Source organism: Boleophthalmus pectinirostris, unplaced genomic scaffold (assembly GCF_026225935.1).
Source record: "Boleophthalmus pectinirostris isolate CB_2022bp ecotype Guang Dong unplaced genomic scaffold, ASM2622593v1 HiC_scaffold_12, whole genome shotgun sequence".
NCBI lineage: Eukaryota > Metazoa > Chordata > Actinopteri > Gobiiformes > Gobiidae > Boleophthalmus > Boleophthalmus pectinirostris.
This window is the reverse complement of record NW_026571018.1, coordinates 3,815,271-3,924,030: the sequence shown is the minus strand read 5'-3', so window position 1 is coordinate 3,924,030 and position 108,760 is coordinate 3,815,271. Positions and strand designations below refer to the sequence as shown.

Sequence of the window (108,760 nt, the reverse complement as noted above, 5' to 3'; positions counted from 1 at the left end):
TTCTTTAAATTGTGTTTGAAGTATCAGAAAAATGTGTTTATTGTTTCAGTAGAGTGAACTGGAGCCAGGGATGATGGAGCAGGAAGTGCGGCCATGTTCACTTCCTATTTGCTCCTGATGGATTTAACCCAGAGACACTGAAGGGTCAAATGTGCAGAATCAGAGTCCTGGTTTAGTCCTGCTTTAGAACTAAACTACAACTAAATTAGTCCTGGTTTAGACCTGGTTCAGTCCTGGTTCAGTCCTGGTTTAGTCCTGGTTCAGTCCTGGTTTAGACCTGGTTCAGTCCTGGTTCAGTCCTGGTTTAGACCTGGTTCAGTCCTGGTTTAGTCCTGAGTGACGTTATCCTTCGAGCTTCTTTAATATTCATATTCTTCATTTACATATTCACAAAGCTGTATTTAACACAAGTCTGTGATACAGAGAGGACTTACTCTGATCCAGGTAAGATACTGAACCAGGACTGGACCAGGACTAAACCAGGACTGAACCAGGACTGGACCAGGACTAAACCAGGACTGAACCAGCACTGGACCAGGACTACAAAAGTCTCATGTATTTGACTGAACTAAACAAGACTATCAAATGAAAACATATGACCTTCTGCCTGAGTATGAGGAGTTAGAGTTTATGTTCATGCTAATATTTCATTTTGTTTTGTTTCTGTTTTTTGTTTTGTTTCAGTTTTCTTGTTTTTCTTAAACTGTGTGTAGTAACACTGGATTTTCCACCCTGACAGACAAACACAGGTTCTCGTATCTCATCTTATTTTATTTGATCTGATTCGACCAGAGTAGAGTTTCCTTTAGGCACACACCTTTAGAATTTAAGACATGATTATATCTGCGCAGTGTTGAGAACTAAATCCATCTACTGAGAAAACATATTCTGAAAATTAATTTTGAGTTACAGTTACTTTTTCATTTGGTGGTATTTCTTACATTTACTAATTAACGTGAAGATGTTGTCAAAAACAGCCTATGAAATGTTTTGATTTAGTGTTTTTGCCGTGTTCTGTTTATATAGAGCTGATTTAGTCCTGGGTTAGACTCAGTTTAAACCTGACCTGGCTTAGACCAGGTTTAGACTTGGTTTAAACCTCATTTGGACCTGGTTTAGTCCAGGGTTAGACCTATAGGCCTTGTTTAGTCATGGTTTAGTCATGGTTTAGTTGTAGTTTAGTCATGGGTCATTCCATATTTAATTCTTAACCTCAGTCTAATCCAAGTTTAGTCCTGGTTTAGTCTTGGTTTAGTCCTGGTTTACTGTGGTAACTGTGGTGATGTTTCATAATCCTGACCTAAAGAGTTACTGTATTCCATTTCTCTTTCATTTGGTGGTATTCAGAATAAAAAGAGCACATTACAGTTTTGGATCATTTAGGTTCAAACTGCACAGATAAAAACAGACCATGTTGTGATGAGGCAGGTGTAATTTTCCTTGTCCAGTTACTCATAAATACTTTTTAATTTAAATGCAACTCGATTCAAAGTGTTCAGAAACTGTACTCTGATGGGCCTGTACTGGAAATGGGCCCCAGGTTTATGGTTCTGGCATGAAAAAGTGAAAAGCCGCTGTAATAATTCTCTTTGACGTGAGTTTATAACAGTTTTGAATTTGAATTTTGGGATTCATGTGATTTTTTTATAAACTTTATTTAAATTCAAAGTCAAACACAGATTAAGATGTTTTCTTATCAGAATCTGTGATGCTTTTTAACCAATCAGATTTCTCCATACTCTGATTGTTCATCTTTCATTTAATAATTAACATGAAGATGTCATCAAAAACAGCCTCTGAAATGTTTTGATTTAGTGTTTTTGCCATGTCCTGTTTTTATAGGGGTAGACGTGGTTTAAACCTGACCTGGTTCAGACCAGGTTAGGACTTGGTTTAAACCTATAGGACTTTCTTTAGTTGTGGTTTAGTCCTAGTTTATTCATGGTTTATTCCACATTTAATTCTGTCTTGGCCTCAGTCTAGTCCAGGTTTAGTCCTGGTTTAGTCCAGGTTTAGTCCTGGTTTAGTCCTGGTTTAGTCCTGGTTTAGTCCTGGTTTACTGTGGTAACTGTGGTGGTGTCTCATGATCACGACCTAAGGAGACCTTAAAATGTGAGGGATAAATATTTTGTTCATGTTGTTTTGTCTGGATCTTAGGTCTGGTCTGAGTCCTGGTCAGAGTTACCCTGATGGGATGGAGCCCAAGACTCAAATATCTGCTCAGTTCCCTGAAATGCAACAGTCTCCACATAAATGCAGTGTGCACTGGACAGAGAGCACAGAGCCGCTGATGCTCCTCTGAAGTGAACAGAGGAGAATACACAGACAGCTCAACGGGGAGGCATGACAAAGTCAGGTTAAAGACTTTTGGCACAAAGGCAGGGTTAGGTTTGAATAAAACTATAGAATCCCCCTTTCAATGAATGTTATGGCTCTGGTCTGATCTTTGGTTTGGTCTCTGGTCTGGTCTTAGTCCTGGTCTTTGTCCTAGTTCTGGTCTGGTCTTTGTTTCAGGTACAGATGTCTAATTCATCCGCGGTTCTGGACCCAGTGGTGTTTGAGCTGGAGGGTTTCATGGTTGCCCCTGGTTACGGGCCCCTCCTCTTCCTGTTGCTGTTGTGTAACTTCCTGTTCGTGTGGGCGGGTAACGGGGCAGTGCTGGTTGCCGTGGCGACAGATAGGCGGTTGCGGAGGCCGATGTTTGTGCTGATGGTTAATCTGGCTCTGGTGGACCTTCTGGGGGCCACGGCTGTCTGTCCCCACATCCTCATGCACTTCCTGTACGCCGACCGGTCAGTCGCCGTCCAGGGCCCTGGGTCACAACCGATCAGCTACCGCTCCATCAGCCACTCCCTCGCTCTGCTGCAGGCTTTCGCCGTTCACACGTACGGAGTCGCCGTGCAGACCGTGCTCGCCGCCATGGCCTACGACAGGTAAATAATACTCTTACTAGTGGTGTAGTCAAGAGGGTCCCGAGACCACAGGGTCCCGAGACCACAGGGTCCCGAGATCACAGGGTCCCGAGACCAGGACAAGACCAAGACTTTGAAAGGTCGAGACCGAGACAAGACCAAGACCACGGCCTCTCAAGACAAAATCAAGACCATCTTTGTCATTTTCAACATTTATTTGTATTTTGCAGTTATTTTGGCACATTTATATCAATTTTTTTATAAATCTATCTCAATTTTATGTGATAAATGTTAATCTAAGCTTAAAATAAGCCAAACTGTACTGTACTGAAACACTCTGCGCCCCTTTTGTGGACCCTCACCCACAGTTTGAGAACCCTTCTTTAAGAGAACTTCCACTGGCGCTTTACACAAAACTGTGAAGAAAGTTTCTAACTGGAGTTACATTCTCTTTGGTTTTGCAGAGGGATTTAGCCTCAGCCAATTAACCAAACACGTGACAAACAAAGATGCATTTGTGCACTTCTATTGGCAAACATCAGTCACATATCACAGTAGACCTGCTCTGTGCTGTAGACATCCTCTGTGCCAACCTGTAGCATACATTTGGATGAGTTATTGCTGTTTTAATCAGCATGCATTGAGGACCGAGTCGATGTGGGCTGTACGTGAGGAGGAGGAAGAGTGTAAAAAGATGAGGAGCAATGCAAGATATTTTAACCTGCTCTGTGATACACGCTGGTACATGAGGGCACATGCTTTTGTGGACACTTCCGCTCACTGGTACAAGTTTAATGCTGATGGCAGCAGCTGTAATGACATATGATCGCACTTGTCTAGTGTCAGACCTCGAGTCTGAGATGAGACTGAGTCCAAATGCAGTCAAGGCCCAGATGACCAAGACCATTAAAAAAATGGTCTCGAGGCTGGTCTCAAGTACTACGACATTAACTCTTACAGACCCCATAATAAGGCTTATGACAAATATGTTTATGCTAACCTATGCTCATAACCTCCACCTGCTGTCTAAACCTACAGATTAAACGAGGCCTACAACAGGTATGTTTAAACTACGCACTAAAGGCTCATTTATGCCAAACAGCGAGTTCCAAGTGTAGTAACCATGACTGCATTTATACTGCCAAAGATATCAACACTGTGTTCTCTTAAACAACCACCAGAGGGCACTAAAAATCATATAGAGAGTCCACTGAAACAGATGAAACAGAGCAACTATTTCATCCCTAACTTTAACTGCCTCAGTCCTGTTCCAAATATGGATCTCGATGAGGTTCATTTGGAGCTGACCATTGTTGGTCATGGCTCACTCCCTTAGTCCACTTCTGTCCTCAGGTACGTGGCCGTGTGCGAGCCGCTCCTGTACCACACCATCATGACTCCGCTCCGGGTTTTCTGGCTCTGTTTCTGGTCCTGGTTCTCGGCCTTTGTCTTTATCGGGATTCTGTTCGGCCTTCACTCCGGGACCAGGTTCTGCGGGACTCTGATCCAACATGTTTACTGCAGTAACCGAGGAATACTTCAACTGTCCTGTGATCCCACGCCCATCAACAACTACTATGGTGAGTACTACAAATACTACTGCTAATACTGCGAGTACTAGGCATAGTGCTGATACTAATACCACTACAGACATTACACGACTATTGCAGCACTTTAAGTTACTCTCACCAAAATATCTGTGTGAAGATGCCGAACATTTGGCCCGTATTTGGACTAAACCAGGACTAAACCAGGACTAAACCAAGGACTAAACCAGGTCTAAACCAGGACTAAACAAGCACAATCAGAGATAACAACCTGGTCCCCATGAGGCATCGGTGGTCAGTTCATCACCACAGAAGCAGTTTATGAGGAGCCCAGCCCATATTACATGATCGTTATATCCACAATGTAATGTGTGTATGTGTACAGGCCCATGAACATTAGTGTGATATTGGTCACACATGAGAATGTCTGTGTTTACTAGTGTGGAACCAAAATATAATTTTTCATGAGTTGTGTGTGTGTTAGTTGTGTGACTGTAGATCAGTGTGTTGTGTTTCACCAGAATAACAAGAAATGGAAATTATTTTCGTCCCAATTAGAATTTTAATGTCATACACTGAAAGAGAAAGGAACTGTTATAATTAGTGATTATCTCAAAAACTATTAATATTTTACGATACAAATGCATAGAATTATAAATAGATAATAATTTTTCTAAGATTTTGAGACACTCCTGTTGCTCGAGCTCGATCCTTCGTGGAGTTATGACCAAAACTGCATATTTGACCTTGGTTATCTTGACTTTTAAGTGACCTTGACCTGTTTCAACCTGTAACATCCAGTGTGCCCCGGTTATGTGTGTGGGCCAACTTGTGTGATGATTGGGTGAATATTTCAACCCACAGATGGTTCAGAAATTGCCAAAATTGCCAATCCTTTATAACGGCATGACCTTTCAATTGACCCGTGTGACCTCAAATGACGTACCAAATTTGGTAATAATTGGTCCATAAATGGCGGAATTATCGCGGGTGGACACACATACAGAGACACAGAGACACAAGGTGAATATAAAACCAGGTCAAACCTTCGGGGACCAGGTAACTAGGACTAAACCAGGACTAAACCAAAGCTGAACCAGGACTAAACTAGGACTAAATCAGAGCTGAACCAGGACTGAACCAGGTCTAAACCAGGACTAAACTAGGACTAAACCAGGACTACAACACTTTCTCAGTGACCCTCACCCTGATGCTCTTGCCCTGTGACTCCGCCCCTCAGGTCTGGTGATGACATATACAGTCAGCACAAGCGTGTTCCTGGTCACGGCGTTCTCGTATGCTCGGATCCTGTTGGCAGTCCTGGGTCGTGGTGGTCTAGACCCGGTCCAGACCCGGTCCAAGGCCCTGCAAACCTGCTCCTCCCACCTGCTGGTCTACGTGCTGTACAACTTGGCATCCGTCATCATCGTCATATCGTACCGCTTCCCTGCTCTTGCCCCAAACATCAAAAAACTCTTCAGCATCCTCTTCATCATTGTCCCGCCTGCCGTCAACCCGCTCGTCTACGGCCTGGTGAGCCGCGAGCTGCGCAGCGCCATCTGCAGGCAGCTGAACCGCGTCGCACCCAAGAGACACAGCTGAAGACTAACACAGCTAACCTTAACCCAAGAGATTAAAAAAAATAAATAAATATAAAACTAAAACCTAAAACTTTAACCCATAAACTAACCCTGTCATTGCCTGATTTGGGAAACTGTCACCCCTCTCTCTACAACCTTAAAATGTTCGTATTAGCCCGCTCTACATGATCTTTCTGTTTTTATTTCATAATTTTGTCCATAAATCACAATACGGATATTAATAATTGATTGTTAGTGTTTCTAGGCCAAACTGGCCGTGCAGACAGGAGGAGGTGTTACCTTCAAAAGCATCCGAATTATCTTTTTAAGGCCTGTGCACACACACCACAACATTTTTTGGTCGTTTTTTGGTGACGTTTTTTTTTGAGAACGGGTTCCAGAGTGGAGAAATCAGATACACACATCGATCAATAGCAAAGCTAACGCATGAGTAATTAAACTGTTGAATTTTGAGACCAAGTTATTCTAATAATTTTCATCTTAATCTTATGGGTAAAAACGAAAACTTAAGTTTAACTTTTGCAAAACAAAATGGCGATATTTCTGGGCTACATCTTAAACAGGATAAACTACCTTAAAATGAAAAAAAAAAAAAAAACGTGTTGAGATTTGCATTATTAAATATTATTGTTATTGTTAACAGCGCCACATACAGGTGTGGCAGATGTATTACATCATTTTCACTCTGTGCTCCATTTATTTATTGATCCGACACTTGTGTGGATGCTATATTTTTTCAGCCCGTAAAAGAAAAAAATCCAGGAGTGTTGTCGTGTTGACGTAGCCTTAGTTGCTCTGAAACTGCCAAATCAGGCAATGACAGTCTAACAGCGCTAAAGGCGAACTTTAACCCACGAGACCGAGCTTACCCTAATCCTCTTTGACTCCTTCGACCTTTGGTCCCAGCGGCTCACTCCTCAGTCTTTTTCAGTCCTGTGTCTTTGATAAACGTCACATTTAAATAAAGCGTACAACCTTGATCATGTTCTCTTTCTTTTACTATGTATGTACCTCTGTAATTAGTACTCATCAAATCACAAACTCGTTAAGAAAGTAACACTGTGTGGTGGTAAAAATGGGGGTAAACTGGAGCAATGATTTCAGGAGAATAAAGATTACTCAAACTTTAAATACTCCAATGAGAAGGAAGCAACTATAACCTGGTTAAAAGCTCCTAAAGTCGATCATAATAATAAAAGGACTCCTTTAAGAATCACAAATAGAAACACATCTGAGCCATGCTCCATTTTATTCAATATTTGAGTGAAACCTAACCAAACATGTTACAGACAGAAATGGGATGTCCCAGAGTTTTATCATATTTTCAAAAACAAAACATATTATTCCTTAAAGCAGATTCTGGGTTGAAAGTGTAGACTAAATGCACAGAGCAAACCAGCTGTTCGTAACAGGAAGTGAGCAGAGGAGGACTTCCAGCTCAGTCGACTCCAGTTCACTTTACACTGAAAAACTGTCGCCTTTCTCTCTGCTGCCTGGAGCCTTGTCAATTTGGTCTTAAAATGTTCGTATTAAAACACTGTTGTATTAAAGGATAACTGATGTTAAAGATGGAATTTAAGAGTTCTAATGTAAAGCAGGACTCGCGCAGCCTTTGTGAGTGTTTGACTTGAGTTTTGAGGTAGCACTCAACAAATGTTGAGAAATATTACCAATCCAGTATAATCAATTATCTAAGTTAATTAATGAATTAATTAATATTGAATTAAACAATTGTTCTGAAGTAAATTTGTAAATTCTTGTCCATATCAGTGACCCATATCTGGAAATAACATCACTATTCACCAAAGCAACTGTGGTTTATGAGGATTTATTGACCAAGTTAAATAGAAGCACTGAGATATGAAATATGCAAATAAGTGCCGGCTCCTCTAGACTGGTGTCTAAAGATTGGAGATTTGGTACAATTTTAAGAGTTTTCTAAAGTCGTATGTTGAGTCTTAACTGATCAAATAAGCCAATGTGTGATACGTGCTCATACGACCAAGGGAGTGGAGAAGTCCATCACAATGTGGTTTAGAAGTCCAGTGGTTTGGAGGTCTGAAGTCCTCAGGGCGTCAGGTCTGACGAATCAAACAAGCAGAGACAGATGGAGGCTCCGTGATCTAAACAAGAACTCCAGGCTCAAGCAGCGTCCGGCTGAAGGAACGCTGTAACCTCTGTTTAAAGAGGAACAGAAGATACTTTCCCACGTCCATGAGCTCTGAGAGCAGCACTGGTCACAGATTAAGGCCAGTTAAACCAAAAGGCTACTGACTACAAAAATGCAAATATTAAACTTCAGAAAAATATGAAAGTTTCGCTTCAGGTCAGATTAAGTACAGTAATTTGGACAAAACACATCAAAAGACAGGCACAAATTTGTAAGAGGGCATTGTCTCTGTCTATGTTCTTTGTCCAGCAGAGACGATAAGGAGTTTCTCTGTCTCCCTGTTCGTCTGTCCTCTCTGGTCAAAGGTCCGAGATGAACGCTCTTTTTGAACTGAGAGATCTCCTCAATGATAACAGTCTGTGTTCTGTTATAACCACACACATACGTTTTAGTGGGCGAAGGCTAAACAAATGAGAGTGACTTGGCTAAAGTTGAGTGGGGAATGAGAATGTTGTGTGAAATTCCTCTCACTTTTGCCTTTACCGTTAACAGACACAAAAAAACATGACATTTACAGATCAATATTCAAACAACTGGCCTCATAAGCTTCATTTGACTGGAGCCGTGATGTCACAGTCCCTTAGTCCAATTCTATTAGCGAAACTCTTTCTGCTCGAAGCATGATCAAAATAATTCCTGATGTGTCCTGAGTTGAGGTGCATCTGGTTTAGAATGACCTCAGTGTTCGTGCTCAGTGCTGCCCCCTGCAGCGGCGCAACAGACGGCGCAGGCTCTGGTGGATCTCGTGGCATTGGAAGCCGTAGATGACGGGGTTGAGCGCCGGCGGTATGATGTTGAACAAAATGGTGGATATTTTGCGGTAGGGTTCGTAGCTGGGATACCGGTGCAGCGCGATGATGAGTATCCCGCTCGTGAACATGACCAGATACAGCAGCAGGTGTGTGGAGCACGTCTGCAGGGCCTTACGGTTCAGGCTGCTGCTGCGTTTGGTGGCGCACGCCACCGCAATGTACGAGTACGTCACCACGATGGAGCCGATGGACGAGGTGAGCAGCACCACAGTGAACGTCAGGCCGTACACATTATTTATAAACGTGTTTTCACAGGAGAGTTTGAAGAGCGACGCGTTATCGCAGTATGCATTTAACAACAGTGAGCGACAACGGCTTAACCTCAGCGTCAGACCAAGTAAACCCGTCACCAGCACGGCCCCGACCCCCCACGCTGCCACCGTCAACGCCATCAGTGTGCGCCCGCTCATCACGGCCGAGTACCGCAGTGGCGTGCAGATGGCCGCGTAGCGGTCGAACGCCATGATCATCAGGATGGTGTGGTTATTGGTTCCGAACATGTGCGTGATGAACGCCTGTACCACACAGCCACCCAATGAGATGAGCCGCCTGCGAGGGGGGCGGGGCAGGTCATAAAGGAGGCGGGGCACAAGGGCAGTGTTGCCCAGGACGTCGTTGAGTGACAACTGACACAACAGGATATACATGGGCTGGTGGAGGGCGGAGTCAGAGCAGATCAGAGCAATCACGCCCACGTTCGCCGTGACGATGAAGAGGTGACTGAAGAAGAGCGCGAGGAACGCTGGCGTCAGGAAGGAGGCGGGGACAGGGAGACCCTCCAGCTGCAACAGATCGCTCACAGAGCTCATGTTCTCCATCTGCCCCCCGTGTGACTGAAGACCTTTCACCACCGTCACTAGATTTGAAAAACATGGCAACAATTACAGAAAATCATCAGACTTACAATAATGTCAAAGTCTATAACATGTTTTCCTCCTCTCTCAAAGAGAAAAGAACCATACTTTGAATTAAAATCTTTAACAAATTTATACTGAACTCATTTTGAATCAACAATAAACTGAACCTACACTTTATAAACACATTATTACATTTAATGGTCTTATTTTACACTAAGGGCGTACTCACACTATGACTTCAGAACCGGGCTGTGCTCAAGCACGATTGTGTTGGATTCTATGTTCTGCACTCACACCTGCACAACCGAACCAGGCCACGGCCCGATCACGTCATCACACAATGCTGTTTGTTCACATCACGCAGTAGTACTATTGCTTTTAACGGAGAAAGAAGTCTAGCGGCATGAAATATCTGTTAAACAGTGAGACAGATGTGCATCCTCTGTGAGTTTATGGAGATAAAAACAGAACGGAGTGAGGACAGCCAGAGACACCGATTATACTCGATTATGCTCACACTGGTCAAGCGTGCCGCACTTTAGGAACTATCCGTGCTTGGACATGGTTCTGAAGTCCTAGTGTGAGTGCACTCTATATTGACTCGTGAGCTTTAAGACATGTTATTATGCTGTTACCTAATCAAAAACACATCAAGTTGTGTTTTGTTTCATTCTTGAGTAACACTTTAATCTTTGTTTCAGTAGAGATTAGAAAATGCAAGGCTGAATTTATCCAGTTGATTCTAATGAAGGTGTATGAAGTTTAAAGACACAGTCAAGTACTTCCTGTACTACCACATGACATCACAAGGTGGATCAGAGTGTTAAGAGTTGGTGTGTTAAACATGTGTGAATGAAACAAAACACAACTCCAGGTCTGTTTGTGACGAGGAAACAGCATCACAACATAGATCAGAAAACAGTGCAATATGACCGTAAACTGGAACTAGAACTGGACCAGACCAGGACTAAACCTACTAGAATACTAGACCAGGACTAGAACAGGACCAAACCAAGACTACACACATGTGAACACAACACACCCTTCGACCAGTTTCAGTTCTGGTTTAGTCCTGGTTTTATTTATCAGTATTACCACTTCGATATCTGCACCATTTTCTCACTGACAAAGGCCGTACACATTTTTAGAGTCCAGCTGCAGTTAAATCATTTTTTATGATTAACACTGAATTTAAAATTTCTGTCCAAAAGAACATTCACATAAATTTAGTTAAACTCATGGACTAAATAACATTAACAACTGAAATGCACAAGTCATAGTCACTCCTAAACAATGAGAGCAAATAAATTATGTTATTGTAAGAAAAAACTAGAAAAGCAGTCAGAGAGCGCAGACCTCCGCCAAGGACTACCCCCATTTTTTATATAAATTGCGATAAAATCAGTCTTCTGGATCAGATCCGGATCAGCCTTTGGAATATGAAAGAGGATCCCATTGTACATCCCTGAGTCAAATTTCATGGGGTTTGGTCAATAATTAACCGAGATATTGAGAAACAAAATTTTTGGCCCCATTTACCACAATGTTAACTAAAAATTCAAAGTGATCCAGAATCCAGGATTTCTTCCAGATCACCCCCAAAATGAAGTCAGTTCTTCCTTTTCACATTTCCAACAAATCCTGAAAATTTCATCAAAATCGGTCCATAACTTTTTGAGTTATGTTGCTAACAGACAAACAAACAAACAAACAAACAGACAAATGCCGGCAAAAACATAACCTCCTTGGCGGAGGTAATGAAATGATTATACACAGAGAGGACGTCTGACACACAGGGACACAGGAGGATGGGAGGGCATCTGACACACAGGGTTAGTGTTTAAAGTGAAAGTTTTACCAAGTTGTGCTGTGCGCCTGTCCCCAGACCAGAGCTCTCTTTCAGGGTCTGGACTTTTATCTGTGTCCTGTGTCTGTGCATCTCCTCCTCTTCTGTCCCTGTGTGTCAGATGCCCTCCCTCCTCCTCTCTCCCTGCAGGCCTCAGTTTGTACCACACATAAAGAAGAGGGCAGGAGGTGCTGAAGTTTTTTTAATTTTTATTTACATTACATCATTAAATTAACATACAATTTACACATTTAAAGTTTAAAGCAAACGTGTTGCACAAAATGTTCTTTTCAGAGGTTTAAAGCATGTTATAGTTGTTTCCCCTCATCATCGGCTCATCTGAAGTTGTATTTGGTGATTTGTGACATCAGCGTGAGTGTGACTGGGCTAAAGTTGAGTGGGGGATGAGAATGTTGTGTGAAATTCTTTTCACATTTGCCTTATGAACCATTAGCAGATTTACACAAATAAAAGGTTTTCACATGACATTTACAGATTAATATTCAAATAACATTGACAATATTCACAGCATGAACAGTTTACACCATCCCTCTTTTTTCTCTTGAGAAAGTCCATTAGCGGAGATTGTTTGATTTTGTGTCTTTTATTTGTGTCTTGGTTATGGCCAATTTATCTGAATTTACTACAGTCAGTTGGTTTCTTTGGAGGAGGAACTTTGTAGATCTTGTAGCTCTTTTGGAGAGTCTTTATGTAAAAAGAGTTAAATGTGTTCTCTACTTGCAGAACACAAGTCTCTCAATCTTATCAATCAGCTCCAGGGTCCAGAGAGCTGAAGGAAGCAGGGGATGGTCGTGCATCCTTGAGAGTCATAGAAGGCATCTAGCCCAAACCACTTGGTTTGGTGAAAATTTCCTTCTTAAATTTCTAATACCAACAGTGAAGCAGGTGCTTCTCACAGTTTCACAGGTCTAAACAGGGACACTACGACGCTCTACATGATCCTGGTGCTTTTATTTTGTCCGTATAACTGCCGGCCTCATGAGTTTCATTTGACTGGAGCCGTGACGTCACAGTCCCTAGAACCAGTTCTTTATAGAGTCTATGAGTGAAACTCTTTCTGATTGTAATGAAATGTGTCACTGAGAGAGACTGTTCCAGTGGAAGTGACGGGGAAAGTGGCATCGCTCCATGTGTCCAGAGACTTTTGCTGCTTTGAATTTATTTTCATTGTTTATTCTCTCTGCTGCCTGTAGATGGCGCACTAATGCTCAATTACCTCTACAATGTCTGATAACAATTCCATGACACTCGAAGCATGATAAAAATTCTTATGTGTCCTGAGTTGAGGTGCATCTGGTTTAGAATGACCTCAGTGTTCGTGCTCAGTGCTGCCCCCTGCAGCGGCACAACAGACGGCGCAGGCTCTGGTGGATCTCGTGGCATTGGAAGCCGTAGATGACGGGGTTGAGCGCCGGCGGTATGATGTTGAACAAAATGGTGGATATTTTGCGGTAGGGTTCGTAGCTGGGATACCGGTGCAGCGCGATGATGAGTATCCCGCTCGTGAACATGACCAGATACAGCAGCAGGTGTGTGGAGCACGTCTGCAGCGCCTTACGGTTCAGGCTGCTGCTGCGTTTGGTGGCGCACGCCACCGCAATGTACGAGTACGTCACCACGATGGAGCCGATGGACGAGGTGAGCAGCACCACAGTGAACGTCAGGCCGTACACATTATTTATAAACGTGCTTTCACAGGAGAGTTTGAAGAGCGACGCGTTATCGCAGTATGCATTTAACAACAGTGAGCGACAACGGCTTAACCTCAGCGTCAGACCAAGTAAACCCGTCACCAGCACGGCCCCGACCCCCCACGCTGCCACCGTCAACGCCATCAGTGTGCGCCCGCTCATCACGGCCGAGTACTGCAGTGGCGTGCAGATGGCCGCGTAGCGGTCGAACGCCATGATCATCAGGATGGTGTGGTTATTGGTGCTGAACAGGTGTGTGATGAACGCCTGTACCACACAGCCACCCAATGAGATGAGCCGCCTGCGAGGGGGGCGGGGCAGGTCATAAAGGAGGCGGGGCACCAGTGCGATGTTGCCCATGATGTCATTGAATGACAGCTGACACAACAGGATATACATGGGCTGGTGGAGGGCGGAGTCAGAGCAGATCAGAGCAATCACGCCCACGTTCGCCGTGACGATGAAGAGGTGACTGAAGAAGAGCGCGAGGAACGCTGGCGTCAGGAAGGAGGCGGGGACAGGGAGACCCTCCAGCTGCAACAGATCGCTCACAGAGCTCATGTTCTCCATCTGCCCCCGTGTGACTGAAGACCTTTCACCACCGTCACTAGATTTGAAAAACATGGCAACAATTACAGAAAATCATCAGACTTACAATAATGTCAAAGTCTATAACATGTTTTCCTCCTCTCTCAAAGAGAAAAGAACCATACTTTGAATTAAAATCTTTAACAAATTTATACTGAACTCATTTTGAATCAACAATAAACTGAACCTACACTTTATAAACACATTATTACATTTAATTGTCTTATTTTACACTAAGGGCATACTCACACTATGACTTCAGAACCGGGCTGTGCTCAAGCACGATTGTGTTGGATTCTATGGCCGCACTCACACCTGCACAACCGAACCAGGCCACGGCCCGATCACGTCAGCACATGATGCCATTTGTCCAAAAGTCCTAGTGTGAGTGCGTCCTATATTGATTCATGTGAGCTTTAATCCATGTTATTACGCTGTTACCTCGTCATACTGATACTGAGTTGTGTTTTGTTTCAGTCACACATGTTGAGTAACACTTTATTATTAGTCTGACATCTCCAAAGCTCAAAATGCTCTTACTCCTGTTGGTGTCATAAAGCTGTAGTTTATTTAATCTTTGTTTCAGAAGAGACTGAAAAATGCAGAACTGAATTTATCCAACTGATTCTAATGAAGGTGTATGAAGTTTAAAGACACAGTCAAGTACTTCCTCTACTACCACATGACATCACAAAGTGGACCAGAGTGTTAAGAGTTGGTGTGTTAAACATGAAACAAAACACAACTCCAGGTCTGTTTGTGACGAGGAAACAGCATCACAACATAGATCAGAAAACAGTGCAATATGACCGTAAACTGGAACTAGAACTGGACCAGACCAGGACTAAACCTACTAGAATACTAGACCAGGACTAGAACAGGACCAAACCAAGACTACACACATGTGAACACAACACACCCTTCGACCAGTTTCAGTTCTGGTTTAGTCCTGGTTTTATTTATCAGTATTACCACTTCGATATCTGCACCATTTTCTCACTGACAAAGGCCGTACACATTTTTAGAGTCCAGCTGCAGTTAAATCATTTTTTATGATTAACACTGAATTTAAAATTTCTGTCCAAAAGAACATTCACATAAATTTAGTTAAACTCATGGACTAAATAACATTAAAAACTGAAATGCACAAGTCATAGTCACTCCTAAACAATGAGAGCAAATAAATTATGTTATTGTAAGAAAAAACTAGAAAAGCACTCAGAGAGCGCAGACCTCCGCCAAGGACTACCCCCATTTTTTATATAAATTGCGATAAAATCAGTCTTCTGGATCAGATCCGGATCAGCCTTTGGAATATGAAAGAGGATCCCATTGTCCATCCCTGAGTCAAATTTCATGGGGTTTGGTCAATAATTAACCCAGATATTGAGAAACAAAATTTTTGGCCCCATTTACCACAATGTTAACTAAAAATTCAAAGTGATCCAGAATCCAGGATTTCTTCCAGATCACCCCCAAAATGAAGTCAGTTCTTCCTTTTCACATTTCCAACAAATCCTGAAAATTTCATCAAAATCGGTCCATAACTTTTTGAGTTATGTTGCTAACAGCAAACAAACAAACAGACAAACAAACAAACAAACAGACAAATGCCGGCAAAAACATAACCTCCTTGGCAGAGGTAATGAAATGATTATACACAGAGAGGACGTCTGACACACAGGGACACAGGAGGATGGGAGGGCATCTGACACACAGGGTTAGTGTTTAAAGTGAAAGTTTTACCAAGTTGTGCTGTGAGCCTGTCCCCAGACCAGAGCTCTCTTTCAGGGTCTGGACTTTTATCTGTGTCCTGTGTCTGTGCATCTCCTCCTCTTCTGTCCCTGTGTGTCAGATGCCCTCCCTCCTCCTCTCTCCCTGCAGGCCTCAGTTTGTACCACACATAAAGAAGAGGGCAGGAGGTGCTGAAGTTTTTTTAATTTTTATTTGCATTACATCATAAAAGTAACATACAATTTACACATTTACAATTTAATGTAGAGCTGTTGCACAAAATGTTCTTTTCAGAGGTTTAAACTATGTTATATTTGTTTCCCCTCATCATCGGCTCATGTAAAGCTGTATTTGGTGATTCGTGTGTTTGAGCAATCTTTAATCACTTATTATCAAGACGCCATTTTCACCATCAACCCATTTTCACAGCCCTCGTACACGTCCCTTGCTCTGTATGCACTTCCTTCTTCAGTTTTATTTTCTCGATCAGTGATATGCTTAAGCTTCGGCCGTGTCGCAGTCCTTCTGGTACAAATCAAAAAAACTCTTCTCCTTGCTAGTGTGATGTGCAGCTATCCAAAAGAGGGGCTGACAGCATGCAGCGCTTTGTTGTGATGATGTTTAATAGTCTTTTAATAGTCTTGATCATGTGTTTTTTGAGTGATGAGGGCAGGCGACAGTGGCTCAGTGGTTAGAGCAGTGGGCCCAACCTGAAGGTCGGAGGAGCGATTCCCCCTCAGATCAAGTTCTTAGGCAAGACACTTATTCGTTCATTTGTTTTTCAAAATAAAACCAAAAATAAGAAAATGAAAACATAACACATTTATTAGATTAACAGTGATGTTCTGATGGAGCTCTGAGCAGCAGAGCCAAGACCCTCAGAGAAGATAGATCATTTTACTGTGTCCATGATCAGAGCATCTCAGTTTAGTTCCTGTTTAGTCAGTATTGTCCTGAGGAAGTGGAACTGCAGATGGTGCTGTCATCTTGCCTCCACTAGTAGGAAGACAGCGCCAAATCCTGTATAAATCAGCTGCCAGGACACGTCACAGCAACATCACATGACTCCGAGGAAGTGAGCAGTCGAAACTGTCGGGTATGAAAACAAACTCTTGGTCTGAAAAAAGATGAAATGAAATGAACCTCATTGGACTATTGTGTGTTGTGTTTGTGTGTGTTCTGTGTCATGGTGTGTGTTACTGTGTGTGAGTTCTGCTCCCGCTGCAGGACAGTAGGTAGCGCCGCACTTCCTTGCTCTGTAGACCGTAGATGATCGGGTTGAAAGCTGCAAGTAGGAGGTCTTTGAGCATAGCAATGACCTTCCTCTCCTCCACCAGCCCCTGGACCCTCTGGAGCCCCACAACGGAGAGGCTAGAGATCAGCAGCAGTAAAAACACCAGCAGGTGTGTGGAGCAGGTCTGTAGGGCTTTTTTGTTCAGCTTGGAGCTCTGGTTTCCCACACAGACCACAGTGATCCTGAGGTAGGTGAAGAGCATGATGCAGATGGAGCCGCCGAGCAGCACAGCAGTGATGACCAGACCCAAGACATTCTGGAGAAAAGTGTTTTCGCATGACAGTTTGAACAGGGATGCGTTCGTACAGTATAACCCATTGATTATTGAGCGACATCGACTGAGGAGCAGCGTTGGACCAATAAGGATGCTCACCAGCAGCAAAGCCCCGCCCCATGCTAAAACCGTTAGCAGCACTAACATGCGGCCGCTCATGATGGTGGTGTACCGAAGCGGGTTACAGATCGCCATGTAACGGTCAAACGCCATGGTCATAAGGATCGTGTATGACAATATACTGCCGAAGTGCAACAGGAATGCCTGCAGGATGCACATCGACAGGTGCACCACCCGGTGATTTGGCGGGCGCAGCAGGTCCACCAGCACCTGCGGCATGACTGCCAAATTCAGCATGACGTCGCTTAAGGTAAGTTGGACAAACAGCAGGTACATGGGTGTGTGCAGCGCTCGGTCACGTGCTATCGCCATAGCAATACTACCGTTGGCCATCAGCCCCACAAGGAACAGCAGCAGGAAGCAGACCAGCGCCACGAGGGACCAGCCTCCAGAGAGAAGGAAGCCCTCCACCTGCAGCCACGGCCCCACAGAGGAGAGGTTCTGCATCTGTAACACACAGACATCAGCGGTTTAGTGTGGGAGTTACCTGTGGGAGTTACCTGCACTGTGTTCCAAACAGAAAGTGATCGTGGACATGCTTACTCTAATTCACTTTACATTTAAACTCATAGCCTTGGGTTTATTTTGTTATTTTGTCCAAAACATGAACATTAATCAGGCACCTTCTTTCCCCCAGATTGCTTCCGTTAGTGTTGACTGACATGCACTCCCTACTAAACCAGCTGTGTGGCTGGGAAGGAGTGCTTTGGTTGATACCCAGAATTCCAAATATGGAGCTTGGCTCCAAATTCACCCCTATAATCACTGGCCTCGATGAGCTTCATATGACTGGTCCACTTCTTTAAACAAGCGAATTATAGTTCTGCGTTGACTCAAGGCTCACTGCCACTGTCGTCTTGTTGCCGTTGTTTTCGATTTATGGATCTGCATCGAGGTCTGTGTTGTAAAAAAATTCACAGCCACAGCACTAGGAGGATAGGATTAAAAAATGGCGTTCATGTAAACAAAATGAAGCAGAGTACAGGAAATGTATGTGGAGCAGATGTAGAGAGGACCAATCACAGCCATTATTGTCTGCGTCATTTTCCCTTGTTGTCTGTGTCGTTTTGATGTGTAGTTAAAAAATTTGAGGTGCCTGTCAGTCGATGCAGAGGAACCACCACACCGGTCTGCCAGTCCAAAGGTACTGTCCCCAACTGCCATGCGATGTTGCAGAGACATGTCGGCCAAGACAGCCCCACAACATCCAGAGACTTAAGATACAGATCTCATCCACCCCCGGAGCCTTGCCACTGAGGAACTTGACAACCACCTCAGTGACTCAGACAGGGTGATGGTTGAATCTGCCTCCAAGTCCTCTTCCTCCTCAGAAGACATAATGGTGGGATTGAGGAGATCCTCAAAGTGTTCCTTCCACTCCCCAGTCACGGTCAGCAGCTCTCCACTTGCACTGTAAACAGTGTTGGTGAAGCTCTGCTTCCTCCTTCCTGAAGCATGGGATAGTTTGCCAGAATTTCTTTGAGACTGGTCTATGTGACTGCACGGGCTGCGTCTCGGTCCCCATCAGCTGCCTCAAGAGTCCCACAAATCAGCAAGGGTCAATAGGACTCATGTAGCCTGATGCCATCCCTTACTTCCAGTGTCCACCTCTGGGTTCAGGGGTTTGCTACTGTGACATGCCCCACAGACCTTATGACTACAACTACCTCATCGACAACAGAGGTGGTGGACATGATCCACTCGGACTCCATGTCCCCAGCTCTTGTCGGAATCTACAAGAAGCTTTCCTGGAGGTGCGAGCTGTAGGCCCAGCTGACAGAGGGCTCCAGCAGATGTTCTTAACAGACCCCCACGATACCATTGCTTCAAATTAGAAGTTTAAATTTCAACATTAAAATCATTGTGCAATTCAGTTAATTGTGATTAATCATAATTCAAATGTGTGATCAATCTCTCAACAGTTTGACAGAACTAGTACAAATGTAAAAAAAATAAAATAAAAAAAAAATCTGCTTCTCACTAGTTTAATATGTAGCTTTCTATGGATGGGGCCAACTCTTTGTTGTGATGGCGTTTATAGTAACATCAGCTCCCACTGGGCACCGCAGTTTTCTAACTTGGAAGTCAGCGTACTTGTTTCTTTTACTGAGTTGTTTTGGATAAGTATTGCTATTTGAAACGTCCATCATAGTGATCCACGGGTGTCAAGGTTTATAACTACAGAACGGACACAAACACAACAGGTCTGCTCTGAGATGTTATTTTGAAGTACACTTTAAGTACTGTATATTTAACAATGGCAAGTACACTAATCACACTTTATTCAAACCAATATGAGACACTAACAGAAATGTGGAGGTGCAGTTTATATCAAGAGTTTACATTCTTTCCTTCAGCTTTTTCATAGGATGTAAATCTTTTGGATCGTTTTAAGTTATTATTATTATACCACCTCTACTGCCGCACACATTTCCTACTACAACAGTCCATGAGCATGACATGAAAGCACTTTGGGTTTCTGCACGGTAAATTTCTATTCAAAGAACTATCCAATGGAAGTACAGGTACAAAGGCATTGTTTATTGCAAAGAAGAGTTTGCATATCACAGAAGCACCTCAAACCTAGTCAGATATTGTTATGAGATTCTTTGAGATTAATTACAAAGCCTGAAATTAATCACATTAATCACAAGAAGAAACACATGGGATGCAACTCTTCTGTAACATTTCACATGAAAGAGCAGTTCAAAGTACTTACTCTTTTTATATTTAGTTACATGACAAAACCTAGAGATCTTATTTTATCTACAAACTAATCACAGAGAGAAATGAACCAGGCTCAGATTTGATTAAACTGTTCACAGACTGACAGAGAATGGGACATGTCTACCTTTTGAAATCATTCATAAACTAAACTAAACATTGTCTATAGATAGCTGCATATCGGCCGTAGATTTAAAAAGTCAGTTCCAAAGCAAACACTGCTGAATCCTACTTATATCACTGATATAATATCATTTATATCACTGATATAATAATTGGAGAAGGGAGCAGTGGGTGCGTGCCGACAATATGGAGATTAAAAATTGTTCAAACATGCATGAATCAGTCCAAATACAACTTGAGAGGATCAGTGAAACAACTATAACATGGTTAAAAGCTCTGAAAATTCGACTTTGCAGAAAAGGTCTGTTCTAACATGAGGAATACAGCACAGGATCAGCAGCTCATCTGTCAGTAGAAGATGCAGACAGAGCAGAGTCAGTGTTCTGCGTCTTTCTCTGGTGTTTTCATCAGAAATCTACAAGAATCAAATCCACTTTTTTTTTTTTCTCCTAATCATTTCTATATTTCCCCAACCACACAAGAACATCAGAGAGCATCTGACAAACCACAGCATCTGCAGATTAACTAGAGACATTTCATTCTCACACTACAAGGATACAGACAGATGAAAGGACATCAAACACACAGAGACGCAAGAGGATGGGAGGGCATCTGACACACAAGGGTACAGTATTTACCTTTGTCTCCAGAGTGTGTGTGTTAAACTGCAGCTGTGTTTTTATAGAAGAGCTTTGAAGAGATGTGACGTGTTTCTGGTCCAAACTCCACTGGGCCTGTTCCACTTCTGAATTTAGTGCTACACCCCTGTTCATATTACTCTATTACTCTTTTTTGAGCTATGTCATAATGTTTCCTCATCACAAACTGAGCTTTCGTCTCACAGCAAGAAGGTCTTGGGTTTGCTCCTGGTGCAGTTCGGAGCCTTTCTGTCTGGTGTTGTATAATTTCCCTGTGCCTGCACAGGTTTCATCTACCACTAAAAACATGCTCTCCTTACACCTTCAGAATCATTTGGATAATTTGAACCCTGCAATTTTCAATCTCTACTGACATTAGGTAAAAGGAGCTGCTGACAAAAGGTGGACAAAAGCATTTTGTGCTTTGGAGATGTAGACAGATTATTAATAAAGTGTCACTCAAATGTATGAATGAATCGAAACACACCTCCTGGTAAATTTTGATGAAGATTATAACATGAGTCAATTTCCTGTAATCTAGGACCTTTAACGAGACATGCTCTGATTTGTCAGGTGTTGAACCATAATTTAACTAGATCATCATTTCACATTTGGGTCATTGTAAACCTGAATTCTCACCTAAAATAATAGTTGAGTTAGTTAGAGCTTTTAGGCCCCTCTTCTTCATGTGAGACATTTTACTGGAACAAAAAGTACATTTTCATTTATATCTTTATTTCAAAAAAGTCCATCACTGATCCACCTGATGACATGAGTGCTGTGAATTGTGCAGAGACAAACTAAAGGTTAATTTCTCATTTCTCATTTCTATAGGTAAGAATGAAATAAAGACATTCGACATTTCTGACAGTGATGTAACAATCCCACCAGACCATAAATAATATAATGAAGATTCATCATAGAGCGCCCCCTGGTGTTTATCAAAGTCAAAAGATCTGGCAATTCTACGTGAGGAAGTCATTTTAATTGGATCATCAGCTTGAGAAACATTATAGTAAAATCCCCTGTCTTTGGTCCAGTCCTGGTTTAGTCCTGGGTTACTACTACTCCACAGCCATTGCCTCTCCAAGTCCTTCAGTCGTGCCACATTGCTCTGTCTGGTTACCTCGCTGTTCCGCCGCTGTCCGACATGGCTCTCAAGTTCTCCGTCTCACAACTCCTCAAACTCAGTAGCTCCTCAATTCCACCATGCATCCCAATAATTAAATAAAAGGAAAAATACATCCAAAGAAGCTTGCATCAGAAGTTTGTTTACGCCGGCACTCCTCAATCTATTCTGTCTCAAAACATCATCAAAACAAATCACACGTGTCCTGTCTCCACCTCCTTCCAAAAGCACCTCTGTCAGTTCCTATAATTAAATCCGTTAAATTCACACTGCTAAACACCCGTTCCCTTAACAATAAATGCAACATTTTCCGGCCTCTCCATATTGAACCTCTCCAGCACTGATCTCGCCATATCCAACCAACTGGCCATCACCTTGACCTCTGACATCCCCATCCCTCATCCAAAACAGACACGCTTGCTACTTTTCCGTAAACCCAGTTCCAGCCCCGTCACCACTCTTTACAACGACATCCCCCTCCCGAAAAATCGAAACTGTCTCATTTAATCACTCCTGGTTCACACCTCAACTAAGTCACATGAAAACCAAAGGATGTCAGCTAGAAAAACTAAACAAAAAGTCTGGGCTTATTATCCACACCCGACTCTACAAAGATCATCTGCAACAATACCTGGACCACTTACTATTCCCTCCTCATTCAGTCTGACTCTGGAAATCCCCCCCCAAAAAAAATTTCTCACCACCATTAACAAACTGCTCAATCCCCTGGACAATAGCTCATATTCATCAGCCCATCACCTCTGCTCCCACACCTACCCCCATCCTCATGAAGGAACCCAGCCCAGTGTCTCTGTGTGAAGGCAGCTGGAGAAAGTTAACCAAAACAAGTCTCCTGGATTAGACCAAGTCAACCCCTGTCTGCTGAAGCCATGTGCTGTACAGCTCACAGGGATCCTGCACTTTCTCTTCATCCTGAGTCTGAAGCTTGAAAGGATCCCGGTATTATGGAAGACCTCCTGCATTGTACCAGTGCCCAAGAAGCCTATTCCATCTGGACTTTTGGCTCAGCCCAGACCTCTGGTGGAGCCATCTCTGGATCCTCTACAGTTTGCCTATCAGTGCCATTTAGGTGTTGAAGATGATGTAATCGGGCTCACTCACACTTGGATGGTGTTAAGAGCTCTGTGAGGATATTATTTTTCAATTTCAGTGTCTTGACAGGATGAGTGTCAGCTCCTCCATTGTCTCCTGGATCACTGACTATGTGTCAGACAGGCCTCAGTACATGCTATAGGGAGCATCCTGCCTGATACAGTGGTCAGTAATATAGGAGCTCCCCAGGGTACAGTCCTGTCTTCGTTTCTGTTCACTCTGTACACCTCTGGGGTTGGGTGTATCAGAGATGGTCAGTAGCTGGAGTACAGAACACTGATTGCAAACTTTGTGGAGTGGTCTCAGGCAAACAATCTGCTCCTGAATGTTGACAAGACCAAGAAACTGGTGATTAACTTCAAGAGGAAGAGGACATCAGTGGAGCCCGTCACCATCCAGGGCCATGACGAGGAAATAATGGACTGCTACAAGTACTTCGGCGTCCAGGTAAACAACAGATTGGACAGGAGGAAAAACTATAATGTTGTGTACAAGAAGGACATGAGTAGACTCGACTCCCTGAGAATGCTCAGGTCTTTCAGTGTGTGCAGCAAGTTACTGCAGATCTTCTCCCAGTCTGTGGGGCCAGCACCCTGGACTTGGTTGTGGTCTGCTGGGGGAACAGCACCAGGAAAAGGTACATTGGGCGGATCGACATTGGGCGGATCGACAAACTGATCCGTAAAGCTGCTCACGTGATTGACTGTGAGCTGGAGACATTTGTCGCAGTGAAGGACACAAGGACACTGGAATAACTGCTCTCCATCATGGACACTCCTGCTCACCCACTGCACTAGACTACAGAGGGACAGATAATACTTGGATTATAAGGAGTTCCCCAAGGTTCAGTTCTTGGCCCACTCCTTTTCATACTCTACGTCCTCCCGCTTGGTCATATAATCCAATTCCATTGCTTTGCAGATGACATCCAACTCTACCTGTCCACCAAATCCATAACCCCGGCCATACCTCACCTACACAAACTGCTCCTCTGAAATAAAATCCTGGCTACAGTCTAACTCCAACCTCCAACTCAACTGCAAGAAAACCGAAATAATCATCATTACCCCCAAAACGCTCACCAGAATGGCTCCTCAGTCCCCTCCTCCCAACTACATAAACTTGGCATTTTCTTTGACCAGACCCTCTCCTTTGAACACCACATCAGACACATCACCACAACTGCCTTCTATCACCTCCGGAACATCGCTTGTGTCCGCCCATCCCTCTCGCCTCAATCTGCTGACACCCTCATCCACGTCTTTGTCTCCTCCCATGTCGATTACTGCAATAACTCCTCTATGGTTCACCCTCTAAACTCCTCAGAAGACTCCAGTACATCCAGAACTCTGCTGTCCGCCTCCTGATCCGCACCTCCTCCTCGACTGCAGCTCCACCTCACCCTACACACACACACCTACTCCCGTGAATACATCACCCCTGTCCTCAAAGATTTCCACTGACTCCCCATCCCTCAGAGCATCCAATTTAAACTCCTCACCATTGTGTACAAGTCCCTACCTTCTTATCTGAGCTTCTCCACCACCATATCCCCACCCGCACCCTCTGCTCAGCTGATGCCAACCTCCAACCTCCTGTCTCCCTCCACCAGGACTAAACACAAGACCTGGGGGGACAGGGCCTTCTTCTGCTGTCTGCACCCTCTGGAACTCCCTCCCCAAACACATCAGAGACTCATCCACACTCCCCGTGTTAAAAAAGACCTAAAAACCCATCTCTTTCATTAACTGTCTTATTTCTTTTGTTTCCCTTTGTCTCTGCATGTAAAACATGTTTGAGTATCTTGAAAAAGGTGCAAAGTATTAATACAGTCTATGGTGGAACACATTTATCTAGAACATTAGATTAGATGAACAGTGATGTTCTGATGGAGCTCTGAGCAGCAGAAGCATGATCCTCAGAGAAGATAGATCATTTTACTGTGCCCATGATCAGAGCATCTCAGTTTAGTTCCTGTTTAGTCAGTACATGTGTGTGTTCTGTGTCACGGTGTGTGTTACTGTGTGTGAGTCCTGCTCCCTCTGCAGGACAGTAGGTAGCGCCGCACTTCCTTGCTCTGTAGACCGTAGATGATTGGGTTTAGAGCTCCAGGCACAAGGTCTTTGAGCATAGCAATGACCTTCCTCTCCTCCACCAGCCCCTGGACCCTCTGGAGCCCCATGACAAAGAGGCCGGAGAGCAGCAGGAGTAGGTACACCAGCAGGTGTGTGAAGCAGGTCTGTAGGGCTTTTCTGTTCAGCTTGGAGCTCTGGTTTCTCACACAGACCACAGTGATCCTGAGGTAAGTGAAGAGCATGACACTGATGGAGCCGGCGAGCAGCAGAGCAGTGATGATCAGAGCCAAGATGTTCTGGAGAAAAGTGTTTTCACATGACAGTTTATAAAGAACCGGGTTTGAACAGTACAGCCCTTCGATCATTGAGCGACATTGACTCAGCCGCAGCGTCACAACAAAAACGATGCTCACCACCACCACAGCCCCGCCCCACGCTAAAACTGTTAACAGCACTATCATGCGGCCGCTCATGATGGTGGTGTACCGAAGCGGGTTACAGATCGCCACATAACGGTCAAATGCCATGATCACGAGAACCGTGTATGAAGCCATAGTGCTAACGTGCACCAGGAACGCCTGCAGGATACACGCTGACAGGTGCATCACCCGGTGCTTTGGCGGGCGCAGCAGGTCCACCAGCACCTGTGGCATGATCACCGAATTCAACATGATGTCATTTAATGTAAGTTGCACAAACAGCAGGTACATGGGTGTGTGCAGCGCACGGTCACGCACTATGACCACGGCAACGCTACCGTTGGCCACTAGCACTACGATGTACAGCAGCAGGAAGCAGACCAGCGCCACAAGGGACCAGCCTCCAGAGAGAAGGAAGCCCTCCACCTGCAGCCACGGCCCCACAGAGGAGAGGTTCTGCATCTGTAACACATGGACACAAGGGTTTAGACTTTGTCACATCAGGAAGGAGACACAGAGTGCGTTTACATGTACATCAGTATCCCGGTTATAATCTTTTTTTTTTTTTTTTTGAGTATCCCGGTTTCATCATGGTGCATGTATACGCAGTATCCTGGTTTCAATATTAGATCAAAGGCAGTATAATAGTTATGAGAAACCGGAATACTGTAGTTGGGATATTCCGATAGTAACCGGGATACTGTGTTTTCTGTGATAGTGTTTTCATCACAACAGTATCCAAAATAAATAAAGTGACCAACATAAATAAAGTGAGTGAAATGAAATAAAGAACTACGCTAAACCTGCGCACACACACAATCTGCACTCATATGACCTGCACACGTATGAGCTCTAGTCTGAAAAGTTAAACATGAACCATCTCCAACTCGATACACGCACAGAACAGACTCACCATCAGCAGCACATCCTCTGTCACAAAAAGAACACACATATTCCACTGAGTCATGTCCTTTAGTCTGACAAAAGTTGAAGCGTATCAGCGCACAAGAAACAAGCTGTTTATTTCAGCACTTACACTTTATGCAAATGAGCCATGCGGTTTTCAGTTTTGTTTCTGTAAAACGTAAACAAATGTGCACTAAGTTAAATTATAATATCAAATGGGCTGATGTGGCTCTATAGTGGTTATAGTTTATATGTTGTAAAGTTGACTTTATTTATGCATCCATCCATCCATTTTCGTCCTGTTATCTGGGGCCGGGTCGCGGGGGCAGCAGCCTAAGCAGGGACTCCCAGACTTCCTTCACCCCAGACACATCCTCCAGCTTCTCCGGGGGGACCCCGAGGCGTTCCCAGGCCAGCCGAGAGACATAGTCCCTCCAGCGTGTCCTGGGTCTTCTCCGGGGCCTCCTCCCGATGGGACATGCCCGGAACACCTCCCAAGGGAGGCGCCCAGGAGGCATCCGGAACAGATGCCTGAGCCACCTCAACTGGCTCCTCTTGACGTGAAGGAGCAGCGGCTCTACTCCGAGCTCCTCCCGTGTGACTGAGCTCCTCACCCTATCTCTAAGGGAGCGCCCAGCCACCCTGCGGAGGAAACTCATTTCGAGAGCTTGTATCCATGATCTTGTCCTTTCGGTCACTACCCAGAGCTCATGACCATAGGTGAGAGTAGGAACGAAGACTGACCAGTAAATCAAGAGCTTTGCCTTTCGGCTCAACTCCCGCTTCACCACAACCCAGGAGGGGTTTTAATTAAGAATCTGCTGCAGTGTAGAACTTGTACAATAGTGTCTGGAAACGTTCAGTTTGATCTGCACTTAAATTAAGTAAATTTTTGCGCTTGCACATTTGTTAGATTATGTCAAGAAACCAGGATACTTCATTTGATCATGTACACAGGGATATGAGTATCCCCGTTTCTCAGCGTGCATGTAAACACAGTATCCTGAATACTGACATAACCAGGATATGGCTAATAACCACAAAACTGATGTACACGTATACGCACTCACTGACGCCCCGTTTCTGTTCAGAAGCAAAAATTACAACAAAAAATCATACTACTGAAGTGACAGAAAAAAAAAAAACATTCCCACAAACACTACGTTTCCAGGAAGCTCGGAAAACTGTCCAACTCTGATTTAAAAGTACAATATGTCACTTTCTGGAGGTGACACGTCACCTGCACAATTCCATGGAAAATTAAAGCCATACATTGGAACATTCTCCACAGATATAGATACACTTTATGTCATACTGTGGAATATTATTATAAAGGAACACAGCTCTTTGACCTTTGACCTGCGTAGTGGGAGTTACTTGTGCTGGATATAAACGTAATGACTGAGAAAACTCCAGACTTCTCTCCTACTCCAAACACTTTTTTACATCTGACTTTGAAAGAGATGGACTTGAACACATTTAGTCCAGAGTTTTGCTTTATTCTTCCATATTTAGTTTTCCTCCTCTGTTTATGAACAGAACACAAGAATTATCCTCTTAAACCTCGTTCACCTCCACTCCCTCAGAAGTACAACATGTGTCTGTAGTGTGTGTTTTAGGTTAGTTCATTTGACATTTGTAATTAAAAACTACATTGCAAAACATTTGCATCGAACTGAAAGTGCACCAGGAGAAATTATATTTATTTAAAGTAGCATTCATGTTGCCTACTCTACTCTTGTGCTCATATATGTGATGGTTAAGGTAGACCCACAGTGCTTGTGTCTGCTCTATAGTCATAATCTCAGACACTTGTGGATTATCACATTATAATTTGCACATTTTAAATCACAGTATTGATCTAAAACAACTTAATAAAAGACCGACATCACAACAAAGCACCACATGCTGTTGGTCCCCTGCATATCACACTAGCAAGCAGTAGATTTATATATATAATTTTTTTAAAAAGTACCAAAATTACTATGCAACACTGCTGTGTATCACCAATTAAGAAAATTAAATTGGTGAATGAAGTACAGAACAGTGGGTGTATGCCAGAAATCTGGAGATTAAAGATTGTTCAAACATGAATGAATCACTCCAAATACAACTTCAGAGGGTCAGTGTGAAGGAAACAACTATAACGTGGTTAAAACTCTGAAAAGTCGACTATGCAAAATAGGTCTGTTGTAAGGAATCCTTCAAAGAACTGACAATGAAAAAAACATGAGAAATACACGACTGGATCAGCAGCTCGTCTGTCAGTAGAAGGTGCAGACAGAGCAGAGTCAGTGTGTCTTTCTCTGGTGTTTTCATCAGAAATCTACAAGAATCACATTCACAGGTTTCTATCCCCCTGATCATTTCTATATTTCTCCAACCACACAAGAACATCAGAGAGCATCTGACAAACCACAACATCTGCAGATTAACTAGAGACATTTCATTCTAACACTACAAGGATACAGGAGGATGGGAGGGCATCTGACACACAAGGGTACAGTATTTACCTTTGTCTCCAGAGTGTGTGTGTTAAACTGCAGCTGTGTTTTTATAGAAGAGCTTTGAGGAGATGTGACGTGTTTCTGTTCCACTTCTGTCCTCGTCACATTAAAGGGCCCATGTTCAGGGCTGTTCGATGGGGGGGGGTTAACCTCGTGTCACGCTCTCGTACGCCGGTACAATTTATTGCTGACAGCAGCGGCCATAATGAAATATGATTGCACTTGTCGAGTGTCCAAGCTTGAGAGACCAGATCGAGTCCAAACTCAGTCGAGTCCGAGACAAGTACTACGACACTGCGATCTACCCACACTGCCTCAGCAATCGACTGGTAGATCGCGATCGACATACTGGGCATTATGTGTTTTTGAATATATATTTTAATTGTTTTATTATTAACCTACATTGTACCACATTTTATGAAAATAACCTATATACATGTGTAAATCAGTGGAACATAGACTACACGCATGAAATGACAGCTTCAACCATTTGTACCCATGAACACTTTGGCGGCTGCAGCAGCCATTATTCTCAAAACAAACAGCTTCAGGGTCTAGATTGTGTTACAACAGCTCAGATAAAGTAAAACACCTCAAACAGAACAGAGCCTCCTGAACATCTCACCCCCAGAGAAAGTTGATGACATCTGGTGTAAAGTATGAATACAGTCTATAGTGGAACACATTTATCTAGAACATTAGATTAGATGAACAGTGATGTTCTGATGGAGCTTTGAGCAGCAGAAGCATGATCCTCAGAGAAGATAAATCATTTTACTGTGTCCATGATCAGAGCATCTCAGTTTAGTTCCTGTTTAGTCAGTGCGTGTGGGACCAGTAGTAATAAGCAGGCACAGTTAGTAATGCTGTAATAGAATGGTAATAGATTATAAAGCACTACCCACCTCATATTCTTGATTATTTTACATAAGATTTGTGTAAGAAACTTTTTTTTAAACATATTTAATGTGCACAAGAAACAAATAAGATTTTAGACAAGAGATATGCTGGGGACGCACACAGGCAGGTGAAGGCAACTCGGCGAGGCCTCGCAGGTCCTAATTGTAAATTGTGGCCACACATGAAGAGTGTGGTCATAGATGTGTCTCTTGTGTTTCAGTGCACACGGAAATAAATGGAAGTAAACATACACTCTCTGAAGTCTCTTTGTCCGACCACAAGTGCTGCAAGTGTGTGTTCTGTTTGTGTGTGTTCTGTTTGTGTGTGTTCTGTTTGTGTGCGTTCTGTGTGTGTGTGTTCTGTTTGTGTGTGTTCTGTGTCATGGTGTGTGTTACTGTGTGTGAGTCCTGCTCCCTCTGCAGGACAGTAGGTAGCGCCGCACTTCCTTGCTCTGTAGACCGTAGATGATCGGGTTTAGAGCTCCAGGCACGAGGTCTTTGAGCATAGCAATGACCTTCCTCTCCTCCACCAGCCCTTGGACCCTCTGGAGCCCCACAACAACAACGGTGGAGAGCATCAGCAGCAGGTACACCAGCAGGTGTGTGGAGCAGGTCTGTAGGGCTTTTTTGTTCAGCTTGGAGCTCTGGTTTCTCACACAGACCACAGTGATCCTGAGGTAGGTGAAGAGCATGACGCAGATGGAGCCGCCAAGCAGCACAACAGTGACAAACAGACCTAAGATGTTCTGGAGAAAAATGTTTTCACATGACAGTTTGAACAGAGATGCATTTGAACAGTACATCCCGCTGATCACTGAGCGACATCGACTCAGCTGAAGTGTCGACCCAAAAAGGATGCTCGCCAGCAGCAAAGCCCAGCCCCACGCTAAAACTGTAAGTGTCACTATCATGCGGCCGCTCATGATGGTGTTGTACCGAAGCGGGTTACAGATTGCCACATAACGGTCAAACGCCATGGTCATAAGGATCGAGTATGAGGCCATACCGCTGAAGTGCATCAGGAATGCCTGCAGGATGCACGCTGACAGGTGCATCACCCGGTGCGTCGGCGGGCGCAGCAGGTTATCAGCACCTGCGGAACAATCACTGTGTTCAACATGATGTCGTTTAACGTAAGTTGCACATACAGCAGGTACATGGGTGTGTGCAGGGCACGATCAAGCGCTATGACCAGGGCAATGCTACCGTTGGCCACTAGCACCACGGTGTACAGCAGCAGGAAGCAGACCAGCGCCACGAGGGACCAGCCTCCAGAGAGAAGGAAGCCCTCCACCTGCAGCCACGGCCCCACAGAGGAGAGCTGCTGCCAGGGCCCCACAGAGGAGAGGTTCTGCATCTGTAACACACGGACATCAGGGTTTAGACCAGGGGTCGGCAACCCAAAATGCTCAAAGAGCCATACTGGCCCAAAAAAACAAAAACCATACCTGCCTGGAGCCGCACAAAATGAAAAGCCTTATATAAACCTAATTTGAAGGGAACACAGGCTGTCAGTATATTAGCTGCATAAACTGACTATTAAAATGACTAAGTAGGCTACAAATACAAAATGAGCATTCATGATACACAAACCCCTTTTGTGACCCTCTCATACTCGGTGCGCCATCTGTAGCCACTGAAATCAGGTGGTTAGTGTTTATTCCTTTGTCATTTAGGCCCCTGTTTACACGTACACGGGTATTTTTAAAAACTGAGACATTTCCCTGAGTTTGTTCACATCGTTTACACGTTAATTCGCCTCTGAAAACAAATCTTTCTAAAAACTCCGGCTAGAGTGGAGACTTTGGAAAACTCCAGTTTCACGTTTGCGTGTAAACTGAGATAAACGGAGTTTTAGGAGCTGACGCGTTGAAAGTGCGACTGACGTTTACCTGTTGCTTTGACGACGATGATGGAAGCATTCAGAGCAGCAGTCGCATTTCTTCTGATCGTGCATAGGAGCACTCAGAAAATAAACCCGGAGCAGAAGCTCTGAACTCGGGCAGCAGCACTAAACACATGGGCGCAGTCAGCGCGCAGCCCCTCAAGACGGGGCTGGGGGTCCAGTGTTGGTCAGATCGGTCCGGAGGCTTCGTCCTCCATGTCCTGGTTCCAGACGGGGGCGAGCAAGACCAGCGCGCAAAAGACTGGGTCCGAGTGCTTCAGTGCAGTCATCTGTGCGCTGGTTCCGTGCTGGAAAAGCGAGAATGTTCTGTGGACCACAGGTCCGGGCTGCTCTGGTCCTCCGCGCTCGACCGCGGCTGGTTTCGAGGTGGTGCAAAGCATCCGGACAGAAGCGTAAATCCCGTTTGGTTCGTTATATGTTGTTCTGAGCGTTCGTCTGCGCACGTGTTTTTTGTTTTTTTTTTTCAGGGAAAGCGCTTCTCAGGTGGAGGCACCGGACACCACCCCCGCTTCAGCTCATCTATTTGTTCTGCTGAAACACTTTTCATGTGTTTGCATTTGCACACAGCTGATGGATCAGATCCACGACCAGAGATGAACGAGGGTTTTACCCCTAAAGAAACCAGATTAAAACAACAACCAAAAAAATCATTCCTTTTCCATTTTCACTCATTTTTGAAAAAGCTCCAGGGAGCCACTAGGGGAGTACTAAAGAGCCGCATGTGGCTTCGGAGCCGTGGGTTGTCGACCCCTGGTTTAGACTTTGTCACATCAGGAAGGAGACACTGACGCCCCGTTTCTGCTCAGAAGCAAAAACAATAAGAAAAAAATAATGGTAAGAAAGTGACAGAAAAATAAACAAAAACATTCCCACAAACACGTTTGTTTGTTTCCAGGAAGCTCAGAAAACTGCCCAACTCTGGTTTAAAGGTAAAATATGTCACTTTCTGGAGGTGACACGTCACCTGCACAATTCCATGGAAAGTTAAAGCCATACATTGGAACATTCTCCACAGATATAGATACAATTTATGTCATACTGTGGAATATTATTATAAAGAAACACAGCTCTTTGACCTTTGACTTGCGTAGTGGGAGTTACTTGTGCTGGATATAAATGTAATGACTGAGAAAACTCCAGACTTCTCTCCTACTCCAAACACTTTTTTACATCTGACTTTGAAAGAGATGGACTTGAACACATTTAGTCCAGAGTTTAGATTTATTCTTCCATATTTAGTTTTCCTCCTCTGTTTATGAACAGAACACAAGAATTATCCTCTTAAACCTTGTTCACCTCCACTCCCTCAGAAGTACATGTGTCTGTAGTGTGTGTTTTAGGTTAGTTCATTTGACATTTGTAATTAAAAACTACATTGGAAAACATTTGCATCAAACTCAAAAGTGCTCAGGAGAAATTATATTTATTTAAAGTAGCATTCATGTTGCCTACTTTACTCTTGTGCTCATGTATGTGATGGTTAAGGTAGACTCACAGTGCTTGTGTCTGCTCTATAGTCATAATCTCAGACACTCGTGGATTATTATGTCATAATTTGCACATTTTAAATCACAGGATTGATCTAAAACAGGGGTGCTCAATACGTCGATAGCGAGGTCGTGTGGGTAGATCGCCGTGTCTCATCTCGGACTCGCGTTTGGACTCGGTCTTGTCTCCCACTCATGGTCTGACACTCAACAAGTGTGATCATATTTCATTCCGGCCGCTGCTGTTGGTAATAAACTTGTAGCGGGTGCAGGAGCGTGTGGGGCGTCTCAGTGCGGCCTGTGTGCTCAGTGCAACCCGCAGAGACTCTACGACACATCACAAACACACACGTTCCCTATTCACGGCTTGTCTGTGACAGCGTGTGCCCTCGTGTACCAGCGTGCATCACAGGGCAGGTTCAACTTCCTAAACATCCTACCTGTCCATCTGCCTCACGTCAGCACGCCGCCCCTCGCCTTTTCACGCTCTCGCTCCTTCCTGTGTACAGCCAACACAAGCCCCTCCCACAGTGCGGCTGATTAGAAGAGCAAGACCAAACGTGAAGCAAAAACCAGTCTAAACTTGTGTTCCAGTGTCGGCACAAAGCAGGTCTACAACATAGAGCGGATCTACAGAACAGACCTACTGCCACATTTGGCTGAAGTTTGTCTAACAAAAGTGACAAATGCATCTGCGTTTGTCACAATGTGCGTTTGGTTTGGTAAACGTGCAGAGGCTGGTAAATATCACTGCAAAACCAGAAAAGAATGTAACTCCAGTTTGGAACTTTAAAAAACAGGTTTAAAAATCTTCCTTCACTTTTTCCACAGTTTTGTGTAAAGTGCCAGAGGAAGTTCTCTTAAAGAAGAGGTTCTCAAACTGTGGGTGAGGGTCCAAAAAAGGGGCACAGAGTGTTTCAGTGCAGTTTGTTTGGCTTTGTATTAGGTAGATCAATATGACTTGGTCATTTTGTAAGTAGCTCACATGCTGAAAAAGTGTGAGCACCCCTGGTCTAAAACAACTTAATAAAAGACCGACATCACAACAAAGCACCAAATGCTGTTGGTCCCCTGCATATCACACTAGCAAGCAGTAGATTTATAAAAAAAAAATTGGAGAATGAACTACAGAACAGTGGGTGTATGCCAGAAATCTGGAGATTAAAGATTGTTCAAACATGCATGAATCAGTCCAAATACAACTTCAGAGGGTCAATGAGAAAGAAACAACTATAACATGGTTAAAACTCTGAAAAGTCGATTTTGCAAAATAGCTCTGCTGTAAGGAATCATTTAAAGAACTGACAATGAATAAAACATGAGAAATACACGACTGGATCAGCAGCTCGTCTGTCAGTAGAAGGTGCAGACAGAGCAGAGTCAGTGTGTCTTTCTCTGGTGTTTTCATCAGAAATCTACAAGAATCACATTCACATTATGTTTTTTCAACCTGATCATTTCTATATTTCTCCAACCACACAAGAACATCAGAGAGCATCTGACAAACCACAACATCTGCAGATTAACTAGAGACATTTCATTCTAACACTACAAGGATACAGGAGGATGGGAGGGCATCTGACACACAAGGTTACAGTATTTACCTTTGTCTCCAGAGTGTGTGTGTTAAACTGCAGCTGTGTTTTTATAGAAGAGCTTTGAGGAGATGTGACGTGTTCCTGTTCCACTTCTGTCCTCGTCACATTAAAGGGCCCATATTCAGGGCTGTGGGACTGGGGGGGGGGGTAACCTCGTGAATAGTGGCAAACGGCCTTGTAAGTGAAACATCGGTGTGTCATACTCTCGTACACCGGTACAAATTGCCGACAGCAGCGGCCATAATGAAATGTGATTGCACTTGTCGAGTGTCCAACCTTGAGCGACAAACCAGACCGAGTCCAAACGCAATCAAGTCCGAGACAAGTACTACGACACTGTGATCTACCCACACTGCCTCAGCAATCGACTGGTAGATCGCAATCGACATACTAGGGTGACCGGGGCGCGCTTGTGACCAAGTGCCTGTTATTATGTGCATCACAGCAAATAAACCCAGAAAACTCTTCAGCAACCCCCCGAGAGGGAGAAGAGAGGAAGAAGACTTGGGGCACAGGATCACAAAATAGAAAACAGAAAGAAGGAAGAGGTGGAAACAGGATGCAGGTGACAGGAAAACAAGAACAGAGAAGGACATGGACCAGGCGGAGGGACAGATTATCAAAGGCTGATACATCGCTTTACAAGAGCAAAGTAACGGGATGTGTTTTGTACACCTTGTGGACATGAGTGAGGCCTGACTACGGGCGAGAGTTAAGGGGCACAGAGAGTGACTGCAGTACAGTATTTGTTTTATCTCCACATTTGTTCCAACTTCATCTTTTTTAGGACACTTTTATCTGGGCATTATAAATATGGTGCTTATTTTATCTAATTAAACTGTTAAACTACTCTGTGGTCTTGACCTCATTTCCAATCAGTTTGGTAGGAATTAATAAAAAATGTAAGAAAAATTAGATTTATCACAAACAAAGTCATAAGATCTGGAAACCCTACATGAGGAACTCATTCTAACTAGAACATGATAGTAAAATCCCACCTCTTTGGTTCAGTCCTGGTTTAGTCCAGGTTTAACCCTGGAAAGACACTTGTTTAACAGCACAAATCCTGTTGTAGTTAGTTAAAAAAAAAAAAGGAAAAAAAAGAGTTTGTTCTTTAAAGTCAGATTGTGTCAGACCCCGAAGCCGCCGCCGTGCGCCGTCATTTGTGCCATTTAGAGTTTCAGCCAAAGCAAATCATTTTGTATGCTAAATTGAGCTGCTATCTAATAAAATTTGGCTGAGCCAGCCAGAATTATGTGCATCAAATAATAATTCTGTCCATAACAGAGACATACACGAAAAATAAATGACAATCTGAGCCCCAACAACACAATGTAACACACCGCTCACAGCCCGCCCAAGCAATGTCAGCAAAACTACCAGAAGAGGCTACGGTCCCCACATGAACACATCAGCAAGTGCTCCTACAGCACACGGCAGAACAATGAAACAGCCCTGTCACACCCACAAGCTCATTTACGCATTTACGCAGCTATGAGGCTCCATCCTCAGATTTAGCCAAAACTAACAAAAGCCAGCCTCTTTCTCTCTCCAGAGGACTGAAGCGGAGTGCATCCTCTATCCAGTGTCCTGTTGGTTCTACATTATTGTCCAATATGAAGAGATCAAACTGGTCCAATCCTGGTCCAGCCAGGTCCATGACGCATCGTCCAGGAGCCGAATGCACGAACTGGTTCTAAAACGATAGTTACAACTGTAACTGCGGTTCTATGAATCCAGGATGACTGCCAGAGGCGGTGCTTCAAGCACTGGATGATCATCCTTGCCTATGCGCAGGTCAAGAATTTAGTAACAACAAAGTCACCCTTGACCTCCGGTGGCTCAGGTGAGTCTATATAATCATGTGATACCGGGAAGCTCAGTCCCTGAAACCTTCTTGCGAAAGCACGAGGATTCCGAGGGACCGGGCACTCTGGCGGTCATCCAAGATTCATAGAACCGCAGTTACAGTCATAACTATCATTCTATTTTATCCCTACTGACCGCCAGAGGTCAAAAGGAATCGTCGACTTAAGGAGAAACCGTACCTCACTGTGATGTAGAGTGTCGCCGGAGGACCCCCTCCAGTGGGTGTGGGGAAGCTACGTTCACCCTGTAGAATCTTGCAAAAGTGTTGAGGGAGGTCCAGGAAGCCGCCGAACAAATTACATCTAACGGCATGTCGAGAGGCCCCTTATGGTGTGACACCGGACCCCAGACAGCAACGACTGCCCCTGTAAAGCATGTGCTTTTGTTATGATTCCCACAATCCAGTGCGTGTGGCGCTGTTTTGAAAGGGCTAGACCTCTGCACGAGCCAGCAAAACAGACAAACAGGCTATCCGACCTCCGTACAGAAGCTGTGGAGTGAACATATGCCTCGAGCGCACGTATGGGACACAGCAATTTGGCAGGAGTTCCCGCCTCAAAACGGGAAAGCTGTAGTGGCATAGTGTGCTGTATAGATGAGGGCACCTTCAGAACAAAAGCTGCATTAGGCCAAAAGGAGACCCCAGAGCCATCAGAATGCCAGCGGCAACAGGATTCGTGAACAGACAGAGCATGTAGCTCACTCACCCGTTTAGCGGAAACCATGACCAACAGGAATGCACTCTTCATCGAGAGTCACTTAAGGTCGATCTGTGCAAGTGGCTCAAATGGAGGAGTCCGCAGGGCCTCGAGCACAAGAGAAAGATCCCACGTCGGCACAACAGGGCAGTTGGGTGGACGCAAGTGGCGAGCACCCTTAAGAAACACCAAAATATCCTGGTTACGACCAACATTAGAGCCATTCCACCCTGCATACCAGCAGTTAAAGGCAGCAACATATACCTTCAGCGTAGACGGCATACGTCCCTGATTCAGAAGCCCCTGCAGGAAATTAAGAACCATGGAAACAGGGCAGTGGACTGAGTCCTGCCCCCTTTTGCGACACCATGTGTCAAAAAGCTTCCACTTGCAAGAATACAACCTGCGTGTAGATGGGGCATGCGCATTGGTCACTGTGTCCCCGATGTCTCCGGCTAGGCCGGGCCTTGCAGGTGCCACACCCAGAGTTTTAGGCGACTGGGGTTGGGATGCAGAATCTGACCCCCCAGCTGCGACAGGAGATCCCTCCTGGAGGGAAGACGCCATGCAGGGCCGCTGCAAAGCCTGAGCAGCTGAGGAAACCAGGTCCTTGCTGGCCAAAATGGAGCCACCAGAAGGAGACTGTGGCCTTACTGAAGGACCCGGGGCAGTGTCTGAAAAATCTGAGGAAATGGTGGGAACGCATTAAGAAGGGTTCTGGGCCAGTCGTGAGCCAGTGCATCCTGACCCAGAGGGCTGGCGCAATCTGCCAATGAAAACCAAAGGGGGCAGTGTGCCGTCTTCTGGGAGACAAATAGATCCACGTTCACCCTGCCGAACAACTCCCAAATGTGCTCCACCATCTCTGGGTGAAGCCTCCATTCTCCAGGCAACGGCCCTTGTCGAGACAGGAAGTCGGCGGACGTGTTCTGAACTCCTGGAATGTGCAGAGATCTCAGACTGGTGACGCGTGGCGCAGCCCAAGTCAAGAGGAGTTGTGCCATCCTCAGCAAGCTCTCTGACTGGGGGCCCCCCTCGTGGTTTATGTGAAAAACCACACTGGTGTTGTTGAACCTCACTACCACATGTCGTCCTCCGCAGATACGGGAGAAAATAATGTAGAGCAAACAGCCATGAACTCCAAAACATTGATATGGAGCCTGCTGTGGCATAGGGACCATAACCCTTGTGCTGTCCGTCCCTGCCACGTTGCACCCAAACCAACATGTGTACAACTTCCCTCCTGGAGGGAAGGGGACCCAGAGGAACATCATGCAACATGAATTCCTCATTCCTCCACTGAGACAGGGATGCCATACATTGAGAGGTGACAAGCAGTCGTCGCCTTCTGTGGGCATGACACGCGGGGTCCAGGTGTAGGCCATTGAGCCACCTTTGAAGTGGGCGCAAGGAAAGGAGCCCCAGGAGAACCACAGCTGAGGCAGCTGTCAGTTTGCTGAGGAGGCTGAGGAACTTCCCGCACTGAAATACCGAGAGCGTTTCCAGAATGGCCCTTATCCACTTGGGTGAAGGACGTGCAGTCATTGTCCATGAGTCGAGAACCATCCTGAGAACGGTGGTCACCTGTGATGGTTCCAAACAACTCTTCGCCACGTTCCCTCGTAGACCCAATCTGCTCATGTGCCTGAGCACTGTTTGTGTGTCCCGAAGGACCTGATTGTGTGTGGGAGTCGTCCAGATAGAGCAGAATCCTTAACCTCTGGACCTACAGGAACTATCGCACCTTTGTGCAGCAAGGTACGTATTTCCTGAGCCAGTGCCTGTGCCTTTACTGCATCCCAGATAATTGTAATATTGACTTGATGGGAACAGGCGGCCAGCGGCAAAACTGTAGTTGATATCCACCGGACAAAGTGGCCACAACCCAAGTATCCGGGCTGTGGGTGGCCCAGTAATCGAGTTGTTCCGGGGCAAAACGTCCCACGGCTGATATCACAGCTTCACCTGGTTTCCCCCTGGCCCCTGGAGGGCTTGCGGGGGCGACGCCTGAGCTGGAGAGACCGAGGAGGGTGGGAATCTCGGGTCTGGGCCCGTGGAGCAGCCCCAGCATCTGAGCCACGAGGTACAGCAATGCAGTGGGGCTGCATTGGATACCTCTGACAAGAAGGAGGAGGGGCAACTGGGGTTGTCCAATGAGGGGCTCATCTATGAAGCCCTGCCAACTGCTGTCTTGTGTGACTAGCCTGTGCCATATGTTCATATGTGGCCTCTGAGAGAGGGGACTGAGCCAACCAGACCTGACGCCGAGCTTGAAGCTAATGTTGACAATAGATTCCCAAGTTCCCGCGACATGAGGGCGAAAGCTTGCAAGGATGCATCGAGCAGTCCTTGCGTAGGCTGGTCCACCGGAACAGCCTCCAATGAAACAGACAGGCCAAGCAGCAGATGGGACAGATAATTCCCAATTCAATCCATGCAGGCTCCCATATCATATGCCTTACAGAGCTGATCGTCTGTAGCACGGCATTGCAGTCGCGGACACCGGGCATTAGTCCGCAGTGTCTCTTCAGGGGGAACAATAAGTGAGGCGATGGCCGACTCCACTGACAGCATGTGTCCCAGACCAAACTTATGTGGATCCTGCTTCGCTGCCAATGCCTGACCATCTGAAGTAGGCTTTGAGAATGCCTTGGTATCTGTCCAACAGGCATGAAGTTCCTTTACATATTCTGACGAGGGAGGAACTGTAAAGTGAGAAGTAGTAGATTGCCTGCGAAAGATGGCACTAGAGGGAGCCGTTTCAGCCAATGGCACGTCCAGTTTTAAACAGACAAGCACTATGCGTATCGCTGCAGTGACAGACTCATCGCACCCAGCCTGAGAACAGGCAGAGCTTAGGGACCCTGAGTCCGAGAGTTTAGAACTCAGGTCATCACATCCCAGTTGAAAATGGGTGTGAGAGGCCGCTACAGACATGGCATCATCACAGACAGAGGCCTGCTGTTGTTGGGGAGCCACCGCACAGCTGGCATCCGTTTGAAGGTCCTGAATTAAGGCCCGCATTTGGGCCAATTCAGATGTCAATGAGTGCGTATACATGCACATCAGTATCCCGGTTATTAGCCATATCCCGGTTATGTCAGTATTCGGGTTACTGCATATACATGTGCACTGAGAAACTGGGATACACATATCCGTGTATACATGATCAAATGGAGTATCCCGGTTTCTTGACATAATCTTACAAATGTGCAGGCGCAACAATTACCTTAAATCAATTTCATAAACCAGGAAAAATACAAACCGTGAGCTCCTTTAGCATAAGAAGCTAAGGAGCTACGAGATCTCCCACAATCCACTGCACAAATCAAACCCAACAGATTCTTCATTAAAATCTTCTGCATAAATAAACTCAACTTTACAACATATAAACCATAAACACTATAGACACATCAGCCTGTTTGATCATATAATTCAGCTGTGATCACATTTGTTTACGTTTTACAGAAACGAAACTTAAAACCGTTTGGCTAATTAGCATAAACTGTTAGCGGCAATAAAAACAACTCGCTCCTTGCGCCGCTGATGCGACCAGCTTTTTTTGGACTAAATGACACGACTCTGTGGATTATGTGTGTTCTTTTTGTGACAGAAGAGGCGCTAATGGTGGTAAGTGTGTTCTGTGCGTGTGTTGTATAGGAGATAGTTCATGTTTTAGCTTTTCAGCGTCACACGAGTGCAGGGCGTACGAGTGCAGATTGTACGTGTGCAGGTTTAGCGCAGCTCATAATTTTACAGTCATTTCACTCGTTTGGTCACTTTATTTATGTTGGTCAATTTATTTATGTCACTACTGTTGTGGTGAAAGGCTGGAAAGTGTCTTTTGGACGCATGCGCACTCAACTTTATGTTGCAGTAACCGGGGTACTGCGTATACATGCCACAAGTAACCCGGTTACTATCGAAATAAACCAGCTACAGTAACCCGGTTTCTAATAACCGGGATACTGCCATAACCGGGATACTGAAACCGGGTTATTGCGTATACATGCACCAATGAAGAAACCGGGATACTCAAAAAACCCGATCATAACCGGGTTATTGATGTGCATGTATATGCACTCAATGTATACACCTTGGCATACAGCTTCCCTGGAACCCCCTTCTTGGGCTTTTTACGTGGAACACATTCCTCCCCAGTAGAATGTCGCTTGCGATTAACAGGCTGGCCAGCTGGTAAAAGTTCCCGCGGACATCCGGGAAGAAGGCTCCTGGAATGCAGTCAAACGGTCTAAATGCACAGACCAGGGCAAAATACTGCAGTTAGAACATGCATCCTCAGTGAGGGCCTCCTGCAGATGTTCTTCCCCTAGGCAGGCGAGACACAGGTCATGTCCATCATCAGGCTGTAATGGAGCCAGACAGGACTGACAACATAAGGACTCTAGCATTGCGGCGGTGTAACGCAGCCCAATATACAGTAGAAGTCCAGAAGTCCGTACGCTAGAGACATGTCAATCTTAAAACGCCACTAGCAACTCAGCAATAAACCAGCATGTACCAGGGAAGATGAGGCCGGGTCAGGTTGAGCAGGGAACATCACTAGTGGCTCGCCAACAATGCCGCACTCCGAACCGGTGCTTCGTATAAGGGTCTGGTCGAGCAGGGAACGCCACTAGAGACCCACGGCGATCAGTGGTACTAGCAATAATCATGAAGAATAACCCGCACGTGGCTATTCAGTGACAGTAGTAAATCAATAAAGTAGTAGCCGCGCCAATATACGGCTACAAAACAAAGTGAAGGAAACTAGCCGAATGCGGCGAATCTGAAAAAAAAAACAATGAATCAGAGTGGAACACTAAACACAAGCCGAAAGCAGCTATGTCAAAACAGCAACGTAAATGTACTGAGCGTGTAGCTACGGTGAAACTAATGTAAATAAGAGCAGCATACCTCCACAACGGACACCAGAAGGCCGATCCACTGCTTGTGCAGTCCCAAGAGGGCGAGGGAACTCGCAGCACCAACTGTTGTACAGTCACGGGGCTACAGGCGACAAGCAGTGATTACAAAAACAGTGGAAATAGCAAAAGGGCTTTGCAACACATCCACCATGCAACCTGCGTGCGAGAAGGTGAAAAGGTACTGAGTTTCTGGTGTTTCGTGATTATATAGACTCACCTGAGCCACTGGAGGCCAAGGGTGACTTTATTGTTACTAAATTCTCGACCTGTGCATGCGCAAGAATGATCATCCAGTGCTTGAAGCACCGCTGGCAAGGATGAAATAGAACTAGTTTTAATCCCACTTTCTACTTACATCTGAAAGTTATACCAGTTCATTTTAGCAATAGGGTCCAGGTAGACTTAAGTCCTCTGCACTAGGCCCAGGTAAACTTTTACACCCAGAAACAAGCTTTGAGTTTTTCCTCACTCTCTCCGGTGTGGAGGTTTAGGCGAAAGTACAGGAGCTTGAAGCCATTAGCCAGTGTGTGAATCAAAATAAGAGCCAGTGAATAAGAAAATACTGTAAATATATTTGTTCACAGTTGACACATTGTGCTTGAACAGGCTTATTTAGCTTTAGGCTTACTTCGACTTTTGCCTTCTGTTCAAACAATCATCTCTGGCTCCTTCAAGGTCGAACCTTCATTCATTCACCTTCATCCATGATAAAATCACTTTGACACGTAATTGTCTGTATAATTTGTTAAAGTAAAATCTGATGTTTTTTAATATATATTTTTTATTTTTTATTATTAACCTACATTGTACCACATTTTATGAAAATAACCTATATACATGTGTTAATCATGCAAATGTAAATGGAACATAGACTACACGCATGAAATGACAGCTTCAACCATTTGTACCCATGAACACGTTGGCGGCTGCAGCAGCCATTATTCTCAAAACAAACAGCTTCAGGGTCTAGATTGTGTTACAACAGCTCAGATGAAGTAAAACACCTCAAATAGAACAGAGCCTCCTGAACATCTCACCCCCAGGGAAAGTTGATGACATCTGGTGTAAAGTATGAATACAGTCTATAGTGGAACACATTTATCTAGAACATTAGATTAGATGAACAGTGATGTTCTGATGGAGCTTTGAGCAGCAGAAGCATGATCCTCAGAGAAGATAAATCATTTTACTGTGTCCATGATCAGAGCATCTCAGTTTAGTTCCTGTTTAGTCAGTGCGTGTGGGACCAGTAGTAATAAGCAGGCACAGTTAGTAATGCTGTAATAGAATGGTAATAGATTATAAAGCACTACCCACCTCATATTCTTAATTATTTTACATAAGATTTGTGTAAGAAATTTTTTAAAAATATATTTAATGTGCACAAGAAACAAATAAGATTTTAGACAAGAGATATGCTGGGGACGCACACAGGCAGGTGAAGGCAACTCGGCGAGGCCTCGCAGGTCCTAATTGTAAATTGTGGCCACACATGAAGAGTGTGGTCATAGATGTGTCTCTTGTGTTTCAGTGCACACGGAAATAAATGGAAGTAAACATACACTCTCTGAAGTCTCTTTGTCCGACCACAAGTGCTGCAAGTGTGTGTTCTGTTTGTGTGTGTTCTGTTTGTGTGTGTTGTGTTTGTGTGTGTTCTGTTTGTGTGTGTTCTGTGTCATGGTGTGTGTTACTGTGTGTGAGTTCTGCTCCCTCTGCAGGACAGTAGGTATCGCCGCACTTCCTTGCTCTGTAGACCGTAGATGATCGGGTTTAGAGCTCCAGGCACGAGGTCTTTGAGCATAGCAAAGACCTTCCTCTCCTCCACCAGCCCTTGGACCCTCTGGAGCCCCACAACAACAACGGTGGAGAGCATCAGCAGCAGGTACACCAGCAGGTGTGTGGAGCAGGTCTGTAGAGCTTTTTTGTTCAGCTTGGAGCTCTGGTTTCTCACACAGACCACAGTGATCCTGAGGTAGGTGAAGAGCATGACGCAGATGGAGCTGCCAAACAGCACAACAGTGACAAACAGACCTAAGATGTTCTGGAGAAAAATGTTTTCACATGACAGTTTGAACAGAGATGCGTTTGAACAGTACATCCCGCTGATCACTGAGCGACATCGACTCAGCTGAAGTGTTGACCCAAAAAGGATGCTCGCCAGCAGCAAAGCCCAGCCCCACGCTAAAACTGTAAGTGTCACTATCATGCGGCCGCTCATGATGGTGTTGTACCGAAGCGGGTTACAGATTGCCACATAACGGTCAAACGCCATGGTCATAAGGATCGAGTATGAGGCCATACCGCTGAAGTGCATCAGGAATGCCTGCAGGATGCACGCTGACAGGTGCATCACCCGGTGCGTCGGCGGGCGCAGCAGGTCCATCAGCACCTGCGGAACAATCACTGTGTTCAACATGATGTCGTTTAACGTAAGTTGCACATACAGCAGGTACATGGGTGTGTGCAGTGCACGGTCAAGCGCTATGACCAGGGCAATGCTACCGTTGGCCACTAGCACCATGATGTACAGCAGCAGGAAGCAGACCAGCGCCACGAGGGACCAGCCTCCAGAGAGAAGGAAGCCCTCCACCTGCAGCCACGGCCCCACAGAGGAGAGCTGCTGCCAGGGCCCCACAGAGGAGAGGTTCTGCATCTGTAACACATGGACATCAGGGTTTAGACTTTATCACATCAAGAAGGAGACACTGACGCCCCATGTCTGCTCAGAAGCAAAAACAACTAGAAAAGCACTCAGAGAGCGCAGACCTCCGCCAAGGACTACCCCCATTTTTTATATAAATTGCGATAAAATCAGTCTTCTGGATCAGATCTGGATCAGCCTTTTGAATATGAAAGAGGATCCCATTGTCCATCCCTGAGTCAAATTTCATGGGGTTTGGTCAATAATTAACCGAGATATTGAGAAACAAGATTTTTGGCCCCATTTACCACAATGTTAACTAAAATTTCAAAGTGATCCAGAATCCAGGATTTCTTCCAGATCACCCCCAAAATGAAATCAGTTCTTCCTTTTCACATTTCCAACAAATCCTGAAAATTTCATCAAAATCGGTCCATAACTTTTTGAGTTATGTTGCTAACAGACAAACAAACAAACAAACAAACAAACAGACAAACGCCGGCAAAAACATAACCTCCTTGGCGGAGGTAAAAATAATGATAAGAAAGTGACAGAAAAATAAACAAAAACATTCCCACAAACACGTTTGTTTGTTCCCAAGAAGCTCGGAAAACTGCCCAACTCTGATTTAAAGGTAAAATATGTCACTTTCTGGAGGTGATACGTCACCTGCACGATTCCATGGAAAGTTAAAGCCATACATTGGAACATTCTCCACAGATATAGATACACTTTATGTCATACTGTGGAATATTATTATTAAAGAACACAGCTCTTTGACCTTTGACCCCTGTAGTGGGAGTTACTTGTGCTGGATATAAACGTAATGACTGAGAAAACTCCAGACTTCTCTCCTACACCAAACACTTTTTTACATCTGACTTTGAAAGAGATGGACTTGAACACATTTAGTCCAGAGATTTGATTTATTATTCACACAAGAATTATCCTCTTCACCTCCACTCCCTCAGAAGTACAACATGTGTCTGTAGTGTGTGTTTTAGGTTAGTTCATTTGACATTTGTAATAAAAAAAATATTGGAAAACATTTGTACTAAACTCAAAGTGCACCAGGAGAAATTATATTTTTTTAAAGTAACATTCACGTAGTCATAATCTCAGACACTCGAGGATTATTATGTCATAATTTGCACATTTTAAATCACAGTATTGATCTAAAACAACTTAACATCACCACAAAGCACCACATGCTGTTGGTCCCCTGCATATCACACTAGCAAACAGTAGATGTATATATATATTTTTTTTTAAGTATCAAAATGACTATGCAACACTGCGGTTGTATCACCAATTCAGAAAATAAAATTGGTGAATGAAGTACAGGACAGTGAGTGTATGCCAAAAATCTGGAGATTAAAGATTGTTCAAACATGAATGAATCACTCCAAATACAACTTCAGAGAGAAAGAAACAACTATAACATGGTTAAAAAAAATTAAAAGTCAACTTTATAGAATAGGAAGAAGGAAAAGGAATCGTTCAAAGAACCGACAATGAAAAAACATGAGAAATACACCATTGGATAATTTCTATAGTTCTCCAACCACACAAGAACACCAGAGCGCATCTGACAAACCACAACATCTGCAGATTAACTACAGACATTTCATTCTAACACTACAAGGATACAGGAGGATGGGAGGGCATCTGACACACAAGGGTACAGTATTTACCTTTGTCTCCAGAGTGTGTGTGTTAAACTGCAGCTGTGTTTTTATAGAAGAGCTTTGAGGAGACGTGACGTGTTTCTGGTCCAAGACTCCACTGGGCCTGTTCCACTTCTGTCCTCGTCACATTAAAGGGCCCATGTTCAGGAGTGTGGGACCCCCCAGTCAGGTGGGGGGGGGGGCTGTTCATATTAATCTATTACTCTTTTTTGATCTATGTTATAATGTTGTTTCTTCATCACAAACTGATTTGGAGTTGTGTTTTGTTTCATTCACATGTTTAACACACAAATAAGCATATTTAAGATAAGTTCTTCTCTCAAACTGAAAACACTCTCTTTCACCTTGTGATGTCATGTGGTAATACAGGAAGTGCTCCACTGTGTTTTTAAACTCCTTACACCTTCAGAATCATTTGGATAATTTCAACCCTGCAATTTCCAATCTCTACTGACATTAGGTAAAAGGAGCTGTTGACTCGACATCACAAGGTGGAAAAAAGCATTTTGTGCTTTGGAGATGTAGACAGACTTATAATAAAGTGTCACTCAATCGTGTGAATGAATTGAAACACACCCCCTGGTAAGTTTCGATGAAGAAACATTGTAACATGGGTCAATTTCCTGTAATCTAGGACCTTTAAAGGTGTTGAACCATAATATAACTAGATCATCATTTCACATTTGGTTCATTGTAAGCCTGAATACTCACCTAAAATAATAGTTTGAGTTAATACATGCATCACAAATTTTGGACTTCTGGTCATCACGCAATGCATACTGAGAAGGATTCTCCAAAAAAATTTGCATCAAACCTTCATGTTTGTTTTCCCAGTGGGATGCGTCTATTGTCAAAGTCGATCTTTTCAAGGCTTTTGAACCATATCACTTTTGTTTCTGGTTCTGATATTGTCATATTTTAGTTTTGGGATTCGGACATTGTAGTTGTGTGGTTGTTGGATCCTAACAGCGGAAAATGGGCTTCGGAAGTTTGTGAACTCCATAAATGCAAAAGGGGAATCAGATGTGTGTGACTGCAAACCTCTGTTCAAACTGTTTCTCTTCCCAACAGAATTGAAAAATAGTGAAAGGTGAAGGGGATGGGCAGGATTGATCCACAGGAAGGACCAAAAAGCTTAACTTTGGCTGCCTAAGAAATCATCCCGAGTTTGCAGCGAACATTTTGTTTGTGGAGCGCAACAAAACAAAATCTTGTTTGTTAAGCAAGAGGTGCAGAAGACAAACAGACTGAGCTGCACTTTCTTGTTCAACTTTACAGTAACATCACGTCTTGGTCTCTTTGAGGTGGAAGTTGTTTCTTGGTGAACAGCTGGTGGCTTTCACTTTGTCGTTGACTTTTTAAATTTGTAACCAAGGTTGAGCAAGGGATCAGGATTTTGCTTTGTTGGCGCTCCACATACAAAATATTTGCTGCAAACTCGGGATGATTTCTTAGGCAGCCAAAGGTTTCCTTTTTGGTCCTTCCTGTGGATCAATATTTTTTTCACACAAGACATTTCACTGGAACAAGAAGTACATTTTCAATTATGTCTTTATTTCAGAAAAGTGCATAACTGATCCACCTGATGACATCACAAGGTGTGTGTATGAGTGTTGTGAATTGTGCAGAGGCAAACTAAAGGTTAATTTCTCATTTTTATATGTATGATTTAACAATCGCACCAGACCATAATATAATAAGGATTCATCGTAGAGTGCCCCCTGGTGTTTATGTCAAATGTGAGAAGATGACCGTTCTGTTTTTCCTCAATTTAGAACTAGTCTTTGCCTACTCTGGATTTTTTATTTTTATTTTTTGCTTATGTTGCTGTGATTTTTATCTGCAGCGTTACATTGGAGTGAAGGACTAACTAAATGAGGAGAAGGAGCAGACTGAACTAACTGAACATTCCCTCCCACTCAACACTACTGGCTATAGTTGGACCAGTGTTCAGTGTTGAAATCTCCCCAGGGTCATTCCACGCCAAATCTCCGAATGCCCCTCCTCGACTATCTCAGATTTGACTGAAAAATTTCTAAGAGGTTCACACACTGTCCAATAGGAAATGTCCCAACTTTTAGCTATGATGAGTTCAAGGACGAGGTCAGTTAGCAAGTCCAGTGTCGGATTGGTGTCACTGGGGCCTCACCCTGGAGCCAGACCTGGCTGAGCTTGTGCGGGAGGTTAGGCCTTACCAACTAGACATAGTTGGCATCACCTCCACGCACAGCTTGGGCTCTGGAACCCAACTCTTGAGACAGGCTGGACTCTTCATTTCTTTAGCGTTGCCTGCGGGGAGCAGCTGCGGGCTGGTGTGGGCCTGATCATTGCCCCACAGCTCAGATGCTGTGTGTTGGAGGTGAAGGCAACTTTATTTCTTAAATAATTGTAATCTAGAAGGGTCCCATAATGTATCATCTAGTTGTAAACTGTGTGTGGGTGTGAAGAGTGTGGTCATAGATGTGTCTCTTGTGTTTCAGTGCACACGGCAATAAATGGAAGTAAACATACACTCTCTGAAGTCTCTTTGTCCGACCACAAGTGCTGCAAGTGTGTGTTCTGTTTGTGTGTGTTCTGTTTGTGTGCGTTCTGTGTGTGTGTTCTGTTTGTGTGTGTTCTGTGTCATGGTGTGTGTTACTGTGTGTGAGTTCTGCTCCCTCTGCAGGACAGTAGGTAGCGCCGCACTTCCTTGCTCTGTAGACCGTAGATGATCGGGTTTAGAGCTCCAGGCACGAGGTCTTTGAGCATAGCAAAGACCTTCCTCTCCTCCACCAGCCCTTGGACCCTCTGGAGCCCCACAACGGAGACAGTGGAGAGCAGCAGCAGCAAATACACCAGCAGGTGTGTGGAGCAGGTCTGTAGGGCTTTTCTGTTCAGCTTGGAGCTCTGGTTTCTCACACAGACCACAGTGATCCTGAGGTAGGTGAAAAGCATGACACTGATGGAGCCTCCAAGCAGCACAACAGTGACAAACAGACCTAAGATGTTCTGGAGAAAAGTGTTTTCACATGACAGTTTGAACAGAGATGCGTTTGAACAGTACAGCCCGTTGATCGTTGACCGACATCGACTCAGCTGAAGTGTCGACCCAAAAACGATGCTCATCAGCAGCAAAGCCCAGCCCCATGCAAACACCGTTAACAGCACTAACATGCGGCCACTCATGATGGTGGTGTACCGAAGCGGGTTACAGATCGCCATGTAACGGTCAAACGCCATGATCATAAGGATCGAGTATGACGCCGCAGTACTGAAGTGCACCAGGAACGCCTGCAGGATGCACGCTGACAGGTGCATCACCCGGTGCTTCGGCGGGCGCAGCAAGTCCATCAGCACCTGCGGCAAAATTGCAGAGTTCAACATGATGTCATTTAATGTAAGTTGCACAAACAGGAGGTACATGGGTGTGTGCAATGCACGGTCAAGCGCTATGACCACGGCAACGCTACCGTTGGCCACTAGCACCACGATGTACAGCAGCAGGAAGCAGACCAGCGCCACGAGGGACCAGCCTCCAGAGAGAAGGAAGCCCTCCACCTGCAGCCACGGCCCCACAGAGGAGAGCTGCTGCCAGGGCCCCACAGAGGAGAGGTTCTGCATCTGTAACACACGGACATCAGGGTTTAGACTTTGTCACGTCAGGAAGGAGACACTGACGCCCTGCTCAGCTGCAAAAACGATAAGAAAAAATAATGGTAAGAAAGTGACAGAATTTTTTTTTTCCCACAAATACATTTGTTTGTTTCCAGGAAGCTCAGAAAACTGCCCAACTCTGATTTAAAGGTAAAATATGTCACTTTCTGGAGGTGATACGTCACCTGCACGATTCCATGGAAAATTAAAGCCATACATTGGAACATTCTCCACAGATATAGATACACTTTATGTCATTCTGTGGAATATTATTATAAAGGAACACAGCTCTTTGACCTTTGACCTGCATAATGGGAGTTACTTGTGCTGGATATAAACATAATGATTGAGAAAACTCCAGACTTCTCTCCTACACCAAACACTTTTTTACATCTGACTTTGAAAGAGATGGACTTGAACACATTTAGTCCAGAGTTTTGATTTATTATTCACACAAGAATTATCCTCTTCACCTCCACTCCCTCAGAAGTACAACATGTGTCTGTAGTGTGTGTTTTAGGTTAGTTCATTTGACATTTGTAATAAAAAAAAATACATTGGAAAACATTTGTACTAAACTCAAAGTGCACCAGGAGAAATTATATGTTTTTAAAGTAACATTCACGTAGTCATAATCTCAGACACTCGAGGATTATTACGTCATAATTTGCACATTTTAAATCACAGTATTGATCTAAAACAACTTAACATCACCACAAAGCACCACATGCTGTTGGTCCCCTGCATATCACACTAGCAAACAGTAGATGTATATATTTTTTTTTTTAAGTATCAAAATGACTATGCAACACTGCGGTTGTATCACCAATTCAGAAAATAAAATTGGTGAATGAAGTACAGAACAGTGAGTGTATGCCAAAAATCTGGAGATTAAAGATTGTTCAAACATGAATGAATCACTCCAAATACAACTTCAGAGAGAAAGAAACAACTGTAACATGGTTAAAAAAAATTAAAAGTCAACTTTATAGAATAGGAAGAAGGAAAAGGAATCGTTCAAAGAACCGACAATGAAAAAACATGAGAAATACACCATTGGATAATTTCTATAGTTCTCCAACCACACAAGAACACCAGAGCGCATCTGACAAACCACAACATCTGCAGATTAACTAGAGACATTTCATTCTAACACTACAAGGATACAGGAGGATGGGAGGGCATCTGACACACAAGGTTACAGTATTTACCTTTGTCTCCAGAGTGTGTGTGTTAAACTGCAGCTGTGTTTTTATAGAAGAGCTTTGAGGAGACGTGACGTGTTTCTGGTCCAAACTCCACTGGGCCTGTTTCCTCATCACAAACATCACAAACTGAGCTCTTTTGTCTCACAGCAAGAAGGTCTTGGGTTTCATTCTGGGGCGGTTCGGAGCTTTTCTGTGTGAAGTTTGCATATTTTCCCTGGTTTCATCTACCACTAAAAATATGAACAATAGGGGCCCCAGTGGGACCAGGACTCTTCTGAAAGAAAATTTTTATTCCAGCAGGAGCATCTTAAATAAATGTCAAAATAAACAGACAAATCCTGCAGATTTTTAGGCTTCTCTCAAACTGAAAATGCTCTGTTCCACCTTGTGATGTGATGTAGTCATACAGGAAGTGCTCCATTGTGTTTTTAAACTCCATACACCTTCAGAATCAGTTGGATAATTTCAGCCCTGCAATTTCCAATCTCTACTGACATTAGGTATAAGGAGCTGTTGACTCGACATCACAAGGTGGACAAAAGCATTTTGTGCTTTGGAGATGTAGACAAACTAATAAAGTGTTACTCAAACATGTGAATGGATTGAATCACACCTCCTGGTAAGTTTTGGTGAGGAAACATTATAACATGAGTCAGTTTTACATATTATAGGACCTTTAAAGAGACTTTAAAGAAGCAGTGACGGCATGCTGGTGTGAGCTCACTGCTCCACAGCTCAGCTGGTGTGTGTTGGAGTTCATCCCGGTGAATGAGAGGGTCGTGTCCCTGCACTTTCAGGTCAGGGACAGGTCTTTCACTGTTGTGTTGGCCTACGGGCCGAAGAGCAGTGCAGAGTAATCGGCCTTCTTGGAGTCCCTGGGAGGCGTACTAGACAGTGCACTGACCGGGGACTCCATTGTTCTACTGGGGGACTTCAATGCCCACATGGGCAAAGATAGTGATCGGGAAGAATAGTCTCCCTGATCTGAACCCGAGCAGTGTTCTTTTTTTGGACTTCTGTGCTAGTCACAGTTTGTTCATAATGAACATCATGTTCAAGCACAAGGGTGTCCATCAGTGCACATGGCACCAGGAACATCCTAGGCAGGAGATCGATGATTGACTTTTCTCTCATGTCATCTGACCTCCAACTGCGTGTCTTAGACACTTGGAGAGAGAGAGGGGCTGAGCTGTCAGCTGATCACCACCTGGTTGTGAGTTGTATCTGCTGGCAGAGGAGGAAGCCAGAAAGACCTAGCAGACCCAAACGTGTAGTGAGGGTCTGTTGGGAACATCTGGCAGAGCCCTCTGTCAGAGGGACCTTCTACTTGCACATCTGGGAGAGCTTCTCTCAGATTCTGAGGGAAACTAGGGACATGGAGTCCAATTTGGCTATGTTTTCGGACTCTACTGTCAATGCGGCCACTGGTAGATGTGGTTGTAAGGTCTGTGGTGCCAGTGGCGGTATCAGTCCCCGAACCCAATGATGGGCATTAGAAGTAAGGGATGCCGTCAGGCTGAAGAAGGAGTCCTGTTGAGCCTTGCTGGCTCGGAGGACACCTGAGGTAGTAGACGGCTACCGGCAGACCAAGCGTGCTGAGAGGCAAAAACTCAGAGCTGGGAGGAGTTCGCGGAGGCCATGGAGGGCACTGTCGGTCAACTCAAAGAAATTCTGGCAAACCATTCGGCGCCTAAGGAAGGGAAGCAGTGCTTCACCAACACTGTTTACAGTGCGGGGGGAGAGCTGTTGACCACAACTGGGGACGTTGTCCGGCAGTGGAAGGAATACTTTGAGGAGCTCCTCAATCCCAATATCATGTCTTCCAAGGAGGAAGCCGAGGCTGGAGACTCGGAGGTGGACTCGTCCATCACCCTGTCTGAAGTCACTAAGGTGGTTGGCAAGCTCCTTGGTGGCAAGGCTCCAGGGGTGGGTGAGATCCGTCGTGAAAGTATCTTAAGTCTCTGGATGTTGTGGGTCTTGGCTGACACGTCTCTGCAACATCGCGAGCCGGTTGGGGACAGTATCTCTAGACTGGCAAACAGGGGTGGGGGTCCCTCTATATAAGAAAGGAGACCAGAGGGTGTGTTCCAACTACAGGGGAATCACACTTCTCAGCCTCTTCGGTAAGGTCTATTCCAGGGTACTGGAGAGGAGAATACGACTGATAGTCGAACCTCGGATCCAGGAGGAGCAGTGTGGTTTTCATCCCAGTTGTGGAACACTGGACCAGCTCTACACTCTCCATCGGGTGCTCGAGGGTTCATGGGAGTTTGGCCTAACAGTCCACATGTGCTTTGTGGATCTGGAGAAGGCATTCGACTGTGTCCCTTGTGGTGTCCTGTGGGGGGTGCTCTGGAAGTATGGGGTTTGGGGCCCTTTACTAAAGGCTAAAGTTAGATTGTGTTACAACAGCTCAGATAAAGTCAAACACAACCTCAAACAGAACAGAGCCTCCTCTGAGCATCTCACTCCCAGGGAAAGTTGATGATATCAGGTGTAAAGTATAAATACAGTCTATAGTGAAACATTATCTAGAACATTAGATTAGATGAACAGTGATGTTTTGATGGAGCTTTGACCAGCAGAGCAATGACCCTCAGAAGATAAATCATTTTACTGTGTCCATGATCAGAGCATCTCAGTTTAGTTCCTGTTTAGTCAGTACGTGTGGGACCAGTAGTAATAAGCAGGCACAGTTAGTAATGCGGTAGTAGAATGGTAATAGATTGTAAAGCACTACCCACCTCATATTCTTAATTATTTTATATAAGATTTGTGTAAGAAACATTTTATTTATTTATATTTAATGTGCACAAGAAACAAATACGATTTTAGACAGAAGATATGACGCACAGGCAGGTGAAAGCAACCCGGGGGGCCTCACAAGTTCTAATTGTAAATTGTGGCCACACGTGAAGAGTGTGGTCATAGATGTGTCTCTTGTGTTTCAGTGCACACAGCAATAAATGGAAGTAAAAATACACTCTCTGAAGTCTCTTTGTCCGACCACAAGTGCTACACGTGTGTGTTCTGTTTGTGTGTGTTCTGTTTGTGTGTTCTATGTGTGTGTTCTGTGTGTGTGTGTGTGTGTGTTCTGTTTGTGTGTGTTGTGTTTGTGTGTGTTCTGTTTGTTTGTGTGTTCTGTGTCATGGTGTGTGTTACTGTGTGTGAGTTCTGCTCCCGCTGCAGGACAGTAGGTAGCGCCGCACTTCCTTGCTCTGTAGACCGTAGATGATCGGGTTTAGAGCTCCAGGCACGAGGTCTTTGAGCATAGCAATGACCTTCCTCTCCTCCACCAGCCCTTGGACCCTCTGGAGCCCCACAACGGAGACAGTGGAGAGCAGCAGCAGCAAATACACCAGCAGGTGTGTGGAGCAGGTCTGTAGGGCTTTTTTGTTCAGCTTGGAGCTCTGGTTTCTCACACAGACCACAGTGATCCTGAGGTAGGTGAAGAGCATGACACAGATGGAGCCAGAGAGCAGCAGAGCAATGATGACCAGAGCTAAGATGTTCTGGAGAAAAGTATTTTCACATGACAGTTTATACAAAGATGGGTTTGAACAGTACAGCCCATTGATCATTGAGTGACATCGACTCAGCCGAAGCGTCGCACCAAAAACGATGCTCACCACCACCAGAGCCCCACCCCACGATAACACCGTTAACAGCACTAACATGCGGCCGCTCATAATAGTGTTGTACCGAAGTGGGTTACAGATTGCCACGTAACGGTCAAAGGCCATGGTCATAAGGACTGTGTATGATGCCGTACTGCTGAAGTGCACCAGGAACGCCTGCAGGATGCACGCTGACAGGTGCATCACCCGGTGCTTCGGCGGGCGCAGCAGGTCCACCAGCACTTGCGGCAAAATTGCCGAGTTCAACATGACATCGTTTAATGTAAGTTGCACAAACAGCAGGTACATGGGTGTGTGCAGTGCACGGTCACACGCTATGACCACAGCAATGCTACCGTTGGCCACTAGTACCACGATGTACAGCAGCAGGAAGCAGACCAGCGCCACAAGGGACCAGCCTCCAGAGAGAAGGAAGCCCTCCACCTGCAGCCACGGCCCCACAGAGGAGAGGTTCTGCCAGGGCCCCACAGAGGAGACGTTCTGCATCTGTAACACACAGACACAGGGGTTTAGTGTGAGAGTTACCTGTGCTGCATTTCAAACAGAAAGTGATCATGGACATGCTTACTCTAATTCACTTTACATTTAAAATCCATTGCCTGGGGTTTTTATTTCAGCAGTCCTGCTCCGGATTGGCTCTTTGTTTGCTATGATACTCGGAATTTCAAATATGGAGCTTGGCTCCAAATTCGCCCCTATGACCACCAGCCTCAACGAGCTTCATATGACTGGTCCACTTCTTTAAACAGTACATGATTTAGTCCAATGCTTTGTGTTAATCTCCCATTTTTTGTTTTCCTCCTCTGAATTATAAACAGAACACAAGAATCATCCTCTTAAAACTTGTTCACCTTCACTCTCTCAGAGAAGTACAACATGTGTCTGTAGTGTGTGTTTTAGGGTAGTTCGTTTGTCATTTGTAATTTAAAAACTTAATTAAGTTCAAACTTCAAAAGTTCAAATTTCAAAAAGTTTATTGTCAATTCTTCATACGAAACATACGAAGAATTTAAACTGTGTTTCTCACTCCCAAGCGTATAAATAAATAATAATAAATGGAAAAGTCCAAATGTTCTCTTTAGGGAGACACAGATTTGTAGCTTCCTGGCAGCCTGGTGGGTAGAGAGGGGAGAGAGTTCAGCATCCTAACAGCCTGGTGGATGAAGCTGTTGGTGAATCTGGTGGTGCAGGAACGAAGGCTCCTGAGGGCAGGAGGCTGAACAGATTTTATGTGGCGTGACTTGCATCACTCAAAACTGTGATGGCTTTGCAGGTGAGGTGAGTGGTGTATGTGCGGGCGAGGCAGGTGGTGTATGTGCGGGCAAGGCGGGTGGTGTATGTGCGGGTGAGGCGGGTGGTAGTTCAGGACTCTCCTGTCATGGTCAATGCAGCTTCCACCCCACACAGTGAATGCTGAGGTGCTCTCAGCGCTTCCTTTGTAGAATACTCTGTAGTGATGATGGTGGTGCGGCTTTTGTCCGCTTGAGATTTTGCAGTAAGTAGAGGGGCTGCTGGGCTTTCTTCACCAGTGATGCAGTGTTGGTGGTCCAGGAGTGCTCACTGATGTGCACCCCGTGGAATTTTGTTGGGTGTGGCCTCTCTGGAAGTTGTCAACAATCTCCTTAGTCTTACTGACATTCTGCTGGAAGCCTCTACAACACATGGTCAGAAGGTCGACCTCTTTCCTGTAGTGAGTCTTGTCGCCCACGATGATGAGACCCATCAGAGTTGTGTCGTAATCTTAATCACAAAAGTCCGATTAATCTCTTATTCGTTTGACATTAGAAAAATAAATAAATAAATACAAATCTGCTTCTCACTAGTGTAATGTGCAGCTGTCTATGGGTAGAGTCGACCTCTTTGTTTTGATGGTGTTTACAGTAACGTCAGCTCCCACTGGGCACCGCAGTTTTCTAACGTGGAAATCAGCGTAGTTGCTTCTTTTACTGAGTTGTTTTAGATCAGTGTTACTATTTAAAATGTCCATCATAGTGATCCACAGGTATCATGGATTATAACTACAGACCAGACATAAACACAACAGGTCTGCTCTCAGATGTTATTTTTAAGTACACTTTATGTACTGTATATTTAACAATGACAAGTACACTAATCCCACTTTATTCAAACCAACATGAGACACTAACAGAAATGTGGAGGTGTAGTTTATATCAAGAGTTTACATTCTTTCCTTCGGCTCTTTCATGGGATATAAATCTTTTGGATTGGTTCAAGTTATTATTATAATTCCACCTATACTGACGCACACAGTTCCTACTACAACAATCCATGAGCCTGACATGAAAGCGCTCTGGGTCTGCTGCATGGTAAATTTCTATTCAAAAACCTATCAAATGGAAGTACAGGTACAAAGGCGTTGTTAATTGCAAACTGGGCAGAGAAGAGTTTCATATCACAGAAGCAGCTCAACCTTAAATGCAAAACATGTCACAGCGAGCACCGAAACTGTTGGAGCTGTTGGCAGGAGCAGTTCTGGTCCAAGTACAAACAAGAGGTGTCAGCAGACCAAGCTCGAACAAACGACGGGCTTCAGGAAGTCATAAGTAAATGAGTAAGGCAAATATTGTTATGCGATTAATCGAGATAAATTCATTACAAAGCCCGTAATTATTGATATTAATTGTTTAAATCAAGTCCCAGCCCTAATTGTTTCATTTGAGGAGACGTGATGTGTTTTGGATCCAGACTGGGCCCGTTTCACATATGTCCTCATCACATTAAATGGCACAATCTACTGATTTATTTCATTTCTGATCTGTTATAATGTTTTCCTCATCATAAACATACCTGGAGCCGTTCAAAGTGCTTACTCTTTTTTATATTTAGTTACATGACAAAACCCAATGTGAGATCTTATTTTATCTACAAACTAATCACAGACAGAAATGAACCAAGCTCAGATTTGATTAAACTGTTCAGAGACTGACAGAGAATGGAGCATGTCTACCTTTTTCAAATCATTCATAAACTAAAGTAAACATTTTCTATCAGTGGCTGCATAACTACGTGGCGCTGCTGAGTCCTACTTATGTTACCGATAAATAAAAAGAAATTGGAGAAGGGAGCAGTGGGTGCATGCCGACAATATGGAGATTAAAAATTGTTCAAACATGCATGAATCAGTCCAAATACAACTTCAGAGGGTCAATGAGAAGGAAACAACTATAACATGGTTAAAAGCTCTGAAAAGTCGACTTTGCAAAATAGGTCTGTTCTAACATGAGAAATACATCAGTGGATCAGCAGCTCGTCTGTCAGTAGAAGGTGCAGACAGAGCAGAGTCAGTGTTCTGCATCTTTCTCTGGTGTTTTCATCATTTTCATCTACAAGAATCAAATTCACATACATTTTTTTCTTCTATATTTCTATATTTCTCTAACCACAGCAGAATATCAGAGAGCATCTGACAAACAACAACATCTGCAGATTAACGAGAGACATTTCATTCTAACACTACAAGGATACAGGAGGATGGGAGGGCATCTGACACACAAGGGTACAGTATTTACCTTTGTCTCCAGAGTGTGTGTGTTAAACTGCAGCTGTGTTTTTATAGAAGAGCTTTGAGGAGACGTGACGTGTTTCTGTTCCACTTCTGTCCTCGTCACATTAAAGGGCCCATGTTCAGGGCTGTGGGACGGTGTGGATTTTTTTTTTGGATCTATGTCATAATGTTGATTCCTCATCACAAACTGAGCTTTCATCTCACAGCAAGAAGATCTTGGGTTTGCTTCTGGGGCAGTTCAGAGCCTTTCTGTTTGAAGGTTCCATATTTACCATTAAAACATGTACAATGGGCTCCCCTGTGGGACCAGGACTCTTCTGAAAGAAACTCTTAATTTCAGCAGACTCATCTTAAATAAATGTCAAAATAAACAGACAAATCCTCCAGATTTTTTGTTATTCTCTCAAACAGAAAACACACACAGGACGTGCTCCACTGTGTTTTTAAACTCCATACACCTTCAGAATCATTTGGGTAATTTCAGCCCTGCAATTTTCCAATCTCTACTTAGGTAAAAGAAGCTGCTGACTCAACATCACAAGGTGGAAATAAGCATTTTGTGGTTTGGAGATGCAGACAGACTAATAATAAAGTGTCACTCAAATGTGTGAATGAATCAAAACACACCTCCATTGGATATGGAGGGGCTGATCTTCATCCCAGCCGCTTCATACTCCCCTGCACACCTCCCCAGTGCATGTTGCAGGTCCTGGTTCAATAGGACAACATCTGCAAACAGCAGAGATGTGATCCTCTGGTCCCCAAACTGGACCAGTATGAACACAGTCCATGGTGGGACATATTTATCTAGAACATTAGATTAGTTTAACAGTGATGTTCTGATGGAGCATTGAGCAGCAGAGCCATGAGTCTCAGAGAAGATAAATCATTTTACTGTGTTCTTGATCAGAGCATCTCAGTTTAGTTTCTGTTTAGACACTACAGGTATTTTGTGTTCTCTGTGAGTGTTTGTGTGTGTTTTGTGTCATGGTGTGTGTTACTGTGTGTGAGTTCTGCTCCCGCTGCAGGACAGTAGGTAGCGCCGCACTTCCTTGCTCTGTAGACCGTAGATGATCGGGTTTAGAGCTCCAGGCACGAGGTCTTTGAGCAGAGAGATGATCTTCTTCCCCTCCACCAGCAGTTGGACCCTCTGGAGCCCCACGATGGAGAGACCGGAGAGCATCAGCAGCAGGTACACCAGCAGGTGTGTGGAGCAGGTCTGTAGAGCTTTTCTGTTCAGCTTGGAGCTCTGGTTTCTCACACAGACCACAGTGATCCTGAGGTAGGTGAAGAGCATGACACAGATGGAGCCGCCGAGCACCAGAGCAGTGATGATCAGAGCCAAGATGTTCTGGAGAAAAATGTTTTCACATGAGAATTTGAACAGAATCGGGTTTGAACAGTACAGCCCCTCGATCACTGAGCGACATCGACTCAGCCAAAGTGTTGAACCAATAACGATGGTCACCACCACCACAGCCCCGCCCCACGATAACACCGTTAGTGTCACTAACATGCGGCCGCTCATGATGGTGTTGTACCGAAGCGGGTTACAGATTGCCACATAACGGTCAAACGCCATGGTCATAAGTACGGTGTATGATGCCGTACTGCTGACATGCACCAGGAACGCCTGCAGGATGCACGCTGACAGGTGCATCACCCGGTGCTTCGGGGGGCGCAACAGGTCCATCAGCACCTGCGGCAAAATTGCAGAATTCAACATGACGTCGTTTAATGTAAGTTGCACAAACAGGAGGTACATGGGTGTGTGCAGTGCACGGTCAAGCGCTATGACCACAGCAACGCTACCGTTGGCCACTAGCACCACGATGTACAGCAGCAGGAAGCAGACCAGCGCCACGAGGGACCAGCCTCCAGAGAGAAGGAAGCCCTCCACCTGCAGCCACGGCCCCACAGAGGAGAGGTTCTGCATCTGTAACACATGGACACAAGGGTTTAGACTTTGTCACATCAGGAAGGAGACACTGACGCCTCGTTTCTACTCAGAAGCAAAAACGATAACAAACAATCATACTACTGAAGTGACAGAAAAAAAAAAACTTTTCCACAAACACTATGTTTCCAGGAAGCTCAGAAAACTGCCCAACTCTGATTTAAAAGTACAATATGTCACTTTCTGGAGGTGACACGTCACCTGCACGATTCCATGGAAAATTAAAGCCATACATTGGAACATTCTCCACAGATATAGATACACTTTATGTCATACTGTGGAATATTATTATAAAGGAACACAGCTCTTTGACCTTTGACCTGCGTAGTGGGAGTTACTTGTGCTGGATATAAACATAATGATTGAGAAAACTCCAGACTTCTCTCCTACTCCAAACACTTTTTTACATCTGACTTTGAAAGAGATGGACTTGAACACATTTAGTCCAGAGTTTTTGCTTTATTCTTCCATATTTAGTTTTCCTCCTCTGTTTATGAACAGAACACAAGAATTATCCTCTTAAACCTCGTTCACCTCCACTCCCTCAGAAGTACAACATGTGTCTGTAGTGTGTGTTTTAGGTTAGTTCATTTGACATTTGTAATTAAAAACTACATTGGAAAACATTTGCATCGAACTCAAAGTGCACCAGGAGAAATTATATTTATTTAAAGTAACATTCATGTTGCCTACTTTACTCTTGTGCTCATATATGTGATGGTTAAGGTAGACCCACAGTGCTTGTGTCTGCTCTATAGTCATAATCTCAGACACTTGTGGATTACCAAAATGACTACGTGACACTGCTGAATCCTATTTGTATCACCGGTTAAGAAAATTAAATTGGAGAACGAAGTACAGAACAGTGGGTGTATGCCAGAAATCTGGAGATTAAAGATTGTTCAAACATGCATGAATCACTCCAAATACAACTTCAGAGGGTCAATGAGAAAGAAACAACTAAAACATGGTTAAAAACTCTGAAAAGTCGACTTTTTAGAATATGTCTGCTGTAAGGAATCGTTCAAAAACCGACAATGAATAAAACTTGAGAAATACACGACTGGATCAGCAGCTCGTCTGTCAGTAGAAGGTGCAGACAGAGCAGAGTCAGTGTTCTTTCTCTGGAATCAAATTCACATGTTTTTTTCCCCTGATCATTTCTATATTTCTCCAACCAGAAAATGTATTCATTTTTTATTTTGAGAAACAATAATTATGCACATATTACATACACATTGTAAACAACAGAAAAGCACATTACTCGAAAAGGAGTGGGAAGAAAAAACTTATATTAACTCGCCTCTGTTCATGAGTTTCACAAATGATGTAGTTTCTTATGCACATTGATCACAGAACTTTACAAATATTTACATATAGTAAATAAATTTCATACATGCAAACTAATAATAATGACAAAGAAGGCACAAAATGTATACAAAATAAAAGGTAATGTTAAAGAAAAGCATGTGTTTAGGTAATAGTCGTGTTTTACTTGTGAAGACAATATATCTAGTCTCATAAGTATTTTTGTAAGATTTGATTTTTATATTGTTTTTTGAAGTGCACCAAGTTAGTACAAGCTTTCATATGGTCGTCTGAACTGTTCCATAAGTCTGCTCCTCATCTGCTAACACACTTTGCTTTTGAGAGCGGTCCCAGAGAATTGTTTTTTAAAATTAATTTGACCTCTCAGGGTGAAGAACAGTTTTTGAATGTTATCTGGGAGCAGGTTGAGTTTCACTTTAAATAAGATTTGGCATGTTTTTAAATTGTATCAGGTCCCCAAATTTCAGTATCTTTGATTGTTAAAAAAGTGCAAATGTAGTAGCTGCAGCACACTGTCTCCTTAGCTCCACAGCAGTAGATGTAGTAGTTGCTGTAGCACCTGGGAATATCTAGTAGAGCATCTGACAAACCACAACATCTGCAGATTAACTAGAGACATTTCATTCGAACACTACAAGGATACAGGAGGATGGGAGGGCATCTGACACACAGAGATACAGGAGGATGGGAGGGCTTTTGTCTACCTACCTTTGTCTCCAGAGTGTGTGTGTTAAACTGCAGCTGTGTTTTTATAGAAGTGCTTTGAGGAGACGTGACGTGTTTCTGTTCTACTTCTGTCCTCGTCACATTAAAGGGCCCATATTCAGTTGCATCTTTCATTACACAACATGTACTGCAGGCCCACCAACATGATTTGTACCCAGGGCCCAGAGCTTAGTGCTACACCCCTGTTCAAATTACTCTATTACTCTTTTTTGGTCTATGTCATAATGTTGTTTCCTCATCACAAACTGAGCTTTCGTCTCACAGCAAGAAGGTCTTGGGTTTGATTCTGCTGCACAGGTTTCATCTGCCACTAAAAACATGGACAATAGACTATCATCACGCTGATACGTAGTACTTCTGCATTCAGTGATCTTTGTGCATGCCTACTTCCGGTGAATTGTCACTCTGGTGATTGAACTCATGATGGACGAACCGAAGTTGGTTACATAGACTACATCCCTCATAAATTTACTGAAAATATCCTTTTCCGATGTACATTGATCAACATTCAATCACAGCCCGCTCCAAAGTGGACAACAGATACAGTTTATTTTCTGAAAATTTCACCTACGACTATGAAGGTGAGTGGCTACTAGCTAACGTAACTTTTGAATGGTTACACATTGCTATTCTGACATACCATCACTCCGATATTGACGTGTTATTGTCAGAATAGTGGCATTTCCATTTTTTATCAAACGTCCCTGCACTCCGACATTTCTTTTTCCTTTGGTCAAAATGGTGGAATCCTATTGTTGAAGGCACCACTGTGCGTAACTGTCCTGGTACTGCGAGTGCAGCCGAGCAGCGCGGCTACAAGGGACAGATGCGTAAGAATTTGGAACTTTTATGAATGAAGAGATTACGGGGCGTTACCTGACACTGCAGGTGGAAGCGCGCGGTGATGCACATTTGGCTCAAGGCGCGATGATGGCCAAGCAGAGAAACTACGAAAAACTGAATTGTGTGACAATTTGGACATTTTTGTGAATGAACAGGGGCAGGAGACATTCATTACCTGTCGCCAAAGAATAGAATGCCCTGTGAAGCTCAGTGTGTGGCGAGAGAGAAGTGGTGCCGGGCTCGCAGTCAGATAGACACTAAAAAGATCAATATTTAGGAATCTGGATATTTTCATGAATAAGGGCTAAAAGATTAGAATTATACCTGGTCATAGAGGACAGAGCTGTTAAGGAATCACTGGTCGGACCCAAATATGCAGAGGGGAAAAAAAGTATTTTATTTACAAAAATAGTCTTGGCGGGGGGATAGATTCCAGGGGAGGCAGGACGGGTCTGGGTTGGCTGCAGATGGGAGGTCTGTGGAGATGGAGGCTGACCGGAGGCTTACAGAAACTGGTGGTAACGGGATGTGGCTGGCTCCAAAACGGAAGAACACTTGGTTGACGGAACGATCTGGCACTGGAGAGCAGGTCAGCAGGTCTTTTATTGCAGGAGATGATTGCTTGACGAGGATCAGGAGTGGAGCTCAGCAGGTGAGATGAATTGGGGACCCGCCCAGGAAAAGCCAAATAAGGTGAGAGAAGGGAAGAGGGAGCAGGGAAAGGAGGGGTAGGAGAGGCAGAAAGAAACCCTCACAGTACCCCCCCCTCAATGGGCGCCTCTTGGCGCACCACCAGGTCGGTCAGCGTGAGCGCGGTGAAACTCCTTCAGCATGTTGGAGTCCAGGATCAGGGCACGACTAACCCACGACCGCTCCTCGGGGCCGTACCCTTCCCAGTCGACCAAGTACTGGAGCCCACGGCCACGACGACGGACATCCAAGATCCGCCTCACGGTATAAGCTGGGTGGCCATCAACCAACCGGGGCGGCGGAGGGGGCTTGGCAGGAGGGCACAGATTGCTAGAGTGCACAGGTTTATTTTGGGATACGTGAAAGGTAGGATGAACACGTAGAGCTTGTGGTAGTCTAAGGCGAACAGAAACAGGATTAATCACCCGTTCGATTTCAAATGGTCCAATGAAGCGGGGCGACAGTTTCTTGGATTCAGTTTTTAAAGGGATATGTTTCGAAGATAACCAGACTTTCTGACCTGGGGTGTACTTTGGTGCTGGGCGGCGATGACGGTCAGCCAAGGACTTAGTTTGCAATGATGTCTGCAACAGGGCCTTCCTGGTCTCCTTCCAGATCTTAGGACACCTTCGCATGTGGGCTTGGATGGAGGGTACAGCAACTTCAACCTCGTCCATAGACAAGAGAGGAGGCTGATAACCCAAGGAACACTGAAAAGGGGAGAGACCAGTAGCAGAGGAGGTTAATGAATTATGTGCATATTCAACCCAAGGTAAGTGTGAGCTCCAAGATGCAGGGTTGTGACTGGCCACGCAGCGAAAAGCAGATTCCAGGTCTTGATTAGCCCTTTCGGTCTGACCGTTAGTCTGTGGATGGAAACCAGACGAGAGGCTGACGGTGGTACCCAGAGATTGACAAAATGCTTTCCAAACCTGGGAGATGAATTGGGGGCCTCGGTCAGAAACTGTCAGTCGGGATGCCATGTAGACGGAAAACATGTTGTACCATGATGTCGACTGTCTCTCGAGCAGAGGGCAATTTTGGGAGGGCCACAAAATGAGCAGCTTTAGAAAATCTGTCTACAATGGTCAAGATGACAGATTGACCATTAGAGAGGGGTAGACCAGTTACAAAATCCACTGCAATGTGTGACCAGGGACGACTGGTAATAGGTAGAGGCCTGAGGTGACCAGAAGGCGGTGTGTGAGACGATTTATTCTGGGAACATACAGTGCAGGCAGACACAAAACTTCGAGTATCAGCGTCCATAGATGGCCACCAAAAATGACGCCTGAGGCTTGACAAGGTGCGCTTCACCCCAGGATGACAGGCAAAGAAGGAGTTATGGGACCACTGCAAGACCTCACTGCGTACAGCAGACGGAACAAAGAGTCTGTTGGGTGGTCCACCTCCTGGATCGGGCTCGACCTCCTGCGCCTTTCTCACATTGGCTTCAACCTGCCAACAGAGAGCTCCAAGAACGCAATTAACGGGAATGAATGGAAAGAATGGTTTCAGGATCAGAGTGTTCAGACGGGTCAAACTGGCGAGACAGTGCATCAAGCTTCACATTTTTGGAACCAGGGCGGTACGTAATAGTGAACTTGAATCTTCCGAAGAACAAAGCCCACCTGGCCTGGCGTTTAGCCTCTTAGCGGACTGGATATAGACTAGGTTCTTGTGGTCTGTCCATACAACGAAGGGTTGCTCTGTTCCTTCCAGCCAGTGCCTCCATTCCTCAAGTGCGAGTTTAACAGCCAGGAGTTCTCTGTTGCCCACATCATAGTTACGCTCAGCGGGGGCAAGCCGCCTGGAAAAGAAAGCACAGGGGTGGAGACGGGAATCTGAGTCAGAGCGCTGGGAGAGAACAGCCCCAACCCCCACATCTGAGGCATCAACCTCAACAATAAACTGCTTAGAGGGGTCAGGTTGAATCAGGACTGGAGCTGTTGTGAATAGTTTTTTTAGCTTGTTGAATGCACCATCTGCCTCAGGAGTCCCTTGGAATGGAAGCTTAGAGGAGGTTAGACGGGTGAGAGAAAGTGTGACCTTGCTGTAATCCCGAATGAACCTCCTGTAAAAGTTAGCAAAGCCGAGGAACCTCTGTAGTTGTTTTCGATTACAGGGAGGTGGCCATTCAGAGACAGCCTGGATCTTCTTTGGGTCTGCTTTGACTTGTCCAGTTTCAATTATGAAACCTAGAAAAGACACAGAACTGGCATGGAATTCACATTTCTCACTCTTCACGAACAGTTTGTTCTTCAGAAGCCTTTGCAGGACAAGACGGACATGTTGGCAATGTTCGGATGGGTCTCTGGAATAAATTTGACTATCGTCCAGGTACACAAAAACAAAGCGATTTAGAAAGTCCCGAAGGACATCGTTTACCAGAGCTTGAAACACGGCAGGTGCGTTTGTGAGTCCAAATGGCATGACACAGTATTCAAAATGCCCCAGAGGTGTGTTGAATGCAGTTTTCCATTCATCCCCTTCTCTGATGCGGACAAGATGGTATGCATTTCATAAATCCAGTTTTGTGAAAATAGTGGCACCCTGCAATGGTTCAAAAGCAGAAGAGATGAGAGGCAAGGGATATTTGTTCTTAACAGTTATATTGTTCAAACCTCTGTAATCAATACATGGACGTAAGGTCTGGTCATTCTTAGCAACAAAGAAGAAAGCGGCCCCCACAGGAGACGAAGATGGATGAATAATGCCGGCAGCTAGAGAGTCTCTGATGCACGTCTCCATGGCCTCTCTTTCTGGTCGGGACAGGTGGTACAGGCGACCAGGTGGAAGATGAGCTCCAGGAAGGTCTATGGCACAGTCATAGGGCCTGTGTGGTGGTAAGGATAGTGCTTTCTCCTTACTGAAGACCTCCCCTAAGTCATGGTACTCTGGTGGAACTGATGTTAAATCCGGAGTTGACATGGGTAGTTTGGATTTCTCTTCTGACGGAGGGAGAGCTGACTGCAAACAAGACTGGTGACAAAATGAGCTCCAGCTGACAATCTTATTGAGAGACCAGTCTATTACAGGATTGTGAATCTTTAGCCAAGAGTAGCCCAAAACTAACGGAGTCAGAGGAGCAGAAAACAAAGAAACGTGTCTCTTTGTGATGGTTGCCAGACAGAATTAAGTGGAGAGGAACAGTGTGGTGAGTAATTTTAGCTAGAACGGTACCATTCAAAGCACTGACCTGGATAGGCTCTGGAAGAGGCTCAGTGGAGATCCCCGCCTGCAAAATCAAATATGAGTCCATGAAGTTTTTATCTGCCCTGGAGTCCAGTAGTGCTTGAAGGGGAAGTGACTGGTTATTGTGACGCAGGGTTGCGGGTAACAGGAGTCTGGGTTGGTCAGTGGGGATTATAGAAACCTCACCCATCAGTACCCCCATTACTGATGAGCGGGCTCTTTTGGACGGACAGGACATTGAATGAGAAAATGACCACCTTGACCGCAGTACAAGCACTCGCCAGCTCGAAGTCTCTGTGACCGCTCCTGAACAGTCAACTTGGCCCGGCCAATTTGCATAGGAACCTCTGGGGATAGAGAAGCGGGGGGCAGAGCAGGAACATTACCGACAGGCTGAATTTGGGCTGGAGGTGAGGAGCGAGGCACAGAGGATGTAGTGTGAGGAATTCTCTCTCGCCTTCGCTCGCGCAGCCTGTTGTTGATACGAATAGAAAGAGAGATAAGTTCCTCCAGAGAGACAGGGTCATCACGGACTGATAATTCATCTTTTAGAGTGTCAGTTAATCCCTGCCAGAAAACTCCCTTTAAAGCTGTGTCATTCCACCCAGATTCCTCAGCCAAGATTCGGAACTGAATGGAGTAGTCTGCCACACTCTTGTTTCCCTGGTGGAGATCTAGAAGCCCCTTAGCAGCATTCGCCTCACAATCTGGGTGAGCAAAAACTCTTTTAAAGAATAACTGATACTTTCAATGCCCCTGCCACCCAACATAGCCTCGGCCCAGTCAAGGGCTCTTCCACGTAACAACCCCGTAATAAAGGCTACCTTGGAATGGTCAGTTGAAAATGTTAAAGGCTGGCAAGTGAAAACAGTCATACACTGCAAGAGAAAACCTTTAATTTTACCCAGGTCCCCATTGTATGGCTCAGGATGAGGAACTAGAGTTTCACGGGGAGGGTGTACAGCGGAGGCACCAGCAGGGGCAGCAGCAGAGGCAGCAATGGAAGTGGGGTTACTGGGTTGAGAGAGATTCTGGGCTGAGAGTTGATTTGAAAGGTGCTCCACCAACCTGATTAAGTTTAAGACTTGGAGACCGATATTTAGATTTGATTCCCTGAGATCCTGTAGTGACTTGTGGTGCTGGCCAAGTAGATTTCCTTAGGTGGAAACGATCTTCTCCAACTCGTTGGGGTCTGCTGGGTCCATTGTTTGGCCAGATCATTCTGTTAAGGAATCACTGGTCGGACCCAAATATGCAGAGGGGAAAAAAAAGTATTTTATTTACAAAAATAGTCTTGGCGGGGGGATAGATTCCAGGGGAGGCAGGACGGGTCCGGGTTGGCTGCAGATGGGAGGTCTGTGGAGATGGAGGCTGACCGGAGGCTTACAGAAACTGGTGGTAACGGGATGTGGCTGGCTCCAAAACGGAAGAACACTTGGTTGATGGAACGATCTGGCACAGGAGAGCAGGTCAGCAGGTCTTTTATTGCAGGAGATGATTGCTTGATGAGGATCAGGAGTGGAGCTCAGCAGGTGAGATGAACTGGGGACCCACCCAGGAAAAGCCAAATAAGGTGAGAGAAGGGAAGAGGGAGCAGGGAAAGGAGGGGTAGGAGAGGCAGAAAGAAACCCTCACAAGAGCGGCTTACACAGGGACCCAGAAATGCGTCGGTCCCTTATAAACTCATAAAAGTTTATAAAGAGGCGCTCATTCTCCTCGTGCGCGCACTTAAAGTTGCAGACTTTTAAGCACTCATTAACCTGGCACCTCCACGCGCTCTCACCTGCAGGAGGTCAGGCGTATGTGGCTCCTCTCGTGCCAACAGAGCAGCGTGCGTAAAGCTCTGTGCTCTCTAATGGCACAGAGCTTTACGCCAAATACCCTCCAATACGGGCTGGCGGTTCTCTCTCTCTTTCGCTCTCTCCTTCAAGATTAGTCCTGGTTTAGTCCTGATTCATCGGTGTCGGAATGGGGACATCAAAAAGTGTCGAAATGACGGTATGTCGGGGCGGGGGTCTGTTGGAGTGACTGTATGTTGGGACAGGGGTTGCCTATGCTTTAGAACAGGAGGGTTAGCTTATGCTAACGTCAGTTTGGTGTACGGATATAAGGCGTTTACCCAACATACTCAACAAAAGCAAGAGTATACATTTTTAAATGAGGCTAAGTAAATTCACCCATGTCATTTGTATTCTGAGAGGAAGAACGTTCGCCTCTCAGTTTCAGTCAGCTAACGTCGGCATACGAGTGTCTCTTTTGCTAGCACTTACAGGAGAAAAAAGTCCACTTTAACCAGGCTTTTCGAAGTTCAATGGACTTCTCGACGCTATGAGAAAATAAAAAAGACAGAGCGAGAACATCTGTTTGAAGTGGACTTTTTTCCTCCTTTTTGTGTCTGTTACATTTGTCCTGCTCCCGCTGTGGAGCTTTAACTGGTCCCAGTAACTTCTTTTGCCAATTATAAAGCTATTACAAAGTATTTACAAAGAATATGCACTGATCATGTTGATTTTTTCATCATTTAAAAAGAGCAGTGACATCTAGCCGTCGTTTGAGCCATTGTTGTTGTTGCACCGGAAGTAGAAGTGCACAAACTCGACAAACCCCGCCCACAAAACTCAAAAGCGTGATAATCCCCTATAGAGTCCCCTGTGGGGCCTGGACTCTCCTGAAAAATAGATTCTTAGTCTCAGTGGGCGCATCTCAAATAAATGTAAAAATAAAGAGACAAACCCTGCATATTTAGGCTGAGTTCTTCTCTTAAACAGAAAACACTCTGTTCCACTTTGTGATGTCATGTGTTAATATAGGAAGTGCTCTACTGTGTTTTTAAACTCCATACACCTTCAGAATCATTTGGATAATTTGAACCCAGCTATTTCCAATCTCTACTGACATTAGGTAAAAGGAGCTGCTGACTCGACATCACAAGATGGACAAAAGCATTTTGTGCTTTGGAGATGTAGACAGATTAATAATTAAGTGTTACTCAAACGTGTGAATGTCTCCTGAGGCATCAGACGGTTTGCCTGAATTTCTTTAAGGCCGACCGATAGTCTTCCTCCATGGCCTCCTCGAACTCCTCCCAGCTCTGAGTTTTTGCCTCGCTTGGCCCATCAGTACGAGTCTGACGCCTCAGGAGTCCCACGGGCAAACAAGTCCTGATAAGACTCCTTCATCAGCCTGACACATCCTTTACTTCTGGGACGCATGTGCTCGTACTAACTGTTTGAGTCAGGACCCGAGCTGCAGCGTTCTGGATGTACAGCAGCATCTCACAGCTTGTTTGGAGAGACCAGTGAGCAGAACATTACAGTATCTAACCTACTGGAGACAAATGCATGGATAAGTCTCTCCAAGTCTGGTTTAGACAGTAAACCTTTGATTTTTGCTGTTTTTAGATGGCCAAGTCTGCACATGTTATCAATTTGAAGTGGTTGTTAAATTTCAAGTCTGAGTCCATCATTACTTCTAGATTTCTTGCCTGATTTGAAGGTTTTAGAGAGAGAGACTGGAGGTGACTGCTGACACTGTCCCTTTGTTTCTGTGGACCAAACACTGTTGATTTGTGTCTTCTCTGAATTTAGCTGGAGAAAGTTGTTTTGTCTCCACACACTGATCTGTTGGACGCAGTGACAGAGTGAGTCCACTGGTCCATAGTCTCCTGCTGCAGTGAGACACAGATCTGAGTGTCGTCTGCAGAGTTGTGGTAGGACACATTATTGCTGCTTATTAACTGGCCTGTAGGGGGCAGCATGTAGAGATTGAAAAAAAGGGAGCCAAGGATTGACCCCTGGGGCACCCCATAGGTCATGGACATGTGATCTGAGACACAGTTTCTAGTTTCAACAAAATACTTCCTGTCTTCTAGATAGGATTTGAACCACTTTAGTGCAGTACCAGAGGTGCCCACCCAGTCCTCCTGTCTCTGTAAGAGGATCCCATGATTGACACTGTCAAAAGCAGCACTCAGATCTGACAGGATCAAGAATGAGACTTTGCCTGCATCAGTGTTGAGGCAGGTGTCATTTGTCACCTTGATAAGAGCAGTCTCAGTGCTGTAGTGGGCTCTAAAACCTGACTGGAAACATCCAAGGAGTTGTTAATTTGGAGAAAGTTAGTAAGCTGTTAGTAAACAGTCGAGTGCCCACCCCACGTCTGGCTCCAGGGTGAGGCCCTGGTGACGCCAATCTGGGCGACGTAACTGGCCTCTGTGTAATGATCATCATGAGGGACTTCTTGAGAAATACTATAGTAAAATCCCATCGCTTTGGTTCAGTCCTGGCTTAGTCCAGGTTTAACTCTAGAAAGAAACTTGTAGCTGATGACATCAGGTGCAAAGTGTGAAGCTTTGAGCAGTAGAGCCATCACCCTCAGAGAAGATAGCTCATTTTACTGGGTCCATGATCAGAGCATCTCGGTTTATTTCCAATTCAGACAGTACATGTGTGTGTGTTCTGTTTGTGTGTGCTCTGTTTGTGTGTGTTACTGTGTGTGAGTCCTGCCCCCGCTGCAGGACAGCAGGTAGCGTCGCACTTCCTTGCTCTGTAGACCGTAGATGATTGGGTTGAGAGCTCCAGACAAGAGGTCTTTGAGCACAGAGATGATCTTCCTCTCCTCCACCAACACCTGAACCCTCTGGAGCCCCACAACGGAGAGGCCGGAGAGCAGCAGGAGGAGGTACACCAGCAGGTGTGTGGAGCAGGTCTGTAGGGCTTTTCTGTTCAGCTTGGAGCTCTGGTTTCTCACACAGACCACAGTGATCCTGAGGTAAGTGAAGAGCATGACACTGATGGAGCCGCCGAGCAGCAGAGCAGTGATGAGCAGAGCCAAGATGTTCTGGAGAAAAGTGTTTTCACATGACAGTTTATACAGAGACGGGTTTGAACAGTGCAACCCTTCAATCATTGAGCGACATCGACTCAGCCGAAGTGTCACACCAATCATAATACTCACCACCACCACAGCCCCGCCCCACGCTAACACTGTTAGTGTCACTATCATGCGGCCGCTCATGATGGTGGTGTACCTAAGCGGGTTACAGATCGCCATGTAACGGTCAAACGCCATGATCACGAGAACTGTGTACGATGCAGCACTGCTGACGTGCACCAGGAACGCCTGCAGGATGCACATCGACAGGTGGATCACCCGGTGCTTTGGTGGGCGCAGCAGGTCCATCAGCACCTGTGGCATGATCACCGAATTCAACATGACGCCGTTTAATGTAAGTTGCACAAACAGGAGGTACATGGGTGTGTGCAGTGCACGGTCACGCACTATAACAACAGCAATGCTACCGTTGGCCACTAGTACCACGATGTACAGCAGCAGGAAGCAGACCAGCGCCACGAGGGACCAGCCTCCAGAGAGAAGGAAGCCCTCCACCTGCAGCCACGGCCCCACAGAGGAGAGGTTCTGCATCTGTAACACATGGACACAAGGGTTTAGATTTTGTCACATCAGGAAGGAGACACTGATGCCCCGTTTCTGCTCAGAAGCAAAAACGACAACAAAACATACATTGGAACATTGTCCACAGATATAGATACACTTTATGTCATACTGTGGAATATTATTATAAAGGAATTTTGACCTTTGACCTGCGTAGTGGGAGTTATTTGTGCTGGATATAAACATAATGATTGAGAAAACTCCAGACTTCTCTCCTACTCCAAACACTTTTTTACATCTGACTTTGAAAGAGATGGACTTGAACACATTTAGTCCAGAGTTTTGCTTTATTCTTCCATATTTAGTTTTCCTCCTCTGTTTATAAACAGAACACAAGAATTATCCTCTTAAACCTTGTAGTGTGTTTTACTTTAGTTCATTTGACATTTGTAATTAAAAAAATACATTGGAAAACATTTGCTCAAACTCAAAGTGCACCAGGAGAAATTATATTTATTTAAAGTAGCATTCATGTTGCCTACTCTACTCTTGTGCTCATATATGTGATGGTTAAGGCAGACCCACAGTGCTTGTGTCTGCTCTATAGTCATAATCTCAGACACTTGTGGATTATCACATTATAATTTGCACATTTTAAATCATAGTATTGATCTAAAATAACTTAATAAAAGACCGACATCACAACAAAGCACCACATGCTGTTGGTCCCCTGCATATCACACTAGCAAGCAGTAGATTTATTAAAAAAAATAAAATAAATTACACTGCTGAATCCTATTTATATCACCAGTTAAGAAAATAAAATTGGGGAAAAAAAAGTACAGAACCGTAGGTGTATACCAGAAAAACAGAGATTAAAAGATTGTTCAAACATGCATGAATCAGTCCAAATACAACTTTAGAGGGTCAATGAGAAAGAAACAACTACAACATGGTTAAAAACTCTGAAAAGTCGACTTTGTAGAATAGAAATCATTCATCGACAATAAATAAAACTTGAGAAATACTGGATCAGCAGCTCCTCTGTCAGTAGAAGGTGTAGACAGAGCAGAGTCATTGGTCTATGTCCTTCATCAGAAATCTACAAAAGTCACAACATCTGCAAATTGAACTAGAACTAGAGACATTTCACTCTAACACTACAAGGATACAGGAGGATGGGAGGGCATCTGACACACAAGGTTACAGTATTTACCTTTGTCTCCAGAGTGTGTGTGTTAAACTGCAGCTGTGTTTTTATAGAAGAGCTTTGAGGAGACGTGACGTGTTTCTGGTCCAAACTCCACTGGGCCTGTTCCACTTCCACAAGTAGTTTTCTCATCACCAACAGATCTGGAGTTGTGTTTTGTTTCATTCACACAATTTTAACACACAAATCCTGCATATTTAGGTTGAGTTCTCGTCTCAAACAGGTGTTATGTGATGATACAGGAAGTGCTCCACAGTGTTTATTGATGTCACAAGGAGAAACTGGGAATTTTGAGTTAATAATAAGTGGTCAAAACACAACTCCAGGTCTGTTTTTGAGGAGGAACAAACATTATAACATGGCTTAAACCTCAGTTTTGAGCAATATAGAATGTTAAAGGTCAAAGGCAAAGTATAGGAATGTTTGTTTTTCCCGAAGTGAAGTGGAGTCAGAACGAGGCCTTTCCCGTTGTATTCGCCTGGCGCCCCCTGGAGGCTGCAGTGACATGTCAGGACAGAGAGGAAGGACACTTTTGGCTCTTCCTCTCCTCAAACTGCCCCAACACAGATCTGCTGACCCTCCCTGACCAGCACTCCTGTTAAACTGCACTGAGACCTTTGACTGAGACACAAAGGCCACCAAGAAGCCCCAAAATGTATAATAAAGAGATATGCTCTGCTTTGTCAGGTGTTGATTAGATTAGATTTAGATTACTGTATTTTTCGGACTGTAAATTGCACTTTTTTCATGGTTTGGGTGTTTCCTGCAACTTATACTCTAGTTCGACTTATAGTGCTTCTGCTCAATTTCATTTCTCTCCAGCGACTAGGTCAGGAATCAGAATACACTAGACGGTTCACAAAAACCCCAGAAGTGCAAGTTCGGGCACCAGCCAATCAGCGAAGAGCCAGATATTCAGTGTTGTCAATGATTCCCGAGATCGAAGATTTAAAGCTGGAACAAAGAGAATGTTTGGTGAATTTCATAAAGGGAAAAGACGTTATTGGCCTTTTTTCTACGGGATTTGGGAAAACTTTAATATACCAGTTAGCCCCGTTAGCAGCGCATTACATACGTCACCATCAAATAGCAGCGATTGGATAAATTTTAAAAAAAAGTACCTGCCTAACATCAAGCGAATTAATTCTAAAATTGTGAGGTCAGATGGTTTCTACAAAGTGAAACTGGCTGATGAATCAGGCTAACAAGAGGGCGCTCTAGGCTTATGTATCATGTCTCCTGCAGAAAAAGCCTCTGTCTTCCTGTAAGTAGTGAAATATGAAAATGGTAATTAACCCTTCCAGACCTGACGGTATCGTATACGATACCAGCGGACATGTTTTACATAACCGCGCATAACGTTTTAACCGTAAAAGATAGAGACTTAATTTTTTTTTCCTTGTATAGATAAGACCTGTGGCTTTACGAGCATCTTTCCGGCATCATCCTACGTCACACGCACGCTGCGTGGTGATGTAGTGAAAACAGGTGTCCAATAGGAACTTCGCTCTTCGGCGCGTGACGCGCTCCATCCATTTTCATTGGCCCAAACTTTACCAAAGATTGTTATAAGTCAAGATAGTTACTCCTCTGAGCGATTGTGCTCATAGCATTTGATAAAGCAGACCTAAGTACCATTATTTCTCAAGTAAATGGCAAATTACGCATCTCGGTGTGCTACTATTTTTATTTGAAAAGTTTTTTTACTTGCAAATGATACATAATACACCCAACAGGACGTAAACAGCCTAGTGCCGAGCAATGAATCGGGTGCGCGGGTGTGAGCAGGTGCGCGCAGATGCACGCTTGGCGTAGACCCGGCGCACATTCGTGTGCCAAGGCATTTGTTGTTTTGCGCACAGAGGATAAAGAGCACCGGGAAGTCTATCAGAAGAAAGAAAGAACGAACGAACAGAAATGGCACGCAAAGCGTCACTTTCCTTGCTGGAAGCAGTGGCGATGGTAACGGAGCCTGGCAGTGACGCCAAGCCGGATGTGGACACTTTTTATACAGATGAAGAGTTGGATTACCTGGAGGGTCTGGACCCTATTGAAGAGTAAGTAGCAAATATTTCATAGTTATTTAGAGCAAACATCATGCAACACTTGTAGTAAACGGGCGTAAATACATAATAGTAGCATGCGTAATGCCTATTTACGTATTGTTTGGATACAGTTTTATTTGATGCGTGAGGGGTATAATCATTTAGGTGGGGGATGAGATTGTGAACTTCAGACAACTGTTTACCTGTGTTGCACTAGACTTATGACATGTATGTTGTTGTTTGTAATAACGAGCTACAAACTACATGTGTAAAGTGGATGAAGTGGTTTGGGATGTGTGGATGTCCTAATTAGTGAGGTCATAATCTGTTGACACCATTTGGGTGGGGGATGGGGTTGTGCATTGTGTTTGCCCCTGCTGCACTAGACTTAGACTTGTTGTAGTCCATATGTAATACACAAGTTTTACACAAACTAACATTTTTTCCTTTTCTTTTGTTTAGTGCTGAGTCAGAGGATGTTCCTCAGGCTCCTCCAGATTCCCCTGTGCCATTCACTTCAGGTGTCTCCCCAACTTCAGTGTCTACAACCCCAGTCACCCGTCCAGAACCATCAACACCTTCAACACCTACGATCTCCTCTGAGAGCAGGAGGAGGGGCAGGGATGGAGGGCATGGAAGATCCAGATCTCCACTCCTCAGTACTTCATCTCCATCACCACACTTACTAACCACCACACCAGGAAGACCGCAGCAGGCAAGGATCATATGGGAGGCTGTCATGTGTGCACTGCTGACAAACACAGGGGAAGAGGCAGTGTACTGCATGGAAATGCAAGGCCTGTGATGTGGCACTATGCCTGGTGCCTGATAGGAACTGCTTCCATGATTGGCACTAGTGAAGGACTTGGACGAGTGCACTTTTTTTTGTTTTGAGGGCAAAAATGACATTTTTAGAATACCTACAAACTTCATATTTTGCACTTTTGTAGCTAAGACCCTAAACTAAGTATTTATTATGTCTAAAAAGTTGTTTATACATGTTTGCTGTGTGTTTTGAATAAAGGAGTGTGAATATTATTTTCCTTTGTATTTCTAGTTCTATAACTTTTATTACAGCCATATGACACAACTACAGCATTCAGATTGTGTGAAAGAACAGGTTGTACTGAAAAAAAAAGATGTACAGCACTTCATTAGGGGATAAAAGTGGGAGTTTTAATAGCAAAATTAGGGGAAAAAAATCAAGGCGAGGACAAATGTACCAAAAATACCCTTAGGTCTGGAAGGGTTAAACAGCAGAAAGAAAGTTTGGAGTGAGCGAGAAACTTGTGATTGACTGGGGATAAGTGGGGATGGAGAACACAGGGTCACATTAAGCAGGAGGATGCACCATGCAACTTTCCTGGAAGTCACTGGATGGATCGACAAAGCCTGGACTTCAGTGATAACCGAAGTTGCAGAGTCACTCAGAAGTGACACTGAGGATGATGAACTCAGTGAATTCAGTGGATGTAGTGATTTGGAGTGAGATGGAGAGTTTGGTTTATGTTATGTCATTTATGCTGTAGTTATCTGAATAACTGTTGATATGTTACGTTAACATACCAGACTGTTGTTCTTTTACTCTACTGTTGTTACTAGAACTTGCCTTTCAAGATGAAATGTCGATTCCTGGTCCCTGATTTTATAAAATAAATTTAAATGTGTTTCATTTTTTTATTATATATGTTTTTTCTTCTTCATTAGGCATTTGGTTGGTGAGACTTATACTCTGGAGCGATTTATAGTCAGAAAAATGCAATATATTAGATTTTGATTTATTGTCATTGTACAAAATACAACAAAACTTTGATAGAGCAAATCTGTAGCAGTAAAAATGAATACATATAAACACATTCTCACAGCCATACCAATAAAAACATTAAACAATGAAGGGAGTTTGAAGCCTTCCCGAGGAGAGAGTACAGAAGAGGCAGTTCCCATGGTTCCTGGTTTAGTCCTGGTTTAGTCCTGATTTAGCCCTGGTCTAGTCCCGGGCTCTTGCGACAGAACAGCACCCCCACTCGCGCTCGTATCTCTCGAATCTGCACGCCGTAGATGAGAGCGTTGAGCGCCGGCAGAAGCACCTCGCCCACCACGGACACCACCTTCTTCTGCTGCGAGAAGCGTGGGAAACGGTGCAGCGTCACCACGGAGAAGGCCGAGATGAGGAGCAGCAGGTACACGCACAGGTGAGACGCGCAGGTGTGGAGGGCGCGGCGGTTTAAGGTCGCACTGCGGCGCCGAAGACACACGCACGCGATCTAAAAGAGACATCACCAAGACACAGGGAACGTCAGTGTATTTATATACTGAAAGGTCCTATCTTACACTAAATATCAGGTTCAAATAGGACCCAGGAGAGATCACTAGATTAGTCAAACATGTATAGATAACTTGATGGGGGAACAGAGTTATAAAAAAGCTCAACAGAACAAATAGATAATAATTTTTCTGAGATTTTGAGACACTCCCGTTGCTCGAGCTCGATCTTGCTTGGAGTTATGACCAAAAACGCATATTTGACCTTGGTGACCTTGACCTTCAAGTGAACTTGACAGATTTCAGCCTGTAACATCCAGTGTGCCCCGGTTATGTGTGTGCCAACTTGTGTGATGATTGGGTGAATATTTTAGGCAGATGGTTCAGAAATTGCCGAAATGGCCTATACTTTATAATGGCCTGACCTTTCAATTGACCCGTGTGACCTCAAATTACCTTGGCAAGGCAAGGCAAGTTTATTTGTATAGCACAATTCGTACACAAAGTAATTCAAAGTGCTTTACAGAATAAGAAATACATTCAAATCATAATAAAAACAAATCAAATAATAAATAATCATGAAGATTAAAATTAAAAAAGAGAGACATAAATTGGAGAGAAGAGTGTGGAATGAAAACCTTTCAGTTATTTGCACAGTTAAACAGAAATGTTTTGAGTCTGGATTTAAACAGCGTCACAGAAGAGTCTGTCTCACATGTTCAGACTGTTCCAGGTTTTAGCTGCATGAACCTGAAACTCTGACTCCCCTTGTTTAGTCGTGACTCTGGGCACCAGCAGGAGGCCGGTCCCTGAGCTCCTCAGAGTGTGAGATGGTTCATATGACACTAACATGTCACAGATGGACTTTGGTGCTCGGCCATGGAGACACTTGTACAAGCAGAGCTGCTTTAAAGTCTATTCTCTGAGCCAAAGGAGCCAGTGCAGAGACCTGAGCACAGGACGCATGTGCTCGTACTTCCTAGTTCGAGTCAGGACCCGAGCTGCAGCGTTCTGGATGTTCTGGATGTTCTGAATGTTCTGCAGCTGTCTCACAGCTCGTTTGGAGAGACCAGTGAGCAGAACATTACAGTATCTAACCTACTGGAGACAAACGCATGGATAAGTTTCTCCAAGTCTGATTTAGACAGTAAACCTTTGATTTTTGCTATGTTTTTTAGATGGTAAAAGGCTGCAGATGTTATTGATTTGATGTGGCTGTTAAAGTTCAAGTCTGAGTCCATTATTACCCCGAGATTTCTTGCCTGATTTGAAGGTTTTAGAGAGAGAGACTGGAGGTGATGCTGACACTGTCCCTTGGATGAAACATTTTTTTGCGGCATCGAGCACGGGGGCTTGACAGACACACACACACACACACAGACAAACACAGGGTGAATACAAAACCTGGCCAACCCTTCGGGGACCAGGTAATGACTTTTTTGAATAGCACTCCCAATCATGCTTTCTCAGATCTATTTCAATTATTCTAACTTATTTAGTTTGTGCCTTTCTTTTTTGTAAGTTGTCACTAGATTTTAGCATGAGTTTCCTCCATTCATGACATACGTAGAGGCAGACACATCAACAGAAATTCCGAGGCCCCGGGCAAAAAGTTTTACATGTGTCCCCTTCTAATATTAATTAATAAACCTTTTTCACAACGGCTGGTAAAGTACAGTCAGGCTGTAGCCACCTAGTGCCTCTGCTCAATTTCATTTCTCTCCAGCGATTAGTTCAGAAATCAGAATACACTAGATGGTTCACAAAAACCCCGGAAATGCGAGTTCGGGCTCCAGTCAGCGGAGAGCCATATATTTTGTGCTGTCAACGATTCCCGAGATCGAGGATTTAAAGCCGGAACAACGAGAATGTTTGGTGAATTTTATCAAGGGGAAAGACGTTATTGTCCTTCTTCTTACGAGATTTGGTAAAAGCTTAATGTTCCTCAATTAACCTTAATATACATCACGACCAAATAGCAGCAATTGGTTAAATTAAAAAGCACCCACTTACCGTCAAGTGAATGAATCCTAATGCTGCAAGGTCAGACGGTTTCCACAAAGTAAAACCAGCTGATGAATCAGTCTAGGTAAAGTAACTAGTTTGAAGGACGAAAGCTTAATTAGTGAACAACATCCTGGATGTCTACATCATGACATCACTTTTTTTTATTTATTGCAGAATCAGTCTGAGTTAACAAGTTACTTATGTTTTATTCATGACCATAACATTAGTTTTGCTCAGTAGTTCGTTCACCTTTAGTTTTTCATCTTTCGTATCTTGATAGTTGTGGATAAATTCTTCATGTTTATCCTTTGTGGACCTTGTTAGTTGAATTATTTATCATTTATCATTTATCAGTAGTTCCACAAACCTATAGCGGGGCTCTTCCGGTCGTTGTGAAAAAGGTCTATAAGCAGAAGTTTCACTTTGCCTGTTTTACAACTCGTACGACTTTTTGTATTTGTGTATTTTTATTTTCAACTTTCCCCTTTTGAGCACAGGTACTATCCCTCCAAACCAAGTCAGAATGAGAAAATAACCCGTCTTACTTTAAAGTACGTGAGTGCGACAGCGAGGAGGGAGGAGCCGAGCAGCAGGACGGTATAGACCAGACCGAAAACGTTGTTGATGAGGAGGTCTTCGCACGAGAGCTGAAACAGAGACGCATTATCACAGAAGAGGTTGGGGATGATGTGCCTGCAGCGGGAGAGGCGCAGGGTCAGACCTGAGGGGGACGGCGGTGTGAGGAAGAGAGAGAAAATTATAGATCAGAATACGTCAAATAGTGTAGTAAAGTAACGTGCCAAATCAGGTTTTAGAAATGTGACCCCAGACTTGTGGAGCTCAACAGTGCTCACCCCATTTCCCACACTGTAAAATCTAACACTAGGGTTAACTTGCATTCAGCTCATTTATTTTACTCACAGCTACGAATTTGTGGATCTTAATGATTGTGGTAAAGCAACAGTTACTTTCAAGACAAAAAAAGCACACTACTTCTCAAAACATGCATCCTGAATTTCGGACTTCAGGTCATCACGCAATGCATACTTGCAAGGCTCCTCCGAAAAAGTGAGCATCGAACCATCATGTTTGATTTCCCAGTGAGATGTGTCTATTGTCAACGCCTATCTTTTGAACCATGTTGCTTTTGTTTCTGGTTCTGATATTGTCATATTTTAGTTTTGGGATTCGGACATCGTAATTGTGTGGGTGTTGGATCCTAACAGCAGAAAACGGCTCGAGAAATGGGCTTTGGAAGTTTGCGAACTCCATAAATGCAAAAGTGAATCAGATGTGTGTGACTCAAACCTCTGTTCAAACTGTTTCTCTTTCCCACGAAACTGAAAATAGTGAAAGGTGAAGGCGATGGGCAGGATTGATCCACAGGAAGAACCAAAAAGGAAACATTTGACTGTCTAAATCATCCTGAGTTTGCAGAGAACATTTTGTATGTGGAGCAACAACAAAGCAAAGTCGGAGCCCTATTTGAGCAGAATACGACTGTCCAAGTGAACTGTGCAGATTCAAGAAATGAGTTGAAATTTGACATAACTAAGGTATAAAGCTTTATCACTGTGTGCAAACAGCATCAAACCTGCGTCTCTAATCCAAAGAAACATGTAAAACTGGGGAGGTCAGGCTTTATTGGATCTATACAATTATAAATGTAAAAACATAAAGCAGCTTATATCGTCAGAGCAAATCGACATCACTGTCGATTTAGACTAGCCCTATTATTTTATTGTTACATGTTACAATGTGTTTTGAACTTAAGATGAAGAAAAGTTTTATTGTGTTTTTTCAAAGACTAATAAATACTGAAATCCTTGTGTCCCTGATGCAGATCTAATGTCATTATTGTAGAATAGAACCTGTTTTTACTCTAACTTGCTCAATTCAAATCGATCGGTTTCCAGGGTTTTACCAAGTAAGATTAAATGACTATTAAAGTAAAGTTTACTACATATTTCAGATTTGAGGAACTGACTGATTCTTTGGCTCAGTTTCACAACACGAGTTCTATGAATGAAAACTAAAGTTCACTTCACTTGCTGTGTGTGTGATGAAAGAGGAATTTACTGAACACTACACTGAGGAAATACTTGTGAGCTCAGCTTTAGCTTCACATTCACTTTAATCAGATTTTTCAAGGCAATCGCTTTTCCTAGATTTTTTCTTGTAAGATTAGATTTCACAGTGCCCTGGTTTATTCCCGGTCTAGTCCTGGTTTAGTCCCATTTTAGTCCTGGTTTTGCCCTGGTTTAGTCCTAGTTTAATTCTGGTTTAGTCCTGGTTTAGTCCTAGTTTAGTCTTAGTTTAGCCCTGGTTTATTCCATTCATTTTTCATCCATAGACTTTATGAAAAAAGTTTGAAAGTTTGCTTTGGGATAATCAAGTACTAAATCACTTCAAGACCTATGATTTTATTTAGAACCTGTTCCTGAAACTTTTTACAGAATCTTACATTTAATATGACCTTTTTGGACTTGAATTTTAGCTTTTTAACTCTAAAGATTATTACATTTCGTAATAATGTTGAAAATGTAAAAGCGAGACTGACCGAGCAGCACAGCCACCATGACGAGAGTGCTCCCCCACGAGGCCAGCGACAGGCACAGCACCATGCGGGTACTCATGATGGAAGAGTACCTGAGCGGGTTACAGATCGCCACGTAGCGGTCGAACGCCATCGCCATGAGAACCGTGTGCGACGTGCTGCCGTACAGGTTCACGCAGAAGGCCTGGAGGGCGCAGAAGGCGAAGGGGATGCGCCTCTGGTCCGACGGCGAGGAGATGTCCATGAGCACGTGCGGGATGATGATGGTGGCTCCGAAAACGTCATTCATGATCAGGTTGCAGAAGAGGAGGTACATGGGCGTCCTCAGGGTCTTCTCTGTGAAAATGAGGAGCACCAGGCCCATGTTGGAGACCAGGATGAAGATGTAGACGAGGAGCAGGAGGAGGAACACCGCCATGGAGTAACCGGGATCGACCCTCAGACCCTCCAAGAGCAAAACATCTGCATCCCAAGTCTTGTTATCCATGTGAGACATCTCTGATACTAACGGATGCTAAAACTAGAATCGAAAACTAGACACTCATTTGAGCAGATATCAGTACGAAAAAGTTATGTTCACAGGACAGAAGTGGAAAATGAATCGCTTTAGAAAGATCTTGAGCTGAATCTGAATATAAAAGGGTTAGTATTACCATTTAATGTTGAAAATCACATTCTACTGTCCATAGAAAGTGTTTTTTTATTATCATTGTTGGATCAGAATTGGTATTGAGCAGAGGAGGGGACTTGCAAGACTTGAGTCACTATTTTTATGACTTGGGACTTGACTTGATAAAATGGACTGATTAAAGACTCGGGGGCTCGACTTGGACTTGAAGCTCAATGATTTGGGACTCGACTTGATGCGTCACCTTCACCTCAATATTTTTCTCTTCACAGTTGATAAATGCGAAGCTGAGTTTTACAGAAACTGGAACATGTCCCTCCCACTTCTCTGTTTGGTACTTTGGATGTACATGAAGTACTCTGATACTCAAATGTACTACAGTAACATATAGAACAATACAGTAAAACACAGGAAACTACACAGAACTTGATCCTTCTATTTCAGTGCAGGTGACACGAAAAAATAACTGTGCATTTTAAAATCTTAATTCTTTCTATTCTGACTGTAATGATTCGCACTAAGATCTTGTCAAGATGTTTAAAAAGGAAAAAGTAGCATTTCTACAGCTCTTAACATTAACAACATACTCATATATAAATATACCATGACTTTTTAAGAAGAATTTAGTTTAAAATTCATGTAAATTGCTAAAATCGAAGCTATTTTTGGTACTTTGGCTTCAAGACTCGAGCTCAAAGCAGATGATTTGGACTCGACTTGGACTTATGGGCCAGTGACTCGAGACTCGACTTGGACTTGCCTGGCTTTGACTTGGGGCTTGAGTTCAAAGACTTGGGACTTGCAAAACCATGACTTGGTCCCACCTCTGGTATTCAGTATCGCGTCTATTTCTTTGAAATCAAGTGTGAAATTTTTTGATCATGACAACATTAGAGGAGAGGTTTGTTAAGTTTCTCAAAAACAAGGTGGGCAGAGTAACCAAAAATTGTTCTGAAGTAAGAGTAATATTCAAGAAATGACTAAAGTACGAGTATAAAAGTATTTGGGAAAACTAGACAGGCTAAATAATATCTGGAGTGAGGCAATAAACGCGAATGTTATTTCACATTGTCAACCTAAAGCTTTGTCGCTTGTAGACTTTCTCACCAAAACCCTCCTTAGTTTTGATATCAAGCCTGAATTTTTTGGATCATGACAACATTAGAGGAGAGGTTTGTTAAGTTTGTCAAAAAAGAGGTGGGCAGAGTAACCAAAAAGTTGTAATGAATTAAGATTAACTAACTAAGAAATGACTCAAGTAAGAGTATAAAAGTATTTGGGAAACCTCTACTCAAGTAACTTAAAGAGTAACAATCGGGATATAACATCTGATTTGTAATTTATAATTTAATTTAAAGGATGGACACAGAAAAATCTTCCTAAGTTTTGCTATCAAGCTTTAAATTTTTGTATCACAACAACATTTAGAGGAGAGGTTTGTTAAGTTTCTCAAAAAGGAGGTGGGCAGAGTAACCAAAAATTGTTCTGAAGTAAGAGTAATATTCAAGAAATGACTAAAGTAGGAGTATAAAAGTATTTGGGAAAAGAGTAACTATCGGGATATAACATCTGATTTTTAATTTATAATGTACTTTAAAGGATGGACACAGAAATGAGACAAACTAAATAATATCTGGAGTGGTACAAGAAACGCAAATGTTATTTCATAGTGTCAACCTAAAGATTTGTCGCTTATAGAAGAGACACCAAAACTTTAACTCAAGTAAGGGTCTGTTTACACGAGAATGGTTGCGGGTAACGACAAAATATTTAATCGGAAGTGCTTTTCGTTTAGAAGGTGACGACGTTTTTGGGGCTTAAAAACGCAAAAACCTGAAACGACCCTTCAGGGTTGAAAAGTTGAATTCGCTCCACTGTAGTGTTTCCATCCACACTGCCCAAGATGCAAAAAACACGTTTACATTATAAACATCGATCAAATTCCACACATTTTTGCGTCTCCGTTCGCATGCAGATTTCCTCCCGAAAACTCTCGACTAAACGTGGAATAAAAAGTGAAGACACTACGCCACTTTTTGCGTCTTCTGTTCAGACCGTCGGCATATAAACGTAGCCTAAGAGTGCTTCAATAAAACTATGCCTCAAGTACGAGTAAAAGTATGCTGCTAGAAAAGTACTCTAAAAAGCAAAACGTTCACCTTTTCAGTTTCAGAAAATTCCGGTGTCCAAGAGATGTCTGCATGAATGTGTCTTCTATCGTCTTTACAGATAAAATTTAAACTCTGCACCTGATTTTTTATTTTTTTTTAAAGCTAACAACAACCAGCATACTAATGTGCACCTCCTGATTCTCTGACAATAAAACGCTTTATGATTAGATGCAGAAAGTACACGTTTTGATCTCAGGAGCTGCTTATACAATATATCTGAGCTGGGGCAAGACACATTTTACTCAAATAAATGGGAAAAGTTAAGTTTCAATACATGGAATTGAATTGTTTAAGAATCCAAAGATTTCAATAATCCCTTTTTAAGCAAAATCATTCACAAATCTCAGACTAAAACATAAATGACAGAAAGCAAATGTCCCAGAGTAATTTAACAAAGCATGGGAAGGCATCTGACACATTTAGGCAACAAATGTTTTTCAATTTACAGCTACTCCTGACCTGGAATTAAAGTAACATCATTTAATACTGGTTTAGTCCTGTTCAGTCCTGGTTTTAGTCCTCACACATATGAAAAGTAAAAAAAAAAAAAAACATTTGCGACAACAACAACAAACAGGAGCTGGATCACATTTCAAAATCTGTGAAAATTCAAAAATACAAGATTTGTTCCAAAAAAGACAAGACCGTGAATGGTGTAAAAACATCTGGATCGGTTCTGCTGTTTCTAAAAACTTTTAAAAAATCAACGTCAAATGTAAAAGTGTGACGATAGAGAGGTCCTGTTTCTAAGAGAGTCCTCTGAGTCTGAGAGCAACCGAAGCTGTTTATAATGTCTGCCACGTCGCTAAGAAACCAGGACTAGAGCAGGACAAAATCAGGACTGAACCAGGTCTAAACCAGGATTCAAAGATTCTGTATGTAAAGTTGCCTGGTCTCCATGGTGATGCTAGTATTTATTTTTTACGGTGATTTTCATTGCTGATAAATACACTGACAAACATCTGCTCGTCTCAGAGATCTTTCAGACTAACAGTAGTTGGTGCACCAAACGTTCCATTCGAACCTGAAACTCTCAGTTGGGTTTGTTTTCGTTGGTGTGAAAGCTTCAATCACACTCGGATCTGCACTAAATCAGAAGGATGGAGACCTCAAAAAAGAGGTGGTCTCGGTTGGTTTGACTCTGCACCAAATGCCAAACTCTGGTACGTTCCCTCTGGTGAGAACGAGAACTCGGGTCCAAACTATAGACAGTAAGTCCAAACCAACTATTCCAAACGCATCATGGGAGGGAATATAAATTATTACATTTACTGTGTTTGGTCAAACAGTGGCCAAACGGGGTCCAACCAACAGTAAATGTATTTATTTATTTTATTTATTTGAGACAGGGACAGCACACAGTTTTTACATTAACCTTAACAGGAGAGATGCTTTGTACCAGGTTGTAACATCAGTGCTGATTTCCACCTGTCGTCCCTGGGCAGGTTCATTGATTGACTGTATTTAACTGACCCTGATCAACTGTTCTTCCCGGAGATTTATGTAGCATGTTTTGGGTTGGTAAAGCGATCAAAGGAACCAGAAGTGATTTCCCTAAACCGGCCGTGTGGACTCAGACCTGTACAGCGTCATCTTTGAGACAAGAATCTGCTGCTGTCAGGATCAACCAGGTCACCCTGGGTGCGCACGGGGCTGGCGCACATTAGCTCCTTGGTTAAAAGGTGTGACGGGGGTTGGGGTTGGGTCTGGACACCTGCCCCACAGTCCGTAGGTTTGAGAGTCCAGGCTCTCCGGACCAGGGAGGCTCAGGCAGGGTTTGAGAAACTGGCCAACCGAGGGACCAGCCTGCGGCGTCCGTGCCCTGCAGAGTGGCTCCGTGAGAAGGCCACTGGGTGAGGTGGTCTCGGTCTTGCTTTCGAGAGGTCTGGCATGTGGGAGAGCCTCATCATCTCCGAGCCACGTGCAGTTGAACCCACTGTGAGCAGGAGCCTTGGAAATACGTCAGTTGGACCAGTTTTATTTGGTTTGCAGGTGTGAAAGGAGCACACTAGAGTCTATTGGCTACAGAAGAACTATTTTATTGCCTGGTGCAGACCAAATAATTGAACGAGCGGTGTGAACGCGCCCTCAGTTAGATTGTTTAATGCCATACTTTGGAACATTTGAATTAAAGCAACTCCAGCATTTCCATGGAGACAACATTTATGAAGAAAAAGAGTCTGAGCACTTCACTGGGTCTTAAAAGAGTAAAAAATAGCAGTACAGGTTTTCTGCGAGGGTTAAAACAGTGGTTAAGCCACTGTGTTTGATTTGAGCTGAAATAATCAGAGTCTGGAGAAGGAGAGTAGACTATAAAAAAACAGAACCACCTGATGACATCACCAGCAGGAATAATGAAACATGTGAATTAAATAAAACCCAGCTCCAGGTCTGTTTCTGAGGAAGATACTAGATTAAAACTGTGTTAAAGCTCCACTCTGGGACATTTTCTCACTCGGGCCTGTATAAAGTTTGAGTTCTTTTTCCTGGTTCCTCCTCTTAGTCCGGGCTCAGTCCTGGTTTGTTCCTTTTTTTTTTAGTTCTGGTTCTGTCCTGATTTATTCCTGGTTTAGTCTTGGTTTAGTTCTGGTTCAGTCCTTGTTTAAAGAAATACTGCGGGACATTTCATCACATTGGGCCTGTACAAAGTTTGTTGTTGAGATGTTCCTCCAAACTTCGCGACCTCCTTTGGGTTTCTGCTCTGTTACTGTCACATGTTTTTGTTATTGACACAGTCGCTTCCTCAAGTCCCCGTAGACCTGGTTTGGTCCCGGTTCAGTCCTGGTTTAGTCCTGGTTTAGACCTGGTTCAGTCCCAGAGCTCGGTCTCCAGACACTAATTATCAAAACAACATGAGGTTAATGAGGAGATGATGAGATGTTTCCTAAGACCAAAGTAATGCCCAAACCTCAGAAGAATTAGAATTAGACGAAAGTTTGTGTGTGAGGATTAAGTTTCTAACATCAAGTGAAATGTTACAAATATTAAAATAAAAAACTTTAAATATGATTAGATTATAAGGGCCCATGCTACGCTATTTTCTGAATTATGGTAGTTGTGTTTTGTTTCATTCACACATATTTAACAGTAGGGATGTAACAATAACCAAAATAACGTGATATCGTATCGTCAAAGTTCTCAGAATAATATCGTGGACCATCACAATGTATCGAATTACAAGTCTCTTTGCTTAAATGAAGAGTTATGGTGCAGAAATAGATTTTTTTTAAAACAGAGGGAACTACATAGACCATGATCCTTTGCTCCATTTCAGTGCAGAAACTTCACACTAGTTCATATTCGAGTTGTTTTCATTGTGGATGTAGAGTCGACTCCAGAGACAGAAAAATCTGGTGCCTCCTGCTCCCACGAATTTATCTGAGTATAGGTCTGATCCGGCACCATGTGGACACCTGAAAACACTGATACTCTGATGTAGGTCGATGCACCGCGAAGTAATTCAGCACCAAAACACTAAGAGGCTAGAATATATGTCCATTCATATAAACGTGTGTCTGTGTGTACGACCTGCAGACGTATAATCTCTGAAAAGTTTAACATGAACCAGCTCCAACACGACAGAAACACAGAACAGACTCACCATCAGCAGAACACCCCTCTGTCACAGAGAGAACACTCATATTCCACTGAGTCGTGTCCTTTAGTTCAACAGAAGCTGAAGCGCATCAGTACACAAGAGCGAGCTGTTTTTATGAGCGCTTAGTTTATGCAAATGAGCCATGTGGTTTTAAGTTTTGTTCCTGTAAAATATAAACAATAACCTCAAAGCTGTGTGGACAGAGATGTGTCTGGACGCAGATCGTTTCCAATATAGTGATACCTGGAATCGTTTCAGTGTAAATGGGGTCTACAAGAAGGAATAACAGTTCTAAGCACTTTTAAGTCTTAGTTTTTTGGATTAAGTCTTGTCAAGGCATTTTAAGACAAAAAAGTACCGTACTCCCAGTTTTGTTTAACCTCCACAAAATACTGCAATAAATATCATACCGTGAGATGTATATCGTGGAAATTTTGTACAGAGAGATTTGGATGTTGTTACATTCGTAATCGTGAGCCTCCCCAACATATTGTGAGCTTTCCCGTGATATCGAAATAAATATAATACCATCTAACCATCTAAAATCTACTTAGTTACTTTTATGAAAAAAAGGATGAGTCATAAATCTAATCCAGCCCAAGTTAGATCAGAAAATATAATAAGTAATATGGGCCCTTTAAAATATAAAAGTTTGCAGCAGGTGTAAACTGTCATGTTTTCACTTTTTAAATAAATAAAAAAATTCAATATGAAACAGGTTTAAAAAAAAAAAAACAGATGCTTAAGTCTGTCTCAAGTTTGGAGTTTACTGACTAAACCAGGACTAAACCAGGACTGAACTAGGACTATGTTCTGCTGTGTTTCTCTTCACTTGTATGACTTTATTTGAGGCTCTGGAGGTTTTGGGTTGGATGTTATATAAGTGGAGAAACACCTGTCGCACCTGTCGCACCTGTCACACCTGCCGAGGCTCAGGTGAGTGTCTCCTGTCACCTCCAACACACAGATCACAGTCACACATGTTTTGACTTTCTGGATTGTATTATCTGTTACTGACACTGATGATGTATTTTGTATTTATTGCATAAGAGTTTATATAATTTACATTTGGTTTATTTAGATTTTTTTAAGGGTTCTTTCTTTTTTCCATCTTCTTTTTGTATTTCATGACCAAAAGTCCAGTTCTCAGCGGTTATGTTCACATTATTAACCCCCAGCAAATTAACTTTATTTTGTTGGTCCAGGATTTTTAGGATGTTTTTTGTATTTGTATTTTATTTAAATTTGTATTTGTATGTCATTTAAAGTAAAACCAGGACTATAACAGGACTATTCCAAGTCTAAACCGAGTCTAAGCCAGGCCTTTAACAGGACTATTCCAGGTCTAAACCAGGTCTAAACCAGGTCTATAACAGGACTATTCCAGGACTAAACTGAGTTTAAACACGGTCTATTCCAGGACTAAACCAAGTCTAAACCAGGTCTAAACAAGGTCTATAACAGGACTATTCCAGGTCTTATCTAGGGCTAAACCAGGTGCAACCGTGGACTACATCATTTCCACAGTTGTTCTAAACCAGGGGTCTCCAACCTTTTTCTTTGGTGAGACAGGGACCAAAACCGGGACCAGACTTGGATTGAGACCAGGACTGAGACTGGGACCAGACCATGACTGAGACCGGAACTGAGACCGAGACACCAGGACTGACACCGGGAACAGGATCAGAACTTAGACTGGGACTGAGACCAGGACCAAGACGGGACCAGACCGGGACCGGGGACTGAGACCGGGAACAGGATCAGAACTTAGACTGGGACTGAGACCAGGACCAAGACGGGACCAGACCGGGACTGGGGACTGAGACCGGGAACAGGATCAGAACTTCGACCAGGACTGAAACCGGGGACTGAGACCGGGGACTGAAACTGGGGACTGAGACCGGGACTGAGACTGGGAACAGGATCAGAACTGCGACCGGAACTGAGTCCAGGACTGAGACTGGGACCAGACCGGGACCGAAACGGGACCATACTGAGACCAAAACTGAGACCAGACCATGACTGGGACTGAGACTGGGACCAGACCACTTTAGTCCTGTTTCAGTCCAGCATCTCAGTTTAAGTCACAGAAACGGGAAACGGCCGTTATCCTTTTCTTTTTACATTATTCATTTAAACACAAAATTGAAAACTGAACAAACAAATTGTTATCTGTTTTTCATTTTGATTTTGGAGACAAATAATGAAGAAAATAGTTTTTTTTTTTTTTTCGTTTCTTATTTTTGGTTTTATATTGAAAAATGACTAAACGAATAACACATGGATTCTGCTTCTGTGGCTCTACTCCCGTCTTCACCTGTCACAGATGGCGAACCTGTCGGTGCACCTGGACATGCTCCTGTTGGAGGGCGTGCCCGTGTCCCCTGGCTCCGCCCCCCTGGCCTTCGCGCTCCTTCTTGTGATGTACGTGTTCATCGTTGTGTCGCACGTGGGCCTGGTGCTGCTCATCTGCGTGGAGCGCTCCCTCAGGACGCCCATGTACCTGCTCTTCTGCAACATGAGCCTCAACGACGTGTTTCGGGGCTTCGGTGGTCATCCCCAGATTGCTGCAGGACCTACTAACGCCCAGCGGGACCAGGTATGACACAGAGCGGCAGGTGCAGCCCACAGACTCTATAAAAACCCGTGTGTCATTTGTTCATTCGTTTTTCAATATAAAACCAAAAATAAGAAAACGAAAATAACAACTATTTTCTTCATTATTTGTCTCCAAAACCAAAATAAAAAAACAGATAATGATTAGTTTTTTCAGTTTTCTATTTTGTGTTTAAATGAAAAATGGAAAAAACGAATAATGAGCATTTCCGTGACTTAGGGTGTTTTCACACCGACAGTATTTGTTGCACCAAACGGTCCATTCGAACCAAAAGTGGTTAGTTCGGTTTGTTTGCGTTGGTGTGAAAGCGTCAATCGGACTCGGACCCGAACCAAATCAACCGGACCGAGACCTCAAAAAAGAGGTGGTCTCGGTTCGCTTGAATCAAAGTTGGTCCATTTGGTGTGGTTCCTCTGGTGTGAACGCGAACCCGGGTCCAAGCCATAGACAGTATGGACAAACAGACTATTCGAAATGCATCATGGGAGGGACACACGTCTCCTCTGCCTGAAATGACGCACTGTACGATTCCAGCGCAGTAACAGATTGTTGTTCAGACGCAGACGCGATTCATTTTCAAATTATTTTTACCAACAATGGCCAATACAGAGAATGTAATACACGAAGATCAGAGCAAGTATCGGTGTGCGAACATGTGGCTCCAGAGTGAGTCAAAAAGAGAAGCCCCGGTGTTCCCCATGTTCACGTAGCAACCAACATTTGTTATTTTAGGCTTTAATTAACCAAATAATCTCATGGCAATAGGCAATAGCCTATTTAATTGATATAACTTAAAAAAGTCCCTGTTTTTAGCCTAGTGTGAGAAATACAGTCGGACTAGATCCAAACCAGAGTCCTGAACCAGCGGGGGCAGCTCCAGTTCAGGCCGGGCTCAGAGGAGCTGGAGCGGGGAGCCTCGACCTGAGGAAGCGCTTTCCCCGGGAAGAACCAAATGCGCCAAGGACGGACGCTCAGAACAACATATAACAAACCAAACTGGACTCACGCTTCTGTCCGGATGCTGCATTACCTCGGAACCAGCCGCGATTCTTGAGCGCGGAGGACCGGAGTAGCCTGCACAGACCTGTAGGTAGTCCACAGCGCATTCTCACTTTCCCTGCACAGAACCAGCGCGCAGACGACGGAATGTTCCCGCTTAGACCCAGTCCACTGCGCACTGGTCTTGCTCGCCACCGTTTGGAACCAGCACATGAAGGACAGAGCCTCCAGACTTACCTGACCAACGCGCAGAAGACCAAGGACCAAACCCCAGCCCCGTCCTGAGGAGCTGCGCGCTACTGCTGCTGTTACCCGAACTCAGGACTGATGTGTGGTGAGTTTGTACAAAGTTCTACATGTTGCTGTTTTATGAGTTCATGATGATAATTTGAGATGAGGACGGCCCGTGGTATTAACAGGAACATCGGTGTTGATAACTGGAGTATCGCTGTTTTACCGGGAAACAGAGACACGTCAACCGAACCAATTTTGGTTCGTTTGCCGGTGTGAACGCGGACCACACTGGAGTGTATTTGCTACTTAATAACAATTTTATTGCCTGGTGCGGACCAAATAATCGAACTAGCGGTGTGAAAACGACCTTAAACAACGATGCCGGAGTGAACCAAGACTGAACCAGGACTAAAACAGGTCAGTCCAGACCGGAACCAGACCGGGACCAGGCCCAGGACTACCAGGCCTGAGACCAGGCCTGAGACTGGGACCAGACCAGAACTGAGACCAGGACTGAGACCGGCAACTGGAGCAGGACTGAGGCCGGGACTGACACCGGGACCAGACCAGGATTGAGACTGGGACCAGACCAGGAATGAAAAAGGTTTAGTCCTGGTTCAGTCCGGCATCACAGTTTGCAGAAAAAAGGAGGAAAATAACGGACGAAAAAGATAAGAATAAAGGACGACAGCAGCAATAAGTTTTAAGAAGGATGCAAAAAGGGTTGTAACTGTCCTGCCTGAGAAAAGTTTAAAAGTGTGTGCTGAGGGGTTTTACAGCCTTAAAACATTTATAAAAACTGTAAAATATAAAGCTGACTACTTCACAGATTTCACTTATTGCAGGTTATTTTCGAACGTAACCCCCACGATAAACAAGGGAACACTGTAAATTTCCATCACAATACAGGCATCAAGAATCTCGGACTTCTGGTCATTGCGCAATTCATACTGGGAAGGATTTTCCTGAAAAAGTGAGCATCAAACCACCATGTTTGTTTTCCCAGTGGGATGCGTCTATTGACAAAGCCGATCTTTTCAAGTCTTTTGAACCATATCACTTTTGTTTCTGGCTCTGATATTGTCATATTTTAGTTTTGGGATTCGGACATTGTATTTGTGTGGTTGTTGGATCCAACAGCGGAAAACAGCTTGAGAACTCCAAAAATGCAAAAGGGAATCAAATGTCTTTGACTGCCTCCATTCAAACTGTTTCCCTTCCCAACAGAAAGGCGATGGGCAGGACTGATCCATGGGAAGGATGAAAAAGGAAACCTTTGGCTGCCTAAATCATCCCGAGTTTGCAGGGAACATTTTGTATGTGGAGCCATCAAAGCAAAATCCCGATCCCTCACTCACCTCAGTTATGAATTTAAAAAGTCAACACCAAAGTGAAAGGCTCCAACTGTTCACCAAGAAACACCTTCCACTGCAAAGAGACCAAGACGTGATGTTGCTGTAAAACCACAAGAACAAGAAAGTGCAGCTTAGTCTGTTTGTCTTCTGCTCCTCTCACTTAACAAACGGGATTTTGATTTGTTGTTGCTCCACATACAAAATGTTCTCTGCAAACTCGGGATGATTTAGACAGTCAAAGGTTTCCTTTTTGGGTCTTCCTGTGGATCAATCCTGCCCATCACCTTCACCTTTCTCTATTTTTCAATTCCGTTGGGAAGGGAAATAGTTTGAACAGAGGTTTGCAGTCACACACATCTGATTCACTTTTGCATTTATGGAGTTCGCAAACAAATTTCTCGAGCCGTTTTCCACTGTCCAACAACCACACAATTACAATGTCCGAATCCCAAAACTAAAATATGACAATATCAGAACCAGAAACAAAAGTGATATGGTTCAAAAGACTTGAAAAGATCGACTTTGTCAATAGACACATCCCACTGGGAAAACAAACATGGAGGTTTGATACTCACTTTTTCGGAAAATCCTTCCCAGTATGCATTGTGTGATGAAAAGTGTGATGGAAGTCCGAGATTCTTGATGCATGTACTAAAAAGCAGTTTTAAGACAGGTGAAGGATTCTCAGCCGAGAAAAAGTTTATGACCAAAAAATTGGTTAAAAAAAATAGCCTGATTATCTGACTTTTTTGAAGGCTGTGGGTGCCCTGTCTGCTGAACATGAGCAGTTTGGGATTACCTTATGGGGAAGATTCTTGCTGGACAGGAGCAATTGGCCACTGATCCAAAAAGATAGAAATTTCTGAAAACATCTGTGAGTCCTTCTGCCCCCTCCTTCTGACCTCTTGCTCTCCTCTCCATAGACACATCTCGTACAGCCTGTGTGTGCTCCAGGCATTCTGTGCTCACATCCACGCCAGTGTGGTCCACACAGTTCTGATGGCGATGGCGTTGGACCGTTACGTGGCGATCGTGAAGCCGCTGAGGTACTCCCTGATCATGACGCACCGTGCTGTGCTGTACCTGTCGCTTTCCCTGTGGGGCGTCTGCTTCGTCATGGTCCTGATTCTGATCCTGCTGTCGGTGCGGCTGTCGCGTTGCCGTAATTACGTGTCGCACCCATTCTGCGATAATGCGTCGCTCTTCAAACTGTCGTGCGAGTCCGTCCTGATCAATAACGTGTACGGGCTGTTCTACACGGTGGTCCTGCTGGGCTCGTCGATAGGGAGCGTGACGATGACGTACATGCGGATCATCGTGGTCTGCATGACGCGCCGCAGCGGCTCGCTCAACCGCCGCGCGCTGCAGACCTGCGCCTCTCACCTGGCGTCCTACCTGCTCCTGATCGTGTCCGGCAGCACCCTCATCATCCTCCATCGCTTCCCCTCCCTCGACCAGCACAGAAAAATGGCGTCCATTTTGTTCCAGGTGGTTCCTCCGGCGCTGAACACTGTGATCTACGGTCTGCAGATCCGAGAGGTGAGAGACCGGATCAGCTGGATGTGTGGCTGCGGTGCAAAGCAGGGCACTGTCAAACCATCATGACGAAGAGGAACCAGAGAGAAACAGGATCTACATCTGTCATTAAACATTACGGATTACACCACAAAAAGTTTTAGAACACCACACTTTTTTCATTTTTTTACTGTTGACTAAAACGTTTTCTAAACTTTTGACTGATGAAAGTGTTCACCTTTGGCAGATATAACAGCTGAACACACTCTTGGCTCATTCTTTTTACAACAGAAATCAAATATTGTTCAGAAAGTTCTTCCCAAGTCTGTTGCAGAAGTTTCCATAAATGTGTGGCACTTGTAGGTTGCTTCACTCTTCTGTCCAGTTCATCCCAAACCAGCTCCATGGGGTTTAAGTCTGGACACTGTGCTGCTGCTGGACACTCCAGGTTTATATCTTGTTATTTTTTCCTGAGGTAGTTTTGGCAGAGCTTGGACTTGTGTTTTGTATCTTGTATCTTTTTTTTAAACCTCTGTCTGTTCAGTTCTTACCTTCGTAACGTTTCAAACTCTTCATTGGACTTGCACGATGTGAACTGCAATAAATAACTGGAAAAATTAGGGTGTTCTAAAACTTTTGACCAGTAGTTTACTTTAGGATGACAATAATAAATATTGTCATTTTTCGGACTATAAGGACTGTATTTTTTTTCATGGTTTGGTTATTTCCTGTGACTTATACTCCGGTGAGACTTGTATATTAAAATGTTGACACTGAGGCATCAAGAGGTTCTAGTCTTGTGTGTCAGTTTCTGCTGCTCCTGTTGCTCCTGTACCACTGTGACTTGGCTCTACTGTGCATGTCTCCTGCAGAAAGAGCCTCTGTCCTGCTGCAAGTTGTGAAATATTCAGCTGAAATGGTAATTGAGCAGCAGAAAGAAAGTTTGGACTGAGCGAGAAACTTGTGAGGGACTGGTGAAAGGCGGGGATGGAGAGCACAGCTTCATGGTAAGCGGGAGGATGCACCATGAAACTTTCCTGAAGTCACTGGATGGATGGACAAAGCCTGGACTTCAGTGACACTGAAACCATCCTGTCAGGATTCAGAAAGACCCCAATAATTCTAACTGGAACTGATGCTGAGTCTGACAACAGTGACACAGAAGAGGAAGCGGCGCTCCGTTTACCTACGGAGGTCGTGGAGTTGTTCAGAACTGACAATGAGGATGAAGAATTGAATGGATTTAGTGATTTGGAGTGAGATGGAGAGTTTGGTAAACTTGTTCTGTTCTGTTGTTTATGTTATAGTTTATCTGAACAACTGTTCATATGTGACGTTAACAGTCTGTTGTTCTCTGTTCTGTTGTTTTTACTAGAACTTGACTTTCAGCATGAAATGTCAGTTCCTGGTCTCTGATTTTATAAAATAAATTTCCTCCAAAATGTGCAACTTATATATGTTTTTTTCTTCTTCATTCTGCATTTTTTGGCTGCTGCGATATCTACTCTGGAGCGGCTTATAGTCCAAAAAATATGGTAAATACCTATGGCCACACATATTGGCCCAAAAACATCAACAGAGGTTTTTTTGTTGCCCACGAATTCTAAACAATCGGTATCGGCATTAGCAATGAACAAACCCATATCAGTATCCAAGGAGTATCCCAAAAAAAGTTGAAAATTTCTGTGAGTTTATGTCTGTAGAAGTGACATGTCAAATCTGAGCTCATTTGGACCAAACCCCGGGAACTTGATTCTTTTACTTCATTACTGGCTCGGGCCAAAAACACAGAGGGAACTACATAGACCATGATCTTTTGCTCCATTTCAATGTAGATTACAGCCCTGTCCACACTTGTTCGTATTTGAGTCATTTTCATTGTGGATACAGAGTTCATTCACACTAATCTGATTGAAAACGGTTCCAGAGATGGAAAAATTTGGTGCCTCCAGCTCCCATGAATTCATCTGAGTACAGATCTGATCCAGCACTGTGTGGACACCTGAAAACGCTGATACGCTGATGTAGGTCTGTGCACCTCGAGGTAATTCTCTGCCAAAACACTAAGAGGCTAAAATGTCCTTTCATATAAACGTGTCTGTGTGTACGACCTGCAGATTTATAATCTCTGAAAAGTTTAACATGAACCATCATAAAAGCACAGAACAGACTCACCATCATCAGAACACCCCTCTGTCACAGAAAGAACACTCATATTGCACTGAGTCGTGTCCTTTAGTCGGACAGAAGTTGAACTGTATCAGTGACACAATAGCGAGCTGTTTTTATGAGCATTTAGTTTATGCAAATTAGCCATGTGGTTTTAAGTTTAGTTTCTGTAAAATGTAAACAAATATGCTGAAAGCTGTGTGGATAGGCGAGTTTCACTGTTGACAAAAGCGTACATCGCATCCTCTGAATTATTTTGGTCGGTGGCAAGAAACACTAATTCAATATGACGGACAGAGTGAGAAAGCACGTAAAGGGTATTGATCCTGGTTATTTATCCACTCTAATGGCAGAGGACCCAAGACCATTTGACCAGAAATTGGTCATAAGCATCGAAGGACACCAAATCACCCTTTTCAACCCCGACAAAAGGTGGACCAAACCAAATTTCTGGTCAGAATCGTCAACTACCTGGCCAAATATTCACTTGGGCGATATCCACAGTGACTTGGTGGAAACTCCTGGACCATTCACAGCAGAAAAGATGAAAACCTCCAAGAGTCTCGATGTGTTGTTGAACTTGTTGGAGTCCACGGTTTGTTAGGATCTTCTACGTTTGCTCTGCGAATGTTTAAAAGCCATTTAATTCACCGTTAGTGGTTCTTTTCACTCCGAATATGAAAGACATTTTCCTTTTTCCGTGCTTCTATTTGTGTATACGATAATGCAGCAGGAATTTACCATTACCAGGGAGAAATACGCGAGGTTACGCATCGTGTTTCTTAGTCTGACCAAAATATTTCCCAGCATGCAACGCGGGCTTTTAATAACAATGACGTCAGCTGAAGCTCGCCTACAGGGAAGTATTGCAGACACAGAAACGAGTCAGTCCTCACTCTGAGCTGCCATGCTCGTCTTAAAATCCAGTGTTATGCTAAGTAACAACTGAACCTCGTTGTCGGTCCATGAAAAGACTTTTTTTTACACTTGCCATCACAATGGCTCAAAATCAGCTGCTGCAACTTCAGACTTTACGTTTTTACTGCTCACGTGACGTTGGGACATCATGACAATGTGACACCAGCCGATCACGTGATGAGCATTTTAGGCAGTTTTGCGTTACTGTGTGGACAGGGAACGCTTTGATTACTGACACAGAAACGACGTGTGTGGACGCAGATCGTTTCCGATATGGTGATACACAGATTCGTTTGTGTGTTTTTGATCAGATGGCAACATTCTAATATGGTTTAAAGCTCACAAAAGTAAAATTTGTGCAATGTAGGGCCTTCAAATGTCCCATATTACCCCAAATTAACTCTTGTAAGCTTTAAGTTATAATGTTGTTACCTCGAAAAAAACACACCCCCATTTGAGTAACCCTTTATTATTAATCTGTCTACATCTCCAAAGCTCAAAATGTTTGTTATTTGTGTGTTAAACATGAGAGAATGAAACAAAGCACAACTCCAGGTCTGTTTGTGACGAGGAAACTACCGTGTTTTTCAAACTAAGGTGCACTTAAAATCGCCTTTTCTCAAAAATCTACAGTGCACCTATATAATCTGGTACACATTATGTATTAGTTCTGGTTGTGTTACTGACCTCAAACCGATTTGATGTGGTACATGGCTCTCAAAAATCTGTCAAAATGTTTTAGCACGACTTTGGTAAACTACGAAGGAGCGCGACTGTAGTCAGGAGCCTTGTGCAATAAGTCGTGTCTTTTAGTCCGACAGAAGCTGAACCGCATCAGCGCACAAGGAGCAAGTTTTTTTTTCAGCTCTTATAGTTTATGCATATGAGTCATGTGGCTTTAAGTTTTGTTTCCTTAAAACACATTATTACTCAATGTATATTTGAGTCGTCCTCGTAGGAAATGAAAAGACAAACTTAAATTATCCACAAACATCACATTCATAATACACATTCACCAAGACGGGGAGGGCGAATTACACCACGATCTGCTGATGGATTGTGGACGCTTGGACTAAGGATCAGTCTCAAGTGTCATCCATTTGTTTCGCTTAATGCGCCTTATAACCTGGTGCACCTCATGTATGAAAACAGACGAGAGAATTCAACATTATTGATATTGCGCCTTATAATCCGATGCGCCTTATAGTCTGAAAAATACGGTACATTGATCAGAAAATATAAGTAATATGGGCCTTTAATATAAAACAATATAAAAATCTGCAGCAGGTGTAAACTCTTTTAAATGATAAAAAAATAATAATAATAACAATATTGGGTTTTAAAAAACAGATGCTTAAGTCTATCTAAAGTTTGGAGTTTACCAGGACTGAACTAGGACTATGTTCAGCTGTGTTTCTCTTCACTTGGATGACTTTGTCTGTGAGGCTCTGGAGGTTTGGGTTGGATGTTATATAAGTGGAGAAACACCTGTCGCACCTGTCACACCTGCTGAGGCTCAGGTGAGTGTCTCCTGTCACCTCCAACACACAGATCACAGTCACACGTGTTTTAACTTTCTGGATTGTATTATCTGTTACTGACACTGATGATGTATTTTGTATTTATTGCATAAGAGTTTATATCATTTACATTTGGTTTATTTAGATTTTTTTTAAAGGTTCTTTGTTTTTTCCATCTTCTTTTTGTATTTCATGACCAAAAGTCCAGTTCTCAGCTTTTATGTTCACATTATTAACCCCACAGCAAATTAACTTTATTTTGTTGGGCCAGGATTTTTGGGATGTTTTTTGTATTTGTATTTTATTTAAATTTGTATTTGTATGTCATTTAAAGTAAAACCAGGTCTATAACAGGACTATTCCAGGTCTAAACCAGGTCTATTCCAGGACTATTCCAGGACTAAACCAAGTCTAAACCAGGTCTAAACCAAGTCTAAACCAGGTCTATAACATGTCTAAACCGAGTCTAAACCAAGTCTAAACCAGGTCTATAACAGGACTATTCCAGGACTAAACCAGGTCTATAACACAACTACTACAGGTCTAATCTGGGTTTAAATACTGGTAGATAGAGACATGCACATCCAGCAAAAATTGCGACTTTGTACTTGGTCCAAAGACAAAAATAGTGCAAAAAAAGAAAGAGATCTGCACCACACTGTGACATTTCAGGCCCTTCTTGCCCGTCTTATCTCTTTGGGTTTTGCACTAACCTGGGTTTAAACTAGATCTGCAACAAGACTACAGCAGGTCTAATCTCCATCTAAACCAGGTTTAAACCAGATCTATAGCAGGACTATTCCAGGTCTAATCTACAACTCAACCAGATCTAAATCAGATTTACAGCGGGATTATTCCAGGTAAACTAGGGCTGAACCAAGTGCAACTACGTCATTTCCACAGTTGTTTTAAACCAGGGGTCTCCAACCTTTTTCTTCCAGTGAGATCGGGACCAGACTGGGACCGAAACTGGGACCAGACTGGGACTGAGACAGGGACTGAAACCGGGACCGAGACAGGACCAGACCGGGACCGAGACCTGGATGAGACTGGGGATTGAGACCAGGGACTGAGACTGGGACTGAGACTGGTACTGAGACCAGGGACTGAGACTGACTGGACTGAGACTGGGACTGAGACCGGGAATAGGATCAGAACTGCGACCCGGACTACAGCCAAGACTGAGACCGGGACTGAGACTGGGACCTGACCAGGACCGAAACAGGACCATATTGAGACCAAAACTGGGACCAGACTGTGGGTGAGATCAGGACTGAGACCGGGACCTGACCACGATTGAGCCTGGGACCAGACCAGAACTGAAAAAGGTTTAGTCCTGATTCAGTCCAGCATCCCAGTTTAAGTCACAGAAACGGGAAACGGACGTTATCCTTTTCTTTTTACATTTTTAATTTCAACACAAAATCAAAAACTGAAAAAACAAATCGTTATCCGTTTTTTCATTTTGGTTTTGGAGACAAATAATGAAGACATTTTTGGTTTTATACTGAAAAACAAATGAACGAATGACACATGGATTCTGCTTCTGTGGCTCTACTCCCGTCTTCACCTGTCACAGATGGCGAACCTGTCGGTGCACCTGGACATGCTCCTGTTGGAGGGCGTGCCCGTGTCCCCTGGCTCCGCCCCCCTGGCCTTCGCGCTCCTTCTTGTGATGTACGTGTTCATCGTTGTGTCGCACGTGGGCCTGGTGCTGCTCATCTGCGTGGAGCGCTCCCTCAGGACGCCCATGTACCTGCTCTTCTGCAACATGAGCCTCAACGACGTGTTTGGGGCTTCGGTGGTCATCCCCAGATTGCTGCAGGACCTACTAACGCCCAGCGGGACCAGGTATGACACAGAGCGGCAGGTGCAGCCCACAGACTCTATAAAAACCCGTGTGTCATTCGTTCATTTGTTTTTCAATATAAAACCAAAAATAACAAATCAAACAAAACAAAAAAAAATTCTTCATTATCGAAAACCAAAAGGAAAAAAAACAGGTAATGATTTGTTTTTTCAGTTTTCAATTTTGTGTTTAAATGAAAAATGGAAAAAATGGAAAATGGATGTTTCTCGTTTTCATGACTTAAACTGAGATGGCAGACGGAACCAGGACTGAGACCGGGAACAGATCGGGACTGAGACCAGGACTGGGGCCGGGACCAAACCAGGACCAGGCCGTGATTGAGACTGGAACTGAGATCGGGACTGAGGCCAGAACTGAGGCCGAGACCAGACCAAGACCAGACCATAAAATAGTTATTGAGGAGTGGATTGTTTCAGAAGGCCGAGGTGTGAAATGCAAAGTCCGACATTGTATCCATTTTTACCTAAACCTAAACATGTCAGTCCATTCAAGTCAATGGGCCGAGCTCAATGGAGCATGTCTCTAGATTAGTCTACGTTCTCCCGATGGCTGTCCTGCCCATTGAACATGCACAGTGGAGCTTTTCTCTCACGACAATGCACGCACAAAGTGTCAAGAGCGCAGTCTCGTGTACTGCAGGACCACTTTGAACAATCAGAGCCAGAGTAGATAGAGCAGAGTCAAAGCTAATGATTAAAAAGAAGGTTTTAAGACAGGTGAAGGATTCTGAGCCGAGAAAAAGTTTATGACCTAAAAATAGGTGAAAATAGCCTGAATATCTGACTTTTTTGAAAGCTGTGGGTGCCCTGTCTGCTGAACATGAGCAGTTTGGGATTACATTGCACTTTATGAAATAGCAATTGGCCACTGATCCAAAAAGATAGAAACTTCTGAAAATGTCTGTGAGAGTCTTTCTGCCCCCTCCTTCTGACCTCTTGCTCTCCTCTCCATAGACACATCTCGTACAGCCTGTGTGTGCTCCAGGCATTCTGCGCTCACTTCCACGCCAGTGTGGTCCACACAGTTCTGATGGCGATGGCGTTGGACCGTTACGTGGCGATCGTGAAGCCGCTGAGGTACTCCCTGATCATGACGCACCGCGCTGTGCTGTACCTGTCGCTTTCCCTGTGGGGCGTCTGCTTCGTCATGGTCCTGATTCTGATCCTGCTGTCGGTGCGGCTGTCGCGTTGCCGTAATTACGTGTCGCACCCATTCTGCGATAATGCGTCACTCTTCAAACTGTCGTGCGAGTCCGTCCTGATCAATAACGTGTACGGGCTGTTCTACACGGTGGTCCTGCTGGGCTCGTCGATAGGGAGCGTGGCGGTGACGTACATGCGGATCGCCGTGGTCTGCATGACGCGCCGCAGCGGCTCGCTCAACCGCCGCGCGCTGCAGACCTGCGCCTCTCACCTGGCGTCCTACCTGCTCCTGCTCGTGTCCGGCAGCATCCTCATCATCCTCCACCGCTTCCCCTCCCTCGACCAGCACAGAAAAATGGCGTCCATCTTGTTCCACGTGGTTCCTCCGGCACTAAACACTGTGATCTACGGTCTGCAGATCCGAGAGGTGAGAGACCGGATCAGCCGGATGTGTGGCTGCGGTGCAAAGCAGGGCACTGTCAAACCATCATGATAAAGAGGAACCAGAGAGAAACAAGACCTACATCTGTCATTAAACAACACTACTGATCAAAAGTTTTAGAACACCACACTTTTTCCAATATTTTTTACTCTTTACTGTTGACCAAAATGGATTCTAAAGTTTTGATTCATGAAAGTGTCCACCTTTGGCAGATAGAACACTGAACACACTCGTGGCTCATTCTTTTTACAACAGAAATCAAATATTGTTCAGAAAGTTCTTCCCAAGTCTGTTGCAGAAGTTTCCATAAATGTGTGGCACTTGTAGGTTGCTTCACTCTTCTGTCCAGTTCCTCCCAAACCAGCTCCATGGGGTTTAAGTCTAAGTTTTTCCTGAGGTAGTTTTGGCAGAGCTTGGACTTGTGTTTTGTATCTTTTATCTCTTTTTTTTTTTAACCTCTGTCTGTTCAGTTCTTACCTTTGTAACGTTTCAAACTCTTCATTGGACTTGCACGACTTGAACTGCAATAAATAACTGGAAAAATTAGGGTGTTCTAAAACTTTTGACCAGTAGTTTACTTTAGGATGACAATAATAAATAACCTAATTTGGGGAAAATACTGTATTTTTCAGACTATAAGTCACACTTTTTTTCATGGTTTGGGTGTTTACTGCGACTTATATATTAAAATGTTGAGAGTGAAGCGGCGAGAGGCTCTAGTCTTGTGTGTCAGTTTCTGCTGCTCCTGTTCCTCCTGTACCACTGTCACTTGGCTCTACTGCGCATGTCTCCTGCAGAAAGAGCCTCTGTCCTGCTGCAAATAGTGAAATACTCAGCTGAAAATGGTAATGGAGCAGCAGAAAGAAAATTTGGAGTGAGCGAGAAAACGGGGATAGAGAATACAGCTTCATGGTAAGCGGGAGGATGCACCATGAAACTTTCCTGAAGTCACTGGATGGATGGACAAAGCCTGGGCTTCAGTGACACCAAAACCATCCTGTCGGGATTCAGAAAGACCTGAATAATTGTAACTGGAACTGATGCTGAGTCTGACGACAGCGACACAGAAGAGGAAGCGGCGCTCTGTTTACCTCCGGAGGTCGTGGAGTTGTTCAGAAGTGACACCGAGGATGAAGAATTGAATGGATTTAGTGATTTGGAGTGAGATGGAGAGTTTGGTTAAACTTGTTCTGTTCTGTTGTTTATGTTATAATTTATCTGAACTGTTCATATGTGACGTTAACAGTCTGTTGTTCTCTCTTCTATTGTTTTTACTAGAACTTGACTTTACACAGGGAATGTCAGTTCTTGGTCTCTGATTATATAAAATTAATTTCCCCCAAACTTATATGTTTATTTCTTCTTCATTGCTCATCTTTTGGCTAGTACAACTTATACTCCAGAGCAACTTATAGTCAGAAAAATATGGTAATACATATGGCCCCACATACTGGCCCAAAAACATCAACAGAGGTTTTTTGTTGCCCATGAATTCTACACAGTCTCTATCGGCATCAGCCATGAACAAACCCATATCAGTCGATCTCTAACTTGGGGTCTGTTTTAATTTTAGCTTTAACTGTGAGGAGCAATGTTCAATGGACCCTGAATGTCTAAACTAAAAAAATAGTTTAAATATAATCATATAATGTTTTGTACTTGTACTTTTGTACTTTTTCTAATTGTTGCTGTTAACTGATTTGTTCTGTTGTCAAAAAACAAATTATTAAAATGTAAGTATGTATGTTTCTTATTCCTCAGTGGTTAGTGTTATTCTGTTTTAATAATTTTGTTATTGACCTTATTGTTGCCGGTTCAAATCCCTGAGCCTGATTAAACAGCCATTCCCCTTGGCAAGACACTTCATAAATGTGTGAATGTGATTGCGGCCTATGCAGACAGACTCGGGACAGATGTGGTCGTCCAAGGACAGATGTGCCCTGGGGAAGGTGTGGTTCTGATCTCGAGGCAGATGTGGCTCTGGTCCTTTTGCCCCGGAGTAGATGTGACTCTGGTCATTTTGTCCTGGGACAGATGTGGCCCTGATCTGCCTTGGGGTATTTGTGGCTCTGGTCTTTTTGCCCCAGCCACATCTGCCCCTGTGACTCTGACATTAGGGCAGATGTGGCTTTGGTCCTTTTGCACGAGTCAGATGTGGCTCTGGTCCTTTCGCCCCGGGGCAGATGTGGCACTGATCCGCCCTGGGGTATTTGTGACTCTGGTCCTTTTGCCCTGGGGTATTTGTGGCTCTGGTCCTTTCGCCCTTTCGTTGTAGATGTAAACAAGTGTGAAAAACAAAACACAACACAAAAATCTACAGAGCGTCTTTTAATTCGGTGCACATGTATTAATTCTGGTTGTGTTTACTGACCTTGAACTGATTTTATGTGGTACATGGCGCTCAGAAATCTCTGTCAGAATGTGTTAGGACAACTTTGGTAAACTCCGAAGCCGCACCGTTTGATGGATTGTCGGAGCATTACGGCTACTGTAGTCAGGAGCCTCGCGGAGTAATACACATTCATAAAGACAGGGAGGCAACACCGGGCGAGTTACACCACGATCTGCCAATGGATCGTGGATGCCAGGGCTAGAGCATGGAAAGCATGGAAGTTCAAACAAATATTTAGAACTTATGTTTGGGCTTGAGTTGGACTCGGACACATCAAGGCACATCAAGGCGTCAGCTGATTCCTGTCTACACTAAAACCACTCGCTCTGAGACTCTTAAGTGTTCAAAAGAGCACTGCACTTCTAGTTTAGATACAAGTCAAAACTGTCTTATTATTATTTGTGAAATGTGATGCAAAACTTCAGATATGTGATTTTTAAAGCATAAAAGATTGCTGATAAAGTCACTGTCGCAAATCTGCAGCTTCACCTCGATCTGTGCACTGTGTGGATGTAAACAGGCACACGTGAGGAACTACTCTCACCTTTTTACTTTTAAATAACGCTTCAACACTGCCACATTCATATTTCTTGTGTTTGGTAGTGGATATATCACACAGGTTTAGTGCCATCATCATGAAGCTTTGAACAGTTAGTCATGTCTCACATCAAATCCATCCTCCCCCCCTCACCCTGGACCCCTTCCAGTTCACAAACTGAGCCAAACATTCCACAGAGGATGCGATCTGCTCTGCCCTCCACCTGCCCTCACCCATCTGCACAATAAAGACTCATATGTGAGAATGCTGTTCATAGACTTCAGTTCAGCATTCAACACCATAATACCACAACAACTCATCTGCAAACTCCACAAGCTGGGTCTCAGCACCTCCCTTTTCAACTGGCTGCTGGACTTCCTGAGCCAGAGACTGCAAGCAGAACATGTTGGCAAAAACACCTCAAACACCATCAGTCTGAGCATAGGGGTTCCCCAAGGCTGCACACTCAGTCCTGTGCTCTTCACCCTGCTGACATGACTGCACACAACTCTGGTGGGTCTCATCTCCAAAGGCGACGAGACTCTCTACAGGAAAGAGGATGACCTTCTGACCACGTGGTGCAGAGACAATAACCTCCAGCTGAATGTCAGCAAGATTAAGGAGATTGTTGTCGACTTCCAGAGAGGCCACACCCAACACCAGACCCTGACCATCAACGGTGCTGTTGTGGAGAGAGTGAGCAGCACTACATTCCTGGGGGTGCACATCAGTGAGGACTCCTGGACCACAGCACTGGTGAAGAAAGCCCAACAGCGCCTCTACTACCTGCAAAAACTCAAGCGGACAAGAGCCTCACCACCGTCATGACCACATTCTACAGAGGAACCAATGAGAGCACCTTTCAGCTACATCACTGTGTGAGGCGGAAGCTGCACTGACCACAACTGGAGAGTCTTGGAGCGTATCGTGAACACAGCCAGGAAGATCACTGGTGCACCACTCCCCTCCCTGCAAGACAAATACACCACCCGCTTCACCCACATATACACCACCCGCCCTGGGGTATTTGTGGCTCTGGTCCTTTTGCCCCAGAGCAGATGTGTTGGCATGAGGAGCAACTGCTGAGGAAGAGGAGGGTCAAGGAGGTTTAATAAAAGAGCTGCAGACTGAGAGCGGCTCAGACCAGCTCCAGGTGAGTCTCAGGATGTTTATCTGAATTATAACAACTTTAAACTGATCTAACTGTACTCGCTATTCAAACTAGACTCGTGACATTATTATATGAATGTTTGACCTGCACTAACTATTCAAACTATAGAGGTTATTTTATTTGGAAAATGCTCCTCAACGTGAACTGAGCAGCTCTGGGGCAGAATTATGGGAAGCAGAACAGACAAAATGTGATTCTTTGCTTTTTACTGACTCATTTTTATCCATGGAGCTGTTGTTGCTGTAATTATTGACACACTCAGAAACCAGAAACAAGTTGTTTTTTTTTACAGTTGCATATAGAAATACCATTCAGCTCAACTGTATCTGATCCAAAGTCTGTCTCAGTGATAAATGTTTGTGTTTATCTGATTTTCTTGTTTTAGATGTCGGGTACAAACTACATTTTAGCTCTCATTATAGTGTAGATGAGCTGTGAATAAAGAT

General features: G+C 44.0%; 12 protein-coding genes and 1 pseudogene across 12 annotated transcripts; 3 read left to right on the top strand and 10 right to left on the bottom strand.

The window, feature by feature from the left end:
• The first annotated feature begins 2,164 nt into the window (after positions 1–2,164).
• Positions 2,165–6,061, top strand: LOC110159868 (olfactory receptor 24-like). Its single transcript, XM_020924472.2, has 3 exons — positions 2,165–2,933; positions 4,266–4,492; positions 5,700–6,061. The coding sequence occupies exons 1-3, from the start codon at positions 2,521–2,523 to the stop codon at positions 6,059–6,061; spliced, it is 1,002 nt and encodes a 333-aa protein (XP_020780131.2). The 5' UTR covers positions 2,165–2,520.
• A 2,860-nt stretch (positions 6,062–8,921) lies between these two features.
• LOC110159867 (olfactory receptor 13-like) lies at positions 8,922–9,860 on the bottom strand. Its single transcript, XM_020924470.2, has one exon. It carries the CDS (start codon positions 9,858–9,860, stop codon positions 8,922–8,924), a length of 939 nt encoding a protein of 312 aa, XP_020780129.1.
• A 3,228-nt stretch (positions 9,861–13,088) lies between these two features.
• Positions 13,089–14,027, bottom strand: LOC110159865 (olfactory receptor 13-like). The gene has a single exon (XM_020924468.2). The coding sequence runs from the start codon at positions 14,025–14,027 to the stop codon at positions 13,089–13,091; it is 939 nt and encodes a 312-aa protein (XP_020780127.2).
• A 2,948-nt stretch (positions 14,028–16,975) lies between these two features.
• LOC110159863 (olfactory receptor 2A12-like) lies at positions 16,976–19,055 on the bottom strand. Its single transcript, XM_020924467.2, has 3 exons — positions 19,037–19,055; positions 18,719–18,915; positions 16,976–17,914 (listed from the first exon to the last, which is right to left on the bottom strand). Exons 1-3 carry the CDS (start codon positions 19,053–19,055, stop codon positions 16,976–16,978), a joined length of 1,155 nt encoding a protein of 384 aa, XP_020780126.2.
• A 6,156-nt stretch (positions 19,056–25,211) lies between these two features.
• Positions 25,212–29,448, bottom strand: LOC110159862 (olfactory receptor 142-like). The gene is made up of 2 exons (XM_055148700.1): positions 29,407–29,448; positions 25,212–26,150 (listed from the first exon to the last, which is right to left on the bottom strand). Exons 1-2 carry the CDS (start codon positions 29,446–29,448, stop codon positions 25,212–25,214), a joined length of 981 nt encoding a protein of 326 aa, XP_055004675.1.
• A 944-nt stretch (positions 29,449–30,392) lies between these two features.
• LOC129407487 (olfactory receptor 2A12-like) lies at positions 30,393–31,357 on the bottom strand. Its single transcript, XM_055148699.1, is given in 2 exon segments — positions 30,393–31,087; positions 31,090–31,357. Coding segments are annotated over 2 exon segments (963 nt in total).
• A 12,816-nt stretch (positions 31,358–44,173) lies between these two features.
• On the bottom strand, positions 44,174–45,139 carry LOC110159861 (olfactory receptor 2A1/2A42-like). The gene has a single exon (XM_020924465.2). The coding sequence runs from the start codon at positions 45,137–45,139 to the stop codon at positions 44,174–44,176; it is 966 nt and encodes a 321-aa protein (XP_020780124.2).
• Positions 45,140–49,449: 4,310 nt separating this feature from the next.
• On the bottom strand, positions 49,450–50,415 carry LOC110159859 (olfactory receptor 2A12-like). Its single transcript, XM_020924463.2, has one exon. It carries the CDS (start codon positions 50,413–50,415, stop codon positions 49,450–49,452), a length of 966 nt encoding a protein of 321 aa, XP_020780122.2.
• Positions 50,416–54,814: 4,399 nt separating this feature from the next.
• LOC110159858 (olfactory receptor 2A12-like) lies at positions 54,815–57,017 on the bottom strand. Its single transcript, XM_055148698.1, has 2 exons — positions 56,856–57,017; positions 54,815–55,780 (listed from the first exon to the last, which is right to left on the bottom strand). Exons 1-2 carry the CDS (start codon positions 57,015–57,017, stop codon positions 54,815–54,817), a joined length of 1,128 nt encoding a protein of 375 aa, XP_055004673.1.
• A 2,800-nt stretch (positions 57,018–59,817) lies between these two features.
• LOC110159857 (olfactory receptor 2A12-like) lies at positions 59,818–63,744 on the bottom strand. The gene is made up of 2 exons (XM_020924461.2): positions 63,709–63,744; positions 59,818–60,756 (listed from the first exon to the last, which is right to left on the bottom strand). Exons 1-2 carry the CDS (start codon positions 63,742–63,744, stop codon positions 59,818–59,820), a joined length of 975 nt encoding a protein of 324 aa, XP_020780120.2.
• A 4,017-nt stretch (positions 63,745–67,761) lies between these two features.
• Positions 67,762–83,522, bottom strand: LOC110159855 (uncharacterized). Its single transcript, XM_055148695.1, has 7 exons — positions 83,039–83,522; positions 81,024–81,199; positions 78,215–78,473; positions 76,768–76,943; positions 72,050–72,984; positions 68,465–68,574; positions 67,762–68,267 (listed from the first exon to the last, which is right to left on the bottom strand). Exons 1-7 carry the CDS (start codon positions 83,520–83,522, stop codon positions 67,762–67,764), a joined length of 2,646 nt encoding a protein of 881 aa, XP_055004670.1.
• Positions 83,523–91,758: 8,236 nt separating this feature from the next.
• LOC110159854 (putative gustatory receptor clone PTE03) lies at positions 91,759–96,242 on the top strand (annotated as a pseudogene).
• A 6,096-nt stretch (positions 96,243–102,338) lies between these two features.
• Positions 102,339–107,971, top strand: LOC110159853 (olfactory receptor 1-like). The gene is made up of 5 exons (XM_020924457.2): positions 102,339–102,610; positions 103,583–104,221; positions 106,864–106,946; positions 107,421–107,576; positions 107,676–107,971. The coding sequence occupies exons 1-5, from the start codon at positions 102,339–102,341 to the stop codon at positions 107,969–107,971; spliced, it is 1,446 nt and encodes a 481-aa protein (XP_020780116.1).
• The last annotated feature ends 789 nt before the right edge of the window (positions 107,972–108,760 follow it).

Bases quoted from the DNA above. Each gene is read 5' to 3' on its own strand.
- LOC110159855 (XM_055148695.1), bottom strand. From the start codon at position 83,522: ATGGATAACAAGACTTGGGATGCAGATGTTTTGCTCTTGGAGGGTCTG. The intron at 81,200-83,038 runs GTCAGTCTCGCT...CGTCCCCCTCAG, and splicing joins CATGGTGGCTGTGCTGCTCG to GTCTGACCCTGCGCCTCTCC. The intron at 68,268-68,464 runs GTAAAATTAAAG...TTGCTCACCCAG, and splicing joins GCCATACAATGGGGACCTGG to ATTGTGAGGCGAATGCTGCT.
- LOC110159859 (XM_020924463.2), bottom strand. From the start codon at position 50,415: ATGCAGAACCTCTCCTCTGTGGGGCCCTGGCAGCAGCTCTCCTCTGTG.
- LOC110159857 (XM_020924461.2), bottom strand. From the start codon at position 63,744: ATGTGCATCACCGCGCGCTTCCACCTGCAGTGTCAG. The intron at 60,757-63,708 runs GTAACGCCCCGT...CATGTGTTACAG, and splicing joins GCTTCCACCTGCAGTGTCAG to ATGCAGAACCTCTCCTCTGT.
- LOC110159867 (XM_020924470.2), bottom strand. From the start codon at position 9,860: ATGGAGAACATGAGCTCTGTGAGCGATCTGTTGCAGCTGGAGGGTCTC.
- LOC110159865 (XM_020924468.2), bottom strand. From the start codon at position 14,027: ATGGAGAACATGAGCTCTGTGAGCGATCTGTTGCAGCTGGAGGGTCTC.
- LOC110159858 (XM_055148698.1), bottom strand. From the start codon at position 57,017: ATGGGTCTCATCATCGTGGGCGACAAGACTCACTACAGGAAAGAGGTC. The intron at 55,781-56,855 runs GTGAGCACTCCT...TGTGTGTTACAG, and splicing joins ATTCCACGGGGTGCACATCA to ATGCAGAACGTCTCCTCTGT.
- LOC110159861 (XM_020924465.2), bottom strand. From the start codon at position 45,139: ATGCAGAACCTCTCCTCTGTGGGGCCCTGGCAGCAGCTCTCCTCTGTG.
- LOC110159853 (XM_020924457.2), top strand. From the start codon at position 102,339: ATGGCGAACCTGTCGGTGCACCTGGACATGCTCCTGTTGGAGGGCGTG. The intron at 102,611-103,582 runs GTATGACACAGA...TCCTCTCCATAG, and splicing joins CTAACGCCCAGCGGGACCAG to ACACATCTCGTACAGCCTGT. The intron at 107,577-107,675 runs GTCTGAGCATAG...TCATCTCCAAAG, and splicing joins AAACACCTCAAACACCATCA to GCGACGAGACTCTCTACAGG.
- LOC110159868 (XM_020924472.2), top strand. From the start codon at position 2,521: ATGTCTAATTCATCCGCGGTTCTGGACCCAGTGGTGTTTGAGCTGGAG. The intron at 2,934-4,265 runs GTAAATAATACT...TTCTGTCCTCAG, and splicing joins GCCGCCATGGCCTACGACAG to GTACGTGGCCGTGTGCGAGC. The intron at 4,493-5,699 runs GTGAGTACTACA...TCCGCCCCTCAG, and splicing joins GCCCATCAACAACTACTATG to GTCTGGTGATGACATATACA.
- LOC110159863 (XM_020924467.2), bottom strand. The intron at 17,915-18,718 runs GCAAGGCTCCGG...TGTGTGTTACAG, and splicing joins GGTTGTCAAGTTCCTCAGTG to ATGCAGAACCTCTCCTCTGT.
- LOC110159862 (XM_055148700.1), bottom strand. From the start codon at position 29,448: ATGTCGATCGCGATCTACCAGTCGATTGCTGAGGCAGTGTGG. The intron at 26,151-29,406 runs GTAGATCGCAGT...CATGTGTTACAG, and splicing joins CGATTGCTGAGGCAGTGTGG to ATGCAGAACCTCTCCTCTGT.